The sequence below is a fragment of the Periplaneta americana genome, chromosome 13 (assembly GCF_040183065.1).
Source record: "Periplaneta americana isolate PAMFEO1 chromosome 13, P.americana_PAMFEO1_priV1, whole genome shotgun sequence".
NCBI classification, from domain to species: Eukaryota; Metazoa; Arthropoda; class Insecta; order Blattodea; family Blattidae; genus Periplaneta; species Periplaneta americana.
In genome coordinates, this window is record NC_091129.1 from 68,530,813 (window position 1) to 68,674,991 (window position 144,179).

The window sequence follows — 144,179 nt, forward strand, 5'->3', positions numbered from 1 at the left end:
ATTTCTTGCGGAGAGAAGTATATAGGCTACACGATTCGATGTCTTATACATAACATGAATTGCATCACACATGGGAAAAAATCGAACCGTGTGTACACCTGTCTGCAAGAAATCGATTCGAATAAATGTCAGTTTCGAGAAATTCCCGTACCGAGTGAACGGGCCTTTACACGCTTAGACTACGACGATGTTGTGCATGACACTGAATAGAGTACAGACAAGAAAAAGCTCAAGTAAGCAACTTACGTTGCTGAATACACAAGACAAGGCCAAATGAGAACAGATGAAGAGACCTTATTTCACTAACACACCACACAGGAAATGTCCATTCTATAGAGTGGGCATAAAGTCCCATTCCCTCCTATAAATACCTCAAATATACGCACTATGTAATTTCGGTCATAATGCAGACATTTATCCACTTTACTCTAACTGTGTGTCGTAAGTTTCCAAAAAGTCAGTATGTCCCCCATCCTTCTCCTCACAAAATAATTCGTCGCCAAGTTCGGTCTGACATTCGCCTTAGCATTGCTGGTGTAGTCTGATGGAAAGCGCGTTGCACGGGGTCCTTCACATCATCAATGATGTCGTACCGTTCCTGTGCAAAAACGCTCTTGATGAAACCCCACAGCGCACTGTCACAGGTTGTGAGGTCAGGGCTGCGAGGTGGCCAGTCAAGAAGAGCTGGTTAGATGGGTGACTGACGGCCAATCCAGCGGTTTGAAAACCTGTGACAATGCGTAGTGGGGTTTCATCAAGAGCATTGTTGCACAGAAACGGTACGACACCATTGATGAATTGAATAACGTTGTGGGATGCGCTTTCCAACAAATTACACCAGCAATGGTGAGGCGAAAGTCATACCGAACCCGGCGACGCATTATTTTGTTTGAGGAGAATGATGGAGGACATACTGACCATTTGGACACTTAGGACACACAGTTAATATAAAGTGTATATAGGCTATGTCTGCTTTATGACAGGAATTACGATATATATACAGGATGTCCCATTTATCTTATGCACCTTTTTGTTTGGATAGCTATTAGAATTTTTGTTTTTGAGCGTTATGTTAGAACGAGGGGCTAACATGAGTGTGGAGATTTGGTGCATGTAACCACATTATGGTACAAGATACACGTGACGTCATCAATTTTTCAAATAGCACTACATACTTTAATTATGTTACATTGGTTACACACATTAAGACGAGTTCAAAAATGTATCACAATATTACCTTCCCAATCAAGATACATTTTTGAACTCCTCTTAATGTGTGTAATCAATGTAACATGATTAAAGTATGTAGTGTTATTTGAAAAATTGATGACGTCACATGTATCTTGTACCATAGTTTAGTTACATGCACAAAATCTCTACAGTCATGTTAGCACCTCGTTCTTACATAAGTCTCAAAAACAAAAATTACAATACCTATCCAAACAAAAAAGTTATAATAGGTACACAAGATAAATGAGACACTCTGTATATGGAAAATTTTAGAAATAACGGGACTTTGTGTCCAACCTGTACCATGGCTTACAAATCCATCGTTAATAGATTGTTTGGAAGTCTCGAAAAAATGGAAAGAGGATCTACATCCGTTATGAGTGTAACGGACCTTGAAAGTTAAGTTCTTGAAGAAAACAAGCATAACGATTAAGATGATGGTAATAATAGTAACAATAATAATAATAATAATAATAATAATAATAATAATAATAATAATAATAATAATGTTCAGTGAAGTGAGTAATGGAACTTCTAGAAAAACAAGCCGGCGGCAAGGACCTTGAAGGATGAGTTCTTGATGACAACCAAATCAATTAACGGACTACTATTACTACTACTAGTACTAATAATAATAATAATAATAATAATAATAATAATAATAATAATAATAATAATAATGTCGGATATGATGGTAGCGACTGGATTAATCTTGCTCAGGATAGGGACCGATGGCGGGCTTATGTGAGGGCGGCAATGAACCTGCGGGTTTCTTAAAAGCCATAAGTAAGTAAGTAAGTAAGTAAATGATGATGATGATGATGATGATAATAATAATAATAATAATAATAATAATAATAATAATAATAATCTTCAGTTGACTAAGCGATAGAGTCCACACCTGTGGAGTAACGGTTAGCACGTCTAGCCGCGAAACCAGGTGGCCCGGGTTCGATTCCAGGTCGGGGCAGTTACCTGGTTGAGGTTTTTTCCGGGGTTTTCCCTCAACCCAATATGAGCAAATGCTGAGTAACTTTCGGTGTTGGACCCCGGACTCATTTCACCGGCGTTATCACCGTAATCTCATTCAGACTCTAAAATAACCTTAGATGTTGATAAAGCGTCGTAAAATAACCTACTAAAAAAACTAAGCGATAGAAATCTTCGAAAAGAGTAACAGAAAGAGAACATAGCCTACATTCGTAGTCAGCGGGGCGTACCTCGGAGGTTGAGTTGAAGACTACATGAACGAAAACAATAACGATGATACTAATAATAATAATAATAATAATAATAATAATAATAATAATAATAATAATAATGTCGGATATGAAGGTAGGGACTGGATTAATCTTGCTCAGGATAGGGCCGATGGCGGGCTTATGTAAGGGCGGCAATGAACCTCCGGGTTCCTTAAAAGGCATAATAAGTAAGTAAGTAAGTGAGTAAGTATATGATAATAATAACAACAATAATCTTCAGTTGACTAAGCGATAGAAATCTTCGAAAAAAATAACAGAAAGAGAACATAGCCTACATTCGCAGTCAGCGGGGCGTACCTCGGAGGTTGAGTTGAAGACTACATGAACGAAAACAATAACGATGATACTAATAATAATAATAATAATAATAATAGTAATAATGTCAGTGAGGTAAATGAATATAATTACATGTAATCTCGTCTGTCCTCATAATTGTATCAGTAAACTATATTTAAATTAAAACGTAAAGCCAACTTACTTTGACGGACTGTACATCTAACACTTGTAATTAAGCTAATGGGAAAGCATCCTCGTTGCACATTTACCATTTCAGTTGGTCCGCTAACATTGACTCTGAAGCAAAGGCAGAGCATGTAGATAGTTTAAGGATGTGTGAATGGAACACGCTTCCCAATATGCTCTGCAACGAATCAGACTAAGACTCTACAGAAACATCGAAATTTGATGCGTATAATTAAAACACTGTGGTCTTTAGAAGGGGAAGTTGAAGTGCCTTTGTACTTGTCAGATGTTACGTGTATAATCCTCTGGACATGGGCTCAAAATGGTAATCCAGTCATACGGGAGGTTTTAGTAGCCTAACAGCACACAGAAGATGTTTCGTTCCCTAGAGGGCGAACATCCCCTCTATGACTGTTTACGCCACTTGTTCACAGCTACACGGACTCTGTAACAAGCAGGTGAATTCTATTTCAAACTTGGTAGCTAAGGGAAATGTTAGACCTTTCACAATGCGCTATATCTCAACTCCAGTCAGTTGTATAGGTGTCTGTTAACATTTCGTGTAGGAAATTATACGTCAATGATTGCAGAGGAGGAACTTACGGCAATGATATCTCCTTGCCAACGAAGTGTCTCAGAATCAGTCACGATGCTATTTAATCATTGATAACCATTTGAGTTTCTGTGACTTTGCATGGCGATAATTATTGAATGTTGATCCCATTTTTTGCCAGACTTCAACTTGTATCAAACGGGTACTTTCTAGTAGTTTACAAAGGCTTAAAATTCATTTTATTATACTGAATTGTTATAAGCGAAGATGCAGTCAAAGAGAAATTAATTAACATCAATTTCTCCGTGGTTCAAGCTAGAATTCTAGGCCTACTAATAATATTCTTGCATTTATATTACTTCTTAAAGTTATTATATCAACATAGACTTTTATGCTATAATAATAATAATAATAATAATAATAGGAAATGCGCACAAGTCTGCAGAGTAGTTAGACTTCTATACAGAGTTAAGTCACGGTTTTGGCATTCTTCTTGCAGTTCAGAACGTGGTATTTGCCACATTTTTCACCACACAGTTTGCATATGCATTTTTCAGACACTTTATGGAAGCTATCTATGCCGCACACTTTATGGTGGTACCCGTGTACCGCCAGTCTTATAACAACGTTCCTCATTTGTTGATTAGCTCCTTTCCAGCTTCTGTCGGTCATGGCACTAGTGGTGTAAAATTCTTCTACTTCCTCTCTCTTCTGCAGGATCTCGATTAGTAGTTTATCGTAGGCCTCCGTAGTTGGCAGCAGTAGCAGCGAGTGTCGTAGGTTTTCAATCAGGTAGGGTTCTCTGGTGAGCAGGTATGTGAGTCTGGATTGTGTGTATTTCGACACACCGAGCACCTTCTTTAAGTAGGTTGCCTTGACGTTTTCCCAGATTTTGAGGTCTCTCTTTTTCAGGTGCTCCCATATTATATGTATTTCATACGTCAGTATAGGGACTATTTTTGCCTTAAATATTTTCATCGGCGTGCCAAGGGTGAGTGACTATATGTGGTTCACGTCATTCATTGCTCTAATTGCCGAGATCGCCTTTTGTTTCACGTGCATGTTGAACGTTGTTCCAGAAGCTTGGAAAGTCACCCCAAGGTACTTGTACGAGTTAACCACTTGTAACCTCCCGTCTCCAATCAGCATTATGTCTTTCTCTGATACTCGGCCACCTTTTCTGAATATCATCTGCGCGCTTTTTTCTTGGTTGATGAGGAGTCCATTTGTTTCGGCCCACTTTTGAAAATTATGTAGGCACTCCTGTAGGTTTTCTAGTTTGCCGGAGGTTAACACCATATCATCTGCATATATATAAATTCTGGTGGAGTTGTTGTGGCTTCCGGTATTTCTTATTACATCTGAGGTTGCAAGGTTGAAGAGCAGGGAGCTTAGAGGGTCTCCTTGGAGGAAGCCGTTCATCTGTGTGATAGGGGCTGATATTTCTATCTTGTTATCTGTTGTGATTCTGTTGTATTCTAGTACGTTTGTGACTATGCTCGTGAGGTAGTTGTTTGGCCCCAACATTTCTGCCATTTTGTCTTTTTCAATCTTTCGATCTATAAAAAGCAAGTTAGTTCCTCTACAACTGCCACAACTTCTACCGTTTTCTAATACTCTGATGCCAATATAAACAGTAGCTAGCACGTTTGGTTTCGATGCCCTCTACATACAGTAGTGCAAGATTTAAAAGAAAGGAAGTGGCTTTGAGCCAGCTTTTTCATCCCGTACCGTTAGTCCGTTACTTCTAATGCTTATTTGTTACACAGTTTTCTCGTTAGCAATACCACCACCAACCATAATCACTGTCCGGTCAGCGACATCAATAGCCTACATCACATAATCATAGCCATGTCGTATCATTAGCCTATATTATGTTTACTATCACGATAACAATATCATTATCGTGTCAACATCACTATTGTATTAGCATACTACTGTCACAGTCAAATCATATCACCATTACATCTTCATAATATTCTCATCATTGTTATCGTTAATCATATTTTCATAAATTAGGCCTAATTCACGAGAGGCTTTCAGTTTGTCGTTAAATATAGCGGAAAAAACTGATATTAATAAGGTTATTTCGCAAATAAAATGATAATTAATAAGTAATTGACAATGTAAGGATAATAATGGATTATTATTGGATAAAATATATTCACTTACATGGTATCATATTACATTCCCTTTCACGGCTTACTGAATTAGTAAAGAAACACTGATAATATTTATACAAGCCACCGGCGTAGTTCAGTCGGCTAAGGCGCTTGCATGCCGATCCGTAGTTGCTCTCGTGGGTTTGTTTCCCGCTTAGGTTGATTACTTGGTTGGGCTTTTTCCGAGATTTTCCTCGACCGTAAGGCGAATGTCATGTAATGTATGACGAATCCTCGGCCTCATCTCGCCAAATACCATCTCGCCATCACCAACCCCATCCACGCTATATAGCCTAGTAGCTGATACAGCGTCACTAAATAACCAAGTAAAAAATATTTATACAGAGTCCGCAATCTGAGGTAGGCCTACACTCTGCATAGTCTCTGACGAACTAAGTTATCTACTCTTCTCGTTACTAACGACATCAATCTATGAGCACAGTCGTATAGTAGGGACAAATAATCGGAAGTTATTTACGCGTGAATAAGGTGCACCTCAGTTTTAAGACAATAAATTTGGGAAAAAATGATTTTCTTATAGTCTTACAGAGGTACCAGTAAACACATTGATACATTTTGGAACATTGTAAATTCCTGAGATCCTGTAGCCCACACACTTTAACGGTACCGTGCAGAACAGTTAGAGGTTGCAAGCAGAGCTGTGGATAGTATCCATTGTTTATTATGGACGGAATATGCTAGAAGTGAGTGAAAGTGAAAGTATCAGAATGGATAAAGTGAGAGCATGTTATACTGCGAATTTCAAACTATAAATGGTGCGTTATGCAGAAGAGAAAGGGAATAGGTTGCAGAGTTGGTATCAAAATGTTTCAAAGTCACGTCCATTTCGAACGAGATAGACGGGAGTGAAGATGACGTCTATGGTGCGCTTCTGATGTTGAAGAATCAACCGTAGTGTCAGTGACTCAGTGATGTGGACGAATCAAGTGAGGAACTGCAACTGCTGACGTGTACATAAATGGGGACACTTGTTACAATTTTCATGTTACTTGGGTATGTAAAGTTGATAAGTTTTTTGTAAAGTAGCATGATTTGAATTATCTCGAGTATTGTAAGCACCTCAGTATTTGAAACAGTAATTTAGTAAAAAAAAAATGAATGCGTCTTATACACGCGAAAATAGGTAATGTCTATTTTTGGCTTAGTTTGTACTTTTCGATGGTCGGACTAGTGATGGAAATTTGCACTGAATGTTGCTGAGTGTAACTATTTACGTAAATTTCCATTTCATTCAATTTTAAAATTCGAAGATAGGCCTAATATCAGTTTTAAAGAAAATCTGTAGAGCGAAATGTAATCAGTTTATTCTAATATTAGTAACTTTAAATACCTTTTTGTTGCTGATATATATTTTCGTGTAATACTGCTTCAATTATCTAATAGAAATTGTTTAATTGTGACTATTACACTTTTACTACGTCATAAAACTTTTGAGCAATAAAACGTACGAAAGGAAGAGTTTCAACCAATCATTGCTGTTTATCGCTACAATTAATAGTTTAGGATTGCGCACACTGTGCATAGACACGGTTATACTATCGCCTGTATTGTTTCCCTGATAGATTTCACACGCCTTCTACACTCGAGAATGTGATATCTCCGGCATTGGACCCCGCGCAGTTCACAGATACACATTTCGCTTGCGGAGTGGTATCTCTTGATTGCACATATTCTGTGATGATATCCGTGCGTCGCTAGCCCTGTGGTCAGCCATCTTGTGTCGTAGCCGGCATTCGTCCAGTCTCGCTGTATCATTGCATTCGTTGTGTAGAAATCCTCTGTGATCTCCTTCCATTTCTGTCTTCTTTCTTCCACTAGGGTACTTTCTTGTAGCTCTCCGTGGCTGGTAGCAGCACCCTCAGTCTTAAGTCGTCCAGAAAGAAAGTTTCCCTTGCTAACTCGTATGCGTACCTTGACAATGAGTATTTGGAGAGTCCGAGTACCCTCTTCAAGTATCTTTTTTTTATCGCTAAAATTTTATCATAGTTCCAATAGTAAACCATGGAGGCGGACATGTTATGGTTTGGAGGTGCATGGCATCCTCGGGAGTTAGAAATTTGGCATTTATTGATGAAGAAATGGATCAATACAAATTCATTGGTGTGTTGTGAGATATTTTGTCCAACAGTGTGCACAAGCTCTCTCTGGATGGAGTCTTCCAACAAGATAACGACCCCAAACACACAGCTATAGACACAAGAGAGTGGCTACTACCTATATAGTGCCTCCAGAAGACTTCTTATTCCACACACAGAGCCTAGATTTGAATTCTATTGAGTATTTGTGGGGATATCTTGGAAGGGAAAGGGCCAAGCGCCGCTCACCTAATAAGCAAGAGTTTAAGAGCGTTCTTGGATATATGATCTGAAATTTCTCCTGAAACGACGAGAAATTTGGTTCATTCAATACCGAGACGTCTGGAAGTTGTCATCCGTGCTAATGGCTTGCATACAGGATACCGAAAATACATTACAGAGACTTATTATATGCATTAATATAATGTGCCAATACTTTTTTTCGAAATCAGAAAGTAGATTTTCTTCTGTAAATACTTATTTTGTGTTATTGTTGTTGTGATTGCTGTGAAAGATTTTTAGGTTTACATTATATTAAGGAATAAACATTTTATTTTCCTAAACTTGCCCTTTATACAGATCTTATAGGGAAAACATTGAGTATGCTAATACTTTTTGGTGCCAGTGTATTTAGTATTTTTCTACATGTAGCTATATTGTTAAGACTCACAAAATCATTGCATGCTGGGAGAATGACATTGAGTTTTGGGATCACAAAATAAATATGATAATTTACGGAATCTAATTCAGTACTCGACTCGTTTAAGTAAATCTGTCATATAACACTTTGGTTTATAAATAATACTGTTTACGCAAGATGACTATGGGGAACGTAATTTCCGGGAAACTGTAATTCTTACATGCCCTAGAGCTTAGTATTTCACGCTAAAATAAACTAAACGAACGTAATGAAATTTACACAGGTTGGTTACATTTTGGTTTTGTGTATGTCATTTGTGGTGGACTACGTGTATCGGTTTAGTTGCTGGTTTCAGTTTGTAAACATTTCTTCGCGTTAAATAGGATTTCACAAATATTGGTCACAACGAGCAGTATTCGGCTAATGTTGTTTATTATACATTGACACTGACAATTCTATATCGACCATCATCATTCCACGTGAGATGTGTATCATTCCACGGACACGGCAGTAATTTGTGTACCGCAGGCCGCTGTGTGGATACATTAACATATTAGGCAAACAGTGCACGGCTGATATATGGTTAAGGTTTAATGAGATTAACTCAGTCAACTCTATATTCCTACATTCTATCATATAACTTCATTCCCATATTTAAACATGTCCTTTGCTGTGGTTCATGTGATAACATATGCAGCTACAAATCAAACCGACAGGTTCGATTTCCACAAGGAAGCAGGGATTTATTTGCATTGTATAGTATACTAATTGTGTGCATTTTGCTTTATATTTGTCCTGTGTGTTCTCAAGCAGAGCCTTTCCGACACATTGATGTGACCAGGGGCTCCACTAATTATTGTTACATTCTAGTGTTCATTTCAATTATTAACGAACTGACGAAGGAAACGACAATAACCAATATTACTGAAGTTTAAGATGTTGATGGTGGTTTATTTTAATTGGTAATTTAACGACGCTATATCAACTACTCGGTTATTTAGTGCCAATGGCATTTGTGATAGTGAGAAAGTATTTTGCGAGATGTGACCGTGGATTCACTGCAGACTACCTGACATTCGCCTTACGGTTGGGAAAAATCTCGGAAAAACCCCAATCAGGAAATCAGTCGAAGTGAGAATCGAAACCACGCCTGTCGACTGAGCTCCACTGGCGGCTTTGACGGTGGTACTTTTGATGGTGATCATTATGATGATGATTTTTTCCTTGTAGATAAAAAGTGTAACTACCAAAAAGACAAAAATTCCGAACCAAATCACTGTAATTTGTATACGAAATTTTATTTCACATAAAAATACATATTTCTGTAATATTTTTATGTAAATGCATATTTTAAATAATTAAGCTATAAATACATACATTGTTATTTTTTCTTTCTTGCAATTTTTAAATTTAAATAAAAAAAATTTTCATAGGTCTACTATTTATTAATGAAAACTATATGAATGAATGTCTGTTTTAAATGTATTGCGTTATGACCTTGACTGCACGTGCTGTCTCCGAAGGGGAATCCCTTACCTATGAAATGACGACTAACGCAATGCATTCGACTAGAATATTCTCCAGTTAGAGGTGTTGGCTAGGTCATTCAGACTGTTTATGCAGAACCGATACATAAGTCAAGTGAGTGATGATATAATACCAAAAGCATGGTGATATATTGCGAAAATTAAATCAAGTGTTCATTCCCGTTTGTAGCAATATGTTGCTCAATTTAGTGGAGTTTTTACGTAACGAAGAAATTATATTGTCAGAAATGCGAGAAATCTGTAAATATGATCAGGGATGTCGAGTATTGCAACATTTAGTAGGTAGGAAATAATTAAACAAAGAATAACCACTTCATGTGCAACCTCTAGACAATTTATTTTAGGTGAATCAGCTTCATCTTCACATATCCCATTTTCAAAAGGTTCTAAATATTTCGAAGATTTATGGAAAGCTTTTCTTTCATCTGATATGTCTTTATATAAATTGAAAATCCAGAACTTAGCAAATTTCTTTCAAAATACGCAAATTTTGAAACACCAGAAGAATCAATATTAAGAAAAATCTATATCCCTGTGTGTTACGAAGAAATGCTAGAAAAGGTCAAAGCAGAATGTGAAAAAAAAAACGGGTAAGCAAGGACGAATCACCGATCTCTATTGGTAGGAAAATGGGAAAGGTTGTGATAGGTGTGCTAGAAAATAATGAAATAGTTTCCAAGCGGTGTTTTCTATTAGCATGTAGAAAAATATCAGCATCGAATGATGTAACGATGACTCGCTTATTCAATGAATCTCTGCAGTTGTTACGACCGAATGGGGTCAAATTTCATAATGTTTTACTCTTACTTACGGATGCCGCTCCTTATATGAAGAAGGCAGCAGAAGGCCTTTCTGTAAGCTTCCCAAACTTGTTACAAGTAACTTGTATAGTACGTGATTTACACAGAGCAAGTACGTACCTTATATTCTGAAATGGACAAAATAATTTCAGACTGCAAAGAAGTGTTCGTGAAAGCCCCAACAAGAACTGATTTGTTTGAAGCCAAAAATTCAGATCTTGAACTTCCACCTACACCCATAGTGACTCGTTGGGGTACATGGTTAGAAACAGTAGTGTATTATGCAGACCATTTTGAAAATATGAAATCAGTGATAGGTGAACTCAATAAGGATGACGCTTCATCAATTGAAATTCTTCAGAACTTACTGAATTTTTTAAGAACTATCCTTAATTACTATATTACATATCTGCAAATTTCAGGTTTTGTTTCATTCTATAAATGAATTAGAAACATCAACCAACTTGTGACAGAGATAATATTAATGAGGTGCATAGCATTCAGATAAAAGTTCATTCACTCAAATATCGCAAAATAGAACCTACTGAACAAAAATTAACTCTTTCAGACCTGAATTTATATTTTTAAAAAATTGAAAGAAAGCTGGTCACATAACCATTCTAGGAATCTAAAATTCCCAAATCAAGTCTTCACAGAAAATCAAAATTTTGGGACAATTTTTACCCCTGGGGCCCCACAATTTTAATTTTTTTTTTAGGTACAGCAATGTTTCAAAAATAATATTCTCCATTCCTGTCACACTGAATTTTTCAAAATATTTCAATGTATCGAAGGTATTTCAAAAAATAAAAAAGAAAGAATGTACAGTATAATGTACAGTAGTGGCAAAAAACCGGACCGATCCTTGTAGCTGATTTCAGAGTCACAGATACATATTTTTCTAGTTACAAAACACATCCATTTTGTATAATTAATTGTAACATTGAAATTTATTGCATTTGTTCGAGTCTTACTGTCTTTTGTTTCCTTCAGTGCCTCAAACTTACAGAAGAAAACACTTTGAGAGTTTTATTTTCATCTGGCATCAATATTACATTTCTACCTCTATTCGGCAAAGATAACTGCGTATTTTTACATTAAATAGCAGTACATACCTCTGGCTTCACCATCCATATTGAAATTACAACAGTTTGACACAATACACAGCACAGGATCCTTTTGTATTAGCTACAAGGGTCGGTCCGGTTTTTTTTTTTGCCACTACTGTATATCAGGTCTGAAGGGGTTAAATGTGTATTTGAAAATAATTATGAATTTCATACTATGTGTAAAGTTGCCAAAGTTTTGGAAGGCCAAGAAGATATTGGTGAAATTGACAGCTTGTGTGTCAGTGACATTCCTTTGATGAAATGTGCAAGACTAACTTCTTGTGACGTTGAACGGTTCTTCTCCCAGTGTCGTGAATTTTTCGGAGACAACCGACTTCGGTTGGAGAAAGTCTTCATTGTTCACTGTAACAGCGAGTTATTTAAACCTACCACTGTCTCAACATGAATGGTGAGTGATTTTTTATAATATAGATTTAAAATTTTATAATATTAAAACAATTACAATTTGTATACATATTTTACATTGTTTACTACATAAGAAAATAAAAATTGTCAAGAATTTTAGCACATAAAAATCCGTTCCCTAGTAATACTGGAACCCAGCGTTTGGACTTCGTCCAACTGGAATCAGATTAACTGTATACAAAGTATAGATTAACACCAGCTGCAGAGTTAGTACATTCAACTTCTGATTCATATAATGAAGTATGATTGTACCTTGATAGCCGATTTGCCATTCAGTGCTTTTCCTTCAGTGCTAACCGGTTCTCAGGCTGATTGAAGCTGTCGATCTCTACGACAAATTTAATCATACTATTACGTCATAAACAACTCTTCATCCATTCCATCTCACTCACAATCAATGCAGCATTTCAGCAAATAAGGTAGTGACTATTAAAAAAGAAAGAAATCCTAAGCATTTGAAAGTTAATTTACTGATATAAGAGTTTAGAGTGAATATTTCAGCTCGAATAGGTTAAATATCAGTTATGCCATTCCAAAATCAAAGCATTGGAAAACCCACATAAAAATATAGGAGGTATTTTTCAAGGAGACTCTAAACAGACCTTTTTCTCTTCAAATTTATTTCACTGTTCTATAAAGACTCGAATAGCATGATATCCTTAGGTGCTATTTCGTTTGGAAAAGACGAAAACCACAATTTAAAAATATTTATAGAACAGTACACTAAAAAACTTCCTTGTGTAATAACACTGCTTAAATATCACTTTGCGCCCTACTATGAAAATATTCAAACTCTCATAAGGGACGTTATAATAGATAAAGAAATATGGGTTTCTCCATATGAAACAACTGATGTAACTGTGACATTCGTACGTCATGTTATTGCGGAATATTACCATCAAATAGTATGATGATGTAGATATCTGAGGCGTTTAGAAGTCAACATGATTAACTCCACTTTTGGTTATTTCAGAGTTTATAAGTTGGCAATGTATTAAATTGACCATATTTTCAGTGGTCAATGTAATTTGCTCCATAGTTCAGTAAAAAGCCCACAGACTGCAGCATTATTCTCGACTACATCACAGAATTAATAGTATGTGTTTAACTTTAACCCTTGGATATCTCAAAATCTTTGGAAAAGGAGTTAATCATGTTGACTTCTGAACGCCTCATCTATGGTATTCCACATTTTCAGTTTGTACAAGTTACTTTTTTTAGGTTTGATGGAGTTTTCTACACACAAGCGTTGTCTATTAAAGAGTAGACATGTTTAAGTGTAAACACTTCACAACATGATCGTCAAATGCAAATTACATAAAACCAAAATATACAGGTCTGCTGAAATTGAAGAGTTTTTTAAAAAGAAAAATAGTCTAAAAGTGAAAATTTGAGATATTAAACATGTGATGAGCGTATTGTAGCGGCCATCTACTGACTTAGTTATTACGGAAAAAACATCCTAGTCCTATGTTATAGGAGCGGAAATTTTCTGTGGTTTTCATGAAACAACCTTAGTCCGAAAACTTTTTTGTGAAAATTGTCACTGTCCAGTAGCATTTACAAATATTTAAAATTTGGAAAATAATTTGTAATTTTATTATAAAGTCTTGGGCCGAAACTAGCACAATGTTCAAGAGCTGCACTTGTATGACATTTAGGCTCAATTAATGGGAAAGTAGACTTTTGTTTTCGAGTACGATATTCATGTCGATGAGATTTATGTTTTATTTGATTTCTGTGATAGTAAGTTAGTAAACTATATTTATGAACTTCTTCAATAGTCAATACTTTAAAATCTGTATAAATTAAATTTGTTGGGTAATCCATATTTTTGGTTAGACACATTTTTATTAATCTTCTATTTAATAAAATTAATGGATTAAGTACATATGATGATACTCCACCCCAAATTTATTATACCATATTGTATTAATGATTGTACTACCGGTAATGCTAAAAATAATATTCTCAATGCCTCCTTAGTGATAAAATTTCGAAATATTATGAATTTATGAATGGTCTTTCTTATAATTGTACACGTAAAATCAATTTGTCTGTCCCAACGTAAATGCTGATCAATAATAATTTCTAAATATTTGACTTGTGTATTAAACATAATGTATCAAATTGTATCTGTTGGCAGACTGTCTTTTATAGGAGGATGCTTTTCCTAACTAGAATATAAAAAAGTAAGAAAGAAAGAAAGAAAGAAAGAAAGGAAGAAGGAAAGACAGAAAAAAGAAGGAACTATAAAGATAGAGAGAATGAGACATGGACACAATATTTATTATTGTTTTCTCTTACTCATTACAGCAAAGTTTTATCCCTTCTTAATTGTTTGCTTTAAATTTATTAGTTTTAATAAGTTACTTTTGTTTATTTTATGTAAAATTAAGAGTAAAGATAGCCTCTTCACATGCCATGAGGGAACTTGTGGGGGATAGAGGTACAGCCTCATGCTTTCTTGACCTCAGCACTAGAATGAGGTAGTGTGGTGGGCACTACACTCCGACCGCCTTATACTCCCGGGAAAGATTCGACGCCCAATTTAATAGGAGGCTGAGTGAATCTCGGGGCCGTTCTGAAAGTTTGGCAAAGAGAAAATCCCGTCACCACCAGGGAACGAACCCCAGACCTTCCAGCTCGTAGTCAGCTGCTCTACTAACTGAGCTACCGCAAAAATACAGGTACCGTTAACAATATTGCATTATGATCCGTTCTTCTTTTTAAGTTGGTTATTTAGCGACGCTGTATCAGCTACTAGATTATTTAGCGTCGATGAGATTGGTGATAGCGAGATGGTATTTAGCGAGATGAGGTCGAGGATTCGCCATGAATTACCTGGAATTCACCTTACGGTTGGAGAAAACCTCGGAAAAAACCCAAACAGATAATCAGCCTAGGCGGGGATCGAACCCGCGCCCGAGCGCAACTTCAGACCGGCAGGCATGCGCCTTAACCGACTAAGCCACGTCGGTGGCTGATCCTTTCTTATGGCCCATAGAAAGATAATGACTGTTGTTACTCGAAACCTTGAGCTGACTACATGTTAACAGACAAAAAAATTACCAACATTAAGAATGATGTTTTTGTTGACATCATTACGAGCGGAGAAAATTACACAGTGTTCATCCTTTCTTGCGACCGTATTTCCCATGTACCTGCTTGCATTCTAAGTTCATGAATATCTTCTTTTGGGAATATTTTTATGTTTACTGAAGCTGGAAGATATTTTTCTGGGTTACTGGTACAGCTTCTGGAAAGACCTTCCCATTATTTCCATCCTTAATGAGGATTTCATGGAATATATTTATCATCCCCAAGGTCATTCGTGTCATTCAAGATCGACAGCTTATTACGATGTATTCAACTTAAAAATTGCTTCGCTCAGACACGTTCCAACCAAGTAGAGAAGAAGTCGCGTTTGGAGGCTACTCGTGTCTGACTAATATACATAATAATATAGGCTACTAGTTACAGTGTATATATCCAGTGCTCAATGTGTGTGGCATAAATACTAACACAGTAAGTAATAACATAAACTAGGGCTCAGCGTATGGATTACATTTTCATTACGTCTATTTTGGCATTAGTGGTTTCATTATATTATTATATGTATAATATATACAGGTTGTGAGGGATATAAGTGCCATTATTTTAACTGATGATTATTCATGTCATAAGGAAGAGAAAATGTCCTTACAATCTTTTTATAATCGCAAAATTTAACTAATTGTTAAAGTTTACAATATTAGACGTTTTGCAACGTTGCTGAATAGGAAGAAGTGACTTTATATGTACGCAGTACAGCTCAAGCGGGTGCAGACATACCGGTACAGATGCTCTGTTATAATACGGGAGTGGACCATGATAATACTGTTTTTACATGAAACGAGTAGCAAATACAAAATTTCAATCTCATTAATAGAATATTATGGTTAATTTACATTTTATGTAACAATATTGCTTCATTTTTAAACAAGAACGGTTTTCTGCACAAAATTACATGAACTTTTTTCTAATGCAAAATTTTAATCTCTCCCGCTTCCGTAAAGCTGTATCATTTTTTAACAAATTTCTGGTTCTATCATTTTCGAAATGGGGTAAGAGATTCCTAGTTTCTAAAAACCGTTGAGAAACTGCTACAAAAGTTCAGCGATTAGGTAACCTTCTTTGAGGAAAACGTTGACGGTACATTCTTCTTGTCTCACTTAAATTACGATGACTTCCTCCATAAATTAATAACATACGATATTCCTAAACTGTGAATGACACTGTAAGGTGTTTATCGAATACCTGGTACCGAACTGTCATCCGCTCGGCAGTAGAGCTATGGACAGGGAGCTTGAACTCAGCTGACATGTACGTAAGTCTGTGCAGAATAGTGCCTGCTGAACACGTTGCCACGTCTCTCACGCCAGAATATTAACAAATTTAAGCATGTAATCTTATTTAATTTCACGAAAACGTAATAGAACAGACAAATATGTATTTAAACTAATATTAACTCTTTGTAATTGTTTTCGTAATTTTACTAACGATATAAGCAGTATAACGCGAATAAAATAAGAAAAGAAATATTTTTTTCTGCGAAAACTGTCAAGTATTGACCCTATGTTGTATTGTGGACAGTTTTTGATCCTGTAGACCGTCCCCGAAGACTGTGAAAAGGACGGCACTTGACCCCTTACACTATATATATATATATATATATATATATATATATATATATAGTCGACCTGGTTGGCGAGTTGGTATAGCGCTGGCCTTCTATGCCCAAAGTTGCGGTGCTTAAATGCGACAGGCTAATGTCAGTAGATTTACTGGCATGTAAAAGAACTCCTGCGGGACAAAATTCCGGGACATCCGGCGACGCTGATATAATCTCTGTAGATGCGAGCGCCGTTAAATAAACTGTATTTTAAAATGTTTATTCGCTTGTTTCATAAATAACTATTTCAGTTGAAACTAGCCAATAAACCTGAATTTTTAACAGAAAAGGAAAAATTAATCATTGCATAACAAAGAATAATAGTTTAAGATACTGTTACATTATTGAAGCTCTAGATACTATTTTCTGCTAGTTTTATAAAATTAATACGTGGCGAACAGTCATAATTCATAGAATATTTGTAATTTATATTACGCAAATGAACAAATAAAAAAGATTTTGTACTCCTCACTCCTGTAATGAAAACAGAACATTGTAAGCAAATTACAATATGGATATTTAAACACATTTTTGAAAATGGTGGCCGTTCATTTCGATACAGGCTTCAGTTCTTTTGTGCATATTATCGCAGTATAGACTATTGTACCTAATTCCAATTGCCAGTTTCGTCCTTCGTACCAGTACCTCATGTTGAAATAATTCTATACCTACTCTATAAAAGAGTACCTTACGTACTGTAAATTTAATTTTCACTTCTGCCCGATCCAAAAAGATAAAATTACTCAGAAATGCTATCTACTGTCCGTTCAAGTGGTTTTGTCGCATGGTCGTAGAAGGGGGGGGGAAACACGTGACAGTTAATTACTTAACAAGGCCCTTTTAGTTAAGTTATTTTAAACAGTTGTATAATATTACGTAGACGTCCAATTCCTAACAGAATTTAATGTTCTCAGAAAAGAGCTAAGACAGCCCAGCTACTAGACTTATAGAGGGGCGAACAGAAGCAGGTGGGGTAAACCGGGATGCGACGTAGGCAAACGGACGACTGTACCTGTGCGAAAATATGATTCAATATTGAAAGTTCTTTCGTCACTGGAAAACGCGAACATATTTCTGGAACGTACTATACTCACTAACTAACTGCATACGCGGCCTCGGTTCTGTGTGGAGAGCGGTTGGAAGCTTAGTAGTAGAGGGGGTTGGAGTGAAGTACATTAAAAAACTCAGGTACAATAAAAATTGAAGTAAAAATAAAATAATGTCCCTGTATAAGACATACCTTCCAATTAATCTCTTCTTATACTGTATTTACAGGAAATAAGCGAAATGCGATGTATTTATGTATTAAAATACGGCTTTAACGTCAGTGACAGAGTCCGGTGTTTCAATAGGTAGGAAATAACTTATTTTTGTTAGTAGGCCTATGTCTTATGTTTTGTTTAGGTGGATGTCTGCCACAGTTCTGACAACTTTCTAGTGTGTAAAAAGAGAACAAGCGAAAGAAAGAAAGATATTAAATGAAAGAAATAGTAAAAGTTGGGGAAATTTTAGAACACGGACTGCACCTACCAAATTATGTCTTAAAATACTAAAAAGAGCAGATTTGTCTGAGTTTGTCGAATGCGCATCATTATATTTACGAAAAGGCACTTTTCAGTGCCAATAATTTATTTTGTGTGCACAAGGTTGGAATTTTGAAGTAAGAGGGAAAGGGTGCAGTCCGTGTTCTGGAGTCTATCCATTTTGTTACATGACTTGAATTCTTTTTTGTTCAGTCCTCGCTTTGCAAGTATTCAAAGAATGCGGTCATTCACAAGTAGCATAACCAAAGCTCGGAAGTTGGGGACTTGTGTCTTTGAACGTGGCTAAGCGACCGGACTTCAATGTCAACAAACTCCCGCTTCCAGCACGGAGGTACTGTCAGGTCTGCTATAAAAGTGGTTCCTGGCTGGAACAACATAATGATAATATTATGATAGGTTGAAACATCTAATTTTATAGCATATATATAAATAAACATGCAAAATACATCAAATTTACAGTTCTGCTCTGTACATTTCATTACAGTGTATGACTACATGCATTCGAAGATTTTCGAACCCATAAATTCTTCGTCTGTTAGTTACACATGATTTGAAACGAAGGAAACTTATTTCCACGTCACATGAAGTGACGGGAGCAAACTTTAATTTTTTTATTTTATTTATTTTAACTAGCTACCTAGTGAGTACAAATTGCATTTATAAAATAAAAATGTTTCTAGCCACTACCGTAAGAGTCAGGCTCGTGTACGGTGTGGTCTTAGTGAATAATATAACATAAAATTTACAAGGACAGTTTACTAAATACAGTAACTTAATTCAAACCAATAAGTACAACACAAGAGCAAGAATAAAGAAGAAAGGGAAAACGAGAGAAAAATACACATTTAATGTAAATTGACAATCCGACAGAAGCCAGTGATATTCGATAAAAACATGAATATAGTCGATAGAAATAAAAGGTAAAAAAAGTACATTTGTTACTATTATATATCATGGATAATTTTACAAAATTCTTTTTTAAAAGTTTCAATTTTAAAAAATTTCAAATTTGGAAAATGGTTTGAAATTTTATTATAAAGTCTTGGGCCTAAATAAAATACTGAATATTTCACTGTCACTTTTTCCTGTTCGATTTTCAGCAGATCTCGTATCTGAGAAAGATAAGTATATCCTAAATTTTTCTCGCAAATAGTTTTCAATTAGTGTATCACTACTAGGGAAGGTCCCTCTACGACTTGATCCATGGCTATGGACAACTTCTCCATCAATTTAAAGGACTGCAATGTCTTTCAATGAATGCCCGTTTCCAGCTCTAGTTTATGTGTGGTACAACTTACAAGATATAAACTCTGCATTAGAAGAAAATAATGTATCTCCTCAGAATTCCTCCACGAAATTCTGTACCTAAAATTTAAGAAATGCATTTTCAAACTTCCATAACACCCATTCGAATAACACGTATTTTCTATTTCCTCAAACAGACCGTTTACCTGTAATTCTCTTAATGTCATTAGCTTCGACGTGACACAGTTTATTCTTTCGTCTTCTTGCCATTCGATGTGACCACTTTCTTAGTACAAACGACTGTCCCTGAGCACTTGCAGCGTGAGCTTTGTGTACGTTATGCCTGTAACCTTACTCAAGCACACGACACACAAGTCCCCAAGATCCGAGCTTTGAGCATAACTATGTGACTCTATGATCAGCATGACGTTTTTATATTTTTAAGTTGATTATTTAACGACGCTGTAGTCCACCGCTATGGTCCCGTGGTAGCGCCTTCGCTCTCGAATCAAGCGGGCTGGGGTTCGATTCCCCGCTTGGAAAGAGTTGCGTGGGTGAGGTTTTTTCGGGGTTTTTCCCTCACTCCTTTGCATGAATACCAGGTAATTTTATCAGGCGTATGGAACCCTACTCATTCTCGCCACTTCCTTTCCTCCCTCATCATCCTTTCCTCACCATTCTGGTTCTCTTACTTGGTTTTCAGATCGCGCCTGCGGCGGCCCTCCGAAGCCGCTGACTCTCGGCCGGCCTCCGTGGATAGTCATGCATTGTAGCTGGTGGCCAGCAGCGGAACCCATTCCCCTACCGACGGGAAAGGGGGCTTACGCCTCAGACCGTTTGAGGGGGAAATGTAGGGGAGCTATTGGGGTGGAATGGTACACGGATTTGGATGAATGGGGGGACTGTTCGTTAGGGTGTTAGCAGTTAGGTCGGTTCAACATAGGTGGGGTCAGTGGGCTTGCAACTCACCTCTGGAGCGCATAATAGACCTCAGGTCGCGGTGCACAGGGATGTTCTCCTCCCGTCCTCATAGAGAGAGAGAGAGAGAGGGAGAAGATGTAACAATTACTGGGTTATTTACAATCGGTGAAATAGGTGTCAGCGAGGTAGTATTTGGCGAGATGAGGTCGAGTATTCACCTTAAGAGAGGGGAAACCTTGAAAAAAAAAAACCAACTAGGTAATCACCTCAAGCGGGAATCGAACCCACGATCGAGCGCAGCTCTCGATCAGCAGGCAAACGCCTCCGCCGATTGAGCTACGCCAGTGGCTTCAGTATGACGTAAAACCATTGTTTAAAAAATAATAAGACAAACGCAAAACAAATGGCATGGTAGCCTATCCATGTTTTCTACGACAAAGATATAAACATTTTTCCTACCAAAAATTGAATACAACTTTTCTGGATTTTGTAGCTGCTATGAAAGTATTGCTACTCTAGTCACTTCTGTTAAATTATTCGACATTCCTTGATAAATTCATTAACTTAAAAGAATTACAAAAGTACTTTATATGTATTTATGGTTCATATGAGGAGACAAAGAGGAAAGCAAAATTAGGAAAGACTGGAGAATGCTGGGTTTGGAGTGAAATACCTGCCTTTGTGCAAAACACTATGAATGAATGAATATATGTACATAAAGCGCAGCTTAAAGGATATTTAAAAGTTTAAACATTTGACTATCCTCATTTCAAAAGCTGTTTACCATTACGTTATTTTACAACAGTCGCTTATTCAAATAGAATACATTTTTACCGTGAAGTAATTTGTGATGCAAATAAAAATACACCCTGTCGTCTTGGCCAGACTGAATAGGAGACAAAAAGTTAAATTGAATTATTTATGGCTGTTTTACATCTGCAGTGCACTCCTCTGCCCCATTCCTAATCCGCTATCTTCACTGAGAGTTGAAGAAAGGAAAACTACAACAAAAGGTAAAAGGTGAAGGTAACCCATTTACACGCCATGAAGGCTCATAGGGTACATGGAGGTAGAATTCCATGCTTTCACGACGTTGACACTATAATGAGGTAGTATAGTCAACACTACGCTCCGGGAAACCCAATCTGACAGAAGCTGAGTGGACCCAAGGTCCGTTGTGAAAATATTGGCAAGAAGAAAACTTCCCGGCTATTCGCGATTGAATCCAGAATAGTCTGCTTTACAAGTATTACTTGAACTTTAAAATGTAAATACGATTTTACTTTACTTTCGAATTCGAATTATTTTCTATGCATTCCTCGATAAGTTCCGAAATATTCCGAATGTGCTAGAATAATCTTGCTTTTTCGGATGGTGACTCAGTTATAATGTATTATTGCTACAATTTTATATGTATATGCTATTTTATTTCCAATATAGTTTAAGTATGATTATGAACTTTAACGGAGAGGAACGTGTATTGTTTAATTAATACTGTATTGTGCTTATGTTACATTTTTCTTTCATTATGCAGGGTGGAAGTAAAATAACCCTGCAGATTGAAAGGGACGATATGCTACACTTAAATTAGGCCTACTAGACAACCTATATTACGTTTTGTAATTTAATGCAGATTTGAGCAGTCAGGCAACATCGCCGCCAACAGACATTTTCTCTATTCTCGTAATACACATGTAAGAGGCAGAGTCATGCAGATTGGTCCAAGTCCACGGGCTTGCCCACCGCTGATCACAAGGGGCTAAGCGGTGTCGCACGGAACTAGCCCGTGCCGTCACCCTGCACCGCCGCACGGGTCACGGCGGACTGCTTGTGGAGCGGTTTAGTGCGGTGAACTTGTTTGTATCAAAGCATGAGCCCAAGCTTCCACTTCTATCAGTTACTTATGAATTGAGTTGGCGCGGGTTTGTGCTTGTATGTACGGTTCGATCAACGATCAGCTACTGTTTCAAACACTTGATTTCTGTTTTTCAAAATGAGTCCAAATAATGGTGCATCGCAAAGAAAATACAGTCTCTGTGAGGCTGTTATTACACTATCAAAGTTCTTTGACAAAGAATATTATGATAAAATATTGCATCAAAGATCTTTGATAAAAGATAGGATTTGGGGTATATTACACTACATGAAATCTTTTCAGAAAATTTTATCAAACATGCCTAAAATTAGGAACAAATCTCTCCTAACACTTGTTCTACAACAATGAACACGTGTTCCGTGGATTTGTTGATACTAATATTTGCGCGTTAAGTTTACGATTTGTTTATACTGTTATTTACGCGTTAGGTTTATAACACCATGAATAAATATCTAGTCAGGGGTTAAACCATGGATTGCAAGACGTGATAAGAGAGATACATCTAAACTTATTGAAAGAGCTACAATGAGAGGACTTGAAAAGTTATACAAATTATTATAAAATATTATTTACTTACAAATGGCTTTTAACGAACCCGCAGGTTCATTGCCACCCTACATAACCCTGCCATCGGTCCCTATCCTGTGCAAGATTAATCCAATCTCTATCATCATATCCCTCTTTCCTCAAATACATTTTAATATTATCCTCCCATCTACGTCTCGGTCTCCCCAAAGATCTCTTTCCCTCCGGCCTCCCAACTAACACTCTATATGCATTTCTGGATTTGCTCATATAATATTAATATTATATTATAAAATTATTTATTTACATTTCATTTGCTTCATACTCCGATATCAAAATGTTTGTGGTAGCAACAGTCCAGTTATATTTGCGTGCCGCCATATTTGTTTCACGGAATATAAATATTTTATCAAAGGTAACAAGCTGCACTCATATTTTATAAAAGATATTTTATGAAAGGAACTTTTATAAAAGAAAACCCATTACACTGTCATATATTGTATAATATATATTTTATAAAAAGATCTTTGCCAAAAAATTTTGATAGTGTAATAGCAGCCCGGAAAAACTTTATCACAGACACCGGCCGTTAAAACATACATTCTAAAATGCAATCTATCTAGAGGAAAAGTATTGAAGGAGAAAATCGCAGTAAGAAAGTTAAAAAATACAGAGTCGGATGAAAATTTTAAAAAGTACCATAGGGACAGTTTCTAAATCTGTGTTCGACAGCAGTGGAAAATATTTTAATTTTGTACTGTGTCCGGTGTGCTCATGCCACACATCAAGCGAAAGCACAACTAGCGCGCAAGCAGGAAAACAGTAGAATGCAATCAACTGGTGGGATGACGTCACTGCAGTGCTGAGACGAGTGCTGAGGAGTGCGGTGGGCTAAGCTGGGCTGCGAAGCCAACCGCAACGGGCTAGGAAGCGTCCGCGCCAAGCAGTGTTGGTATTGGGTGGTCTGGGCTGCTTATGCATTAGGACTGACAGTGTTGCGCTGAGGGCCAATCTGCACGACTCTGGTAAGAGGTCAACAAACTCAGGCTGTCTAACTGCCTCCAACTGCCTCTTTGGCTACAGCGATGCAAACTTATCACGTTGTTCAGTGGCTTCAAATTATATGGCTTATAAATTAAATTTACACAAAAACCGTCTACGCCATTGAAATACGCTAGGGATAAATGATTATTTATTTATCGATATGAAGAAACATGACGATCTTACTCGCAACAGTTCGTAAGAGAGTGTTAAATATTTGAAGAAAAAAAAACACTTTTTTTTTTTAAGAAAATTATGGATTTCTCACCAATATCTTATTACACTTTTTTGTTACATACAACATGAGCTATTTGCTTTGAAAATCTACAATGTTATTTCACTTCCATTCTGAATTTTTATTATTTAAGTAATAATAATTTACTTAAATAATAATAATAATTTAAATGAGAAGAATATATGTAATCTTGAAGGGCCAGTATTAAGAATATTAATTCGAAATAGTGGAATATTTGCCATGGAGATGATACAAATAAATAAGATGGTGATGATGGCAATAAAATCGGATAATTTTGAATAATTTCGAGGGAAAAATTTTTCCGGGGCCGGGTATCGAACCCGGGACCTTTGGTTTAACGTACCAACGCTCTACGAACTAAGCTACCCGGGAACTCTACCAGACACCGATCCAATTCTTCCCTCTATATCCACAGACCTCAAAGTGGGCTGACAACCGTCAAGCAACCAACACTGAGTGCACACTAACTCCGTGTGACTTAAATTGTGGCTTTCTGTTAACGAACAGTGACGTGTATTATGCAAATGAACCCGGCCGCGGAACAATTTTTCCCTCGAAATTATTAAAATCAACTTTACCGGGAATTATACCTGAAAGCTTGATTTGCGGCAATAAAATCGTCAATTAGGAGAGTTCAAAGTTAGGAAAATCTAGAAAGTATGCGCCATTTCGTGTACTTTAAACCTGATAACAAAGCTATGTCAGCACTGTTGAAGTGTTGACCGTCAGTCTTAACCGCTGTACGGCATCCAAGTGAAGTAAGTTATTCCATCATTTTTTCTTAAAACTAATTAATAGACGCTAGCAGATATTATCGTATCACAACCTTTATTATTACATCAGAATTGAGCATATGGAGGAATTCACGATATTAACAATCAATTTACAACGTCATCTTATCTTCTCACGACAACATTAATACGGGATTAAGTTGAATTGTCTAAAGTTGGACTTGACATTTAGTAATACGTCGGATTCTTAAAGATTTTACAAATGTCACATTTTATGGTATTTTTGAAAAATTTTGCTTCTATCATGGCAGCATCTGATGGTTTTAAATAAATTCTAATAATTTATGCTCATTGACATTTCAATGCATATCTAGAGCCCGGACGTTTGGCAAAATACCTTTTTTACAGGGTAGTAAATCATTATTTGAATAGATATAAATGTGATTTGGGGTAAATCAAAGTGATAGGACCAATTTTTATTTTACCTATTTTTCCTTTTTAAGGTGTTTCTTACTAATAAATGCCTTTTTTGTCATTTTAAAGCAATATTTCTTGTTTATTTGCAATTATCTGCTTTAATACTATTGGTGTAATATGAATAATGATCGACAATCCACAGTTACAAATATAATATTGTCATGTCTTCACGTTACCAACAATCAGCTTTATAATTTTAAATACAGTATTAAGCTCGTTCTCATACAATTTGTCACGTAGCATTTTCATTGTTTGCTTTCATATTTTCAAATCTTACTGTTACAATTTTGTACTACATGTGTGTATTACTGTAGGAGAATAAAATTTGAGTGAGGAACAGTCAGTTATTGTCGGGTGACATAAGGTGTAAGATCGGTTAGCTAGAATGCCTAAATTCAGTAAACCATAGATAAGTAAACTTCATGCTCGCGTTAGTGAATTTGGTGCGCATGTGTTTTCAACCGAAGGAACAGTTTTGTTGCCTAAGGTTTATAAAAAGACAGTTAATCATGAAAAAAAGGATTTTATAAATCAACATGTGTCACCTACGAAGTAAATATGTGAGTTATGTTGATATAATTTAAATTTATTGCTAAAATGTATCATGTTTTTTTTTTAATTTATAATGCCTTTTTTCAAAGATTATTGTGCCTTTTTTTCCTGCCTATTTTAACTGTTATACATGCCTAAACATCCGGGATCTACATATTACACATAAGCAAGTCACTTTTTACACAGTATATAACAAGCCGCTCTTAATTTATCTTCAAATTCGCAATTGTATAATACACATTTTCACAAGCACAATAATGTAATATTTGATAATGTTATATGTTACCTAATGATGCCCCAGGGGAGCGAAAACGTTTGCATCTGTACTAATAATAAATCTGTAGCCGAAATTTTTCTGGTAATTTTCGATTTTCCAAAAATAATTGGTCCTAACATATATACTTACTAAACGTAACGCCGCAATATGAGAACGTTATAATCATGGGTGACTTCAATTCAAACTTACTTGACTTACATTCTAGTACGACTAAAAGACTTAAATCATTCTTTCAGTGCCTTGATATGGTAATCCTACCCCTAGCTCCCACACATCATACGGAAGGTACAGACACATTACTGGACTTGATAATTACTAACAATGTCGACAAAATACTGACGCATGGACAGTTGCCTGCACCAGGACTATCAGGGCATGATATCATTTATCTATCGTTTAATCTGCAGTGTCCTAAATCGACTCCTAGAGTAATTACTTACAGGGATATCAAAAGAATAGATGATATTGCACTGAAAGAAGACGCTGCGCAACTTCCATGGCACATGATCTGGACATTACGAACTGTAGACGAGAAAGTAGACTTATTCAATACGTTAATACTTCAACTTTATGACAAACACGCACCATTAAAGACCAAACATACCAGAAAGACCCCAGCCCCTTGGATGACGACTGAAATACGTAGCCTGATGTCCGAACGCGACTTAGCCTATAGGAAATACACCCGCAATAAAAACGACGAATATTTTAACTTATATAAACACCTAAGAAACAGAACGACTCAACTAATAAGAAACGCTAAACTCAAATACTCCTACAAACTTATAGAGCCCAACACAACCCCTTCCGAGTTATGGAAAAATCTGAAGGTCATTGGACTTGGAAGGGCTAGTGAACAAGCAGACATACCCATCCCACTTGACCGATTGAACGAACACTTTGTAAAGGACCCGACCTTAAACAACACAACGAAACAAGACACAGTTTTGCCTGACTCAGCTCCCCCAACTCGAGACAAATTCTATTTTACTGACGTCACTCCTATTGACGTAATGAAAGCCATCCGACGCATCAAGACGAAAGCTCAAGGGCCAGACAACATTAGCATATTACTCATACAGAAAATACAAGACATAGTAATACCTACAATTGCACACATATTCAATAGTTCCTTAATCACTTCAACTTTCCCTAAAATATGGAAGCAAGCTTTCGTTCTTCCTCTTCCAAAAGTCAAAGTTCCCACCGACCCGAACGACTATAGACCAATCAGTATCCTGCCAGCCATATCAAAAGCACTGGAAAGAATCGTACACAGACAAATTACTAACTACATGAACGAACACAAACTATTCGACAAGTATCAGTCAGGTTTCAGAGCTGGACACAACACAAGCACTGCTCTACTTAAAGTGACAGAAGACATTCGTGAAGCAATCGACTCTAATAAAGTAACAATACTAACACTTCTTGACCTTAGCAAAGCTTTCAACTCTGTAAATTTCGACCTGCTCACCCATAAATTGAGAAATCTGCATTTGTCAAAGACTGCTGTGAGTTGGTTCGAATCCTACTTACGGGAAAGACAACAATGTGTTGTATCCGGGAATCGAAGCTCTTCCTGGTTTAACATAACATCAGGTATACCACAGGGTTCGGTACTCGGACCATTGTTGTTCACGATATATGTCAGTGATATTACATCTCATGTAAGGCATTGTAACTATCACTTGTATGCTGACGACCTTCAATGCTACATCTCTTCCCGCTTAGATCGAATAAATGACGCTATAGATAAATTGAACAAAGACATTGACTCGATTGTGACATGGACAAAGAAATTCCATCTTAATATCAATCCTGGAAAGACACAAGCAATCATATTAGGACACAAACGGCAAACCGACGCTGTAAAGCACCTCGACATTTCCCCCGTTAAAATAAGTACAGTGCATATCCCTTTCAGTTCTTCGGTAAAAAATCTTGGCATTCACATGGATAATAATCTCAACTGGGACATGCAAATCACAGAAACCTGCAGAAAAGTATATTCTATTATTCATGTGCTAAAAAGGATAAATGTTCATCTTCCCTCTTGCTTAAAAAAGTCCCTTGTGCAGACCCTTGTATTTCCCCATTTTGACTATGCTGACATTTTACTGACTGACCTTTCCAGCGACAACAAAATGAAACTTCAACGTGCTCATAATTTGTGTGTACGTTTTGTAAGCAATGTTCGTAAATATGATCATATTACCCCATCCCTGGAAGCAATAGGTTGGCTTAAACTAGATAAGAAAAGAAATTTACATTCACTTCTCTTTCTCTTCGAAATCTTGAACTCTTCTATTCCTTCGTACCTGTCGTCTCGCTTCACTTACCTTTCTTCCCACCACAATCTGAACACACGCTCTCGCCATGAAACAATACTAACAATACCATCCCATCGCACCTCCTCATACTCATCCTCTTTCACAATAGCCCTGCCAAGACTCTGGAATTCGTTACCTGCTAGCATCAGGGACTGTCGAAATAAAATTCAATTCAAACGCAAACTTACTAGGCACTTGGTCAGTAATTGAGACTCGTTCAGACATGGTTTCTTGTAAATAGTTCTTTTAATCTACCACAAAATATCTCAATATCCGGTAATTTCATCACTATAGAATTTTGTTATTGTAGGTTTAATTTGTAATTTAGTAAATACAAAAATATTCTTTGTTCTTAACTTCTATGATAAAATGTCTAGCTTTCATTAATCAGGTATTCTTGTCGTACTTTAATTTTTATTGTAATTGTAATTGTAAATTTAATATTAATTGTAATCTTATTGTTCATGTTATAGTTGTAATCCCCTGGTAGAGGGGCAGAGAAGGCCTGACGGCCTTATCTCTACCAGGTTAAATAAATAAATCTAATCTAATCTAAATCTAATAATTAACCACCCTGAAACCGAAAGTCGCTTTTTTGAAATTTTTGTTTGTATGTCTGTCTGTCTGTATGTTTGTTACCTTTTCACGCGATAATGGCTGAACGGATATCGATGAAAATTGGAATATAAATTAAGTTCGTTGTAACTTAGGTTTTAGGCTATATGACATTCAAAATACATTACTTAAAAAGGGGGTTATAAGGGGGCCTGAATTAAATAAATCGAAATATCTCGATTATTATTGATTTTTGTGAAAAATGTTACATAACAAAAGTTTCTTTAAAAATAATTTGCGATAAGTTTTATTCCTTAAAAAAGTTTGATAGGACTGATATTTAATGAGATAAACGAGTTTTAAAATTAAAATAACTGCCATCTAAGGCCGTGTAATGAATTAAAAAACAAATGACTTCGCCTATAAGGGGCCTTGGACAGCAACAATCGAAAGCTATGAAAGATAGCCTACAGATAATGTTTCTGTCTTTGTATGAAGTAATAACGGATGTTAAATTAACCGATTTGTATAATTAATTGTTATTTCACCATTGGAAAGTGTAGTTTCTCTAGATGGACATAATGCTATAATGTTATTACAGTAACTTCTGAGTGAATCGAGGACAGGTAAGATTAAAATAACTTCTTATACACAGAAAACTTAATAGGCTATTTTGTGCATTCATTAAACTATGGTTGCATGTAATAACAAATAAGAAACATAAAGGAATTGTCATTGCATCAAATGAGTGGTCTCTGGACGAAAATGATCCCATTTTAATAATTTAGATACAATTTAAATTAAGTAACGTATTAAACGATTTATCCTTCTATCAAATACGAATGTTCCCTGGATCAAACGTCGTATTTTAATTATGTAATTACTTTATATTTATTTCTAACAGGTGCAACGGAGTGCACGGGTACGGCTAGTTTATAAATAAATTTAGAACAAATGTTATAAAAATTTACTTGTATTCTATGTTTATTATATGGTAAATCATAAAGACTGATATTTTAAAGTTTAATGGAATTATATTATAATATTGTTTCTATATTTAATTATTATGAAACAATTATTTAATTATCAAAAATTACTCTAATTGAAATTTAAATATCTACAAATGTAATTGAAAATATTTTAATCAATAATAATAATAATAATAATAATAATAATAATAATAATAATAATAATAATAATAAATTTCTAACCTACTTGATTTCTGGAAGTATACATAAAAACTTCAGCTTTCTAACTTCATTAGCATTGCAAATCAAGATTTCAGGTATAACTCCCCGTAAAGTTGATTTGAATAATTTCGAGGGAAAAATTTTTCCGGAGCCGGGTATCGAACCCGGGACCTTTGGTTCAACGTACCAACGCTCTACCACTGAGCTACCCGGGAACTCTAGCATTATACCTGAATAGTGAGGAGAACGCCACGCACCTAAAATTATGCCTAACACCTTAAAATACTTCTAAATGATCCATTATAACGCTGTAAAGATTGCATCAAATTATGATTATAACTTTTAGTGCATTTGCAGTTCAAATAATTAGCAAATTTATAAAGATATGTCCACGCTTTCACAAACAAGTCCCATTAGAATCTAATATTTGAAAGAAATTTCAACAAAATAATTATAGCTTAATATTTCTGAGTCTGCCTCTGTTCTCTTCTCCCTCATCATGTCATATTCAGTGTCACTTTTCAATTGCACGGACGTAAGCGACAGGACTATGTGTAACCTCCAATGGACAAATAATAATACTCTAAGCGAGATTCATATCATAACCGTGGCCTATATATAACGCCAATGCTTCGCCTTAACGTCGATAACACCCTTTTGTATAAAATTAAAAAATGACATTAAAAGTTACCGGAAAATAAAAACTGTTTACTCAGATTGTGCATGGAACTCCGTAGTTTCCAAACCACTTCAGAAAGAAAAAAGAGAAGTTATGCATGCTACACTCGAACGGTAGGATACATATTTAATATTCTGCACAAAATTGCTTATATCTCACACCTGTGATGTTCCGTCAACAAAAAGAAATAAAGATACGAAAGAATATTCCAGTTCACGTCGCATTAAGTTACAATGCGTCATTTGTAGTATTTATTCGCTTTTGACGGCAGGGTAGCTGAGTTAGTACAGTAATTGACTACGGATTGAAAGGTCCAAGGTTAAATTCCGGGTGGCGATGCGCGATGGAGGGATTTTCTCGTTTTCAAACTTACAGAACGGCCCTTGGGTCTTTCAGCATCCTATCAAATTGAGTAAAATTATGTCTGAGAGTGGTACTGACATCACTTCATTCTAATGCCGAGATCGTAAAGGAATAGAGCTTTACCTCCATTTGCCTTCATTGCGCCTAAAGACAGAACCATCATCATATTCATACGAGACATTTTAGAGACAGACTTCTATGCCTGAGACTTCAACTGTGCATTGTTTTCTGTCGGAGGACTTAGTCTACTTCAAGCAATTAGTTCAGCAGAATAATCATAAATACAATACTAACTTTTTACACTTATTAGGCCTACACCGCATTGGCTTTAAAGTTTATATCAAAGAAAGAGTCTAAAAGACAAAGGAAGGTAGAAATGTCTAACACAAGACGGGGACATGTAACTAGTCTATGTGAGAGAAGGATATTCTCAAATTCTCTAACCAGAATCGAACTGTGGCTCATTAAATTTGTAGTCATAAACGTTACTATGCAGTGGCGGTTCCTCGGGGGAGGGAAGGGAGGAACGTCTTCCTCACATTTTTCTTCTTTTGAAAGTAAATACCAAATAAAATATGTGCCTTGAAATTCGAGGAAAATTCGATAATTTTTAAGTTCACAGCTATCAGAAAACATCGGTTGATCGAGTTTTAAACGATGCGCTGATGTGCTGCGCGAAAACTGTGAGGAGGATGCGAGTTTATTTGTGAGGAGGAAAGTCAATCCTTTCCTCCTTCACTGCAGTTAACACACATAGACAACAGCGCACTTGCGGCCAGAGAAAGAAGGAGAGTTTTAAAGCAAGTAAATGAACGGATAGGGAGGAGATCCTCCTCTGATTCTGCGCATGGGCGGGAATAGTGTAGCAGACAGAAACCGACTGGTCGTGCAGCAAGCTCGCTACCGCTGCCATCTAGCGATATTGCATTCAACCAGACTATAACACATAGGAGGCATAATAAAAACAGTTTTAAAGCAGAGCTATGAAAGACACCATAAAAACTCTATTAAAATTATAAATCAAATATTGTTCATTGCACTTTATACAGGCTACTATTCATGATTTGAAACTTTCGAGGATATTTGAAAGTTAAAGTCGGGTTTATATAAAACAAAGAGGATGTAGTTCTACGTTAGTATCGCAGATCTTTTGGCACTTGAAATTCACTTACATTCATTGTCTACTAGACAGGGCGACAGCCAAGTTGTCAGTTTTGTACAAATATATTTGAAATTGAAAGTACCTTAAACTACATTATTTTTAACATAAAAATTAATCGGCTACCGGCAGCTCAAACTATATTTCAACAATAATGGTAGTATGACTAGTATGACTTTATAAGAACTGATATTCTTCAGAAGCATGTGATACTGAACTTGTAAAAGTACATATGAGGCGTTTAGTTGCAAAATCAGATACATCACTAAAACATAATTTTTTAGTATAAAGGAAAAATGTTTGCAAGGAACCAAGGATTTGCAACCAATGCTATTATTTCATCATACAAATCCATGTGATGTATCTGGCTTTGGAGCATAACAGTGCTATAGCAGTTGTAGAATCATATGAAGATATGAAATATAACATTAACTCATTTTCGAAAAAAGTGATGTATCTGATTTTGCAACTACACGCCTCATATGGCAACATAGAACATGTGAGTGGGTGCAGTGTTCTTGCTTTCCTAACAGATTATTTCCCATTCCCTCTTCCGTAAAACGGTTCCGGTTACGTGTTAGTAGCTAGTCTCTTCCCACACATGTGATACTGAAGAGTGCGCGAAAAATGCTGCGAGGTTGTGAATTTCCTTGTAATTGTTAATTTGTGCAATTATTCAACAATGAATTGAAGTGAAAACACATATTTTGGACAATTTAGGAAACTCAGTTTACAAAAACAGATTAATGCTATACAAAAGGGAAGGCCAACCCCAAAACTACCTGGTCTTACATGTATGCATGTAGGCCAGCAGTGACCAAACTGGGTATCGTGATTACATCGTGTAATCAAAAACCTTCATACTGGTAAGGGAAGGGGAGTTTCCTGTACATTGCTCTCTGTCTCGCTCACGTACTGAAGGTAAACAGTGTAGGTATTATGTCGCTCTACAAACCCCTCTGTCTCTACGAGCAGGAACAGAAGATTTCGTACAGAATGGGAAAAGGAATTTATTCGCTGTTTGTTGGAGAAAATGTAATATGTTGCTTTGCCCAACGGTTCAATTAGTAGTAGTATATAGAAGCAACATTCAGGCATTATGCTGAATACACAGGCATAACAGGTATTATTAATATTACTATAATTATCATTATTTATCAGCAAGTGTTACCATAATTTTTATATACGTACCTCATTATATAGGCCTATATCTTCCCTTGAATCATAGAATAATGACTACGCTATATCCATTATAATTTCTGTTTTAGTCTTGTGGTGATTATTAGGCCTATCCGTTATTTACTAGTTATTGATTTAATAATAATAATAATAATAATAATAATAATAATAATAATAATGATAATAATAATAATAATATTATTATTATTATTATTATTATTATTATTATTATTATTATTATTATTATTATTATTATTATTATTATTATATAGAGAAACTGATTGAATATTACGTGCTAGTGTAGTAATGAAACGAGCTATTAAACTCCAAGAACTGAAATCAGCCTTCAATCATCGTCATGAAGGGAAAGCTGACATAAATAAATGTAAGGAAGCCAGCTATCTACTGGCGAACGAAATAGTAGCTCGTTCTCCTAAACCTTCCAACGAAGGAGAGTTTTATAAAAGCGTAATGATCAAAGTGACTGAAATAATTTGTCCAATGAAAGTTTTTAATTAATTTTGAAAAACTACGCATTTCTGGACTAGATATCCAGAAGAGAATTCAGGAAATTTCTGCTTGTGTTCATGAAGAATATTTAAAAAAAAGCAAGAAATTTGTAGGTAGGTCTATATATTTTTTATTGATTTTCTATGACAGCAGTGACATTACTGATACGACAAAGCTTGCTATTTTTATTCGCGGGATTGATGAAGAACTCAATGTTAGTGCACGAACCACCACTGGTTCTAGTTTTCATGCCATGTACCTCTCCCCGTCTTAGGCTGTCTCTCGCATGTAATCAGTGCCGTTCGAGTTTTGGTCACTGCTGATGTAGGCTAATTTATAGCATGTTTCATTCAAGAAGGTGTCATTTTGTAATAATTTCTTTCCTCTATTAAGAAATATGCAGGAGCCGCTACTGATACTATGTGAGATACAGTTGAGCGAAGGAGGGTTCATTCTTCATTACCGTCATCATTACCAACATCTTCAAGGGTTAACCTATTCAGATTATTCCATCTCTAGGGTACTGTTCATACACATTTCGCTAGCCCGCGCTACGAGCGTGCTAAACTAGCATTCATATATCATATCGCTAACAATGGTTTATGAATACGAAAAACGTTAGTTCACTGATCATCCACCGGAAGCCTGCGCTAAGAATGTCTATGAATACTGCCATTAAGAAATTAACTATCGACTTAGGCCTATACTTATAGCTTAAGGGGAGGCAGAGGTGAATATTTCAAAATCCACAAAATTTATCCGATTTGTTTGAAATTGATCAAGGATACTAAGTATGTTATTAGTAATAGACATATCAAGTTTCAATTTTCTAAGTACAATAGTTCTGTAAATATTAATAATTTTATAAAACTTTATATCGTTTGATATAAAATGCTCCATGCACCATATTGTAAGAAATTTTCAATATTTCTTTTTATTTATATGTTCAGAGAAGGTATACAAATAATGTTAAGTATTAGTTTATTATGGGAATAATATAGTAATACAGTTATCTTAGTTTTAATTCCATACTTTTAAAGGGCACAAAATCAAAAACTAATATCGGAATATGAAAATAAAGATAATAAAAATGGAAAAAACCAAATTTTCGTTTTTTCTTCAGTTTTGTTCAAAATTTCACCTCTGCCTCCCCTTAAAGGAAGTATAAATGGCCTATCCCAATGATGTTAAATTTAACTTCATAAGCCATTTCCTCAAGGACTACTTCATGCACATTAATTAAACTTTTGCAGCTCATTCATAATATCCTTATTCTATACCTCTAGTATGATAGAGATAGCATAATATATTTGACGTTAAATAGAAAATGCAGACGCATTCCTCTTTTAATTCACCTAATTCCACAGTTCTTTTCTGTAATGTTTTCCGAAAGCTTTCATAGAAGCTACGTATATCGGGCTGTTGTGACCTGTATATTTTACTATTGCTACTAGTTGTCATATGAATTACAATTGTACAGGTTTGTCGGAAAAGGTAAATGAACCAATAAAGCAAATACATTAAACAAGTATAGTAGTGTATTGCATAATTAAATTTATCTAGTGTATTGTTTCATTTAATGTATATAATCACTCAGTGAAAAGAATTATTGAATGAATGAAAGGTAAGTTGGTAAGTTTGAGAATTAATATATTGATAAATAAAATTTTAGAAAATTACCTGGCTGATTTAGATTCGTAGTGTTGTTCTTCATTGTCCAAAGCCTCTTCGAAACTAAATCAGCCAGGTAATTTCCTAAAAATTAAAATAGTGAAGAAGTTAAAAAATTAATCAGTGATACATAAGTGTTAAAAGTGTATACAGAACAATAAAGAATATAAGATTTATTACAGGTAAATTAAAGAAATCCCTATTTAAAGTCCATTACTAATTTTTCATTACGTCGAATAATTAAACAGAGTGAAAAATTAAGAACAATCTTGAATCACACAACAATTTTAAATTTTTCCTTAATTTGAAACTGAATGGTAATAATTTTATACAAGTTGTGTATGATTTTTAAAAATGCAAATTATTATTGAAGTATTATTAATGACAAATGACTTAATTAAAGACAATATCCTGTGATAAGAATGGTCTAAAGCTACTACTTCAAGGCAACTCAGAATAAATAAAATACATCGTACATTTCACTAGTCTTTATGGGATGGAATTATCTGAAACATTCAATGGAGAACTTAATCTTCGTCCACTAAATTTGTAGCGATACGCACTGCCTGTAAAGCTGTAATTAAAGTGTGGAGAATTAATTAGTTACAGGAAATTAAATTTCTACAGGACATAAAAAATTAATAACACGTAAATAAAAAGTGACTAAAATATATATGATTCAATAAGTTATGCAAATGAATAAAATTCTAATTTAATACTAATGTTTTATTAATGTACTGCATAAATTAATATATATACATATATATATATGTATAATCGCATTGATAATTCAGTTATTAATTATTTAGTATATGAATAAGTATAACTATAAGAATTATTTATTGAAACATTATAAATTACTAGTGACAAAATATTTGAACGAGTGAGTGATTTAATAACTGAGAGAATAAATAATTCAACAACTCAATAAGTACAGAAGTTAACAAAAACGTTAATGAATGAATGAGTGAACGTATTGCTGAGTCAATCACTTAATAAGTGATGGTAAAAAAATCAACAATTTATAAAGGAAATGGTCAAATGAAACAAACAATAATTTCATACAATCTAATGATTGGGGAAGTAGCTGAAGTGGATGAGTGAATAAAATGCTGACGAGTAATGAAATAGGCTACAAAGGAAATGATTTCAATGAGTAACTAAAAGGCTGAATAGTGAATGACAAAGTGATAGAAGTAAATGAGAAATTAAAGTAATTAGTAATGAATGACAAAATGGCTGGAGTCATTAAGTAACTGAAACGCTGAAGTCAATGGGAGGCTAAAAGGCAGGGATTGAATGACAAAATTGCTGAATTTAACGAGTGACTAAATCTGCATCTACAAGGTTCAATTTTCCATGTGCGTAAGCATGCAACTGGGAAGAATATTGAAAGAATGAAGTTTAAAACGCGCGTTCAATTATGATGCACGAAGATTTTGTGTCTACATGGTGCGCCGGTTTGAACGTCATCTTTACTGCTTGTATATGTATGTATGCATATATATATATATATATATATATATATATATATATATATATACTGTATTTGCCCTCATACTTTGCGCCACCGCGTATTTTACGCACCCTAATTTTTAAAGGATTATTTTGGACTTTAATTTTGCTCCGTGTATTTTCCACACACATTTTACGTACAATTTTTTTTTCAGTGTACTATGAATTTTCTTTCCCTAAATTCCATTGCCAATACTTGCATTCCACGGCATTATTCATTGATCCAATTCAACTACCTGCTTCACAAAGAAACCCTAAATAACGTTACTTCAACACTGATGTTTGTCCTTGTAAATTACCCCTAAGGGCAGTGACTGTGCCAAGTCCGAGAACAGAAAATACCATTCGAGTTTCCAATAGCTGTAATCCTAGTAATGTTAGTTTTACTGTTTAACAGGTATCGTGCAGTTGCCTCCGCAACATGAAGAATGCATCGATCAACCACCTATAGGCCTAAAAACTCATCAATGTGCTCTATTAAAGACTACCTATTGAGAATGCTACGCCTGCTATGTACTTTGCATTCATTATGATTGCCATATACCCATTTTAATTATTATTTATAATTCAAAATTACCAGTGGTCTTAGGTGACAAAAGCACTGTATTCTTAATTACTATATACTTGAATAAAACCCAGATCAAGAAGTCTAATTAAAAAAATTCGCATATTTTACGCACCCCAATTTTTCAAACAGCCAGAATAGATTAAATAGTGCGCAAATTACGCGAGTAAATTAATTAATATTAAATATCTATCTTGCATGCATTGCTTGAATGCATAAAGTTGAAAGAAAAGTTGAACCGTGTAGATGCACTTTAAGAGACAGGGTATTGAATGACAAAATCGCTGAATTGAATGAGTGACTGAAAGACAGAGTAACAAATAACAAAATTGGCTAAAATGAATTAGAGACTAAAAATCTGATCAATGGGTGAGAAAATGGCTAAAGTCAATGAGTGGCTGAAAGAATCAGTAGTGGATGAGAAAGTAGCTGAAATCGACAGGTGACAAAACGCTGATTAATGGATGACAAAGTGACTGAGCTCAATGGATGACTAAACGGCTAAGTAACAAATGAAAAAAGTGGCTGAATTAAGTAATGAATAAGAGAGTGGCTAAAATCAGTGAGTTACTAAAATGATTAGTAACGAATAAGTAAATTGCTGAAGTCAGTGGGTGACTGAATTACTGAATAATGAATGCTAAAATGAATGAAGCTATTGTGTGAGCAATTAATCATTAAGTAATGAGTAATAAAGTAACCGATTCACTGAATAGCTAAGTAATGAAAAATAATGTGAGTGGGCAGAATGGTTGTTTAATGAATAATAAGCAGGGAAAAGAAGTTCATGCCCTAAAAACTTGAAGAATATGTATGCATTTATGCCGTAAAAATATATAAATATGCTACAAAATATGCGTTATCAGTTTCAGATTATTTTAACAGAATAATAAGATATAGTTACGTTTAGTCTATGGATTTTGAAGTGCTTGCCTCATTGCTGAATGCTCCATTTATGCCGTTACAGTTCACAACTAAGCAGTGACGTATGTATCTGTTGTCATTCTTCGCCTGTTGTCTCTCAGCACAGCTTTGTAGGGCGAAAAACTTCGATCTATGTCACAAGAAATAAGAGGGGCTTGCACAAAAGCTGTGAGCTGTCCTATAGAAAATTTTGTTGGTTTTTGGAGTGTTTTTCCTTCGAGAATATCTTGTGAATTTCTTTAAGTTGATAATAGCCAGGGTTTTTAGAAAGAATATTTGCTGTTTTCTCGTTCACTTTATCTCCTACATTTCCTGTTAAACTGAATATTGTTGTATTGAAATCTGCTAAAGACTGCAGTAAAGGAATACCAATTGCTAACTAGAGAGGCTCCCTATGAGGGTGTCATCGTTACGTTCAAAATTCATAAAAATAAATATTAGTCGTGTTTACGAGGTTACACGCTTTTAAAAATGAGGGAAAGACAAATAAACATACATAATATGCAGTTTCCCTGCATAAATGTTAAAATATGATGCTTTTATAAATTAAGGCAATATACTGTATGCACTTTTATGCACAATAAAAGTAATATCATTGTATTCAGAAATTTGTGATTCATGTAGATAATTTTTCAGCATATTCACACAACAATAGAAAACAATTAATATGCAAATGCATGAACTTCCTTTCCCTAATAAGAAGTGATTGAGTGCAATAAATGATTAATTTGCTGAGCAATGAAAGATAAGTAACTAAGAATAGTGAGTGATTGGGAAATGAAACATAAATGAATGAATTATTGCATTAGTGACTGATTGACTGAGTAATAAATATAAGTGACTAATGTCAATGTGATACTGAATCGCTGAGTAATGAAAAGTAAATGATTGAATTAAGTGATTGACTCAATGACTATGTAACAAAAAATAAGGAAGTCATTGATTGACAGGCTGTTTAAATGATAAAATAAATATTAAATTGAGTGAGTGAGTGAGTGAGTGAGTGAGTGAGTGAGTGAGTGAGTGAGTGAGTGAGTGAGTGAGTGAGTGAGTGAGTGAGTGAGTGAGTGAGTGAGTGAGTGAGTGAATAAGAAAAACGTTGACTATTTTACTGTATAATGAAATAAATTCAAAGTATTTATCTGCTTGTATACTTCTAAATTGTCTTTTCTTTTTTTGAGTAAATACATTTTTGTTTGTTCGAGAAAAGAGCAACGTTCTATTGAGACGTAAGAGGTTGAAATCTGTACACTTCAGTGATTACCTGTCACGTGGATAGCAAATAGCAAAGAATTCTACAGATGCAAATGGGAATTAATCACACCTGGAGGACGCATTGAGCAGCGTTTTCTTTGCCACACTGTGGAATTCCTAATACAATGGAGCAGCATTTCTGAACAGAAGCGAAGTTACTGTTCGGCGTACCTTTTGGTACATGATGATTATTACAAAGATGAAAACTTTTGCGGAAGCGAGAATAAAAGAGATATTTTTCTCTAGTTTATTCTGATTCCCCCTCACAGCCTGCGCTATTTTATTCAACGAGACTTGGAGACAGATGGCCTCCATTTATTGGTGAATTCAAGTTTCTTCTTTTGTTTGGGAAGATAACGAAGTCGTTCAAACAATCTCACTGCTCTGTGTATTCACTGAAGATATGGTTTAAAACATTTCAGTTAGAAAGTGCCTGCTTCGGTTAAGGGATGCAGAGAGAGAAGCTCAAGTATCCGAGATCTACAAAATAGTGGAAGCTGTTTTCACAGAACATACAGAGTAAAATACCCCTTCAAAATGTACTTGGGCATTGAAGACAATTTTCTTCCTCTAGTTTGAAGTGAGCGTGTGTCTTTTTTTTATCCATGAATGTTTTATCTATTATAAAAATTGTGTGACGAGTGTTTAAAATTTAGCATTCAAGGTGTTTACGTGTGAGTTAGCCAATTAGTTTTCAGTAAAGAAAAAAAAAAACATTTTCTGCTCATTTTTCTCTATTTGACTACAGACTATAGGCGGAAGCCTATTATCTATCGATAGCTATCAATCTATGCGTCTTTTATCTATACGTTTGTCTGATTGACTAGCTATTTGTCTGCCTTGCTACCAGTCTATCTCTCTGCCAGTCTAGCTACCAATCAATCTCTGAATCTAGCTACCCGTTGTAGCTGTGTAGATCCCCAACAGCTATGTAGCCACCAGTCCATCTCTCTACCCGTCTAGCTACCCGATTGTGCTTGCTGTCTAGAACTAGATGGCATTTCGGAAGGCGGTTAGCTTCTATATGCGCCGTAGCATTTCTGATATGTGACATCACAAGCTTGTACAGTAGAACCAATCAGAATCAGTCTATAACAAGCACTTCCCGAGTTCGTTTGTTCACGTGTAAGTGTTTCAATACATTGGATAAGTAAAACTGACATTTACTGTGTGTATGTAAGGTAAATAAATGGAAGAAGAGACTGTAAAGAGACAAGTATTACACAAGCAGGCGCGGTAAATAGTGTTTAAGGTGTATAATTATTTTAAAAACGTTAACGAGCAGAACGCTGCCGGCCATCTTGATGCTGGCAGGAACATTGACAATATGCAAGAAACGACTGCAGAAGCATGTGGTGTGGGATTGAGAACCGTGCAAAGAATATTGTTAGTGAAGGAAAGAGGGTTTGTTTGGTGTCATGCTTACAGTAATCAACGGCTAAGGTCATTATTATCTTTTGATAACTTAAATTCTCTCTTGCGCTATTTATATTGCACGTGCTCGTGAAGTACGATGTGGCAATGTTGTACGCTGCCTTGCTCTCTCTATCTGTCTCTATCGACGCAAAAGGTAGCAGACAACCGTCTTCCGAATTGGCGTCGATTCTAGCTACCCGTGTATTTATGTGTCTATCTAGCTACCAACCTGCCTGGGTTTTTGTCTAGGTACACTCCATGTGTCAGTATAATTACCCGTCCATCTATCTGTCTAGCTCCTCATCTATGAGTCTATGTAGCTACCCGTCCATCCGTCTATCTGTTTACCTACCTGACTGTGCCTGCTGTCTGTCTTCTATCTAGTAACCTAATGTTACACAGCTAGTAGTGTAGTTTTATTGTATTACGAAAAATAACAATAATTTTATGCTTATATTTCGATGTTCGATCCCATCTATTTGGAATTTAAAAAATGTAAATAATTAATTTACTGTATTATTTGTTCCCATATTTATATCTTTGCTCTTACTGATTCTTTCCTTTATATGTTAAATATTTCCTTACCTTTCCAATTCCATATTAGTATATTGTCTTTTAATATTAAATCAAGTCTACGTAAAGATTCTATTGTTATCTGAACCATATAATCGTCGGCGAAGATAACTGAATTTAAAGAGAACGCTTGTTATATAAACAGTGATATTTATTTAATCGATTTCGTACAATATTGCTATCAAAGTATTAAAGAGCGTAAGTGAAAATGTAAGTTTTAGACATATTTTATACTCTTTTGTAGTGATTTTCCTTGTAAAATTTCAATATACGAGTGAACATTAGCAGTCAGGACTGTTGCACCTAGCCTATACGTAATCACTTGGATAGCACTTGCCAGATCATGACGATCTTGATGACCTTAGAATAAGTAATAAGGAGTGAGTATTTGATATCCATTATCAATTTTTTAACTTTGAATGACACAGAATTGTTCAATAAACACTTAAGAAATTTATATTTGCAGAACTTACATAGACTATAACATCTGGAACGTAAATTAAGTCGGAACAAACTCTTGGAACTTGTTCAAAACCTCCCCATGGGGTCCCTTTGAACAGGTAAGAGCACTATTATGGTTACATTATTTTTTTCTTTAAATCTACTGAAGTACACATCAAAGAGTTTCATTGCCATAGTGCAACCACTTCATCCTGAATTCTCCGGTTGTGTTAATTTAATGAGAATATCACTTTTCTCTGTCTTACTGCAGTCTTCAGTTTTAGTACATATAGAGTTCCACGTTTGTCGAAACTTCATAAACCTGACAGTCTATCTACCTCTTCCACTTGTCCACCGTAGAGAACTTTAGTTTCCTTTGTTTCATATTACGTCAGAAAAATATTTCCTCTGTGACATTTCTTTCTACGGCTACTATATCTTGTAGAGTTCCACATAACTCTGACATTGTAGATTCAGCTCTTGACAGACTCGTGTTCTCAGGTTTTCTCGTCATGTAGTTTCTTGAAGCCCTGAAGTCAGACAATTATGTTATTGACTCATGCTTAGGTATACTTGCAAGCTAAATGACAAGCATAATCATATGATAATTGACGTATATTTATATAAGTCGTGCCATAATTAATCTTAGTATATTTAATAATAATTTAACGACGCTCGCAACTGCAGAGGTTATATCAGCGTCGCCGGTGTGCCGGAATTATTTTGTCCCGCAGGAGTTCTTTTACATGCCAGTAAATCTATTGACATGAACCTGTCCCACTTAAACACACTTAAATGCCATCGACCTGAGCCGGGATGGAACCCGCAACCTCGAGCACAGAAGGCCAGCGCTATACCAAGTACGCTACCGAGGCCGACATTTAATAAAATGATTAACTAATTCCGGCTCCTGCTCTTCGCTGAACACTTGTTGGTTCGTGTATTGCGAACCATATTTTCCATCTACTGTATGTGTGGTATATCATACTTTGAAACTTCAGCTCTTAATGAGAGTTTTCCTTCACTGGCAGACCTTGCCGCTTCCTGAATAACTTCATTGGATAATTCATGTTTGTTCTTTTCTTTATGTATGACCGAACAATTGTATGGCCTAAACACAAATATAATATTATCAATAAATTCTTTATATTATTTTTTACATTATCGTTAAATTAATATTGTTGAACAGTTTTGAACATTGTTCAAGTGTTCTCCCAAGGAACTGTTCAAATATACCCTACATGACCTTATCAATTAAGAACATTCATTAAAAGACAGAAGAAGTAAATATTAGAAATTTACAATAATTTTCGAAAAGTGAATTATGTCAGAATATCCTTACGAATTTCGAAAAAAAAAAAAAATGCTTTCTAAGCACTTCAACACAAGTTCAACCATGAGTTCATACCAATAAATTAAATGAAAGGAAAATGGCAGTCAGTACATCACAAGGGCTGCCTTCTACTTTCAGTACGGGCAAATTATTGAAAATTATATGTTGAGGTGAGAAATTCAATCAATTCTAAAGTGCCTCCTGTTCAAATGTGCCCCCTATATATGTATATATGTGCGTATATATATGTTAATCGTAAGTAATCTCGTTAATTTTAAGCGGTTATTCTTTGAGATATTTCAAACAAGAAAGTTTAATAGAATTTAGATCGTTTTTACTTCCTTTTCGAGAAAAAAAAAATTTATAATGAAACATTTCATAGCGTATTTTGGAAAACTATTGAATTAATTCCCGATATGTTGAATGAATTTAAGAAGTAATATAATTATTATGATGATAAATGATTGAAAGAATATTAGTTTTGAATCTGATCCTAAAAAATGTAACTTTTCATTCTGCAATGGAATTTTAAACTTGATGCACTCTGGCAACCCTGTTAAGGTTATTGCCTGCTAGAGAGATGGAGCTCGTGTAATGCGAGAGGTGGATGAGACAACGAGAAATGTAAACGTAACACATACAATTGCTTTTAAGGGAAATTAGATTTCTTGTATGTAAGTTTACCGGTTACTACTTCAAAAATTAAAGTGGGAAGAAATTATTTCTAACTGGCTGAAGAAAATTATTGTAGTAAGACAAACGGAGCCCTTTTAAATCAGGGGTCGTCAGCACAGAGCACGCTGGGGCTAGTCTCTCTTACTCGCGGAAAACGCAGTGCACTAGGGTGCATTCCGTAGCTGCTAGCGGGTATGCTCTCTATCTCTCCCTGTTCCCTGTTGCACGACAGTGCATACGGGACAGCACCGCGTACCCTTGCACATTTCAGCGTGTGCTGACGACTACTGTTTTAAATCATTATTTGATTTATATAACGTAAAATAATCTTTTCTTGTTGTCTGTGTTCACCGAATATTTAATTAAAATATAATCACATCGAAGAGTTTACAAATAACATTTTTTAAATTTAGTTCGTTTAACGTAAAATAAGCATATCGTATTTTTACTTTTTTTCTTTTAGGGTGCTATTCATAGACATTTCGCAGCACGCACTACGAACGTACTAAGCTAGCCCCGGCTATCCACTGGTTACTTGTACAGAATTCAAATCATATCCTATCGCTAACACTGGTTTATGAATACGAAAAACGCTGATCATCCACCGAAAGCCCGCGCTAAAAATGTCTATGAATATGTCCCTTAGAGTTTTAAATGTTTTAAAATTTTGGTTTTATATCGCGATATAAGCATCATTACTGTTTACGTTCTCTAGAATATTCAATTAAAATGAGAAAGTAGTAATATGTCTTAATTTAGTTTAATTTATTTCCGTCAACGCTTTAGCATAGCTATTCAACGCGGAAATGCAATGAGCGTTTTAGGTACTCTTCCCGAATCCAGCCCTTTAGACGAACTTTTCGTTCTTTAAAATTTATTAAATACTTCTGTAAACCTGAACATTGTTTGTAATAAGCGTATTTTAATGTCTGTGTTTTCTGAGCATTTAATTAAAAGTGGGTTGTAGAGTTCATTTAAAATTTTCCAAAGATTTTAAATAACGTGAAATGAGCAATGCTCATGCCCCACTCTTTAACACAGATTAAACACAAAAATTAAACGGTATATCATTTGTATTTTTTCTTACGAGTTTACAGACAGAAGGGATAATAATAATAATAATAATAATAATAATAATAATAATAATATTAATAATAATAATAATAATAATAATAATAATAATAGGCATACTTAGAAGAACACTTATTAATAACTACAATCCTGAGTTTGGTTACTTTGAATAAAAGTTAGGTGTACATCGATCATATTAGTTTCGTAAAGTTGCAAGTCTAACAGTTCACGTTCGAGCGAACCAAGCATCTTCCAGCATGCACCGGTACTGTGTGTCTACATCTATTTATTCTTAGTCTATACCTGTGTGTGTAAGTCGGTGAACAACACGAATACTACTTAGATTTAATAACAACAATAACGAAGTATATAATGAAAGGCAGCTTATATGTAATAAAATATAATTATTACTAGGAACAGACAAAAAAATATCAAGCGCCAGCTCCTTTGCCCGTTTATTTTCAGGAGGCATCACATTTCGTCCATACACGCAATGAGGGAACCATTCCAGCTAAAATAAAGGTACTTTCACTGAAATAATATATTAGAAAATTTTTTGCTCGACCATGCCGAAATGTAGTAATTATACACTTGGTAGCAGTCCTTTAATGCATGTCATTAAAGTAGGCTACACCTATTCATTACAGTTCAGGTTTTCGATTATTCTCGGATATGCAATCGAAAGACAACGAGGGAAACGTCACGGAGGCTGGAAATCCCGTACTGTCGCAGAAGGTTATGTTCTGTTACTATAATAATTAGCGTTAATTGTAAATAATATTCAAATAAATTCAATTTGTCATCTCGTTTTTCAATTCTAAATCAATTTCCAGGTTATATCAAATTAATGTTCATGTTATTCTCGAGATTATATCAAGGTCAATGATATTATTGTTCCTCGGAAAAAATCAATATTTTCGCGTCTGCGCACATCTCACAATTTAGGTCAGTTCCTCTCATCACTTACATAACCAGAACATGAATATGTATGAATAATTGCAAGTTAGAAATATGGTCGAGCATAAAAAGTCGTATGAAACTTGCCTATAATTGTAATTAAGACGCTCGTATGAAAATTATGAAACTCGCTTGCGCTCGTTTCGTAAACAAACATACTCACGTCTTAATTACTCAATTATAGGCTCGTTGCATAATGTACTATTAAATACTATACAATGCAAACAAGCTCTCAGAGACACTCTAAAGCAACGTAGGACAATATCTTGTAAAGCGTAACAAAAATGTGACGACACATGTCTACAATTCCTATGAAATATTAAAACGAATTCCCATAAACGCGAGGTATAACACCAATAATGACAGTGGCAGATATTGATCTTGAAAAGAGTGAATCGGGTGAAAACACTGACGATAAACTAGCTTTCCTTCTCCTGTATATAAAATTCTGTTAGGTAGGGACTCTGTAGCTACGTAAGTGAAAATACAGATAACACTGCGTAAAAAATTTTCACTTTTTTTTTTGCGCCAGGCATATGATACATTTTTTCTATATAATTTGAGCCTCATGAATACGAATATGACAATAAAAAACAGTTGTTGGTTACGGGTTTTGAGAAATTTTAGAATTTATATCTATTCAAAATACTGCTTCATATAATGACAATAATGTTAAATATTCATTGTTCAGAAGATTACAGCTTTTTTTCTGCATTTTCTTTTATACTGAGCATCAAGTAAATCACGAAATAAAGTTCAACAATAGTCTGCTAGCATATTGGCACTCCATTGTCCTGGGTATCTTTTTTCCATAGTTGAAATTTCTTGATAAAAGCGCTCACCATGCTCATCACTGAAATCGCCACAATTCTTGGGGAAAAAGTCGAGATGGGAGTGAAAGAAGTGAATTTTCAAACACATGTTACAACCCATAGTTGCATACGCCAACAGTAAATTTTGCGCTAGTTCTTCATAGTTCTAATTTCTACGGTTATCTTGAAAATTTAATACAACATCCTTGAATGCAATCCAGGCGGCTTTCTCTTTTCCTTCCAACAAAGTTTCGAAATGATTTTCCTTCATTATTTCTCTAATTTGTGGTCCATTGAAAACTCCCTCTTTTATTTTCGAGTCACTAATAGCAGGGAATTTTTCATGGATATGTTTAAATGCTTCAGTTTTATGATTTATCCTTTTAACAAAATTCTTCATTAACCCTTACTTAATATGTGAAGGGGTAAAATTACATTACTTTGAGTATAAGGAGTTATGTATAATATTTTTCTTTCCTGGCTTTAGTGATTGTAGTTTTATTTTATAATGCTTATCTCGAGCGCGACTGTCCCATTCACACAGAAAGCAGTAAAATCTTGTGTAGCCTAATTGCATTTCAAGAAACAATGCTACAACCTTCAAATCTGAACATATGAACTATTCATAATTTGAATATTATATTAAATCACACTTTAAAGAAATACACAATCTGTTTCTCCCCCTCCAAATGTAACCGAAAAGGACAATAAAAAAATTTCCGCTTCTATAAGTCGTTTTGACAAGGTGGTCTATTGAAAAATATAAACTACAGTAATGTCATTAAAGCTCACAGTGAAAGAAATGCACATCTCAAGTAAAGTCAGCCAACTCAAGCTAATTCATGCCGCAAACCTGCTCCCCTCCTCCAAATACACTCATAAAGGGCAATAAAATAATTTCCATTTCTATAAGTGCTTCTAACATGGTGGCCTACTTATATTAATATTGTTTTCACATAATGGGTGATCACATTTGCAAAACAAAGTAATTACACACGAAATACTATGATTTTTTAAAAATAGAATGCATATAAAATGAATTATATTGTGCATCTCGAAACCCCGAACTGATGGAACATTTTGCTTGTTATTATTGAATTCAGGAGGTCGAAATTAGTAAGAATTTGTTAGTTTTATGTCTGGCGCAAAATGGCTGTTGACCAGTGTAATTGGTTTTAAGGTAACAATACAAAAATAGTTAACGCACCGGCATGAACTTTAGAAATTATATTTCGGATCTTAATGTACAAAACTCGACATCCACCATCTTATGCATGGCGTTCTCGATCTCTATTGACCAATATCATATGTCATGGAACAATCCTCTTGATACAACGTACACACATGATTACATCCTTACAGCATTACATTTATAAGGGAACGAATTTGGGATCGTGCTCCAGTTTACATTACAATATACCGACTCACTGTCTCACAGCGACTGAATCTTAGCCACAGATAAGACTGCACTTACTATTGACAGAGAAACCTATTTACGATATAGGTCGTCGAAGAGATGCACTGTAGTGATAATGCAACATTCTAACACAGAATAACCATCAAGTTAGTTACATGCAGGAGCTGATGACAAGTTGGTAGAAAGCTTACAAACGGAATTTTCTTAAAGTGAGTAATTACAATTGTACTCATAATTGAAATCTTATAATTGTTGTGGTCATTTTCAGCATATAAATTATATAGGTAGTCTATTGATAATTTATCTTAGGGTGTTTGAGCAGAGAGACAGAAAAGGGGCACCAAATAATGAGTAGGGGCCCTTCGCACACTAGAGGGTGGGCCATAAGTCACCGTTCTTCTACGAATTTTTATAATTATTGTCATTAATGTAACTTTTAAATAAGCTACTTGGAATACCATCTTGTGGCATTTAAAGTGTTGTGGCAAAAATAAGAACAAAATAAACATTTGGTAGCGTTATAACGAAAAGTTTTCAGTTGCGAGGGTGACATTTTGGACTTGAGTGAACGCATCGAACTGTCACTTCGGAAATCGACACGGAAGTGCGCATCAGAACTCGGAGTACTACTTTTAACATTGCGTCGTATATCATAATTGCATACTTTGTATGTTCTTTTTATATGTATTTTGTATTTATTTTGGGCAACTACTTGTACATAGGCCAAATAGAAATGATCGGGACGAAATTCAAATACAAATTGGTGAGCCATTTATACTCGAACCCACATTTTCAGAAGTCGAAATTGCGATAGGAAGTCTGAAAACGTACAAGTCTCCAGGTATCGATCCAGTTCCATGCGCATTATCTAACGAAATTTATAAATTTGTACTTACTACGAGTATTTGGGAAAAGGAAATTATATCAGAACAATGGAAGGAGTCCATAATTGTACCTATCTTTAAAAAAGGGGGACAAGACTATCTGTAGTAACTGTCGAGGAGTATCACTTTTGATGACGTCGTACAAAATTTTGCACAATATTCTTTTGAGAAGATTAACTCCATATGTTGATGAAATTATTGAGAATCATCAGTGTGATTTTAGGCGTAATAGATCGACCATTGATCAGATTTTTTGTATTCGACAGATATGGGAGAAAAATGGAAGTATAAGGGTACAGTACATCAGTTATTTATAGATTTCAAAAAGGCATGTGACTCGGTAATGAAAGACGTTTTATATAAATATTCTCATGGGATTTCTAGTCTCAAGAGACTAGTTAGATTAATTAAAATGTGTCTCAGTGAAACGTACAACAGAGTCCGTATAGGTCAGTTTCTGTCGGACGCTTTTCCAATTCACCATTGCACTATCACCTTTATTTTTTAACTTCGCTCTAGAATATGCCATTAGGAATGTCCAGGCCTCCTGCGGGACAAAATTCCGACACATCCGGCGATGCTGATTTAACCTCTGCAGTTGCGAGCGTCGTTAAATAAAAAGAATTTCAATTTCAAAGTCCAGGATAACAGAGAGGGTTTGGAATTGAACGGGTTACATCAGCTTCTTGTCTATGCGGATGACGTCAATATGTTAGAATAAAATCCACAAACGTTTAGGGAAAACACGGAAATTTTACTTGAAGCTAGTAAAGCGACAGGTCTGGAAGTAAATCCCGAAAAGTCAAAGCATATGTTTATGTCTCGTGACCAGAGTAGTGTACGAAATGGAAATATAAAAATTGTAAATTTATCCTTTGAAGAAAAGGAAAAATTCAAATATCTTGGAGCAACAGTAACAAATATAAATGACACTCGGGAGGAAATTAAACGTAGAATAAATATGGGAAATGTCTGTTATTATTCGGTTGAGAAGTTTTTATCATCCGATCTGCTCTCAAAAAAGCTGAAAGTTAGAATTTATAAAACAATTATATTACCGGCTGTTCTGTATGTTTGTGAAACTTGGACTCTCACTTTGAGAGAGGAACAAAGATTAAGGGTGTTTGAGAATAAGGTGCTTAGGAAAAGATCTGGGACTAAGAGGGATGAAGTTACAGGAGAATGGAGAAAGTTAAATAACACAGAACTGCAGCCATTTTATTCTTCATCTGACATAATTTTATTAGGAACATTAAATACAAACGTTCGAGGTGGACAGAGCATGTAGCACGTTTGGGCGAATGCAAAAATGCATATAGAGTGTTAATTGGGAGGCCAGAGGGAATAAGACCTTTGGGGAGGCCGAAATGTACATGGGAGGATAATATTAAAATGGATTTGAGGGAGGTGGATTATGATGATAGAGACTGGATTAATCTTGCATAGGATACGTACCAATGGCGGGCTCATATGAGGGAGGCAATGAACCTCCGGGTTCCTTAAAAGCCATAAGTATAAGTAGTATGATAAGTTATTTTAGATTGGGAGTTACAAAGTTTATAATTACAAATTATTGTTTTTTATATTATTAGTTTATTGTTTTCCTACTCTAAGGCCGTGGATGATTAGAGCACAAGTATGGTTACCACCCGGCTATACATGTTTGTTGTTCTAGTTCACAGACATATAGAGCTGGGCAACTACTATTAATTCGGTAGAGATATAGTTCTTTTTACTCAAAAACATAAATTTCCATTCCAAAATTTCGGTTCATGATTCGTTAGCAAATTCAGATCATAAACCCGTTATTATTACGTTCCGAGAGCAACTAGAATTATCTCCCTCAAAAACTGTGCTAATGTAACAAGCAGCTGACTGGGACCTCTTTAGAGATAAGTTGGACGCTCTCACAGATGACTTGGTTCCTACGTCATCTGATGAGATCGAAGAAGCTGCTAAAATGCTAACGAACGCTATACAGGAATCTATGTCGGTAATTCCAACAAAAATTATTATTCCGGGAAAATTAGAGCTTCCAAATGACACCTTAATATTAATTAGGGAAAGAAACGACTGTCGGAGCGCCTGGCAAAGAACGCGGGACCCTCGCCTAAGACCACGGATAAATCGTTTGAAAAGGGAAATTTCTCAGAAAATAAACGATCAGATTATCCAAGCCTGGACTCAGAAAGTTAGTAAATTAGATACCGACAATATGAGCGAGGTGTGGAAAATCACAAAATTCTTCACTAAGCCATATAGTAATATCCCTCCCATCCAGCACAATGGGAGAATATATCATAGTCCAGAAGAGAAAGCTACGGTTTTTGCGGAAGTCCTCGAGAACTCCTTCAATCCACATGGTGACTTGTATGACAGACAAATACATGACCAAATAACACAAGACATAACTACGTACTTACTTAACGTGGACCTCAACAATAACGACGCACCACAGATCCGTCCTGCTAGCGTTCACGAGGTAAAATGGCAAGTTAGACACTTGCCAAATAAAAAAGCTCCTGGCCCCGATGGTATACAGGCTGAAGTACTGAAAGAGCTATCACAAAAATCATTTAAATTACTTACGAATATCATAATTGCTATCTTTCGGATAGGATATTTTCCTAACATTTGGAAACACTCGAACATTATTCAAATTCCTAAGCCAGGAAAGAATAAATCCGATCCACGTAATTATCGCCCCATTAGTTTATTAAATGTTTTGGGTAAAATTGCGGAAAAGATCATACAAAAAAGATTGAAATCCGAACTCGGAAACAATGATCTAATCCGAAACGAACAGTTTGGATTCCGTTCAGGTCACTCGTGCACACAGCAATTGCTGCGCACAACGGAATTCATTACCACCGCATTCAATTTAAATCGAACAGTAGCTGCCATATTCCTAGATTATACACAAGCCTTTGACAGGGTATGGCATGCGGGCTTGATATACAAATTAATTAACAATAATTTAAATTGCCGACTAGTAAAACTGTTAGAAAATTATATTCGGGGCAGAACGTTCCAGGTTAAACTGAACGACGTGCACTCCACGTCGCGAGGTATTAACGCTGGTGTGCCTCAGGGCAGCATTCTGGCACCGACTCTTTTCCAAATCTATATTAATGACCTACCTTTTAATCAAAATTTCAATAACAGTATTTTAGCACTATACGCTGATGATTCGGCATTTCTCACGGCATCGTGGAAGCAACTGTCGCCATTACCAGGCTACAAGGTCACCTGCGTGACATTGAACCATGGCTCCTCAGATGGAGAATCAAATTAAATATATCTAAAACACAAGCCATTTTATTTAGCAGAAGAAATAAATTCAATAGACCGGGTATAAATCACACGAAGTTAGCTATAAATGGATCACAAATCGAGTGGAAAACTTCAGTTAAATATCTCGGAGTAACACTAGACAGACGGCTCACATTTTCAGAACATATACTTCAAAAACTCAGACTTGCCAATGCTAGAATGGTGGAGCTTTATCCAATATTAAATAAAAGCAGAAACCTAAATATACACACAGCCCTAACTTTGTATAAAACATTAATTAGGTCAGTAATATTATATGCTTGTCCTGCTTGGGGACATGTACCTATTACAGTCCGTAAAAAATTACAAGTTTTCCAAAACAAAATTTTAAGATTCATCACAGGACTTCCTAGAGTAACTCCTGTTAGATTGATTCATGAAGAACTAGAAATTCCGACAATTCAAGAATTTATTTCAAATCAAGCCTTCTGCACGTACACCAAGTCGTACAGCAGCACAAACCCACTAATTTCTTCACTAGGAAATTACAACCCTGCGTTAGACAAACATAAAAGACCTAAGAGCGTACTCCACCCTCTAGCTTGGAACGACAACGTACAAGACGAATACCAACTTGAACACTAAATAACCACTTGACTCTACACACAGACAAGGCTATTAATGCACTAATAATGTTATTTCTCTGTTTCAGGGTCATAACGTTATTGGCAGCATAGATGCATTGCTCTTATTGTTAACACTTTTATGGACCCTAAATGTATTTGTATATGAATAATGATTAAATCAAAACCTACCACCTGAAATATTCCGACCACACTATAGCCAATTGGCTTGTCGTCAGCACGACATCTCATCCTGCTCTGGGTTTTTCCGTGGTTTCCCTTGAGCAATAAGACAAATGTCGGGATGAGCCCTAAAAGAAATGGGCCACGGACCACTTCCCTTCTCCCAATCTTTCTCTTCTACTATCACAAAGAACTTGCTAATTTCTTAAATACAAACCCTGAATTATGATAATAGGGGAACATAAATATATTGTAAGTTCACAGGGCTAACGGCTTCGAAGCTGGGTACCTGGTTCTAATGAAGTGCACTGGTAGCAATTTAAAACATGGGGGCATGAGATAGTTACTCTGCCTGCCATTAAAAATTCACTTCACTAAATCCCCAAGGTAAAAAAAAAAAAAAAAAAAAAAAAAAAAAAATAGTTCAAGCTTACACTACTTAAGAGTTTCGGTACCAACTTTCTAGCTCTAGTTTTTATATTATATTCATTATGTATAAAATCGAAATTCATTAAATAGTTGTTTCCAAATTAATTAATTATAGATGTTAGAATAGTAAATCATTAAATATATTCAAAATAAGTTAGAAGTAAATAATTATGATTCATTAAGTATCCCAAATGAATTTATATTAAATACACAATCATCGTTACTCCGATTTAAAAATAAATAAATTTTTTTACAATTGTAACAAAACAAAACCTGGTGAAATTAGTCTTCAGTTTCACGTAATATTGAGATGAAATCAGGAGTTACGTTACGTACTGCCAACTGTAACTGGTCACAAAGATGTCTATACATTATACGGGTCTTACATTATGATTTCACAGTTTTCATTCGTGAGTAGGACTGCTCACAGATATATGTATGTAGTTCCAATCATGGCTTCCACAAAACTGGTGAAGGATCGAATCTTTCTGTATTTCTTATGTTATAAAGCAGTTTATATTGTCCCCAATACTGCAGAAAAACTCTTCTTCCCACTTTACATTAAATCTTCTTTTCTTTAGAGGTTAAAGGCTGCGACATAGACACTTTTGATGTGCTTCACTGCAGTCACTGCAATAGTGATAGTAAACAAGGGTTCATGCACACCCGAGTTTTACGAGGGCGCAGGAGTGTTGAGGGGAAATAACGTTGCAAGTTGCATAATGACTACAGAATGAGTCGCGAATTACGGAATGGACGCCGATGGTCTAACCCAGGAGTTGTCAACCTGCTGCTCGCGAGCACCATGGTGCTCTTCTAATGGCATTTAGTATTCTCATCATGTGAGTAAAAAAGTGCTCGCGAGCACGAACGCTCCTGGGGTTCTTTTCTCAATTCAAACTTTGTTGTATGGGCCCGAACAAAGAGCGTTCCTATCCATTCATTATAATATCTTAGAAATCTAATAGGCCTTCTCGTATTTCACATGTGTATAAGCCCTTTCAATTCAATGTGGACTTAATCAGAAAAATCAAGATTATTCAAGACAATAATATGGCTGCTCGTGCGGAACTTCAATTGATAGATCTCCAGTCCTTCTTAGTGCTGAAATATTTGTTTTGAAATAAGAAATGCATAGACTTAGTCTTTGAGGAGCAGAAGATGCAAACAGGTTCCAAATACTGCGGAATGTTTCTCTCAAATGTCTGGCTATGTTCGGGACAACTTACCTATGCAAAAAAAAAAAACTTTCTACCTTATGAAATATTTCAATCACGATCACGATTAACTAATTCTCATCTGTAGGACTGTTTACGAAATATAAGAATTGGAGATTTATCCTTCGAAGAGCCGGAAAAAATTCAAATATCTTGGAGCAATAGTAACAAATATAAATGACACTCGGGAGGAAATTAAACGCAGAACAAATATGGGAAATGTCTGTTACTATTCGGTTGAGAAGCTTTTGTCATCTAGTCTGCTGTCAAAATACCTGGAAGTTAGAATTTTATAAAATAATTACATTAACGGTTGTTCTTTGTGATTGTGAAACTTGGACTCTCACTTTGAGAGAGGAACAGAGATTAAGAGTGTTTGAGAATAAAGTTCTTAGAAAAGTATTTAAGGCTAAGAGGGATGAAGTTACAGAAGAATGGAGAAAGTTACATAACGCAGAACTGCACGCATAGTATTTTTCACCTACATAATAAGGAACATTACATCCAGACGTTTGAGTTGGGCAGGACATGTAGCTTGTATGGGCGAATCCAGAAATGTATATAGAGTGTTAGTTGGGGGACCGGAGGGATATAGACCTTTGGGGAGGCCGAGACGTAGATGGGAGGATAACATTAAAATGGATTTGAGAGAGGTGGGATATGATGGTAGGGAATGGATTAATCTTGCACAGCATAGGGACCGATGGAGGGCTTATATGAGGGCGGCAATGAACCTTCGGATTCCTTAAAAGTCATTTGTAAGTAAGTAAGGACTGTTTACGTGTAGCTAGACAAGCGACCTCTCCATGGACATTACTGAAATCCTGAGTAACATTCAAGTTCAAGGACATCATTACCCTGTATGAGTGTTTTAAAATTGTGTTGTTTATTTATTTAGTTTATGTATTCATATAGGCCTAATCAAAACATACTCGATTTCATGGTGCTCGCTCACTTAATGTCATTTGTGGGAGGTGCTCACTATCTTCAAAAAGTTGAGAATCCCTGGTCTAACCCATACAACTACTGCAGAGACAATGTAAATTTCTGACGCTATTCGACATCTGCAGTTTTTTACAATCACAGACTGGGTGACGGAAAATGAGGTCTAGGTACATACTGTTATTTGGTGAATACAATTTTCGACAATAACAGCCAGGTCAACGGAAAACAAATCATCGCTTCTTACGTTAATTTACCATATAATTGCTTCAGAATAATCACTGACCTAGATTGAGGTAGGTACTGCGTGTATTAACGTTAATTATTTTGTACAAATTTCTGATGTTTATGAATATGTGTTTCGATCAAGCCAGAATATGCAAGTCGCATAGCTGCGACCAAGTGTACAAGAAAGTTTGTTTATTTGTTTCAACGAAGGGCGCTTGTTAAGATGTCTTCTGTCCTGAATACTACTAGAGCCAGGGGGAATGAAATTTACATATATTTATCATATGTCAGATTTTTGTTTAGTTACAGTTCTCCTTAAAATAACCTTCACGTACTACACACTTCCTCCGTCGCTCAACAAGACTGTATTCTTTCTTATGAAAGCATCTATCGGTCTGAGTGAACCAGATCTTAACATCCTTAATGATCGCGTCTGTGCCTTAAGCGGCCAGGATTCGATCACCGACTTACTCGTGATGCAATCTGAAGTACAGCAAACAGATGCTGCAAGGAGATTTTTCCTTGGGGTACTTTTAATCTGGTAATACTTTTCACCTGCCTCTCAATTCACCTATTAAAAATAACTGATGTAAACTCTTGAGGGAAGTACTGCTATCTGATGCTGATAGGTTCTAAGGACTTGTAGCTCCGGGCCCTAGGTTTATCAGGTTATAGTCTGGGAATTGGAGCTGATCCTGTCAGAGCTCAGGACAGAGGCCATCCAGTCCGCATTCAATTCACAAACGTCATATCTCAGACCTAAAGTCTATCTCGATTAACCTGATAGGGAAAAAAACAACTTCCACCCCCTCCTTGTAGCTTCTTCGTGTTTCCAGCGTGAGCATTACTTTTTCTCTTACTACGTTCTAACCCCGTGCTTCGCCATAATTCACTTACTTTTAAAATGTACAGATTTGAACTGCAATCATCATAATATGAACATAGATATTATAGATAAAAGTATTATTATGGATTTGTTAATGTTTAGATGTTCTTTTTACAATCACATAAGTGAAATAAATACATAATAGCCTTAATTTTAATTAATGATGTTTTATTTATTTAAACTTTTGGGGGTGTAAGAAAACTTAGGAATGCGGTAGCACCCCTAGAGTTGTGGTAACTGTCCTTGAAGAAAACATTGTGTTTTTTTATTGGGTTATTTTACGACGCTGTATCAACATCTAGGTTATTTAGCGTCTGAATGAAATGAAGGTGATATTGCCGTTGAAATGAGTCCGGGGTCCAGTACCGAAAGTTACCCAGCATTTGCTCATATTGGGTTGAGGGAAAACTCCGGAAAAAACCTCAACCAGGCAACTTGCCCCGACCGGGATTCGAACCCAGGCCACCTGGAAAAAAATCATGACTTCTCTGTGGGTGGACAATAAGCGTCTATAGAAAATCTCCATTTCTTTATTTTGTCAAGTAGCGGGATAGGATCTTGTATTGTTATGTTGTTGTTTAGTAAACTGTCGGAAGAGAGGTCAGAACCTCACAAGTGATATCAACAAGGCACCGCTTATGAAGAAACGAGGCGAGGAGATAAGCTTTCTGTGTAATGGCAAGCATGCTGATCATTTGACCACCCAACACAACTACGGTAATTTATATACCGATTAAAATTATTGTAATATTACAGTGATTGCTTGTTGTTGCAGGTTATAAACGGAGATGAATTTATTCAGCGAGTCGCTGGTATTGGATGTCGTTGCCCTAGTAACAGGGCTGCTTTTGTTGCTGATCTATCTCTACTTTCAACGCCAGTACAACTACTGGAAAAGACGCGGTGTTCCCTGCGCAGAATCATCCATTCCTTTTGGCAATTTCGCGAGATGTCTGTTTCAAAAAGAATGTGTGGGGACGTTCTTACAAAGGTTATATAGGGAGGGATCTGGAAATCGTTTCTTCGGTTTTTATATCTTAGACAGGTAAGTTCTGCAAAGGAAAATGAAATGATTAGCCTAAAAATGTCCTGTTGAGGGCAAAGGTCTCCTCCTATAGATGGAGAGCTCTATTTGTCTCACGCGGTGAGAAATCTTTAATAATACTTTTTTTTACAGATATACACAATTTTATAAAATAGTTACAGGTTCTATTATATTATTCTATTGTAGGAATGTGAAAAAAGAGTCGTGAATATATGAAGAAGATTTCAGTTATTATTCTGCTGATTTCTATTAATTACTATTACATCACAGCCTTAAATGATCTATAAAATTTTATTTCACGATATATCTAATGTAACGTAACTCAAGGGGTTAGGTACAGCTTAAAGCAGTACTCTAAAAGGTTTGGAACTATTCAAAAAATTTTCCCTCCATTACTGTATCTTGTACAATAGTGAAAACTGGTATGTGTAGAACTATCCTTCTGCTATAATATTATGAAAAAAAAAATTCTTCAATTGAAACGTAATTTATTTTGTAGTTATAACGATGCATTTTCAGAAGTTTACGTAAAATTTGCCAACAGTGTTGTATGGCAGTTGCAAGCGTATGCTAAGCAAATAAGCGCCGCACACTGATAACGGATTTTGCTCTAACTAGGTCTTGGCCTTCACGAAGAACCTCTGCAACCTGAATATCACTAATTCTTGGCCTTACCGATTTCATTTTATCACGAATTGAATCAGTTCCTTCAGATTTCTCAATTCATACACTATAGGAAAGCATTATAGACCCAGAAACAAAATGTTGGCCTCAGTGAGCACTCAGCATGAGCAGTATATTATAACTGGAACTTGGTAAATTCAGGTAGGTCAAATTTTGTTTTTGGGTTAGTACAAGGTCCATCGTCCAGATTAAAATTTTGTCCGAAATCTTAATACGCCAGTGAAGTTTCTATCACATTCATAATAACATTATATCAAACCAATTATTGATTGGAGATAAAAAAACATGCATTATAAAAACGTCAAGTGGCTAACAAACTCCTGTTAGTTTACCGAAACTTAATTGTTACATATTTCCAATCTAAATAGGCCTATTTGTTTAAAGAAGGAATTAAGCAGTTTTCACACATTTCGAGCTGTTATTTTATCTTGATTAATGAATTTGTGTAGACATTAAATTAAGTTCTACTATGTCAGTTACTTTACAATGGCATACAGTATATTCCAGTCTTCTGTAATGCATTAATGGTAACGTACAAGCTTCGATTCTCCTGTAATGTGTCAGCGTTAGTCCTGCATGATGCTCTCCATACATTCAGGAAGGTCCGAAAATTATAAAACGAAGAAGGAAGAAAAACTATTACATTTGGTTGAATTGACTCGTATATTCTAATGTTCAAACTTAGTCATAAACGTAGAATAAATTATTTTACACAGATTACATGCCGAAAACTATCTTCTTAGTAAAGATGGGTACAAAAAAACTTTATCTGTGTTAAATCAAATTTTGCAGCACCACAGCGCTTCATTACACACCATTTCTTTTAATTTGTTGATTTCCGGGGCTCGTCCTCCTGAAGACACCACAAAGGTTCGCAGGGGACTCAAGATAAACTTGTTATAACCTTAAAAATATTTATTTTAATTTGTTCCATTAATAATGGGTTTGAAAAATAACGTACGACTTATAGTAAGGAACTTAATCTACTGCGGGCCTCTTGAAAATTAGCTGAGGAAGAGACTAGTGAAGTGCTTTCTGTGGAGTGTGACATTATATGGGGCAGAAACATAGACATTACGACGAAGTGAAGAAAAGCGAATAGATGCATTTGAAATGTAGATATGGATAAAAATGAAGCATGTGAAGTAGACAGACAGAATACGGATGCTGAAACTGATCAGAAAAAGAAAAGAGTATTGGTTGGTCACTGGCTGAGAAGAAACTGTCTACTGAAGGATGTACTGAAAGGAATGGTGAACGGGACAAGAGTTCGAGACAGAAGTTATCAGATGATGGACGACATTAACCTAAATAACTTAGATCATATGCGAAGACATAGAGGAAGGCAGAAATAGGAAAGTTTGGATAATGTTGGGTTAGCAGTGAAAATTATGAATAAAGGGACTTAATTTTATGCATGTAGGTTCATTGCTTGGCAGTAGTTGAAGGAAAATTAAGTGAATGTGTTGTATGTGTGTGTGTATTTATTAAAACGTCAAACGGGTATATTTCCGGTGGCAGTGGTAACTAATTAGTAATTACACTCAATAATGACAATTAATAATAAACACAACTAATAAAAACAATAATTAATAATAATGATTAATAATAATAATAATAATAATAATAATAATAATAACAAGAAGCATCTTAAATTAAATGAAGCATGATCACTTAAAATAACATTTATGGCGCTTACGTTAACAATAAAAAGAAAAGGTCAGCAGAGAAGATGTCTGAGTTCAGACATGAAGTTCCCTACTTTTCAATTAAAACAATTATTATACAATGGCAGACTGATGCAATAACGAAGATTTTTTTTCAAACTGGCACATCTTAGGCCTACATATGTTTGAGAAATTGAACATTTTCATCTTATCACTTCAAGTTCAAGAGAATCAGACTATCATACCTAAGCTTCTATGGAATGATTTTTTTATTAAAGAATTAGCCTATTTCTTCATGTACAGAGTTAATTATTCTTTCTTGAGAGTTAAATATAGTTTTCCTCGCTGTTGAATAGCTGCAACACCGACAACTTAAACATTATAAAATTTCATTTTCGTAACTATTTTCGTGACGATTTTAGGATCTTGAAGCCACAGACGTAGTTTAGGAGTCATGCGTGTTTGCCTCTGATCCGAAGATTCTTTCGGGTGTGTGTTTCGATTTCAGCTTGGCCTCATAAATTGGTTGAGGTTTCCGAGATTTTACCAACTGTAAGGTAATCTGTGACAACTCTTCGGTCAATGGCCAATGCCATTCCGCTATCACGATGCTAAGTAATTTAGCAGTTGATACAACGTTGTAAAATAACAAAAAAACAGAACTTTGATGAATTCATAAATCCCTCTGAAGTAGCATTTTATTATTAATTATATATGAAAGCTTAATGACTTAACCAGTTACTCTGCTTTAAAAATTTAAGTTAAGGAAAACATTTTACCCGATTATTAAATAAATGTACGAGAGAATTATCCCACTTTAAACGGCAAGACAGTAAAAGTCTTTACACAGTTCGCGAGTATGTGCATAGGCCTATTTGTGAGAAAATGTGTTTTCAGCTGTAGCGGCCATGAAGACAAAATATCGCTGAAGGTAAATAAAACGTCATGAATCACACTAACATAAATACCTCTTCATGTTAAATCTTTTCAGTGATAATTTTTATATTAAATATTTTGTTTAACATTTGTCGTTGAAAGTGATATATCCTATAAGAATAAAAATGGTTAAATCTTATAAATAATACTTAGCTTATTATTAGATCTAATTTTATTATTAATATTTAGCAATAGAACAATAATACGTTTTCTCGTAAACAAGCGAATTTATTATTCCTCCGTTAAAAACTGTTCAAGAAGCCTCATCTTTTTATAAAATTGAAGAGGAATTTGTGGAAAGAAAAGGTTTGAGAGTCGTTAGTATAGTGAGATGAAGAAAATGTGATTCCACATTAGAAGACTGATAATTATAGAACATGCACAAGTGAAACGGTAGTTGAGAGTGGATCATTAACCGCACCAACCGATTATTCAGGTTGATGGTAGCGAATTGGTTTCCGGTCAGTAAGCGGTTATAAACAACTGAAACGATTGCCAGCTAACCACCGTGCACTTTGTGCATAGAATAAATGTTTACATACCATTTAATTTATGCTATGAAAATAACTCGCGGGATAGCTGTTACTGGAAAGTATTTACTTCAACTTTTGGAAAGTTAAAATCTCTGTATTTAATATCATAGGCCGGACATTGATTCTGTTATCTCTAATAAAATAATTAGGCCTTTATCTTGCAAAATCGACACAATACAGGAATAGAAATTATCCCACATAATATAACTTCATAAGGTATTCGAATTTATGACAATTTTCTCCTCTAAACGTTGAAACTCGAGTTTTGAAGTGGATTTCAATACAGCATTTTAACTGGGTTTTTAAAAGACTCTTTATCAACTGTGATAATTATCTAGTATCTGAGTGAAATGAAAGTAATACTGCCAGCGAAATGAGTCCGGGGTCTAGCGTTTAAAGTCACCCAACATTTGCTGTCAACCCAGGATTTGAACCCGGGCCCGCTCGTTTCATAATCAAATATGTTAACCATTAGCCCACAGCGATGGACTTCAATATACAGGTCATAGGTTTAAACTTACAGACATTTAACCAAATTCGAAATTACTTACCGTCCTATATAGTCTGTTGTTGTATGATATAAACAGATTCATGTCTAGAAATTCTCTGAATTATTTTCACATTGGAAGAATAAATATATAGGCTATATTTTTTTACAATTTATAAAATGTAAACTTACAAATCTTGTTTCTGCTTTTTATTCTTTCTATGGCATTTCATAGTCCCTAATTAAAATAGTATATCTGATTAAAAGCGTGTAGTCTATTCCAGCATTAAAAATAAGAACCTCATCTCTGACGAGAGAAAATAAAAAAAAAGTTTAAAAATGAAGTGCCAGTGAACACGCCATTACAGAAGGAAAATTGAGTTAGCTTTTATTTCTGGATTACGAACCTGATATATATTAAGATCAGAGACATACTCTGCCACTCTTTAGCTCCGAACAAGATTAAACAGTAATTTTGCACAGGTATTAGTGTCACCCGATAACATAAATAATCTCCTTTCACTCAGAACTGAACCCGAGAACTACAAACATAACAAATTAAACTTCGTTAAATAAACTCTAATACATCATATTTTGATGTAGTTATGATATATACTATTATTATTATTATTATTATTATTATTATTATTATTATTATAAGTTTATTATTTTAAGTTTATTATTATTATTATTATTATTATTATTATTATTATAGTATTAATATTCTTATAAATTAATCATTGTAGGGTAAACATTGGTAATTTCGTGGCAGTGGTTATTTCGTGATACTTTTTCTTTGCTCTTTTGTGGACTAACCAATGGTGTTACGAGATCCAAATTTCCGCCAAGGGATTGTATATGTTGTCCAGTTTCCAGAAACCTACAGCTAAGCTTTGTGTGACTATAGTAGTTGCTTCAGTGAGCTTTTATGTTTGGAGAGAGCAAGTTTGCGTCGACTTCTCAGGCATACAAATTTTGTGGATGTTTGTAATTACATTACAGGCTTATTACTAAAGGTAAGCATATGATATTTGGTACAAAGATTTATTGTATCTTCATGAAATTTTAGGAAATATTTTTGGAATTTTAGATACATCTGCAGTCGCCATATAGGCTTAGCTTTACTGATAGAAATCTTAGCTGTTTGAGGAGAAATTTTGTTGAGCATTAAGTGTTACAATGTTTAAAATAGTATAAAATGTATTACAATAGGAATTTTAGAAATCTGAAGACAAGATATGATAACAAAAAAGAAAACGGAGACGCAATGGGTTCAGTGTAGCTTCTGTTTGATTTGTTATCATGCTAAGTGTCAATGATAAGTGCTAGATGACTTGCAAGAATTGTAACAGAAGATGGAACATGGCTCCACCATTTTGGACCGGAGACAGAGACAGACAATGGAGTGGCATCATGCAAATTCACCAAAGAAATATAAATTCAAAAGTACACCTTCGGCAGGAAACGTTTTGGCTACTGTGTTTTTCGATTCAGAAGGACTCTTGCTTGTGGACATCATGCCACACGGAACCACCATTAATTCTAACGGGTAGGGGAGAGTCAGGTAGTATCGAACAGCGAGTTTCTTTCAACTATCTCACGATGATAGTACCTGATTGACATGGTTACGTTTCTGTGATGTCGCATAGAGAAACGTAACCATGTCATTCAGGTACTACCATATGGTGGTACATGAAAGAAACGCACTGTCCGATACTACCCGATGTCCAATACTACCCGACTCTCCCTTATGTTGCAACTCTCAAGAAACTTCAAGTTCGACTGAGTCGTGGTCGACGACATCGGGAGAAGCAGGATGTTCTGTTATTGCACGACAATGCACAGCCATATGTCAGTCACAAGACCACAGACCAGATCAGAAAATTCGGATAGACAACACTGAAACATCCGCCTTACAGTCCTGAACTGGCACCGTGCGATTACCATCTCTTTGGTAAACTGAAGGATCCCTTCGCGGAACGAGGTTAGAAGATGATTTCCTTGTGCACGCTGCTAAAGAGTGGCTCAGACGTGTTGGTCCAGACTTTTACCGTGCTGGTCTACAGGCCCTCGTTCCTAGGTTATGTAAGGCAGTTGAAAGGAACAGGGATTATGTGGAAAAGTGACATTTTGTTTCTTAAGGATGCATCTACATTCTGTGAAAATAGCAAAGCTGTAGGATAAAAATATAAGTTTTAAACAAACGTTATGCATTACTTTTGGAGTTACCCTAGTAATACAGGCTATAGTAAAGTCCGTAATAAAAGTGTTTACCCTTTCAGGGCAAAGAAGATCCCTTTTCAATATCAATTTTTACTTTGATTTCGTTCTTATTATGTGTTGATATGTATTTCTATGTTTTCTTGCTATGAATATTAGACGGAATTACTATGTTTGAAGTCTTGTAACAATAAATGAGAATTTCATTTGACTTTAATGAATTTTTCCACAATTCTTCTACCTCTCACGAAATTATCAATGCAATATCACGAAATTACCAAGGTTATCACGAAATAACCAACCTTTCAGTTTAAGTTGTAAACGTGGTTTTTGGCACATATTCAAGAACGTATCCATTCTTTTATGTCTCCAGATTTGTACAGCAAGTTATCGTCTTTTAAATGAAAAAATCGGAATAAGGATATATTTACACATTTGCATTTTAAATTAGTTTTCATGAAATTATCACGAAATTACCAATGTTTACCCTAATCTATGTTCTTCATTTTGTTATCTCAATGATTCAATTTGTACAGTAATTGTTCATTTTATTGTATTAAATTGTATTAGTGTGGTGGACTTTTATTGGCCAATGGCTGTTGTTCAGCAAATAAATAAATAAATAAATAAACAAATTAATGAATGAATGATTGAATGAATGAATAAATAAATAAATAAATATAAATAAGTAAATAAATAAGTAAATAAATACATAAAAATAAATAAAAGTAAATAAATAAGTAAATAAATACATAAAAATAAATAAAAGTAAATAAATAAGTAAATCAGTAAGTAAGTAAATAAATAAATAAATAAAAATAAATAAACGAATAAATAATATAGAATGTTTTGCAAAAAACATCGATGCAATAATTGTTTGATCTTTTCTCAGTAAATCTGGGCTCGGAGTTTAAGATAATATATTCAGTGCAACAGAATCAATTTATGCTATCCCTTTATGACAGTTATCCTAATGCTCTTTCTTTTCAATAGAGAGGAGCACTATCAGCTAGTTGCGATATATCTAGTATCGTGCAATGTTCGAACATGAGAGGGAATATCAAGATACTACAAACTTCGCCCTACTCTTTAACAATCCAAAAATATGTAGAAGCGAAACATGTAAACGAAAATAGCCGAGCCCGTTGAAAACCGGTGAGTGGTCTTATGTTCGGTTCATGTTTCCGAGTCACTGTAGAACCGAAGCTACCTTTGCGTTTGTTTTATCTTTCCCCTTCCTTAAACATTTCGTGCCTTTCTCCTTAGTTCCTCATCTCCTGTGCCTTTATGTATAGCTACACAAGGATTTCAGGCACTTATCTGGCGAAGTTACACATAGTAATGAGTGTAGATATTTTTTCTTGTTATTACTACGACTAAACATTCACAAAAATATGCGTACGAATAAATCAAACAAACTATATTTGAAAAAAAAATCGCACATGTTCATTGTACCGACTAGTACAAACTTGAGATAGGAAACAAAGACATTACAGAGTTTGTCTTATTCCATATGAGAAGCCGTTTTATAGTGAATAACAAGTGAGGTGAAGGATCTGTGGAGTATGGATACCTTAAGTCTAAAGGCGACCATCTATAGAATTAACAGCAAACTGGAAGATCTTCAAAAGGAAAATATTCTATTAAAAAAGAAGGTAAAATATTTAGAAGAAGAGAAAAGAAGGAACAATCTGATCTTCTTTGGTGTTGAAGAGCAAGTCCAAGAACAGTCTTGGGACACGTATGAAGTGATAGTGAACGTGTGTTGGGAGTGGTTAGGTATTGACATGAGTGAAAGAAGTGTATAGAATGGGTCATGGGGAAAATAGGCCCATCTTGGTCAAACTGGCAAACAGGATGATTAAAGAGAAGATCATGTATAGTAAGAAATCATTGAAAGACTCGAGCATTAGTATAGATGAAGATTTTGAATACGAGATGAGGTGTAGAAGGAGTATCTTAGTGCCATTTATGAAAGCAGCCAGACAAAATGGACATTACGCTAAATTAATTAAGGATAAATTGAAAATTAATGGAGAGTTATTCGATGTCGAATTTTGTTTAGAAAACTTAAATGCACCGTCAAATGATGAGAACATTGATGAAAGAAAAAGATTAGAGATAAAGGAGAAAGTAAGAGAAATTGTAAATAATAGCGGAATGAATAGAAAAGGTAAAGTTGCGGAAAGCAAGAGGGCAGCGACACAGGAGATTGCGATAGAAGGATGTCGGAGAAAATTAGCATTATCATCAGGTTCCATTCAGGCGATGAACTCGAAGGCAGTGGCTGCATCATCAAGTAGACGAGCAGGAATGACGTCACCCCAAGGCCAAGTCGGCAAAACTAGCAAAGCATCAAATAGCAACAGAGTTGGAGACCTTGGAGTTAGAAGGCAGAAGGGGGGAGAGAAGAATGCTGAACCATCGAAAGAAGAGAGTAGTGATCGAGGAAATGAAATAAGTGCGGGGAATAGAAGGGGAAATATTGAGAGTGAAAATCGTACTAGGAGTGCGAAACGTGGGGACAATAGAGAAGAAAAAACTGTTTATAATCTCAGAAAGTGGTGTATTAGTGGGTTCAAATAATAGCTGGTGTAAGTTATGTAATGGATAATTCAAATTGAACTGCGACATTTTTTTTCAGGGTTATTGAATAATAGTTTTGTTCAAATAGGGTTATAAATAAAGTGTAACAAATGTGCTAGGCTGCGAGCGCGAATGTGTAGTATAAGAAGTGTTTAGTCAGTGTGTTTAATAATAGGGTGAATTTTTAGGGAAATAGTCAACGAGGGTTAGGGTTCTATATTAAATACGTAAGGTTAAATGTATTATGTTATTTACAAGACGACAGTATTTAGTTAGTTACGAGAAAAGGGGAATGGAGTTGAATGTAGGAATAGGACAAGAAATTAATATTAAGTGAAAGTGAAAGGAACATGAACAGGCTTCAAGGGTCACATCACGGCTTTGTTAAAATTGTAAATAGTGTAAGTAAGGAAATGCTGGCCCGAATACAGAAATGTGAAGGGCCAGCAGGACCGAGTATATTGAGAAATATACCATATACCATATATTCCATATGAAAAACGTATCACAAAAGTGTGCTCAAATCCTTAAGCGGTTTAAAATAGTCCTGCAATGTTGGAACATGAAAGCGGCAACCAAGACATTACAAATTTCGTCTTATTTCATATGAAAGAATTATCGCAAGATCTCTGGTAAAATCCTTAAGCAGTTAATGATGAAGGATGAGTGGAATGAAGAAAAATTCTCTCCGGCACCGGGATTCGAACCCGGGTTTTCAGCTCTACTCGCTGACGCTCTATCCACTAAGCCACACCGGATTCCCATCCCGATACCGGATTGAATTCTCTCAGTTTATGTTCCACCTCTTGGGTTCTGCACGGAAATATCATATGTACTTCTGTACATCGTAATAATACATAAGCAGTTATAAAATGAAGGGGTAGGAGTGAAGGACAGTGAATGTTTTATAACAAGGTGGAACAAACACTACAGATTTCATTCTGCAGAGCGAACATCGGCGAATATCGAATTTAACCAGACTCGACAAGCGTCAACGGAACATAGTGCCTGTAATTCACGACGTTAATACTTTCATCATCCGTATACTGTTGTTACAGAGCAACTGTGATTTATTTAAATATTATGCGAAGAATGTAATTATAGGTACTTTCTGAAGCCACCGGCGTGGCTCAGTCGGTTAAGGCGCTTGCCTGCCGGTCTGAAGTTGCGCTCGGGCGCGGGTTCGATCCCCGCTTGAGCTGATTACCTGGTTGGGTTTTTTCCGAGGTTTTCCCCAACCTTAAGGTAAATGCCAGGTAATCTATGGCGAATCCTCGGCCTCATCTCGCCAAATACCATCTCACTATCACCAATCTCATCGACGCTAAATAATCTCGTAGTTGATACAGCGTCGTTAAATAACCAACTAAAAAAAATAGGTACTTTCTGTCGGTAATTGGTATAGTAACAACTGTTATGTATTTATAAAACGTAATGTGATTAATTTGTATTGTATGTACGTATATTTATGTATATGTCTAATCATATTATTGTAATAAAAGTTACTGTCCTTACATCTAAATAATGCTTCACAAGGTTTCTTCCAAATAAAATCCTTACGAAACTAACAGCATGAAGGAATGAAAGGGAAGGGTAGGAGAGGCCAGTGAACTTGATGGGATAACTTCGAGCGAGCTGGACAGATCCGCTTCTTCAAAGCAAACTTCGGTTCTTATCACGCTCTACAAACGTAACAGAACATAGTGGTTGAAATGCACGGCACAACTTCTGCGACACTTAATCAGCCTGTCGCAGAAGATTAGATGATTACATATTATTAAGGATCGTAGGATTTGAAAGGAATCTGGTTGTAGCTCTTGTAATTGATACTATCCCAGCATTCGCCAGGAGAGACTTGAGAAACCACAGAAAACACAGGTCAGCATAACTTTCTCCTGGGATTGAACCGTGAACCTTCCGAACAAAAGGCAGAATTTAGACTAGACTAAAATTCTTTCTCATTTCAGCCCCAGGTTCTCACTCCATATACCAAGTAGTTAATTAATCACGTGAATGTTAAGTTTAATCAATTTCAATCGTCAATTACTTAACCTATCCAGTTATTTATTGCTTAAATTAGAAATTTTTCAAAGTAGAGCTGTGAATCTAATGCTCTAGTCATTTTTATAATGTTTTTGTTATTCTTTTTAATCCTTGTTTTTTTTTTGTCTCCACTCACAATAAAACTGTAAAAGTCTTACAACAGAATTGTATAGTATTACATATGTAGGCTATTTTCTTTTCATACGTTTCTATTTCTTTATTGTATTTCTAGATATCTAGATATTCGATTATTTACTATATACTGTACGTACTTAAAATGCCTTGAATTCATACTTTAATTCTTACAAGATCTCTTATTATTAATTTGGATTTTGTTTCCCATATTGGCATTTTCGTATCATATTTTGTAGCTATGTTCAGGGACAAATTTTAGTAGATAACTTACATTAATTACCGTTTAGTATTTTAGTTAAATCTGTCTGTAAGATTTGTTTCAATAAAAATTCATTCCCTTCAGTATATTCAATATGTCAGTTAAATGTCCAAAGCTTTGTGAAAGACTACTAGACATAAACTGATAATCATAGCAGTTATCTTCATTTCAACAATTTGTTAAATATTTCTGCATTTCTAAGACGTATAATCATCGCCAGAGATATAAAAAAGTGTTTTATATTTCCATATTTTAAGATATATAATCATTGCCAGAGATATATAAAAAAGTGTTTTATATGTCTACATTTTGAGATTATAATCATTACCAGAGATGTAAAAAATTGTTTTTTTTATCTCTATATTTTTCAGGCCTGCCATCCTCATCAGAGATACGGAATTAATAAGACAAATCCTGGTAAAAGATTTTACCTATTTCTTCGATCGCCATGTCCATTCAAATTCAAAGACAGACCCATTGTCAAACAATCTTTTCCTATTGAGAGGAGCACCATGGAGATATCTAAGGTTTAAATTAACTCCAACCTTCACAACATTCCGCATGAAACGAATGTTGCCCTTCATATCGACTTGTGCCTCACAATTAACAGATTATCTCAAAAACGTAGCCATCTTGGACAAGCCAATTGAAGTGAAGCAGACAATAGCAAAATACGCTACCGATGTGATATCCACCTGCGCATTTGGTATAGAGAGCAACTGCCTTGTGAATCCTAAAGCCGAGTTTCAGGAGTTCAGTAGCAAGATCTTCCACTTTTCTACCTACAGAAGCTTCGAGTTCATGTCTCTGTTTATGCTTCCGATGGTTGTACAACTAATGAATGTAAAGTTTTTTCAGAGGCAAACTACTGAGTTCCTAAGGCAGGTTTTCACGGACACTATGACTCAGAGAGAGAAGCAGGAAATCGTGAGAGAAGATTTCATGGACTTACTCATTCAGTTGAAAAATAAAGGAAGAGTGGATGATGAAAAAATTGAAGAAGAATTGGAGAAAATTCAAGAAATGAATGGAATTTCGGATGAGAAAATAGATTTTGGTAAGTAAAAATGTGCATCGAAGTCACATGGTACGAGAGAGAGCTGATAAGTAATGCCTCCTATTTTTTTGTCGCTGTGAATATAATTAAAAGTATTAATGATAGTACATTGTATTCTGCTTTCGTGACGCTTTCAGTGACGCAAGTTTCGTATCTTAAAAAGATACATTCTTCAGACAAGTACTTGTAAAATGTGTGTGTTAGAGTTCAGTGTGTACAATATTATGTGAAAGGCTTCCATGCGTGCGCCAGTACTGAAATTGAATTTTTAGAGGCTATAATTATGTATAAGAGTAACGTGTGTCTATGCATTTAGTTCAGAAAGTTAAGATACTCTACAAATTTAGTGTGCAAAGTTATATTATTGTATCTACTATTACAAGTATTTTCTACAAAATTTCAACGGAGAATGACTATGTAAGCGTTTGAGGTTTTCCTTGACATTGCCGATGTTCCCTGCTGGATCATAAAAAATCTGGTCAGCATAATCATAGTGCATTTCAGTACATTTGTTTGTTCGAATTATTTTCATGCATTCCGTTTACATTTCTTTGGAATGAATGTTATGTTTTATTTAACGACGCTCGCAACTCAGAGGTTATATCAGCGTCGCCGGATGTGCCGCAATTTTGTCCCTCAGGAGTTCTTTTACATGCCAGTAAATCTACTGACATGAGCCTGTCGCATTTAAGCACACTTAAATGCCATCGACCTGGCCCGGGATCGAACCCGCAACCTTGGGCATAGAAGGCCAGCGCTATACCAACTCGTCAACCAGGTCGACCACTTCTTTGGATAGATTGTTCAAAATATCCACCTCCTGCCTGAATACTGGCCGCAACTCTTCGCTTCATCGAGATCCGAACATGTTCCCAAATTTCTGACATAAGCTTTTATTATCTGACAGCCTTGCAGAATCCGCTAACGTAGAGTTTCGTAAGCCAGAGGAGTAGAGTACACCAACGACTTTAAGTGTCTCCACAGAAATAAATCCAATGGGTTGAAATCTGGTAAGCGTGGAGGCTAAAAAAATATTCGGATCTCAATGAGAAGACGAGCTGCGACCTGTATTCAGGCAGAAGGTCTACATTTTGAACAGAATGCATCATAATTCCAGCAACCTAGAGTGCACTATGATCATATTTTCAAGTCCTACTCAGAAACAAAGCATTTTCGGACCTATGTTGATATAGGCCTAATCATTTTATCTACTCTGCCCACTGTTTCCGTACACGCTGTGTATATCTGTGTGTGAGTGAGTGAGTGTTTTTTTTTCTGTTTATAACGAGGATATCATCTTCCGGTTTCCAATTTCAATTTTTCTTATAATCGTTACATAAATACTATCCCTTTATGATGCTTCTATAGCATCTTTATGCTCTCTTGCCAATTCCATCTGGATTTTTGTCTCCGTCTTCTTCCAGGTGAAACCCAATTAAGAATTTCTAATGACAGTTCCTTCCTCCCTACACAACTACTGTATATCATTTCAGTTATTTTCTCATTATTTAGACTTTATCTTTCCCCTTTGTTTTATACTTTATTTACTCATATATTTGTACATTCATTATATTATTCCCGGCTGTTTTTTCGTAAAAGCTACACTTCTGTGCCATTTTCTATTTTCTCAACTTATTTTCTATACTCACAGTCGTATAGAAACATACGTTTGATTAATGAGTTAAATGCTCATAATTTATATTTTAAAGAATTTGAATAATCATGATTAATTTCACTTAATTGCTTACTGGGCTTCAGTATTTCTGCTGTTAATAATTGTTAGACTTTATTAATACCCAATATATCAAAACTCGTATTTTTAATCAGCATTTTCTTTATTCCCTAAGTCAAACACGTCTTGCATTGTCCTTAATAATCCGTTCCTTAGTCGAGTTTCTACTCACAACCGTTTGATCTAATTTTCTCGACCACTGAATACAGATTCTGCTCCTCCAAAGACAACCTTGTGCTATTGTCTCTCTTTTATGGACATCTTGAGAGAATTGCATGCAATCAAGTTTATATGGACATGAATATAAATCTACTTGCAGAGTTCAAAGGCAACAATCTGGTGGCACAGGCAGCAATCTTCTTCGCTGCTGGTTATGAGAGCAACGCTTCTACAACTTCATTCACACTCTATGAGCTTGCAATGCAGCCACAGCTGCAAGAGAGACTGAGAAGAGAGATTCTCACAGTACTAGATAAAGTAAATGGGCAGATCTCGTACGAGGCAATCAAGAGTATGGAATATCTGCATATGGTCGTTTCAGGTATCAGTTTGTTCAAAATAATTATTTATCCCTGATTATGAAGGTTGGGCATTCTGTAAGTTGTTATGAAGAAATTACAATGTACAGTAATATGTTACTTAATACAGTACACAAGTTTTCAAAATCACTTGTTCTGTTATTGTGGCATTTATGTAACATAATAAAGATTTCCATTAACTAAAACTGACATTAAAATAAAATATGGTTAAATTCTTATTACTATTTTTCCAAATTTCTCGATTTAATTGAAAGTTATACAAATACTCAATGTACAATTCTATTGATTTTGTATGTCAAGTAAAATATCTGTTATTAGAAACAATAATTTATATATTGTGTTTCAACTGGTTTTTTTTATCTCTACGGATAATAACAATTACATGAACTATTAAAAATTCATATAACAATAATAATAATAATAATAATAATAATAACGATAATAACAGCCACTAGCGTAGCTCAGTCGACTAAGGCGCTTCCCTAACCATCAGGAGTTGCACTCGGGCGCGAATTCGATTCCCACTTGAGCTAATTGTCTGGTTGAGTTTTTTCCAATGTTTTGCCCAACCGTAAGGCAAATGTCAGGTAATCTATGGTGAATCCTCGTCCTCATCTCGAAAATACCATCTCGCTTCACCAATCGACGCTAGAAAAACTCTTAGTTGATACAGCATAGTTAAATAACTAAGTAAAATAATAATAATAATAGTAATAATAATAATAATAATAATAATCACCACGTATTAAGCCTGGTGGCCTGTTACGGTCTCACTCCATCGTTTCAGTGGAGGGCCCAAAGATATTATTATTATCTTATTATTATTATTATTATTATTATTATTATTATTATTATTATTTCAAAGATTGATCAGATGAATCCAAAGTCATATAATGATAGTAGATCTCAATGTACAACATTATGGTTTATAGTTTTACTGATTTTCAACTTTAAATCAAATCTCTGTGGTTAGAAACAATTTTATGCCTTGGGTTTCAACTTCAGGTACTTGAACTACAAATATTTCTTCTTCTTGCAACAGTACTTAATAATAAATTGTTGTTGTTGTTATTATTATTAGAATTTTTATTTTATTATTATTACAACAACATTATTATTATTATTATTATTATTATTATTTATTTTTCTGAACCTGAATTCTCTTCTGCAAACAGCATTGCGTCATACTGATCAAATTTATAAAATGATGTCTGATATTTCTTTCTAATGCTGATTAAAAAACTTTGAACAAGCATGTTAGATATCAAAAGCTGACATACTTTGCGAATGTTATTAAAAATGATCCTCAGTTAATTGTGTTCTTTCCTCCTAACAGAGACTTTGAGAAAATATCCTCCACTTCCATTTTTGGACCGAATTGCGACCAAAGATTACAAAATTCCCGGAACTAATGTAGTTATTGAGAAGGGGACTTCACTATATATTTCACTCCTTGGTATTCATATGGACGAAGAAGTTTTCCCAGATCCGGATAAATATGATCCCGAGAGGTTTAGTGAAAAGGGCAAGAGATCTTGGAACTCTGCATACTATATTCCGTTTGGAGAAGGGCCGAGATATTGCATAGGTAAGTGCAAGGAAGACGTCTGAAACGAAATTACTTTGTGCTTCTGTTACTACTATTATTCTTTGTGTGTCGCGACTTCTAGCAGTTCAGAAGAGACAAACATTGGTACGAAGTAATTTTGACTTCATGACATAGATGATAAAATTTTCTCTTTTCATTTTCATCTTACCACCATCACACCATTACTATTACCATCATCATAATTACAAATAATATCGTCACATTAATCTTCATCTTAATCATAACAATATTAATAAAAATGTACTCTTTCGTATTAATTTAATTAAATTATGATTTATTTAACGACGCTCGCAGCTGTCGAGGTTATATCAACGTCACCGATGTGCCGGAATTTTGTCCCTCAGGAGTTATTTACATGCCAGTAAATCTACTGACATGAGACTGTCGCATTTAAGCATACTTAAATGCCATTGACCTGGCCCGGCATCAAATACACAACCTCGAGCACAGAAGGCAGCGCAATACCGACTACGCTACCCAGGACGTGTTCTAGAGCTTCATATTTCCGACATTTCGAAACTACATACACATACCACTATCAAGGCAATTAGGTATGCCCAGAGTTGTCACTTACCCTGTTGACCTCGTTATCTATTTCTGTCTTTTCCGAACTACTGAACAACGATAATTCCTTGCTCTTTTTTTATACAGGGGGGAAGTGAAATAATTCTGCAGATTGAAAGAGGCGATAGAGTACACTTAAATGAATAGAAAACCGATATTTAGTTTTTTGATTAAACGAATGGTTAAATGGAAAATTATGTTGGAAGTTTCAGCAGTCTGGCAACATCGCCGCAGTCCTCTTTCTTCTTATAATACAGATGTAAGAGATCAACGAACTCAGATATGTCTCCTTATGTGGCGAACTACCTCGCTCCTCCGTCTCTAGCTACAACGTTGTAATCTGGTTGCATAATTCAGTGACTTCAAATTAGTGGTTTTAAATTAAATTTACACGAAAATCTTCCATGCTATTAAAATTCCAGAGGGATAAATGATTCTTTATTAGATTTTCTATCGATGTGGACATAATTCACGATCCTACTTGCAACAGTTGCCGAATAAGAAGCTGTTAAACATTTAGGAGAAAACTTTTCTGAGAAAACTATGAACTTTCAATACTGTATTACACTTTTTAGTTACATACAACATGAGCTATTCGCTCGGAAAATCTGCAGGGTTATTTCACTTCCACTCTGTATATCCTGAATGAATTATTTATAGTTCTCTCTTACATACATTTGTATTATTGTACGTATGCTCATATCATCCGGGTAACTCCATTTGACAAAGTATTACTGTTGTTGAGTGTTTTGAAGTAGCCTGACATGTCGATGTAGGAGACACTTCTAGATAAGTCAGATTTGCCCTAATGCTGAAAAGTATATGATATTTTATTGCAACAAACATCAGACCAATAATATTGGCAGACCATAAGGATCTTGAATTCTATAAAACAGAAATTTCTGAGTGTTTAAAGAGTAATAGTAAATGAATGTCATAATGGACTACATATTAAGTTCCAGGACACGGTGAAATGTGCAAAAGTCTATTTAAATTATATTCACAGTGAAAGCCTACAAACACATAATCGTATTCGTATTCGTCTGCCACAATAATTATCTCCGGCTTCATTAACATGTCCATCTTCATTATTAAAATCACCATTATCGTCGTCCTCGATAATAATATATAGGTTACCATGCTAGCCAATAGATCCCAGTTTTGCTGGTTGAAACCCCGAGGAGAGCGATGAATAAAGACGTTGAATATCGTTAACATAGTTTTATTCGAAAGGGAAGTAAATCTGGAAGAGTCTAGTCGTATACAGGGTGGAAGTGAAATAGCCTTGCAGATTTCCAGAGCGTATATCTTATGTTGTATGTAACAAAAAACCATAATATTATATTGGTGGAAAGTTCATAGATTTTTTTTCAGAAAAGAATTTTTTTTTTCAAATGTTTAACAATCCCTTATTCGGTAACTATTTCCATTAGGATCGTGATTTTGTCCATATCTATAGAAAATCTAATAAAGAATAATTTATTCCTCTGGTACATTTCAATAGCGTATACGGTTTTCGTATAAATTTAATTTAAAAAATCATAAATTCAAGACATTGCACGAAGCGAGCGAGTGGCAACGTCTCGGCAAAAAGCAGCTCACGTATGGAGATTCACGGAGTTCGTTCACCTCTTACATCTGTATCCGAGTTGAGAGTATTAGTGACGATGTCGGACTACTCAAACTTCAAACTTAATTTTTAATTAACCGTGCATTTAATCACAAAACGTAATATAGATTTTATATTTATTTACGTGTACCCTATCGTCCCTTTCAATGTGCAAGGTTATTTCACTTCTACTCTGTATATACGGAGTGTAAAAGAACCGCGTTCTTTAAAACAAAAGTATTTCAGCAAAATTTACCATGTACAGAGGTAGTACAAAAACCAGTTTGATTGTCTAAATGCGGGCAACCTAGTGAATGTCATTATGATACATGGAAAAAGTGAATTTTGACTCTTAAAAATCCTTCGTAATCGACTGGTTTCAATCTCTGAATTTTTTATCTAATGACAAATAGAGTAAAGGATGGTAATATTGTGATACTTCTTTTTGAGAATATATTACAATTTTACTGAGCGAGAGGAAGATCGGTTTTTTGCGTCGACGTATTAAGGCAGCGTTGCCAGACACAGCCTAAACGGAGCGGAGCGCTCCACTATAACTCGTTGCGTGCTCCGGTGCTTCCACAGACATAGGCAAGTTCACACTCCGACTGGACGTCTCTAGCACCACAACCGGTTTCGGAGCTTACAACTCTGACACTACTGTATTAAAGGAATGTTCATGGACAAGATGCTGCACAAAACCGGTCCTTCTCTCGCTCAGTAAAATTGTAATAAATTCTCAAAAAGAACTATCACAATATTACTCGTATCACAATTTTACCAACCTTTACCCTATGTTAACCACTTGGCTACTAAGAAAAGTATAAGTCACGACTGCAGAAAGTTGTTCAATATCCTGTCACTGAATTATTGCATAATAGGAAGTTTTCATCAATATGATTCTTTGTATTCTACATTTATATGTTCCTCAAATTTCCCATGAAACTTCTTCCTGAATCTGCTCTAAACTGCAATGCTTGTATGTTTCAGGGAGAAGATTTGGGATGCTGGCCGCAAAGATGGGCGTATTGACCGTAATATCGAATTTCCAAGTTTCCCCATGTGCTGAAACTCCCAATCCTCTAATATTAAACCCCAAAGCTTTGTTACTAGCTTCTAAAGGAGGTATTCCACTAAAATTCTCCAAAATACAAAAATAAGAGTTTCCAGGTTTCACTCCTATCATAGAACTGATAATTTCATATGTTCTTCCGACCTATTACTTTACTAGATGTATTCTACGACATAGATAACAGTTTAATATGCAATACCATTACAGACCTTTTCCATTCCGAACCCGGCTCCAGGTTCCAAAAATTAAAAATAATTGTGGAGTATGTTTTCTACAAGTGTAGTTGTTTAACTTGTCCTCATTATTCATGTTATTTATTATGAGTTCCATACGACAGTCCTGTTATGAATTGCCAAGATAAATTATATATTCTCTGACACATAGAATGTGTATTTACATCTGATAAACTATTGTATAATCAGAGAGAGAAAAATATATATGTTAGACCTAAATGTATTAACTATATGTAATTACCAGAGACCGGAAGTTTAGGCATTATAAATCATTAAAATAGGCAAGCAAAAAGGCATCATAAATAGCTAAAATAGGCAGGCAAAAAGGCATTATAAATAGCTAAAATACGCAATAAAAGGCAATTACAAAAACCTTGCACTAGACCCACAACCTTGCACTTTCCACAAAGGGATTTCAGCAGCAAGAAAAGCTTTACATAAGCCGAATGCAAATTGAGATTTTCGATTCGATGTTGCAATTACTGTTGGAAGCAAAGAAATCTTCTTCCCAGTAGCTTTGGAAAGTGCATTTTTCTGTATTTGGTTGTACTGATATGTTGCGATATGAAACAACAACGTCATGAGATTAGGCTGTTGTAAAGTATAATTCACTTTACACACTATTGAATTTACTCTGACTTGTCACTACAATACAATGAATTATTCTGATTTGTCACTTTGGCAAGTAGAAGACAGAAAATTGTATTATCGAACCTATATTATTGTTGACAGGCGGGAAAATACGCAAAGAAGTCTATCAACACTTCCTGCAATTTCCGCGTCGATCATATTAAAGCATTCTCGTGACAACTGTCAAAATCTTATGAACGGTCGAAGTAGACGATAAAGCAGGCCGAGCAGCTTCTTGTTTTGATTGCCTTATCTTTCAATTTCAACTTTCAACCCTTATAACATCTCTGTATTATACATCTGCACAGTCAGCAGTGCATTTCATTATGGAGTGTTTTGTTGATTGCCGCGAAATTATCGGCAATGATTCGCCGTCTACTGTGTACTGTCTGCATGTTGTCAGATTGCAATAAATAAAATGTAACTACTGTACTGTGTTTCAATGTCTGCGTTTCTTCTGTGTTCCATTATTACTATTTTTAGTATTCTTAATCTTGGTTTAAGCACCAGATAGATAAAAAAATAACAAAATAAAAGCTGAAATATGCATTAATCTCTTAAATATGCATATGTTACTGTAAATGTACGAAAAACTGTAAATCTTAGAATTTACCGGTATAACCTAACATTTACCATTACAGTGCGGTAAAACCCCGAAATATCTTATTAGATGTATACATTTTGAACTTTTACCAAGAGATGCTGGTAAATCTCAGGACTTACCGATCAGCTGTGGTAAAATCGTATTAATGGAGTAAAAAGAATCTTTATTAAGATCAGCCGTTCTTCGCACTTCTATGTATCTATTTCCAATTAATCTTTTATTCTTGTTTTAGGATCTATTTAAAACATAAATAAAAATCACCTCAGTAATGACTGAAATAATTTGTATTTATTTTTAATTTAAGTTACTTAAATATTCATACATTATAATGTGAGTATAATAAACAATATTCTATATTAAAATTAGTGAAAAATATTATAATTTTAAGCACTGTTATAGTATTTCATATAAAAATTAACAAAGTCTTTACATCTCCTCAGACAGTCTAGGTCCACAAATAAAGTAAAACAAACATTATGAAACACTTTTTTGTTGAACACTTTTTAAACATTTACACTTTTTTAACCCTTGTCCTCTAACGAAAGATAATTGGCCAACCACTTCCCGTACATTAATTCCTTCTTTTCCTAATTATTCAATGCTGATAAAATTTTCTTTACACAACATAAATTGGTTCCTAGACTACAATGAATTCAGTTTGCCAGCTTTGGTACCAGGTTGATAAAACTTATCCTAAATATTTATGATCACTGCTATTATTGATTTTGCGTCAATTTTTGCATCCGGTACTTTGATTCTCACATTCTATCCGACTAAAAATTTTGGAATTTTGTTACAAGTAGCTGCTTTCATTTTCTTCGCTTGCATTTCAAGACCTTCTTTGGCAAGCACTCGGAATCGTTTCACCTCTGCAAACATGTCTCAATCTGCACAACGAAGGCGGGATTCTTCGTTCTGGATTCTTCGATCTAGCTTTTACCAGCTCGCATCGGTAAATCCTGAGATTTACCAACATTTCTTGGTAAAAGTTTAAAATGTATGCATCTAGTAAGATATTTTGGGGTGTTACCGCAATATAACGATAAATGTTAGGTTATACCGGTAAATTCTAAGATTTACCGATCTTCGTACATTTACAGTAACATATATAAAATGCACGATAAAATCTTGACCTTTGTTTACAAATAACTTGAAAATGAATTTATGCAATGGTAGCATATTATTTGCAACTAAGGAATAAAATATGCAAACATGCTAAAATCCGCCCCTTAGTTATTTGATATACTTCAGGTATTTAAGGAATAACTTATAGTAATCAGAATTTGGAGTTCGAAGAAGAGAAGTTTCTTACAGCAGTGTTCGACATTATTAAAATAATCTATATTTCTATGCATAAAATTTAACCTAATAATTCACTGTAGACCAAGTTACTTTTCCTTAAATTGATTATTTTACGACGCTTTATCAACACCTATGGTTGTCTAGCGTCTGAATGAGATGAAGGTGATAATGACGGCGAAATGAATCCAGGGCCCAGCGCTTAGATGGGTTAGAGAAAACTAGGTAACTTTTCCCAACCAAGATTTGAACGCGGGCCCTCTCGTTACACAGTCAGCATGCTAACCATTACTCCACAGTGGTGGTTTCTAAGAAAAAGTACCTACTTATCAAATTGGGGACTTCTTAGCGATAAGACGTGTATAACATAATATAATTATATTATTGATACTTAGAACAATAAAATACATAAGGTAAATGGAAGCTTTCAACTGACAATATATATTTTTTTTTTTAACTTTCTTCTCTTGACGAACACCGAATTCCATCTTTCTTCTTTTAATATCATCGCGTTCTATGTTACGACATCTGGCAGATTCGCCTCCAGGCCTGAGAAACCATTGTAATCGTCAGCCTAATTTTATTCCAGTTATTGGCAAAATACCAGATGTTGTTCCTACAGGCCGCAGAGAAGAAGAATCATCGATAATGTAGCAGAGAGTTAGGAAAGAGAAAAAGAGAAATTATTTAAAGAGGATATAATAACCTCAACTAAAACATTATTAGAATAAAATATTGCGTTACTAAACATTTGGAGTTCGTTATTATTTGCAGTGGTGGCTGTAAATATTAAAATAAATTTGATATTTTGTTAAGACAATAGTCGTGAGTATAAACCCAAACTCGATTATCAGTGGTTTGCTTATTGCAAATATGTTCTTGTGCGTTGTATGCAATTGAATGCCAGAATCGTACTGATTTCGTTGTAGCGTTGGTCTTTTATCAAGGCAGCCTGTGTATGATCCCCGGCTACGTCAGCATTTAATTTGTGGTGGACAAAACGGACGTTGCAGAGGGTTTATTCTTTCTATCATTCCAATAACATTCTCCACCTTCCTCTAATTTCATCTATCATCTCCAATAATTAAAAACGGGCTGGAATCAAGTCTTAGGGATAGTACGGGTGTCCGCTGCTACACAGAAAAATTGTTTGTCGCTCCAGGCTCCGGGGCTTATTAGATAGGCCTACTCGTCTGAGGACTGGACCTGGTTTCGTCAGAGCTGAGGCAGATGGCCCACATGTCAGTGTCGGATTAAGGAATACCTCTCAGACTACCTCTCATATTTGGAAATCGCATATATAGGACGTACAATGGGCCAATACAAGGCTAAATGCAAGGATCTGTCCCGTATCCGATTCTCAAAAGTAAGTCACGCCAAACCAAACTGATTACATGCAACGGAAAGTAAGTTCAAACTATCAGACAGACAAAAATGTTAAACATTGAAAATGATCAAATGCATGATAAAGAATGATAGATAGCAATATCCGAGTGTTTCAGTAGAAACAAATTAGAATGCTAGACTATAGCCTACATATCACAGAGTGCTTAATCAGTGAAAACATAGCGAACACAACAGAAAACTGGACTGTACTAACAATGGATGTGTTTAATTGCTTCATTATTATTTTCATACTTAACATCAGATGTTTATTGCTTAGATCAGTGGTTCCCAAAGTGAAGATCGCGACCCGCTAGGGAATCGTGTAAGGAGCTGACGATGGTCGCAAGGTGATTTACAAAATAAAACAAAAATGATTTATTAGCATGCATTTATTTTGTAATTAGGAACAAAAACATAAACAATGTTCAACATAAAAATAAAAACTAAATATTTCAGAAATAAAGTACAAAATAATGAATGCGATAAATGTGCCTATTTTTAGAAAGTGACTTCTTCAATCTGGATTCTGTATTCCATACACACGTAATGAGGTGGAAACATTATGAGACGTTCTTTTCGCCCCACTCCTGCCACCTACCCGGAATTACAGGATAATGACGTATGCATTCGATTCGAAGTAAGTTTCCAATTTCTCAATCATTTTAGTTCTGTTGCAGTTTCGGTTATCGGTCAGTTTTATTCTTTAGTTACGCGAGTGCGATATCGAGTAAAAGAAAACTCATATTCAGAATTTTACTCATCAAGCACTGGCGTGATATTGTAGCTCGCAAACGATGCGAGAAAAAGAGACAGAAGATAACTGATTATTGGATTTAAAACTGATGTGCAATTCCAATATCAAATCCATTGAATTTTTGTTTATAAATTACATGCTTAACTATCTTCTCTTTTTCTTCTCACTTTTAGCGAAAATATTTCTCATCGATTACCCGAAATGGCTCCGCTCCCTTTCTTTCGGATAAACGAAATTCTACTGTACTTTCAATTGTCTAAAGATATTTTGCTCTTTCCTGCACTGAAATTGGCCTACTACAGATGGTTGTTTCCGATCTCTGATAACGAATTTGAATGACTTCATGTGCGTCAGAAATCACACCGACAGCTGAATTGCGGCGAGAGATGACGGACCAGTAGTGAGTGATTTCATAATCAGTGTAACACAGTAGCAATGCCCAAGAAAATCGAGCCTTTTTGGGAGGGGTACATAACAACTCTTTCCGATGCCAACTACAGTTACGTGCTAATCATAGGAGCCTGCGAAAAACGTGGTTTCGTTATTTCGAAGAAAGGCATCTTGTGTGTACCTAATAAGACTAGCAAAGCTCGGCTGGGATTAATTCCAGAGTGGAAAAAACAAGAAAATTCACCCCCCGTCACAAGTCGCTGCACCAAACGAGATGATATACATTAATTCCATTCCAGCTTTATCAATCTTAATAAGTACACAGAAGATGCTTTTCTTGGAAATAACGAAACCTCGTTTATTGCACGCTTCTTTTATTTTCACTTAAGTGTATTTGGGATTGGAAAGGGTCGTAGTGTACGCCTCCCAAATAGGCTCAATTTTCTTGGGAATTTCTGCTGTGAGTCGCCGTGCACTCTGACTATGAGATCACTCACTACTGGTCTGTCACTTCTCGCCACAGTTCAGATGTCGTGTGACTCCTGACGCACATGATGCACTCAAACTCGTTATCAGAGATCGGAAACAACTCTGTAGTCGAGTTATGTATAAACCTATGCCTGCATCTCCAGTTTTTTTCCTTTAATTCTATCAGTATCATTTCCGCATATGCAAAATTTAAATTATAGATCTAGTGTTATGATTTCGTGAACAAGTTATTATGTCTATTTTCATCTATTAAAATCTATGATTTGAAGCAAAATATACTCTTTACATTGCCTATCGTGAACTCTTTTAACATTAAACAGAGCATCCTGTTGCTTCCTTTGTTATCATTTAGCGAACAACACAGGGATTCTGAATAACATACTTGCCTTTCAGACGCCTCCTTCCTGTAGCAAGCGTCGCCGACGTCGCCATCAGACTCATACAACACAGCGACGCCAGTGTTACCACTAACAACCCAGTTAAGTAATAGCCTATGTCGCGCTTTGTCCTAGTTCTGCTTCACATTTCTATACACCATTTAACAACACGACTGCTGAGGGAAACAGTAATGATTGCACGGCTTGTTCTCTGTAACGACGTGCCACTTTGCTGAGACGTATGGATTAGCATGTAAGTACACACGCGGCGGAAATTGCATGAGTGGTCTGCAACAATACTACTTGTAAATGCGTGCAAAAATTAAATTCTATAAAGTATGTCTTGTGCGCAATCAAGTTACAGTAAACGAGGCAATTAAACCGAAGGAAATTATAAAGTTCGTGACTAATTAAAGAAAGCTAAAGATTTCCTCTTCAGACGTCATGAAGATGTATGGGGCGAGGCGTCATTGAATTGCGAACCAAAAGAATGAACTCCGACCTAAGTGAGTCGTCTACCTGATAATAAGAGTGGAAGTGATGTAACTATGCATATTGAAGGAGCCAATAGAATGCATTAAACTAAATAAATAAATAAAAATCTATTTAGCATTTTGTAATTAAGTGTATAGTTAATTTGAGAATTAGGCTGAAAGTGTGTGTAGTTTGGCAACAGCGCATCGCCGGCTTACCTAAAGCCTTGGTTTTTTCTGAACCGACGCATGCGACGTGCGAGATGCGAGACCCTCCTCGCACAAATACGGACTACACGAGAGATAGTGAGTGGTTTCTATAACTGCGAGATGGGAGGTCTGCGCACCTCTCAGCCATAGAAACCACTCACTATCTCTCGTGTAGTCCGGATTTGTGCGAGGCGCGCCTCGCATGCGTCAGTTCAGAAAAACCAAGGCTTAAGAAAACACACACGCACTCTTTCTGAATAGCAGTTTTCCACCCGTTAGGCACCGCAGTAGAGTTATGCCAGACCTCTTAATGGCATCAAATAACGGTACGCTTTAATATTTAAATTTAATTTGCAATAAAATCGTCCATTTTATTTAAAACCTACAAGGGGATAAATCATTCCTTACTAGTTTCTGTTAAGAGTAAATATCAGAATCGTACGAATAAAAGTGTTAACATTAAGGCGACAATTATTTTTTTCTGTGAAAATTAAGTTATTCATTTAAGACTAGTATATTTATTTACATTTTAATTCGTTCAATTCATTTGACCATTTCTATGATTCATATATACACATATATAATGCTTGAGACCTCCGTCACATTTTAAGCTTGGTTTCTTCCAAAACAACTCCAATTCTTGTCTAAATGTTTGTGTTATTGTGTACGTTACTTGAAAATTCGCTCAGTCCGTACACGAGTGGATAAAAAACCAGCCAAGTAATTTCATAAAAATAGACTAAAAATACAGTAGGAATTAATACAAGCCAGACTAATAATATATTCTGATAATTGTATTTGCTTACAAGTTAAAGACTTTCCACCAAATTCCTGAGTTGTTTGAAGAATTATAGTGTAGCTATGAGTAATACAGTGTAACACATGCACCGGTGAAAATTCTTCAGAAAAATATTACTGTAGAAATGATGGGAAGTGCACTAGGAGGTCGGATAAGTAAGAGGTCTGGTTGCTTAGGGCCGGATTAGCAAAGTCTAGTGACTCTAGTGTAACCATTAAAAACAGGAACATACACCCAATGATTCAATCAGGCAATAAATTTGAACGACAACTTCAAGCAAAATATAACAGTAACATAAGAATCAAGAGATACTGTAATGTATACTAGCTCTAGATTCTATAATTTCATTTTATTACTACATAAATCAGGGAGGAGAAACCTAAAAAAATGAAAAGAACGATAGCGGGCACTGCAGATAATAGCCTTAACCAAGTTGTGAAACGAAGATGAAGAGAAATAAGGAGAAACAAGAATGCAAGTACCAGAAATGAGGTTTCTGATGTAAGTTAAGGATATTACACGTAGCCTACTTAGAATTAGAGATAAACGTCTTCTCGTAGGAATTAATTTTAAAAATACAAGTAAGAAATAACTGAATAAATCACACTAATAAAAATACACATAACGATAAGCTAACAAATTATTACATAATACATTTCAAAAGAAGGAACAGATATGTTACGACCGAGTATAAGATAGGAGAAGTAATAAATATGTAGTCAGAACAGGTCAATCGACTTAAACTGACGACGACGAAGAGGATGAAGTGATGATTATAACAATGATGTCCACCGCTATGGAGTATTGGTTTAGCACGTCTGCTGCGAAACGAGCGGGCCTGGGCTTAAATACTGTTTGGGACAAGTTACCTAGTTGGGGTTTTTTCTGGGGTGTTCCCCAACCAATTGAAGCATAATAGCTGGGTAAAGTCTGGGTAACTTTCGGCTTTGGATCTTGGACTCATTTCGCCATCATTAATTCACATATTATTATCATGCATACCATAGCCCGGGTTAAGTTTACTTGCGGCTTGCTATACTTGTACAAGAGTGCGGTCATTCTGCTAAAAGTGTCATTCACAGAACAGGTGTGGTAAGCATAATAAGCCTCAGGCTGCAGTGTAAGTCTTCGGATCCCTCCTCCGTAAAAAAATAAGATGATGGCTACCTTATAAGCTATTATTTCCTCCTAAAACATTACTTCAAAAATGCATATAAAATTTCTAAGAAAATAAAATTTACTACATTTCATAAGTATTACTGAAACTCATAAATAGGTACGTAACTAATTGCTTAAAGCCTTGGTTTTTCTGAACCGACGCATGCGAAGTGCGAGACCCGTCTCACACAAATCCGGACTACACGAGAGATAGTGAGTGGTTTCTATAACTGCGAGATGCGAGGTCTGCGCACTTCGCAGCTATAGAAACCACTCACTATCTCTCGTGTAGTCCGGATTTGTGCGTCGATTCAGAGAAACCAAAGCTTTAGGTGTCAAATGAGACTTCCGAATAAAATGAAAATATATTATATTATAATGCCTATGAGGGGAAAGTAACTGGCAACCTTACCCCATTATCTCCTGGCTTAGTTACCTTATTAGTGGTGCCTTCTTGGTATCACTTATGAGGTTGAGACTTGTTTTCTGAAAGTTGACAACAGTACCTATGAATGTAAAAGAGAGCATTCTGGATACATTAGGTTATATCAACCGAACAACACTGCGATAGCCGAGTACTGAATCAACCGTGAACGCAGGATTTTCATTGATAAGTCCAGTATTCCAGTTAGAAAATCAGGCTATTGGAAATTGCGTGAATATAGAGGTCTTAAAAATTAATAACTTACACAGTGTGTTCCAAAAAAAAATAATAAACCGAGAGCACGACATTTAAACCAATTTTTCAAATTCTCAAATTACAGAAAAGAAAGTTTAATATGTATTCCAACAATTAATTGTAATAACTCAATACATTTCAATATTGTTTATTTTGATCCGCACTTAGAGCCGGGCCGGGTGATTATGCGGTATCAGGCTATTCCAGTGATGTATGCAATGGAGGGGAAAAGGAACTGGCCATCCTACCCCATTATCTTCTGCCTAGTTGTCTCACAAGTGGTTCATTGTTGGTATCACTTGTGAGGTTCAAACCTGTCTTCGGACAGTTGACTAAACAACAACAACAATAACAACAACAAACAATGAACTGAATGGTAAAATAAAACATGGTTGGAAAAATGTTGATAACACTGTAGTAAACTATAATGCTTTAATAAATTAGAACGTGATTTAATATTTATTATTTTACGACCTAGGGACTTGTCTTCTGTCAAGTCATAAAGAAGAAAATCTGTTGCACCATATTCCTTAAAGAACAGAAGAAGGTGAACATTCACTACTAACTTGTTATCTGGATTTAAGATTGGAATCTATCAAAAATAAAATATTGGCCAAAAAAAGCATGAAAGAGATCAAAATTGTTTCTACTATGATTGAAGCTACGTGTTTGATAAGTTTTATGTACATGTGCATTTCACAGTTGAGAGCAGTCGAGACTCAAGAATTTTGTGGGACAAGAACGCCGGTCTAGCGATCACAATAAAACAAGAGACAGGAAAGAGTTTTCTCTCCATACAAAAGACTCTTCCAATTCACTCCTTTCTACTTTTTTATTCCTCCATTGTCTTATTTTCTTTCTAAAGTGATATTTCGTTTCTTGGCACTTGAAAACGTATAGAAAGTTCAAGAGTTCCCTACGTACGCAAGGCAGCGGAACGGGTTCTAAGATTTGTGTGTGTTGAGCCATTTGTTGGAACGAAAGAACAAAGTGCCGCCTAAAGGCTTCCTTCACCGTGCGCCATATGTGCCAGCGTAGGATGCATTCAGGTGAAACACTTGCACTCTTGCTCGAATATCGCAGAATACTAGCGTTTTTATGCAGCACTGTTCCGACATATCCACAGACCGGTTCTGGAGAACAATTTTGACGTGCGTCTGTTCCAGAGATCTAGAAATCAGACTTCAGATTTATTTTTACCGTGATTCCTCACATATCTAGCCAGCAAGCCTACTTTCGAAATGTTACAATATATTCTTTTAAATTCTATCTCCGTTGTTAGCAATGACAAATCCACAAAATCTTCTTTTACTTAAAAATTACTGTCCTAAATTTTCAACGAAGTATCATAATCTCCTACTTTTCAAAACCATTTTTTAAGTATTATTCTCAGAGAAAAACGGATCTATCAAGAATCTTTAAGGAGGGAATCAATTACGTCACCAAAGGGAAGCTGCCGGAACCCGGGACCTTCGACGGCAGATGGTTTACTAGAACAGGAATCGCTTAGGAAAAATAACTTTATCAATATAAATGAAAAAATGGGAAATATAGATGATCTTTATATTAAGCTTAAAAAGTAATTGGATGAGGAAATTATATTAATTGAGATGAATGTACTTATGTTAACGTTGGTTTACACTACTTTGCTAAGAACGGGAGGCTTATTATTTAACGACATATATTCTGTGTATTAGGCCTACTAATTAATGTCTAAATAGTATGCAGGAAGTAACAATTGGTGAAAGTAAGAGAAATTGAATTGACGAAAAAGTGGACTAAACTAATTATATTACCAGGACGTAGGTTCAGATGAGATGATCGAAAGAATGGTATTAAGTGTGTTAATATGATGGTGCGAGCACCAGGAAAAGACGTAATCTGTTCGAGAGTCAAGAGTGTGGAAAAGTGCGTGAAAGTGTTCTTAGAAATATATGCTCAAATACTTGTGAAGAAACTGTAAAATTATTATGGTGTAATATGGTACGATCGATTTGCAAACTGAATGTGGTTAAGACTTAGTGTATGTTAATACGGTGGTGCAGATTCTGATAGAAAATTGGAGAAAATTCGTCTGTTACAATGCGGTTATCAATGATGGAGCAAATTTTTCATTATATAGTATATAATGTCATTATATAATCACAAGGAGACTCACGAAAGTACTGGATGACAACCAAGCTCCAGACCAGGCAGGATTTCGCTCAGGTTACAGCACGGTGGATCATCTACAGACAATCAACCAGGTCATAGAAAAAACGGACGAATTCAATATTCCCCTCTACCTCGCATTTATAGATTTCAAGAAAGCATTTGACTCGGTAGAACACTCCTGTGTATTACAGGCGCTGAGTAACCAGGGAGTCGAGCACAAATATATCAACATCCTAACTAAGCTCTACGCAGACTCGCACGCCACCGTGATGACAGAACGAGAAGGACAAATATTCAGAATAGGAAGAGGAGTCCGACAAGGGGATCCGATCTCACCAAAGCTATTTACTAGCCTCCTGGAAGACATATTCCGTAAGCTAAAGTGGAAGAAAAGACATGGAATCAATATAAACGGTTATCGGCTGACGAACCTAAGATTCGCGGACGACATCGTACTTTTCGCTAAAAACGCCACCGACCTACAAGAGATGATACAGGAACTAAGCGATTGCAGCGCACACGCAGGCCTAAGCATGAACCTGGAAAAAACCCAAGTCATGACGAACAGCCAACCACAACCAATCCAAGTCAACGCAACCATATTACAGTACGTGGAGGAATACATCTATCTGGGCCAATTGGTCGGATTCAAAAGCTGCATGACGAGAGAACTAAAAAGAAGAATTGCATCAGCATGGAGAGCTTTCTGGTCACTGCAATTCATACTCCTTGACAAGAAACTGAACCGCAAACTAAAGCTGGAGGTGCTGCAATCCTGTATCTTCCCAACCTTACTGTACGGCTGTCAGACCTGGAAACTGACCGTGAACCAGAAGACGCAGATTCAGATCTGCCAGCGCAAAATGGAGAGGAAAATCCTAGGACTCTCTCTCAGAGACAAGATTTCCAACACCAGACTCAAGCAGATGACAAACACCAGAGACATGGCACACCAAGGGGAACGCCTGAAATGGAAATGGGGAGGCCACGTGTCGAGACTCCAAGGCTGCAGATGGGCGCATATTTCCACCACGTGGGACCCACGCATCGGGAGGCGAAACCGAGGAAGACCTGGGACCAGATGGGCGGACTTCTTCAAGAGCCTAGCTGGACCCCTGTGGTCCAGAACAGCCAAGAACCGAGCAGAATGGAGATCGTTACAGTTTGCCAGTATCGAGTGAGAGCGCAAGTGTACACACACAAACGACGAACAAAACTTATATAGAACAGAATCTACAGTCATGCGGATTAGCTCACCGCATGATCTCTAAAGAGCTCCCCTTTTAGGAGGCCATAGCCCTTCACGGGAAATCCAAAGGCTATTTCATTCATTCATTCAATGTCATTATTCACTAAGTTCTAGTATAGATGCATATCTAATAGTTAAGCTATACTTAAGAGTACCTAGAGGCTTCAAGGCGACAGGACATCAATAACATGTATCCTATGCTTTAACAGCAGCATGTAGGCCTGAGTGTAAGTATAGTTACGGTGAGTATCAGTATACAGAAATGTGAAGGTGCACCATTACTTGTATGTTTTTTATGACATTAAATTAAGCGAAAAAAGTAATATTCTAAAATGTCACCGAAGTATCACAATTCATTCCTTCATATTATTCTATCCAAGGGTAGGTCTTTGACTGCAAACCAAGAATTCTCCAATCTTCCCTATTTTCCGCCTTCCTCTTAGTCTCCGCATACGAGTCATAAACTCTGCTCAAATTCATTTTCCTTCTTAGTAATTAACGTAGGTAATACCACGAATGCTGTTCACACAGCGTTAAATTCATTAACCCTTTGAAGCACAAATTAATTTTTCATGTTTTTCATATCAGGGATCATACCAAAGCTTCAATCAATTTTTTTCCAGCATTTTAAATCTGCACACAATTTCAAAACACAGATGACACTTCTACGTATACTCAAGAGGTGGTTCCTTGGTGGAATATCTGTGCCATAAAATTTAGAAAGAAAGAAAACGGTGGTTCTTCTGAATAACCACTATGCTTCAAAGGGTTAACAGCACAGCTGCTCCTGAATGTATCCAAATTGAATGAACAAAACAAGTGGCATTTCTTTAGACTATTTCACTTAAATAGTAATATATACATACATACATACATACATACATACATACATACATACATACATACATACATACATACATACATACATACATACATACATACATACATACATACATACATACATACATACATACATGTTCTGCCCAAGTCTCCGCATATGACCTACATATCTTAATTTCGTTTATCATTTGATATCTTCTTCTGTCCCGAACTCTTCTACCGTTCACCATTTCTTCCACTGCATCCTTCAGTAGGCAGTTTCTTCTCAGCCAGTGAATTAACCAATTATTTTTTCTCTTTCTGATCAGTTTCAGCATCATTCTTTCTTCACCCACTCTTTTCAATACAGTAGTATTCTAAAATATTAATAGGGTGGTAAGAACGAAGTATAACAAATCTATATATAATTTTGCGTAATTTATTACATAAAAATTCTGCTGTTCAATTAATATTCCAAGATATTTAACTTTAGTAGAATTGGTTAAACATGAAGTCACAATTTAGAGAAATTGTGTAATTAGGATTGTGAATTTTAATATTGTGAATATAGTCAAGAAGTATGGCATTGTGTGAAGTTAATGAAAAGGTTACAACCGTTTTTTTTAATATTGAAAGAGAGTAAGTTAAAATTAATGGCTACCTGTCTGCTATAAAAAATGCCAAAGAATTATTAATAACTCATAAGCTTATGTAAATAACTCACGTTTTAAGTTCAGTTGTTAGCGAAACAAATTGCTATTGATGGCAGCTGATACAAGTAATTTAGAAATTAGCACACGAACTTATGAACTGGGTGGGGCAAAGGTCCGCATGGTTTTAATTTTTAATTAACTATTTTACATCGATTCATTATTAATAAAACTGGCTTCAACTTAATGTTCCAGAAACTAGAATGTCGTGCTCTTCTAAACGTTAGAGAAGGCTAAGCAGCTAATAAAACATGGGTCTTCCGTTAGATATCCAACTACTTGCCTGTAATGTATTCAAATTAAGTAAAATATTTAAAAGAGGCTGTGGAGTGCCAACTCAGAGACGTTTCAGCAAAGTATTTTCTGGCACACGACTTTCATGTTTAATTTGTTTGTGTCTTTATTTGTCAGTTATTTCCTTAATTTTTCATTTGTTTCCCAGTGTTAAAGAGTTTTTGCATGTAAATTGAATTGTGTAATGTATGATTCTAGGTATGTTGTGTACAATTTTCATTGTCGTATAACCAGAAAAGCAGCATAGATAAACAAAAAAATATTAAATACGTACTTTACCCCATCCTACCCTACATATTTTGAATGAAATTACAATATTTACATGTTACAAATATCACAACAAATTCATTCGGCAAAAGTTACATGTATACAAGAGTTACTTGTGAAAAACAATAAAATATTATGAACTATTAATTAAAGAATGACGTACAAACTGTGCAGCAAAATTAAACTAATGTACATAGAATGTTAATATATTTTAAATAATGTTAGATAATAGGAAGAAACAATAATGAGAACAAAAAATTGTGAAAATACAGCATTAACGGTATGCATGTCTAAAGGACGAAATTACCATGTAGTCAATGACAGTTAAAGTCAGTATAATTGGAATTAATAATTATGACGAGAATTAAAAACGTAAGTAGGAGAATTTATAAACAAATCAATCAATATGTGATTAAATTAATTTTAGTACAAGTCAATGTAATTGAAGGAATGAGTCATGGGTTAATGAACGAATGGTTAATGGATGAATTAATTAATTATTGTGATGACATTAATCAAATTATCAAACAAATGAGAACATGCTTAATTAATGTTACTACAGTTAAACGTACAAATGTAAATACGAAGAAATGAATAACGAATGGCTCGTAGAGAATTAATTAAAGAACAATATATTATTTAGTGTGTGAGTTAAGACTGAGTGAATTAATGAGTGGACTATTGAATGAGTGCGTGAGCGAATGACTGAAAGCACGAGTTAAGTACGTAAGCTAAACCCTTGGTTCTCATTATTATAAATTATTTCCTGCGAAAACTCTCTAGATCAATTCCGTTGAGCGTTTCCAATGAAATGTATTACAAAGGCAGTCCCTTCTTAATATCATCCATCTTCCTTGCTAAGAGAAAACCAAGAATTTTTAATCCATTTCCTAAGAATACATTCTTCAATATAAAGTACTCATTTTACAATGGAATAACAAGGATGATTTCGTAATAAAATTAATTTGAGTGTTCGGAAGAATAAATACACCTTCTCAATCTTGTTGACTTGTACTCCTTCCAGAAACCTCTCAGCTATTGTGCACTTGCAAAGCGTTTTCATTAACATTAAACCGTCAACTTAAAGCACGAAATACTTCACTTGATGATCAACTCTTGTTCCTACGAAGAAGAGCTAGCTCTCTGCTGCTTCATCATGGTTGCCTTGATAGGTTATCCATGTCTAGAGAAATCCGAGACGGAAAGCAGAATAAATGACATTCAGCAACTAGAAGGCTTTACGTCAAATGAAAACAAATGTAATATTTATTCTTGTTAAATATATTTTATATTAGCAAAATATAGTACAAAGGGCCATTATTAGATTTATTTATTCTTGAATACACTCTTTTAACATTTATTTAATTACTGATGAACTCTTAAGTCAATTATATTAAATAAATACATCTTCACTGTGTTAATATTTAAATTATGCGTTATTTTACCTGATTGACTTGTTTCGATGTTATATCCATCATCTTATGAATTGTAATGAGTTCCCGCGCTATCTTCTGATTTGTTTGTTATGGTGTGGTGTGTTCATGATTATTTCGAAAATGTGTGTTCTGAAATTCAATTGAGTGCTGAGGATGTGTTGTAGGTGTGTTTTTGAGTGTATATAAGTTTCTCATTATTCTAGAATCAAGAGTAACGAGTTTACTGTTTTTTGGTTGAATGTGTAGTATTTTCATGTCAGTCTCTATATTGCTGTAGTTGTGATTGGAGTTTGTGATGTTCTACTTAGGTTGAATCGTTGTGTGGTTTGATTATGGCTATGATATGTTCCTTGTAACGTGTTTGAAAACACCTTCCAGTCTGTCCTATCTAGAAGTCATTACAATTATTATATGTTAGTTTCTGTACACCTGTCAGGTTGTATTTTTTTGTGTCTTGTCTGTGTGTTGAGATGCTCTTGTAGTGCGTTCTGTGTTCTGTACAGAATGTTGTGTTTTAGTTTCTTGAAAGACGATGCAATTTTGTATGTGTTTTCATTTTCGTATGTTAGTGTGATGTATTTATTGTGTTACTGTGTTTATGATGGGTTTCTTTATTTGTGTTTAGTCATTTTACAATTTATATTATGTTGGGGTTGTATCCATTCTTCCGTGCTTTATATTTGATAGTGTGCATTTCTTCCTTATAATCTTGTTGGCTCATAGGGATGTTGATTAGTCTGTGTACCATAGTGTAGTACAGATTTATTTCGAACGCCTACTGCAATACATTCTGTAAATAATGTTCAGTGGTTTTCTGAAGTATATGTCAGAGAGGATTAGTATCAGCGGCTAAAATCTGAGAGAAACGCAATATGACTGCTGTAGAAATACAAAATCACTTCGGAAAGCTGTTGAAATATTGTATCAGTGAAGAAACAATAAAAAGATCATTGGGGGCAGATTTTATCTCTAGATGAAAAATCAAGGATCCTTTGCTAACGTTGGCAGCGAACTTTCGCTAATCAACATCACATTTCAACAGAGGAACATTGGTGATCTCATATATTCACAAAGGAGGCGTACCTGTCTACAGTCTTTTATACCACAGACAACCTTTTGTTATTCCAATTCCTAGAACTGTTTTCATCAAGAACTCTCCATTGTTTGTTATATGTAATACCCTAGATTGTAATATACGCAGATTGCTCGGCCTTGTAGGCTTTGACGTATAAAACTTTTGTCAGGTTTACTATGCTGCCATCTAGTTGTTACGTAAGGAGTCACGTCATAACTCCCATTTGAATTGCATTAGCGACTGTACAGCCATCTAGTGTTCGTTTACGGCGGACGGGTGGCGATCTCGGCGGCTGTTCTCTTCAAAGTGCTACCGATTTTAACATAGGGATGAGCTATCTGTTATATATGATCTAGGTTAATACTTACACATCTCTGTCTTTAAACTGTGATTGTCAATTAGATTTCAGTTTATCAAATAAAAAATGTCATGCAATTTTGTAAATAACTATATTTCCTTCGGAATTTAAATTATAAATAATATTATAATGTTTTTCTTCTAATTTTGAAATAATTATTGTATTGGCATTCGGAACTAATATTAATTGCAATGTTATATTCTAGCATATATTATCTATCCTTCTTTCTTTCTTTCGAATGTGTTGTGTGTTTTTTTTTCTTTTCTTTTTTTTTTACTATTTTGAATTTTGTATACAAATTGTACCAATGTAAGCCACCTATAATTGGAAGCTTGCTTCTATTGGTGGTGAAGTTTAAATAAATAAATATTCTTTCCTTTCCATTTTTGGTGATATTAGACTGAATCTCAACTCATACACCGTTATGTCCCGATGTTTAAGAAGGAAGTGAAGGAGCACTGCTGGATGTTGATGCGAGACAACAGCAAGCGGTTCCAGGTTATGTATGAAACTGCCTGATTGATTACAATTTGGAACATTAATTTCTGATTTTCCTTCATACAAGTCGATGAACGGAAGGAAATTGAAACGAACAATGATGAAATTTGGGAAACTAATTAATATACTCCATAAAACCTATTACAGGAGCCTTGTATGTATTTAAAATTGTCGCTAGAATCGGATTGTTGCTAAGACATGCGAAAAAATGAAGGATTAAAATTCTGTATTTTTTCGATAAGAATTTATTGCATTAAATTTCCATAACATTTTAGTTAGCGGTAAAGTAGAAATAACAGGCATGTGATAACCAGAGCACGCTACATATACTTCCGATTCTAACATATGAATTATCTTTGGAACACATCATCAATACTGATACAGTATTCCTATCCGTTATTTGCAATGTACCGTCAGACTTATTTATAATTATTTCCTTAACTCAAAATTGTTATGATTAGATAGGCTAACAATTTCATAAATTACATAACATAACAATATAATCTTTATGTTTCGTTATGAATGATTTTATTTTTTGTTCTGAATTTACAAAATCACTCTCTTTTCTTCGTTTTGAATTAGCCTACTTATAATTAGATATATGATAGATTTTCGCAATCAGAATAAAGGCGAAATTAGCCTAAATTCTTTCAGAATAAATAATTTTATTTTTAAAACATGTTAAATATATTGTTGCAATTTTTTTAATCCTCGATAAAATGCGAAATTGAATACAAAATGCGAAATGTATGGGTTTCGCAAAATAAGAGCGACATTACACTTTATAAGAGAGCAGCGGGTGATTGTGATTAAATAACAATATGGATCGGGATAAAATCACACCATATCTTTTTGCATGTTTCTTATGTTCTTAATTTGACTATATTTTATATGGTTCTTTACTGATACAGGTATATTATTTTCAAGAACCTGAACTCGAAAATCTAGACGAAGCAACAGTTTACACATTGATGAGACTAAATTTCCACTACTAAACTTTCCATAAAAATATTCCATTCCAAAAACGCTACAAAAATTGTAACATTAAAACTGATATGAAATGCTAAATTGATTATTGAAGTGTCAAAGTTTTAGTTTTAATTTGCTAAAATCTACAATCTCCATTTGTAATTTTAATAGAAACCACATTTTAAAAATGGCTATATTACAACTTCAACTATAGGGCTTTCAGAATAAGAAGGCATATGGCCTACGCAAATCGAGTGCTATAGGTCGCGCCAGGGATTTTGGCAGATGGATTTTCTTAATGTGAACTGGAGAGCGAGTCCTCCCCGCTGCAAGATCGGTTGTTATCTCTGTCGCAGTGGAATGGGTAGGATATAAGAGTAAACATGCACGCCCGAGGATTTGTGCACTCTGGACAATCACCTCCAAAAACTAAACAAATATTACAGGAGTCTATATGTGTCTTTGGTATTCCCAAGAAACATGTTCGATTAATTAAAATGTGTCTCAATGAAACTTACAGCAGAGTCCGTATAGGCCAGTTTCTATCTGATGCTTTTCGAATTTACTGCGGGCTAAAGCAAAGAGATGTACTATCACCTTTACTTTTTAACTTCGCTCTAGAATATGCCAATAGGAAAGTTCAGGATAACAGAGAGGGTTTGGAATTGAACGGATTACATCAGCTTTTTGTCTATGCGGATGACGTGAATATGTTAGAAAAAACTCCACAAACGATTAAGGAAAACACGGAAATTTTACTTGAAGCAAATAAAGCTATAGGTTTGGCAGTAAATCCCGAAAAGACAAAGTATATGATTATGTCTCGTGACCAGAATATTGTACGAAATGGAAATATAATCTGTTATATATATGGAAATATATATGTATATGGAAATATGTTAATCCTTAGTCAATAGATAAGACTGAGTTTTACGAAATACGAACATTAAGGGATGGAAAATGGGAGGCAGTAATGATCAAACTAATTATACCGATTTATTTTTTTTTTAACCAGCAGACGTGCAGCCTTTAAATTTAAAACAAAAATTCACTCATAAAATTGGGTTAGACTATTCATCTCATCTCTCAGAATTTTTTCTAAAATGTATAAGGAAAGTAAAAAAAATTCAATTTCATGTAGGCTACTCCCTTGAAATAACTTCAGTTTCCCCCCCCCCCCGAGTAGAGAGGAGAGAGAAAGAAGTCGACGATTTTAAAAATTCACTAAACTATATTTAACTAGAGACATAAAATTTAAAATGAAGGTTATTCTCTACAATATTGGTTAAACATTCTTAGATTCTTTAAATACCATATCCTAAGTACTGATGAAAAGGCAGAAGGGAGTGAGAAATCTCATGTCGTCCGATCTCGATGAAAGTCGATATCTGGGGATCTTTGCGATCACAGAATACGAATAAGGTATTATTTAGTCCGACTTTTTCCCTGAAGTGGTGGAGTGGGACAAAAATGGGTGAAAAATTAAATTGGATATCTTAGGGATTTTCAAGACGAAAATTACGAATAATACAATTTTTGCGAATTCAATATGGCAGTTTCAGTACTATGAAGTATATTTAAAAAACTTAAACATCGGATATCGCACAGGTAACACATGTACAGTATTTAAGGGGGTATGTAACACCTTTTGATAGTAGGTCTATACATTTAGTAAAATCCAAAGTGTAATTTCTACATATTCTGAATGATTGTTGTGCTGGAATTTAATATAGTCATCAGCGAATACCTCTAGATTAATAAACAACTTTTTAGAATCCATAAAATACAGTATTTATTGTGAATGGTAATTATATTTTTCAATTGGTGCAATTTGTACAGGGAAAATTGGTTTCTGCGATATTTTGTACGATTTCGAATATTTAAAAATACTTTCTTCTCTGTTCTATTCACAATGTGAGTGTGAAGCAATTATTGCCCTTGTAATATCCATTACAATCCTATTTATTATACTCTTATATAAATCTAACTTCCGCAGCATGCAATTTTATCCAATTAACCAAATTACATTTTGATTCTTAAGAAGAATCGTAATTTTATTAACTTGAATTGTCGCACCACCAGTAGACGATCCCTAGATTATTACTGCACAGATCTTGTATATTGATCTGGTAAGGGTAGGATTATATATATATATATATATATATATATATATATATACACATATGCGCAATGCAATGCTTTCTCCTTTTAATTAAGAATTAATTTAATTTAGAAAATGTAGGAGACGTATTGTAAAATCATTGCGAACGGAAGTCATAATAAGGATAACTGATATGAGCTGCTGTTATGAAAATATGAACGACTCAGAATGTTATCGCATCTCATTCTCGCAGCTTACACAAACAATATTGGCTCTCCTACTGGAAATGTCATGGAGGTCATCTGCCAAAATCGGTGCCTCCGACTATAGCAGCAGTGCGGCGTTGTCACACGGTGCACGGTGTACGAGACATGGAAGACAGAGACAACAGATAAGGACAGAAAACATCAGTATCAGTCGCTGCTGGGTGCAGCGAGCGAACGGATGAGACCTGTTCCTTCATTGAGTGTAATGTTTAAATATAATTACTCTTACTGAAGTAATTTTAATCCCAATTTTTATTATTCTTCGCTTCATAGATCAGTAGATCTTGGAATCACTAACTTGCGAAATAAAGTGACAGATATGTAGAAATTTACTTTGCTAATGTCAGACAAAGAATGTCTTAATTTAAAAAAGGAATGCTGCATATTGTATTGCACTATCTGACATGTGGAAATTCTCTCCTAAAAAATTGAGGGCGAGAAATTTTACCCAAATGTTCAGATTTCCTTGTACAGCAGTGCTCAATTTATTATTGTTTATTTCTCCAGAGGAAAGATGAGATAGAGTTTGTTTGTAGAGGCAGCCTACGAATCTAGCGATAATAAAACGTAAACATGTTTGTAGAAACGTAATTAGTATTGATATTGAAGTTGAAAAGTAATTTATTTTTCCTCTGCTAAATGAAGCCTATATAATTTAATTTAATTCTCTAGCTTATACCTTACTTAGGGTCCAGGGTTCTATATTCTGGTTACGAATCTGGCTATAATGCAACGTAAGCATAATAATTATGTGTTCATAATATATAATTCAGTATTCATACTGAAACTGTAGATTATTTTATTTTTCTCTGTAAAACTAAGTCTATCTAATTTAATTTTATTCTCTAACTTTTACGTATCTAGAGATCCAGGGTTCTATATTCTGGCTAAGAATTCGGCTATAAGAATATAAGCATATCTGCTCATATGTACGTAGGTCTAATTCAGTACTCATATTGAAATTGAAGATTACTTTCTTTTACTTTGTTAAATCAAGCCTATCTAATTTAATGTAATCCTCAAGCTTATACCTACCTAGAGGTCCAGGGTTCTATGTTCTATCACTCTGGCTTGTGGCATATCCTACAAGTGAAGGTAGTTATATAGAAGTGAATGTGAAAACCGTAACCCAATAATATCGTTAATATATTGAAGGTAAATTTGTGTATTAGAAAAACGTATAAAATGTAATATATCATATATAACGCGAGGTTTTAAAATAGAAATTGAGTTTTGGAATTGTAAACTCTTCTCGTTTCTAGCATGCCCGTATTTATTTTAAAAGTGAAATGTAATTAAATTGCTTATCTTATAAAGTTTTTTAATGCTCTTAAGGAAGAACGTTGTTAATACTCTTCGTATAACTCATCGAAAAAGAGGCAAGAGTGTTTATGTTTACAATATCAACAAAATATCTGATACATTTAAGCAATATTTCGTCTTATACCATGTATAATATTCCAATGAAAAGTGAAAATCGTATCTTTGGTTATTCTCAGCTTTCTTCTTGCTTTCCACGTTCTATAATGGCACTGCTAACACATACTACTACTACTACTACTACTACTACTACTACTACTACTACTACTACTACTACTACTACTACTACTACAGTCTATTTAAAATATCATACGATGAAGTAATACACGGTTCTGAAAATCGTCCAAATAATTAACATGTTTGTTTTGCGTTATTTTCCAGGAGAGGTAAATACTGCTCTACCACCTATTTGAATTGTCTCTTTGCCCTATCCGAGAATACAAGATAACGTATGTATTTATAAACCACACGCCTCTGCAGTCAGATTCTTTTTTTGTGAAAAACTGACACGCACTATATCATAAGCAGTATATACAGAAAATAGAATACTCCTCGCCTGTGAGTGTAGAACTATCTTTTTGCGTATAACAGATGAAACACCAGAACCACTTGCAATACCTTCAAGAGACATTGTTACGGTAAGTTACACACTACACAACAGAAAACAATCCACGTCTTAATTTGGAAATAAACAGAATGTATCTTCGTTTACAGAGAGGGACTTCAGAGCAAAATATTCTGTATATTGTAGGTTGGATATCTCTGTTTAGTCTTAAAGCTATAACACGCGAACCAGTTGACATATAATTGCCATTCTTGTACTGTTCAGTTCAGAATTCGTAGCTCTATCGAATGGCACAGCTTAAAATTCATTTCTAGCCATAAATATTGTGCACGCAAGAAAGAAATTAATACGCGACGCTTCAGCGAGACTTCGCAACGATTTAACTAGGCAACACCGCTTCACTGTTACTGGCTAGTCGAGATAGACCGGCCTGAACTAGCTCCGCCTTATATGCCTTCTTATTCTGAAAGCGCTTCTAACGCTGTTTTTTTCCTCCTTTAACTAGTAATGTTCGAAATTGTAAACATCGCATGTGTTTAATTCCGTATTTCTAGCCTCCATGGTAGATAGTGACTGTAGGTCTACCATACCTGTCTTCATTAACAGATTTTCGTTGCATTTTTCTTTGCATATCTTAAATATCTACTCTTTTTGCTGTCGCATAAGATATTTTCACATAAAATATTCCTGATGATGATGATGATGATGATGATGATGATGATGATGATGATGATGATGATGATGATGATGATGACTACGATGAGAAAGATAATGATGAAAATGAAGATGAAGTTTTAGTCAAAAAGCAATAATGAAAATCATATTTGTATACCGTGATGAACTACTTTTGTGACTCCGTAGTATGCATGACAGCACGAAATGTTTACTGTATAAATCAACAGTGAGCTTACTCAGTGAAGCGAGGATTCCTATTCGGCACTCATTAACTAGGGTTAGTGGTCAATGCTGTGCGCTAAGATCTGGCTTATCACGCCAAATGTAGTTATATGCTACTGTCACTGATGAGACGCTCGCTCCATCTCCATTCTGCTCCCCACGAACACATTACTTTCACCCCATTTGATGTGTCGCACTAAATTCTCATGATGTTTGCTATAAGAAGATGCAATATAATTTTTATGTGATTCTACATTGCTATATTCAAGTCTATTAGTTGTCCACTTTCTAATTTCTAATCTTGTTTATTTCTCTATCTCCTTTTTGTAATGTTTGTAATAAAATTCTCCCATGCAACAATATTTCTCCTCCTCTCATCATTTCGTTACTTTTTTTTTATTTTCTTCAGATTGCTTTTCCCTTTTCTCTAGCTTTCTCTCTTCTATCCAATTGATATTGTATTTATTTCTTTCTTCCATATTCTCTCTTTTTTCCATTTCTATTCATTCTTTCTTTTACAGCAGTAATCATTTTACATTTACCTATTTATTTATTTCTTTATTTATGGCCTTACATTCTCACCCAGTGTAAGCTATAATGACGCATTTAGGGCGTTGCGCTGCAAGCCGGAAGGTCGTGGGTTCTATTCCCAATGAGATTCGGGTTTTAAACACTGGCGTAACCTTCCGGATCTCATTATTGCTCTCGGATTATGTCAGCCTCTAACTTGGTGTTTCTAGCCATCTTTTCCCTGCACATCTGGCGCCTGTAACTCAGCCAGGGATCATCCGAATTCATAACAGAGGACCAAAGTACTGAATCTTTTCATGTATTTATGACTTTCTTAATAGTTTGGCGACACCCAGTCTGCACATTGAAATGGACACGTACTGTACGTCTTACACTAATAATATCACTCTGAGGTCACAATTTGAAACTTATTTTCCAAGTAAATAACACGAATTCATGGGTTCGTGATCCTTTTCATTGCGATATTGAAAATAACAAACTTTCATTGAGTGAAAGAGAACAGTTAATTGAACTCTCGAATGACACTGGACTTAAAATGAAATTCCAAGCGGAAAGTATGGTTAATTTCTGGACCTCATCACAAGTGAAAAGTGAATAAAGTGAATTGTACAATGGTGCTTTAGAGATTGTAATTCAGTTTGCTTCTACGTACAGTATCTGTGTGAGGAAAGGTTTTCACTACTAACTCTAATAAAAACAAAGTAGGCTATCGAAATCGACTTGATGTATGTGACGATCTCCGACTTAAGCTACCAGCATATATCCAAATATAGAACGACTTAGTGTGCAAGAGTACCAACATACATTTATTTTTTTTTCTTTAGTTAATTAGTTGGAGATTATCCAAACTCTAATACCTTGAATACCTTTTACATTAATAATTTATTTTCACAAAAATCGAATGAATTTTATAACTAAAAGACATATACATAACACCAGAAGAAATGTCCCAACTCTTTTGGCAGAACCTATATGCCTGTCATATATAGAGGCATAACCAGATATGATTACCTATCTATCGAATTAATATTGTATTTAGAATTAATATTATATATTATTAATCTGTATTATGTTCATGGAACAAGCTGAGTCTAGTTGTATCAATATCACGAGGAAATGAAGTCGCCCGCATGAGTAGTCTGTAGTGCACGTGTATAAACAATCTTAAATCACGCGCAGAGGGCCACAATAACATTAACTCTCTCATCACAAGTAAGATGGTCAGAGTAAACAGCACTCATGTGATAAACTTAAAAGATGTTATCCATACATGCCTACTATTGGCTATTGATGACCTCATAGGGTGGAGTTTTTCATTTCCTCGGATAATATAAGCATGGAATTCATTACCAGAGGGGCCTTTTGCTACTGGGAGCTCTACAGTTGAGCTCAGTATCTGTATTTTGTATATATTATAATAAATATACTCTACAATTTCTTCGAGTCATCATTTCGGGACTTAGGTTCCGAACGAACCCTAACATTTACAGTTTATGTGACTACACCACATAAACCATCTTGGTGGCAGCGACGGTGTGATGATGATCGACATATTAACAACTAATTCATCGTAGAGGATATTCTTTTCAACACTTTGCTGTTTTCATCGATCCTGGTTGTTCCACGACGAAGAAGTTACAACAGCCCTAGCTGCGAGCCGGTTGTTCCTGCTTCAGCTCTTCCTCTTCGGGGTGCCCGTCACTCATCAAGGTTTCCGGCACTTCCAGCCGTTGGCGACCCGCGTAGCAGCCTCACTGGACGACTGCCCTGACAACCGAAGTCCGAGGATCCACGTTCGATGGGAGCGCGCCTTCGTTCAACAGTCACTAGTTACTGGGTGAGTTTTGTCTACTAGTTCCGAGGAACGTCGTCAATCCTTCATATATCTTCCTAAGATTATAGTATATTTCACAGAATACAAAGGGCCCGTTAGATCTACAATAATGGCAGAATCAAATAATTTGATACCTGAAAATGAAGAACGCATAGCACTTCTTGAAGAACAAATAGCAACTTTGTTAAGACAACGTCAAGTAACAAATGAATTCTCTATTACTGCGGCAGCTAAATTATTTGAGAAAGGTTTCTCAGGCGAACCTTCTAACTTAACTGAATTTATTGACAATGTAGAGGCAGCAGAATCACTTGTTCATGTTGATCAAAAACCTATTTTAGTAAAATACATTTTGGCCAAAATCACTGGTAATGCTAAACGTACTTTGAACATTCGTCCATCCACTATAACGTGTTGGGCTGAAATAAAAGAGAAACTTGAAACTCATTTTTCTGTTCAAAGAACTTTTGCTTACTATACTACTCAATTGTGTCAAGTGAAACAAAAACCCAATGAAAGCATAACTCAATGGGGGGCTAGAGTGGAACAGTTGATTCAAGCCACAATTGATAGTACTGCCCGTTTTACAACAGAGTGGAGTAATGCAGAGAAACAAGGAGGACAGAATATTATTATTAAACTAGGTAGAAATGTATTCATAAATGGAATTTTGCATGATGCAGTAAGAGAAGCAGTTAAAATGGTATCGGAGAAAATGTCATTGAAAGAGGTAATAGATAGAGCAGTCATTGAGGATTGTGACCGTAGGTCTAACGTAAAAATACAGGATAAGGGCATGAATGCCGTACAGAAACGTTTCCCACAGAACGTTCAAGGAAATAGGATTAAAAGAGAAAATGTTCACATGGTGGACACAAAGGGGTGTTATAAATGCAATAAGATAGGACATTTCGCGAGGGAATGTTCTACACCAGTATGTGACTATTGCAAACGCATAGGGCACAATACAAGGGATTGTAGATCAAATAGGGGTGGTCTTCGAGGAAACCGAGGATCTTCCAGGGGAAGTAACTCAAGTCAGGGAAACTAGATGTCGACACACCTGAGCAGTCGAGGCTGTGTTGTTGTACTACGCAAGACTGTCAACAACAGCACGAATTTCTAATAAAGTTAGAAAATAAGGACATAAAGGGGATGTGCACTGCATTAATTGATACAGGCTCTGGTCTTTCATTCATACTAGCTGACAAAGTACATTCACATATTTCAATTAATGTTGAACCCATGGAAGTGAAGGGGATTACGGGTAAAACTATGAAAATAAAAGGATGGGTTGATATGGAAATAGCGGGAGTTAAGACAAAATTATATGTTATACCAAAATTACCAAATTCAAACATTCATATGATATTAGGTAGAGATTGGATAAGGCAATCCAATAATGAAAGAATTCCACAAACATACTTAATACCTAAAATGAGTGAAACTATTATCGCATTTCCTACCCAAGAAATAGGAGACAGATATTGTCCTAAACAACAACTTAATGACAGAGTGTATGTCGCGGAAGGTATAGTATCTTGCACGGATAATACATTTATGGTCTCTGTAATTAACTTGTCAGAAAGTGAAGAAACCATAACGGAAGTCCCAGTACTAGAGAAATTATTGTGCAATACTCATCTTAAACCGCTATATGGAAGCGACCGACTAAAACATTTACAGCAAACTATCAGACTAGCACACGTGAAAGAAGGGAAAGAGGAACTATTATCTTTATGTCAAGAATATAATGATATATTCAGATTGCCAGGAGATAGACTAACCGAAGTAAAAGGTTTGGCACATACTATTCCAACTCCTCATATTAATCCGCATAAACCTCTGACATTAAAGAATTATAGGTTACCAAAAGCCCATCAGGATGAAGTACAAAAACAAGTAGAAATTATGTTAGAACAGGACATAATCAAACCAAGTCAAAGTCCATGGAATTTTCCACTGTTAGTAGTACCGAAGAAAATAGATGCGTCGGGGAAAAGAAAATGGCGTATCTGTGTTGACTTTAGACAATTAAATAACGAGACGATAGGGGATAGTTTCCCACTGCCAAATATTCAAGATATTTTAGATAAATTAGGAAGGGCACGATACTTTTCTGCCTTAGATTGTGCTAGTGGATATTGGCAAATTCCTTTAGCAGAGGAAGATCAGTGCAAAACAGTATTTAGTACAACGAGCGGACACTTTGAATTTAAGAGAATGCCGTTTGGATTAAAATCGGCTCCAGCCACATTCCAACGCTTCATGAATACTATTCTCTCACATATGATAGGGACACGTTGTTTTGTTTATGTAGATGATTTAATAATAGCTGGAGAAACATTAGAGGAACATCATACACGATTGCGATCTGTGTTTGATCTATTCCGACAGTATCAAGTTCAGATAGAGCCAGACAAATGCGAATTTCTGAAAGAAGAATTAAAATATTTGGGACATATTATAACCAAGGAAGGGATTAGCCCTGATAATGATAAAGTAAAATTAATTCAAGAATTTCCTACACCCAAGAATGCTAAAGATGTAAAGTCGTTTTTAGGACTAGCTGGGTATTATCGAAAATTTATAGTGAATTTTAGTAAAATTTCCAAATCTTTAAATGATCTGTTAAAGAAAGGTAAATCATGGCAATGGTCTGAAGAAGAAGAGAAGAGTTTTCAAAGACTGAAACGAGCACTATCGGAAGCTCCCGTTCTTCAATTTCCTGATTTTACAAAACCATTTGTATTAACTACGGATGCTAGTAACGTGGCAATAGGAGCTATCTTAAGTCAAGGAATAATTGGAAAAGATAAACCGATAGCTTATGCATCTAGGACCTTGAATGGAGCAGAATTAAATTATAGCACAACAGATAAAGAGTTATTAGCCATAATATGGGCTTGTAAACATTTTCGACCATATTTGTTAGGGACTAAATTTACATTAGTAACTGATCATCAGCCCTTAAAATGGATGATGAACGTAAAAGATCCAGGTTCAAGAATATTACGATGGAGGCTTTTGTTAGAGGAATATGACTTTGAAGTCATTCACAAAGCAGGAAAGAGAAATGTGAATGCCGATTGTTTGAGTAGACTAACTTTCAATGTAGATGTAGAAAGGAAAACTTTGGAAATGGATGAGGACAGAAGATACAGAATAATGAAAGAACTTCACGAATGTCCTATTGGTGGTCATCAAGGAGTGCAAAGGACTTATGAACGAATTAAGTTATATTGTAGTTGGCCTGATATGTTAAAAGACATTACTAACTATATTAGAAACTGTAAAACATGTCAAGTAAATAAAACACAACAGGTTATTCCTAAGGCACCAATGCAAATAACAGACACTCCAGAAAACGTTTGGGATAAAATAGCACTAGATATTGTGGGTCCTTTAACACAATCACTGGACGGTAATAAATATATATTAACATGTCAGGACATGTTAAGTAAATATATTATAGCAGTACCTATGATAGACATGACAGTAGAATCTGTAACTCAAGCCTTTGTAAATAATATAATTTTACAATTTGGAATATGTCATGTAATTTTAACAGACCAAGGAAGCCAGTTCATGAGTAAGGTATTTCATGAAATATGTAAACTTCTTAAAATTGATAAAATTCATACCAGTGCATATCACCCTGAGTCAAATGGAAGTCTCGAAAGAGCTCACAAGGTGTTCGTCGAATATTTAAGATGTTATTGTACTAAGAAACAGGATGAATGGGACAAGTGGTTGCCATTCGCAGTATTTACTTACAATACTACGCCCCATAGTAGTACGAAATATACCCCCTATGAAGTAATGTACGGAAGGATAGCAAATATCCCAGGGAAGTTACAGAAAAAGGCAGGGATTCTGTATAACTATGATGATTTTGTTGCAACGTTTAAACAGAGAATGAGAATAACATGGCAAGAAGCCAGAGAGTTATTAATCCAGAGTAAGGAACATAGAGTTCAAGAATTCAATGGGAAACAAAAGGAAATAAAGATAACAGTAGGCATGAAGGTCTACGTTAGGAAAGAAAACAGGAAAAAATTGGATCCTTTGTGGGAGGGACCATACGAAGTAATGGGTTTACAAGGAGTAAACGTAGAACTGTGTAAAATAGGTGGAACAGGTCGTAAGAGATCTGTAGTGCATATTAACGGAGTAAAAATATGCAAAGAATGAGATAATGGGACCATATGAAGTAAGGGGTTTACAAGGAGTAAACGTGGAACTGTGTAAAATAGGTGGAACAGGTCGTAAGAGGTCTATAGTACATATTAACAGAGTAACAATAGTAAAGAATAAGACAATGTTGTTTTGTTTGTTGCAGAGCATCATGCTGATGACTCTCTATATAGCAATGATTCTAGGATACATAGGAGTAAGTGAAGGTATTAGAATACAGAATGACGAAATTTCAGGACAAACAGGTTTATATTTTAATCATGTAAATGATGTGTGGTTTACGCCATACTCTTGGGACGTAATCACGTACGTAGATTTAAAATCTGTGCAACATTTGTATGACACATTGCAAAAGGGCATTACAAGATTAGAACAAGAATGTAAAGCCATAAAGGATTTTACATGGTTTCATAAAACCGATTGTGAGCAAGGGTTGACTGACATAAGATCAAGAAAGTTTGGTGTCCAACAATTAAAAGTCACTCTAGATGAAATTATTGGTCCTAACCAGCAGAGACGCAAAAGATCAATGTTAGGTTTTGTAGGAGAAACATTTCGTATTTTGTTTGGAACCGCAACAGAAGCTGAAATTGAAACCTATAAAAGTAAAATGGATCAAATGCAGGCGGAACAATTAAAGTTTTTGCAATTAAGCTCAGATCAATTAACAATACTGAAGTCTAGTTTGATCAGTATCAACGAAACAGTCACGGAAGTAACGTTAAATGAGAAAGAAATAATAAAGAATTTTGAGACAGTTACTAATACATGGGGAGAGAGAAATGGAAAGAAACGTTACATGAAAATGACGTGATAACCAAAATTAATTTGATAATTAAACATATAGAATTAGGATATCATGATTGCTTTGAGTATTACACATTGCTAATAACAATGGTAGTAAATGGAAGACAAGGAATCATTCAGCCGCAGGTAATAACTTACGTAAAAATTAAGAATCTTTTGGCTAATGCAGTTCCCCCAGAATTGCAATTACCACCTTTTTCAAACGATCAGGTTGACCAAATTCTAACTGCAACAATTTTCAAATCTTCTACGTTGATAGTTTATAGGGTAAAGGTACCACTTGTGCAAAGAGAAAAATTCAGTCTATATGATATGATTCCATTTCCAATAAAATTACCGAATAATAAAACTTCAAAATTTATTCAACCTCACACGGAATACATAGCTACAAACGCTATAAAGACAAAATATGCTTATCTAAATCAACGACAAATTGATCAATGTAAGAAGGCAGGACTAAAATATTTAGTATGCATTGAAAATATACCCATAAATTTATTCAATACACGAGACTGTATGACAGGGCTCATACATCCCTCAACTCAAGTTTATCCTGAAGAATGTATAAATCTAGAACAATACATGATGTTAAGCGAAACCATTTGGATTCCTTTGGCACCAAGTAATGAATGGTTGTATGTAACCTCACAAGTAGATGATATAACTTTTGTGTGTGACGATGAAGTGAAGGAAAAAGTGAAATTGTATAAGAGAGGTAAATTGGTACTTCCCATACAGTGTAAAGGAATAACGTCAGTTGGAATGATATTTCCAATAAAACATGAAGTAATGAACCACTCAACAACAGACATTATTCCTCTTGTACCAATGGATATAGATTGTTGTCTCACTAAAATGGAAGAAGAGGTTATTCCAAAAATAAAAATGTCACTTCCTTATCCAAATATCCTTTCATCAACCTCAGACTTTAAGTACATGGGAATAAGAATAGATGACATTCAACAACAAATTAAAAAGGAGGAAGATAAAATAGAATATCAATCATTCTGGTATTCATACTCTACTTGGTTTTACTGTAGTACTGTGTTTGGAATTAGTATTGCATTATGCTTGTGTTGTTGTTGTTGTTCTAGTTGTCGTAAATGTGGGTTATGGTTATTCAGATATTGTAATTGGCAAGATGCAATTAGGGACTGTAAGAAAGGTTGTTCATCATGCTGCAGGCCTATTATAATTAAAAATCAACAGTATGGACAAAAGACTACTGTTTGTCAAAATGATTCATATACTAGTTCGGAAGATGAACATGAAAATATAAAATTAGAACTAATACCAAAATCAAAAAGACAAGACCCTCTAATAAAGCAACCAATTCGAAACGAAGAAGTATCAGAAATGTTAGAACAGATTAAAGCTCAATCATTAGAATCACTATCATCAAACACTCAGTCACGTAGGATGACAAAATCACTTCAAGATCCAATTCACTGGACAAAAAGAAAAGTTTAACTTCACAAAGATTGTAAAACTTTTAATAAGGAGGGGCGTGTCATATATAGAGGCATAACCAGATATGATTACCTATCTATCGAATTAATATTGTATTTAGAATTAATATTATATATTATTAATCTGTATTATGTTCATGGAACAAGCTGAGTCTAGTTGTATCAATATCACGAGGAAATGAAGTCGCCCGCATGAGTAGTCTGTAGTGCACGTGTATAAACAATCTTAAATCACGCGCAGAGGGCCACAATAACATTAACTCTCTCATCACAAGTAAGATGGTCAGAGTAAACAGCACTCATGTGATAAACTTAAAAGATGTTATCCATACATGCCTACTATTGGCTATTGATGACCTCATAGGGTGGAGTTTTTCATTTCCTCGGATAATATAAGCATGGAATTCATTACCAGAGGGGCCTTTTGCTACTGGGAGCTCTACAGTTGAGCTCAGTATCTGTATTTTGTATATATTATAATAAATATACTCTACAATTTCTTCGAGTCATCATTTCGGGACTTAGGTTCCGAACGAACCCTAACATTTACAGTTTATGTGACTACACCACATGCCACATTACAGCAGGATTAAGACACAGTAGGAATTATGGACCAAGACTATACAATTCAGTATTGAAAAATAACCCAGACCTAAGCAATTAGACATTCTTAAGTTTAAAAATAAAGTGAAAATATTTGTATGATATTTGTTAAATTTTATTACTATTTAAAGTGTTACTAGCATTATATGTTACTAATATTTATTGCATTTATCTGATGCATGTAACCTATAAGATAAAACATGGTAATAAATATAAATAGATCATTTTCTTAATTAATAACAGTGATATATTTTCAATACATGATTTCTTAACATCGCCATAGATACACTTGATTGTACTTGTCACTATCTCTGTCACTAGAGAGTTCTTGAAATTTATATTTTCCCCGCCATTCATAAAATATTTCGATATGATACCTCTTGCACAAAAGGGGAGATCTATAACTTAAACTTGAGTAATATATTTCAGTATTATTTGTATTTATCCTGGTAATAATGAACAGTTTGACTCGTAGACATTTTGTTTTTCAGCATTAACTTCCCCCCATGATTGTATGCAAAGATTCGAAGAGAGCGTCAGGATGTAGACCTTCGGCTCCCCCCTACTACCAATAATGCATAACACGTCAGTACGGCGGTTGCAGTCGTCTGCGATACAACGAACTTTTTTGTTAATTTTCGAGTTCGTTATTTTTTTTCTCTGGTTATTATATGCATTATTATTATTATTGTTATTATTATTATTGTTATTAATTAATTAATTAATATTACTATCTTTGTATTATCTCAGTCACGGTTATTATTATTATGATGATGATGATGATGATGATTATTATTATTATTATTATTATTATTATTATTATTTCCATCATCAACATTATTATTGATCTAAGGAGCGGATTTTTATGTGCTAAAATATTTAAATATATTTATTTTTATGTGCTAAAAAGTACGAAAATATTTGCTAAAAATAAAAAAATATTTATTTTTAAATACCTATGACAAAAATACCTTACTTAGCTTGGAAAAAAATGTTACTAGGTACTCACCAACAACACTTGAGTGCTAGTAGTTGGGCGAGAATTGCAGTGAACAACAATGGTCATCTCCAAATTCTCCATTACAAATGCATGCCGATTATCTCTGAACAGCGACTTATACTGTGAAAACGATCTTTCCACATCACGGGACGTCAGACGTGCATATTTAAAGAGAGGAATGCCACAAACACAAACACCGTCAATTTCACCTACAGGCACACCCTCCAATACTTGAGCAACTTTACACATTTTTTTAAATCCACTGTTTTTCCCAAACACATTCTGGAATTTGCCCCTTAGTACTTGTACTTCTGAACCTGGTAGCGAGTCTAGTTTAATTTTCACGGCAGCACGTCTCTGTTTCAGACAACAGGTTTTTGGATGTTTCGAGTTTTTTTATGGTGTCACACAAAAAGCTTAGATTTGCTAATAGGAAAGCCAAATACGTTTTTTAAACAACCATCTTTCAGTAAATCTTGAAGGATATCGGTTGACGAAGCCCGATAACAGGGAATCACAACAAGACGTATTGCCTTACTAGATGGACATGAAGGAGAGGCGAGAGATTTGTTTAAATTAAATAATGTTCATACCCGAGCTCTTATCTGTTGTGTTTCACAAACAAAGCGTGGAATGAAATCATCTTCAGCAACAATAAACATTCCTAATTATGTGTTGCAAGATCTCTGCTCCTTGTCAATGCTAATTTATTCTCTAATAATAACAATGATATGTTGCATAGCAGTTCTCAGAACTTGAGGTGATACTATTACAAAAATGTATCACGGATACACCACACAGCGCTTAGAAACACGAAGCAACCAAGAATTCTTAAAAAAAATAACGTACTTCTGAGTGACATAATTGATATAGTTTTAAAATATTTAAAAGTTCTTGTAAAAAATTATTTAAGTAAAAAAACCTCCAAGATTTATGCGTTTATAATAGATTTCCTGAAAATATGTATTTACATAAATTTATTGTGAAAATATGTGTTTTTATGTGAAATAAAATTCGGGTTTTAAACTTGAAACTTCATGTTCGGAATTTTTAACTTTGCTAATTGTGTTTTATTACACGCAAAAATAATATTTAATTACATAGGAATCCGCTCCATATAATGATATCTGTAAAATTTATGTAGACTACTGGACTGTACCCGATCACGAGTATATGCTCATTTCGGGTATCTATTCATAAATGTACCATTTCAACTGTAAATTGTGAATAAATTTGAATTTGAATTATTAAAGAAACGAAAATTAATTTTCTTCTATGAACATTAACTTAATTAGTTAATAGTAATATAAAATTAATTGAATTAAATTAATTTTAATTAATTAATTCTGTTTTAAAATATAAGTATACTGGTGTTAAAATATGCTACAAAAATTAAACATTTGCTTTCGAAGGGAACAAGAGTAAGGTGGTCCGCGGAAGTCTTCTTACTTAAAAAAGTGGTCCCCACTTCAAAAAAGTTTGAGAAACGCTGTATTAGAGTCAACTTGTTATCCTCCAGGTGACGGTCGACGTCAGCAATAGAGGACACAATCCGAGAAACTGATTGTACTACTAGTGAGTACTGCCGCAACGAATCAACATGTTGTCTAGACACGTGACCAATCTATTTTAAAAAGCTGGGAATATAATATTTTATGGTTAATTGCTTTTTAATTATGTAGAAGCTTCCGATAAAGTGGAAAGATTAAAATTTTAGAAGGTAAAGATAGACAAAGGAATTTCTCGACATGTTATCCGAATGACACAAATTCAAATGCAATAATAGAATTTAATAAAAGTAGTAAAATGTTAAGATAGGTTACACAAGTTGCACGAAATCGGTGCTCAACTTTAACAAACATTACTCTACGTACCTACATGTATTTAAAATAACATACGTCAATGGTAGAAGAACTTATATCATAATGGAAACATCTGCGAATACTATTTTAACTGCTGGCGATAAAATCTTATTTTCTGGGCCAGAATAAAACTTAAACTAAAACTAAATAAAATTGAAAACTCATTCTGTGTAGTGGAGAAGATCCCATAATCTCAAAGATAAGACTTGAAAGTGTGGCTTTCTGTTAACGTATCTACAGTAATGAATGTATTACGCAAATCTAGCTTTCAGGTAAAGCTCCCTGTGAAGCAAACTTGATAATTTCAAGCGAAAAATTGTTCCGGGGCCGGTTATCATTAAACGAGATCAGTAAATGTAAAGGTACTTAACTGCTTTGGGCTCATTAAAGACATTACTTCAGAAAGATAGATCGGATATACTACATCTCTAAGACTATACAATGGCGTTTGCGGTGATGATATACGTATCAGAAGTACGGACGATGACAACTAACTAAAACGAAAATAAATAAGGCAGCAGAGATGCGAATCTTAAGATCTCTAGCAGATTCAACCTCGTCCATCATACAAAAAAAGGAAGTGGAAGAAGAATTGCACGTACAAAATATCAATGAATCCATCACAAGATACAGAAACACGTGGTATGAACACGTTTGACGCAACCAACGGACTCGAGTCGAATATATAAAAATATTTCCGTATGTATCAAGAAGTGAGGACAGGCCTGGAAAATGCTAGAACAAAATCTTACTTTAACTCCTTTCAACTTTTGAACTTTCATTCGAAGCTTATGCAGTCGGAACGAATCTGTAACAGAACCCGTGAAGTTTATGATAAAAATGGTCTTCTTTTCTTGTCTTTGAAGGATTTAATCCCCATTTCGTTGAAACTGCTTTTTTAATTGTTTGAGCCCACACTTCCTAGCCACATAAACATGTTTCGTCCTAGTGGATATTACTATAGTAATTCTTATGATTAGAGAGTGGATTCGGGGTTTGTAAACCGCAAGGTTGACTTCAACATCGACTATAGGTACGCCCATAAGCAACATTTAAGGTAGTGCAGTGTACTGTCCTCATACAGCCAGAACCACAACTAAACTTGGCGAAACAGTCATATCAGCTTCATATTTCTAGTGTTCCGTGAATGCACTTTAAAATATTAAACCACTTATTACTTATATTTCACATGAAGTTACCACGTTTATTTACAATATACACAACTTAGTGTGTTACAGAAGTATAAGACAAATATTTACAATGAATTTATACAGTTAACGACACATAGAAAATGTATATTATCTTACTTCGCACTACTTTACCTTCCTTCATGGTTTCACTTGTTGCAATGAAGAACAATATATTTCATCAGGCATTGAGAGGTGAACGTCTTATGATATTCACTTAGGCAGTGTTTATACCGCGAAAAACTTCTCTCTAAAAAGTATGATGTGACAGTGGCGAATTTAAGATATGATACCTACCAATACATCATTATGTTAGTCTATTTCGTAACACAATATCCAAAATAAATTTTTAAAATTATGGAACAAAAACAAAAACAAAAGTAAGGAAACTAGACTTAGTGGTATAATAAAAGACGTATTCTCCTCTTGATAAAATTGTCCGTAGAGAAGTGTTGAGGTCCGACCTCTTCAACAAATAACTGCAGCTTCAAATGCCGAACCTTATTTTCTTTCAGCATATCTTACCGATGTTTTGGTAAAAGGTAAATAAATGCTGCGAAATTATGTGAAGAAGTACGGAAGAATGAGAAGAATTACGGTGGGAGGTAAAGAAATGTTGTACGTAGTGCAGATGTACGAATAAAGAAGTGAAGACGTGTGGATGAATGTTAAAATCTAAGAAAGTAAGTTAGGAAATATTCCAGCAAGTGTAGAAGTACGAGAGTAAGCAAAGAACTGCCTAAGAATGATAAATAAATGCTGCAAAATCACTTCCACTACCAGTGAGTTGTGAGCGTTAAGTGAATGTATCTAAGAGATACAACGCCACTCACACTTGTGACGTCAATAAAGCTCTCTGTGTAGTAAACTTGTATTCTCTCAATACGCACCCCATTTGCGCTCTTTACTCATGACATTCTATTTTGCCAATTCATTATATCTGCAGTGCTCTGGAAAAGTGACATAAGTCAGTTTCCACAAACCTTTTTTGATAATTTATTGACAGCTTACACTGGCTCATGTCGATTTGATTTTTTTCTGTATGAATCATTATAAAGGGAGGAATACTTATGTATTTTTTTCCAAGCGAGCAGATGTTCCGTAAGTTGTCAATAAATTATCAAAAAAGGTTTGTGGAAACTGACTTGTGTCACTTTTCCCAAGCACTGCAGATTGTACAGTGGAACGCAGCTAGTCTGGACTAATTGGGACCGGAGCCTGTTCAAATTAACGAAATTTCGGATTAAGTGGGGGACAGCTATACAAACAGGGAAACCATGCATTATCCTCTCCCCACCCTTCACTGCAAACTGTTTTGTCAAGATAATCTGCTGTTCTTTAGAAGAAACTGACAGATTATCATAATGGATAGAACACAAGAACTAATTCATTTACTTCTCTCTTTTTGGTATGCTCATATTATCCGGAATTTCGGATTAGCGGGGTTTAGTCTAGCGGGATTCTACTAAGCTTTACCATCAATTTCTGTACTCTAATATATTTTCTTGTAAATACAATCTACTTCAGTGATATTTAATTTCTTGTCTTGGTTTCTCGTCATGATCGCTTTTGTTACTTTAATGATTTCAAATTCAGCACTCTGCTGCCTGATTTCTACTTTCATGCTCCTATTTCTAAGAAAAAATTACACGTTATATGAATAAACTGTCCCTGCCATATTTACATGTGTAAATATCAATGTTAGTATATTTTTGAGTTGTACAGTAAAACCCCGATTATTCGTCACCCTATTAACCGATTGGTGGACTATCCGACTGTCTTTCTCTCTCGCAGAAAAAAATATGAAGTACTGTACATTGTATTAGTACGACTTTTTTCTGTAGAGTGTTTTTTTTTCAAATCTTTACCCTTACGCATTATGACCTACTCTTTGAGTGACCGTACTGTTTAACTTCTAAGCAAAATGTCTTCTACAAGTGTCGGAAGAAAACATGTTGTACTACGGAAAAAAGTGCAAGTAATTGAGTTTTTGGGAAAAGAGAAAATGTGATTCATCTCACATTACAATACGAGATAGGAATTACAACTGAGCGTGATTTAGGCTAATGAAGGACAAAATATAAACTGTATGAAATTTGTAAATCTACGACATGAGATCTCTACTAATCCTATCTTTCCAAAGACAGTCGTCATGAGGAGTTTCTTGACCATTAAAAACCCGTCGTTGAAAACCAGACTCAAGTACAATAATGTTTTAATAACTGACTTATTGGAAAATCAAACACGAATTGTAAAAAAAACAGACTTAAATTTGTGAATTTCTGGTCTACCTAGTGTATTAAAAAAAAGACCATGGAGGAAGTTACAAAAATATTATGAACTTAGTTTATCAAAACATTTTACGGTATGGATTATCCAATTTTTTCGATTAACCGTTCACTCCACCCCCTTCATTACCACAGATAATATAAGTTCTACTGTATTTTCATAAATTCGTCTAGCTGTCGCTATTGCACATATACTTAAGGAACTTACATGCTTACTTGGTTTTTATGGAACCCGGAGGTTCACATAAGCCCGCTATCGATCCCTATCCTGAGCAAGATTATTCCAGTCTCTACCATCATATCCCACCTCCCTCAAATCCATTTTAATATTATCTTCCCATCTACGTCTCGGCCTCCCCAAAGGTCTTTTTCCTTCCGGCCTCCGAACTAACACTCTATATGCATTTCTGGTTTCGCCCATACGTGGTACATGCCTTGCTCATCTCAAACGTTTCGATATAATGTTCCTAATTACGCTAAGTGAAGAATACAGTACAATGCGAGCAGTTCTACGTTGTGTAACTTTCTCCATTCTCCTGTAACTTCATCCCTCTCAGCCCCATATATTTTCCTAAGCACCTTATTCTCAAACATCCTTAACCTCTGTTCCTCTCTCAAAGTGAGAGTCCAAGTTTCACAACCGTACAGAAGAACCGGTAATATAACTGTTTTATAAATTCCAACTTTCAGCTATTGGACATAAGCAAAAACTTATAATTTACTACAATATCGGCTTCTTCTACATATGACAGTATCTAAAATATGGTGAATTTATTCCAGTATTATTTCTTTGTTTTGGAAAACTAGCATTTTATAAGAAAATTATTGGTTGGTTTCGAATCATTTCATCTTAATGTACTGCAATTTTCAGTTCATAACATCATATATCATTGCATATTCTGTAAATGCACATAGAATACTCTCGAATATATTCTTGAGATGACATTTCTCACTTTTTTTCTACAAGAAATCGTGCTGGCTTCACTATGAAATAATCCTATTTGTGTAAATAATGCTTTCTTCATGCGTAATCAAACAGATTTCTTAAATGCAATAAATATAATATAGAAGTATATGAAAAATACATCCCCATACGATGAAAGCTACATGTAGACTTATTTTATACCCCAGAATTCATCCTCCTTGGGACTTTGAATCAAATTTTGAAGTACGATAACCACTATGTCACCGAATGTGGTGTAATTTATAAAGAATTTAGACCTATTTACTATCATTTACATGTCGCGTATTTTAGTTGCACAACATTTATATTCTTGGTATTGGTAAAAATCATCAGAATGACCTATTTCTTTTTACTCATATTGACATTTCAGAAAAAAGAAGGACTTAAGCTAATTGTTAATTTTTTACATTATGGGCCAAAAATGAGATAAAAGTATAGATAATGGGTAGCTCTCGATTCCATCCCGCGGTCAATTTTTATTTCTGTTTCCCTCCGAAACAATGTCGTAAATATACCGATTCCCTTCTCATCAAAAAGGAGTTACTACATTTAAATACACCGATTTCCTCCCAGAACCCCCAGAGTTAATTGATATTTACACTGTAGTCAAGTCGACTTTCCAGACGTCACTATCAATTAATGTTGTCGTTTCCATGTCGGCCAAGCATGATGGAGAAAATACAGAGTTTAGGATTGTAACATACTCGTATATAATAATAATAATAATAATAATAATAATAATAATAATAATAATAATAATAATAATAATAATAATAATAAATAATTATAAATTTAACCTGTTCGATCCCGTAAGAGCAAGGGGCTCCTGATTGACAGGGCGTGGCTCAGTAGACTTCACTCATTAGATGAGCTGGTCCTAAGCAGTGATACCATAGAACTTGGCTGCACTACTTCGTTTCTATGTACACAATATAAACACTATATGCACTTTTAAGATTCGCATCACACTACACACTGAGGACGGTGGCTTCTAGATCTCTCCATAGCTGTCTGTCTCTTGTACTGCTCGTCCAATGTGCTCCTGCCTTGTTCTTGAAGAAATCGGCCCATCTAGTCGTCTGGCGTCCCACTCTTCTTCTGCCGATCCTGGGATCCCACAATGTGAGCCTATGCGTCCATCGTCTCTGGTCCATCCTTACCACGTGCCCTCCCCATTTCCACTTTAGGCTTTCGGCGGTACGGTTGCATAACTCCTCGTTCCTTACTTCATTCCTCAGAGAAAGTTGCAGGATTTTTCTTTCTATACTGCGTCGGTAGGTTTGAAGCTACATATATACAGAGACTGCAACTCGGATATTGCTACATATCTAAGGCACATGATTGGACTAACATACTTGAACCCCAATCTTGTCAGGTCATTTCTTTGCACAGATGCCTAATTGTGAAAAATAAGAGTATTCTATCACTATCTAACAGTAAATTATATAGGTGACGATGCCCTTTTCCCAACAATTACATCGTCTGACAAAAATGCCACTGCTGTTCGAACCACGAACGTATGTTAAAGTTTTCATGACAAATTTAACAGTTGCTTTTACTCTTCATATCACAACATTTTTTGTATTTTTATATTTTTGCATAGGCTAAAGTACAGGCAAACACCAAAATAAAAATAAATTTCACCCTTATCGGTCCACCTTCGACTACAAAGACTATCAAACACAAAATCAGTTATTTCGTGAAAAAATTGAAGACTTGGGTAACGGAAAAATCAGTACTTCACAATATTGCAATGTCAAACTTTACAAGACCCTTCCCAATATTTTCATGTAGAAGAAACAAAATACTCTTTTAATAGCTTTTATAGAAGTTTAAAAGGTTTTAATTAATTGGCATGACTGACAGGGAAAGATAACCATAATTTTTTAATACAAAAAGTGAATTACCTGTAATTACATGATATGTTGTTTAATTTATGCCCTTGAGAGTTAGAAGTCCGTATAAAAGTGTTAATGGAAAATTGTGTTCTGGTTAAGGAATATAATATGCTATAGAGGGAATCAGACTACACTAAATATGAATAACGAAAAATTGGAGAGAAAAGGACTGTGCTCTTTTTGGGGAGGGAATTACAACCTGATTTTTTTAGAGGAAATCGGCGTTACTCGTAGATAATATTGTATGCCACATTCTTTTTTATAAATACAAGGGTAGATTCTTCTTCATCTCTTATGTATCATATTATGTAAAGGCAAATTGTTCAGCTTCACGTGAAAGCCACGGTGTGCTTGCATGGGTTCATCCTGTACTCACCAACAGAGAAAGTTTATCGTTTAAATTTTTCTTCCACAAGAAACAAAACGGAATACCTATAAATCATGTCTGCGTGTTAAATTTAATGTAAAGCGAATACTTAATATGTAAAATATTGCTGGAAGTAGTTGGGCAAATTTTAAAATTGATTTCTACGGTATGGTTTAATATAAAAACAGGATGTAGTGTAGAGGGGAATGTGTTCCTCTGTTATGAATGATTGATTTCGAAGCCGGGTAACGTCAGGAAAGCACGAAAGCAACTGAGGTTTTCTGCCATTAATAATAATTATTGCGGCCCCGTGTCCACTACTCCGATCGAGATAAGCCTTGTTAATTGCTACTGTGCCAAGAAAGAACATTCTTTCCGATATATCGCCCCGCCGACCCCGCCTTTACATCGCTTTCGTCGCTATTTCACACCGCATTACTTATAAAATACTTCAGCTCTCTTAAATTGTCCACTACTTCTTTCGTATTTAAAACTATCCAGTCTCTTCTTCATTATGAGGATCCGAACAACAAAATTCTATGTTAGGGGAGAGTCGGGTAGTATCGGACAGTGAGTTTCTTTCATCTACCACCATCTACCTGATTGACATGGTTAAGTTTCTGTGATGTCGCATAGAGAAACGTAACCATGTCATTCAGGTACTACCATACGGTGGTAGATGAAAAAAACGCACTGTCCGATACTACCCGATGTCCAATACTACCCGACTCTCCCCTATATTCACAAGTTAAAAAGGCATTATTCCTTGAAATGTCTAAGTTTTGAATTTTGAACCACAATAGAATTTGATACATTTTACTGGCAGACCTATGCAGAATTATTAAATACAGAATAATTTATTTCAATCCAAGAATGCACTACTAGCTACAGTAGAATCTGTGTTACAAGCAACCTAGTTATACCTAAATTTTTTGCAAGTAATTATGTACAGTACAAACAGGTCCTGTCAAAATTATATTTTATTACATGTAAATTACTTCTGAATTGTACGTAATTTATTTGTATGTAATTATTTTTGTAAATATAAATTTTTAAATCGAATTTGAATTTACGCATATTTTGTTCACTTTATACGCCAGTGATGTCAAAGCAAGCGCATTTTTCTGACCTTGACGTCGTGCGCGGGCAGCAAGCGCTAAGTATGGCAAGAGGAATAAGCAACCTGTTGGATTAAGAAAACAGTTGTGTACGAACTTCAAACGGAACATGAAATTTTATGTCGTTATTTTTATATGGCTTCTTTCTGTTTAATATTATCTCTATTGTCTGTAAAACAAAAGTACTAACACTGATTTCTTAATATTGCACTTGTGTTTTAAATCTTAATAACATAATAGAGAGTTAAGAAGGAATATTCACTTAAATTCCATAGTATTATAATATTATACTGTATTAAGTGGATGAAACACATCATTCATAAAGAAAGTGATATTCTAAAGAAAGAGATTAAGTATGACGTGATAAGTTGGAATTTATATTGATGGTATCTTTAGCCTTACAAAAGTAATCAATAAACTAATCAAAACAATATCACAGTACAAAGCAAAATTACCTAGGTACTGTATCTATTTTAATTGTAACTAATATTACATAACAAAACTATTATCGCATTATGCTTTTAAGGTGATATTTGTGAGCAACTTCCTATCATCAGAATATTAAATTATTTTCTCGAAATCTGCTGAAGCTATAGAGCTGACATTTTTACAACACATGGGCACGTATCTTTTGCTTATGATGTAACAGTAGTTGCTTTGTTAATTCATTTCCTTACAAACAATTTCCATGCGAATATTTTCAAAATTTTCAATATACTATCTTCAGTATATTAGATTTACGAAAACATTCTGTAAGGCTACTAAATAAATAGGCCTATACCTGAAAATTTCACTTTTCTATATGAAAAGTTGATAAAATATTTCTTTTGAATAAAAAAATCAAACTTGTGAAAAATGAGCACTAAAATTAAAACTTACATTCTTAAAATGCACGTATACTTCTCAGGCAAATCTAAAAATTAACATGGATACAGTTTTAATAAGTTCTCTTCCCTTTATCTATCGAATCAGTGCTGGCCACTCCTGAATATAGCTCGAACAAGCGGCATATACCACCTCTTTCGTCTGTCTCTTTCCTTTCCGCTGTAAAGCGCTCAGGCTCTCCTGGGCTCTAAAGCGCGCGCTTGCTCCTGTAGGCACCAATTGACATGCCTGTTATACGCAATAGAATTTCATTTTAAATTTAAACGTTTTTTCCTATGACTTTGAATACATTTTAATCATTTCCCACAAACCTCAAGGTAAGCCACGTAAATGTAACAGTGAAGGCCACTGCCTCCTTACATCAGTGATCTCAAGGTTACTGGACTCGTATTGATAAGTAGAGCCCTGCGTTTGGTTACTTAACCCTTCAGTACTCGCGTGGATTACAATAGTAATCCACTGATATTTAATCCTCTATTACGTCACTGCCTGCAGCACTGCGTAGTTGAGCGTCAATGCAATTTCTCGTCACAGTCTAAGTGAGGCATTACTGGTGTTTAGACGTATTTGTCGCAACCCTTTGGAAAGTTATACGAAGTTTTATAAAGTGATGCACAATTTTTCCGAGTGGATTACCATTGTAATCCACGCGAGTACTGACGTCGGTTTTTTGTTCAGGTAAGTGAAATAGTTTTTAATATGGTTATAAGTGATGCAATGCAGTAAGTTTATGAAAAAATGTGTGACATCGTTCCATCCTCTTCGCAGTTTGCTCCAATGGGTACGGAAACTACAAACAACATTTGCAAATGGCTGGATGAAGATATGGATGATGGCATTGAAAATGAAAGTGATGATGAAAGCAACAGGGGAGATCTTTAGAATGAAGTTCACGATCCTAATTCAGAAGAAGACAATGATGATGATGATGATGATGATGATGATGATGATGATGGTGGTGATGGTGGTGATGAAAGACTAATGTCTATAAATGATGGAAACTGCCATACGGATAGAAAAAAAGACTACAATTTGGCAGGAATAACCAGTAGCTCAACGAGGGAGAAGACGAGCACAAAATATAGTGATTCATTTATCGAGCCCTAAAAGGGCTGCAAGAATTGCGCGGACCCACACAGAGAGTTTTGACTGCTTTATTGATCAGACAATAATCAATGTAATTGTAAGGGTACTAATATTTGTATTGAAAAAGTGAAGCGTAATTACGGACGTGACAAAGATTGCAAATTAACAAATGACGTAGAAATTGAGGCACTCTTGGGTATTTTGTATTTTGCTGGCGCCTTGAAATCGGGAAGACTGAACGTAAGAGAACTAGGGGATAAAAATGGCACAGGAATAGAGTCAATTTACCTGACAATGACCTACAATAGATTCTAATTTTTGTTACGATGTCTACTCTTTGATAACATTTATGACAAAAGGAAAGGAAAGAAATTTATGAATTGGCTGCTATACGTGAAGTATTAGAGTTATTTGTTCAGAACTCACAAAAGTGCTGTAGTCCAAGCGAATATGTAACTATAGACGAGCAGTTGGTTGCATTCAGAGGACGATGTCCCATGAAGAGTATATACCTACTAAACCAACAAAATGTTGGATCAAAATTTTTGCTAAGGTGGATGTGAAAACATATTACACTCATAACTTGGAAATTTATGCTGGTATTCAACCAGACTGTCCATTTCACCGAAGTAACAGTGCACATGCAGTGGTGAAGAGGCTGGTTCATCCCATCAAAGGAACAGGAAGAAATGTGACCACCGATAACTGTTTCATGAGCATACCTCTGTGTTTAGATCTTCTAGAAAATGACAAAATTACACTTGTAGGAACATAGAAAGAAAACAAAAGAGAAATCCCTCCTCATTTCACAACTACTAAGACAGGCAAGTTAACAGTACATTGTTTGGATTCAATGAACGCTGCACATTTATTTCGTATGTACCAAAGAAAAAAAAACACTGTTAGCATTATCAACCATGCATTATGATAAGGCAATGGATGAGGAAACGGGAGGCAGCTAGAAACATGAAATAATATCATTTTATAATAGAACTAAATGTGCTGTGAATGTCCTGGAACAGTTATGCTCAGCCTATGATGTAAGCAGAAATTCACGACGCTGGCCTCTATTTTCTTTGACTTACTAAACATGTAATTTGTTTGAACTGTATGGAAGAAATGCGTAGGCCTACTTAGATAATTGAATCAGATGTAGATTAGGCTATCATGTGCGTTAAATCTGAACTGCAAAAACATCTGTAAAATATTATGTGTGAAGTGTGAATGATTGTTACATCCCTGAATTTTTTTCATTGCTACACCCCTGAGTGAGGTATTTAGTTATCAAATATGACGTAACAAAGGTCAGCAGTAGTGAACTTGCGTTTCCTGTGGGAGAGTTTACATCAAGAGATCAGGTGACCTTCAAACAGCGAATGAGCAACAATTCTAGATAACCTACATAATTAAGATGATAGTGAACTAACTCATAACTATGGTGCAACAATAAATTATGACTCATAGACACGTCCAGTGTGGAAACATTATGTAAACATGTCACTTGAATGCAATTTGTGTACTATAATACGTTTCATTATTAATATTTATATTTAATACGTTCCGTTATGCGTAACATATCCATTCTCATTACTGTAATAACTGAACACAATATATTTCTTAACATTTAAATCTAATTGCAATGTTTAAACCATGTCTGCAAACAAAAACAAATGTGGATTACCATTGTAATCCAGGTGAGTACTGGCGTTACGAAATTTAACGCGAGTAACGAAGGGTTAAAGCCTCCGAGCAAGGCGCAACAGCGTAGGTATGTATTAGTTAAACTCAATCGATTAGACTAATATTGGCAGTAACTGTTTGTGAATAAACGAATATTTCTAGGAGAACCATAATTGTTTACATTAGCTACTGAAAAACTTTATTTTTGCTGTAGATTTCGCAATAATTGAATTCAATGACATTACTTTGATCCATAATATAAAACTGACACGCTCTTCCATAAATGCTATGAATTTGAAAAATGTAGAAAAAAATCTGTCGGCTAAAGTAGTAGTAGCCTACTTCAAGCAAAAAAAAAAGAGAAAGTAAAAAAATGAGAGAATAAACAAAAAATTACACACTTATTGAAAAAATACTCGGATTCGAACCACTACATCAGTAATGCCAGAGTTGTAACCTCCAAAACTGGTTGTGGAGCTGGAGACTGCAGTCGGAGAGTGAGCTCCGTTGTTTACGTTCTCCGCTTGGGCCTATTCAACAGTGTATCCTGAACATCAGATGCAGCTGTATGCGGCATTCGCATGATTTCTGTTTTTAGATCCTTCTGGTAATGAAAGTATGAACTTACACATAAGGAAGACGAAAAGCTAAGCTTAAAAAACGGAGTCAAACAGAACTGCAGTGTTAAGCAAATAAATTAATTTTCAGATGCTCATATATCAATAACAACATAACAGTAATAATAATAATAATAATAATAATAATAATAATAATAATAATAATAGAATACAAAATACATATTTAACCAGTATTTAAAGTTTTAATAGTAAACATTTGGTTAGGAACAAATAAAATAAATTAAATTCTTAAATCCTATTTTTATTATAAAACCTGAAATACTGTTCTATTAATTCTCACAAACAACTATCAATGTTCATTCACTTTCCAATAACTGTGTGCTTACTGCTTGAAACCTGACATTTTCTATTGTCCACTAATATTTTTATGTTAGCTGAGATGATATTTTCCAAACAAATTCGAAGGCTGTTTTTCAGATTGATGTCAGAAAGCCTTTCTCTATTCTTGTTTTTCAACTGTTGCAATACGGAAAACCCCTGCTCGCAAACATAAGTGCCACCAAACATAGAAACCAATTTAGCGGCGTTCTTAAGTGCTGAAATTGTGTTTTATCAAGATCTTTGTATAATTGCACCATATCAATAGCATTTGTCTTCAGTATTTCACAAGGCGACGATGTCATTTAAGTTCAACGAGTTCCAACTGTACAGCAGGGTCGCACACAGTGTTGATATCTATTGAGAGTGGAGTTTCGAATATAGCTAATTCAGTGTCAAGGCTGCCTAATTTGCTGAATTAATGAAGAAAATCAGATAATACTGAAATATAATATTCTCCAGTGAAAAGAGTTTAAATACATTGCATTCATCTTCATCACTTTCCAATTTCATACGCTTTACCAGACAAGCACATTCAATATTTTTGTAATCATTTTGATGCTTTCTGTCGTAATGACGCTTCACATTGAATCTTTTCATTGACAGGAACTATTTACAGAATTAAACACTGTACATTATTCCTCAATTTTGTGAACAAACACACGTTCTCCCAGCTTGGGTCAAAGAAGGAACTAGAACTTGAGCTCGATTCTTCCAGCGCTCTTGCTGTAGGCGCAGCCATGCTTTGAACTTTGTTATGTCTGTGGAAACAACGGAGCACGCAAGGAGTCATAGTGGAGCGCTCCGCTTCGTTTAGTCTCTGTCTGACAAAGCTGCACTACATGATCCGAATAAAGGAATGCTCAGAGGAAAGTTATATCTGCGCCATAGCATATAGGCCTATACAACCTGTGCGGGATCAATCGTAGGTAATCCTGAGGCCTCCGATTGAAAGCGCACAAACAACTGCTCCGAATACAACTTAATCATGCGCAGCACTATTCCACAGTGTCGACGAGTTCGCTTAAACTACTTGTGGATAAAAGTGATCTTGTTACGTGACCCGCAACTAATATAAAGACTTTGCTAGTAAAATGAAACATTAACGTCACTTACCGCTGAAACTTCACAGCCCTGCCTGCGGCGAATTGTTGACCTCCCATGAATGCTTCTTGAACATTCCACTTCCACTCGTATCCAATTTCGCCTCTGCTCCTGCAACAAGAGGTTCAAGAGACGCAGATGCATGTAACATGCAGGATGAATGACATGTTAGCACAGTCTCTCAACTTATACAATATAGGCCTATTACATTCTGCAAATACTTGAAGTGAAATGAGTATTTTCTATTAAGGTTAAAAATACAAATTTAGCATTACGGTACGGTACATAGAAAATTTCTACATTATGTATTTTCTATTAAGGTTAAAAATTCAAATTTAGCATTACGGTACGGTACATAGAACATTTCTACACTCAGAATAATAGATATGACCATCGCTGTAGGTTCGCGTTGCGAAAGCTGATTTCAGTAAGTAGAGGATTATAAATAAAGGTAGGAATTTCGTACCTACCAAAACATAGACTTCAGGTTATGTGCAGGCACGCATATTTAGACCTACATGATCTCGGCTCTATTGCATATTCGTATTCTATGCATATTACATTCTGTTCACATAAATAAATCACAGTACATTCTCAAAAGTGCATGGATGACTTTCGTAAATACATTACAGCAATATGCACAGTATAGTAGCAGTTTAATTACGTGCTAACATTTGTAGTGAAGTTATGTAGTTTAGCGAACGGTTCTTAACATGGCAGAATTTAATCTTCCAATCACACGATGTTGAATGGACTACTTCAAGATTTAATAGTAATCATACAAGCCTATCGGAAAATGGAGTAACATATTGCCTGGAAATTATGTACGAGTAGTGTGTACTATATACATAATGTAAAGAATGAATATTATTTCAGGACTACTATGCTACGAAATATTTATATGGAATACTTTTCTTTGCGTTGAGGATACAGCAATCAAGACAAATATTCTACTTTAAAATTTGACAAAAAATATATATAATTTTGAGCTATTCTTAACCTATGTATGACATTGGTATGTTTCAATATCTCTTCAAACAACTATCTGCAGCAGTCACTCTGCTGCAGTTAAGAAATATAGAAATGACTGGCCGCGAGATATGAAAGAATAATTATTATTATTATTGTTCTTACACATACGTACATACATACATGCATACATACATACATTACATACACATACAAAATATGACAAGTTTTCTTGAAACAAATTATGGATTCAATGTAATATGCCATATACGAAATCCACTAGTAAATTCACAAGACTGTTGTGCACTTAGTGATACATATTTCAGATTTGCTGCAATTACGTCTTGTGATGTAGAACGAACATTTTCAGAGTACAAATATTTTTTTTAACATAGGAAATTATATTTTTGCTAAACTGAAAATATATATTATTATACAGGACATCTTAATTATACAACTTTTAACACTATATTACTTCGGAATATAAGGTATGTATATATATATATATATATATATATATATATATATATGCTTTCACGTGTTAATTAACTATGTTACCTTATTGACTAGTTTCAGCTTGTGGGTCATCATTAGAACTGGTTAGTCTTCGCGACTTCTGATTGCGATTCCTGTGGGGGTGTGTTTGTGTAGTGTAATGTAGTGTCAAAAAGTGTGTGTGTGTGAGTGTATGTGTGTGTGTTCTGAAATTGAGTTGTGTGTTGAGGATTTGATGCGGATGTGTTTTTGTATGCCTGTGTATTTTGTATTGTTCTAGTGTGTTTAGTTTCTGGTTTTTCGGTTGGAGATGTAGAATTTGCATACAGTATATGTTTCTATGTTGCTGTAGGAGTGGTTGGCGTTCGGTTTGAGTGTAATATTTGTTGCTGTAGGCTTACTCATGGGATCATCCATTTCCAGCATACTAGCAGAAATATGTTTACAGAATATAGAACAGATATACATATTAAACAATAACAACAACAACAACAACAAATACTCAGACAACATCATATATTGGCACAGAAACGTAGACGACATACTAGTACTTTACAAATGAAACAAAAGACAGATTCAAAACCTACATCAATATGTACATAAACAAAATAGGCTACACCGAAAGCTACACTACACATAAGAAATCGAAAGCAACAAATTCACAAACTTCCCAGACATCAAAATAACAAAAATAATTGACAACAACCACACATTCGAAATCTACAGAAAACCCACAATAACAACACCAACAACTCACATACACAACACATCCAATCTCCCAATATAACATATAAAAAGCTGCATTTCGAGCAATGTTACACAGACTTCTCAACATACTAATGAACCAACAAGACTACAAAGAAGAATAAAATTAAACACAATCAAATACATAGCATAAGAAAATAGATATTATCCTAACATAATAGACAACATAATAAAAAAGAGAAAACAGAATTACAAAAAACACAGGAATACAACACAAACACAAGAACACGAAAAGATACATCGCACTAATATACGAAAACAAATGTACACACAAGATTGCATCCTCATTCAAGAAATTAAATTACAACATCGCGTACAGAATACAAAACACTCTACAAAAGCATCTCAAGACACAAACAATAGAAACAAACAAATACAACTACAGAAGCTTATACAAACTCGCAATACTTGCAACAACTTCTACATAAGACAGACAGGTAGATCATTTCAAGCACGTTACAAAATCACATCACAGCCATAATCAAGTCACAAAACACTTCCACATACGCAGAAGACATCACAAACACCAACCACACCTAAAGCAACATAGAAACAGACATGGAAATTCTACTTCTCGAACCGAAAAACCAGAAACTAAACACACTAAAACAATACAAAATATTCAGGCACACAAAAACACACCCGGATCGAATCCTCAACACACAGCTCAATTTCAGAACACACACACACACACACTATTTGACTCCACATTACATTACACAAACACCCCTCCCCCCAGAAAATCCAATCAGAAGGCGCGAAGACCACCCAGTTCTGACGATGGACCACATGTTTGAAACTAGTGAATAAGGTAAATAATCCGTGGCGCTACAGCCCGTCAAGGGCCTGGACCGACCAGCCAGCTGCTGGCCTCACGCCCACATGCCGAAGCAGAGGTGGACGATCATCCAACCAGAATGGGGGTATCGTGTGGTTAGCACGATGATCCCCCCAGCCGTTATAGCTGGTATTCGCAACCGGATTTCGCTACCTATCGTAGCTCCCCAAGTGCATCACGATGCTGGGTGGGCACCGGTCCCATACACTGCCCGAAATTTCATGAGAAAATTTCTTCCCCCATGAGGACTCGAACCAGCGCGCATTCCGTAACGCGAGTCCTAGGCAGGATGCCTTAGACTGCGACGCCACGGCGCGGGACGGTCAATAAGGTAACATAGTTCATTAACACGTGAAAGCATTATATATATATATATATATATATAATCTGTATATTTTCAGACGAAGTAGTTCCTACCGTTTCATTACCTTTCCATTCCCACTTTCTTTATTATATTTGTATCACTACTTACTTATTATATCTTATCCTTTTTCACCATTATTCCCTTGCCTTACCGTATACATATATATATATATATGTATACGGTAAGGCAAGGGAATAATGGTGAAAAAGGATAAGATATAATAAGTAAGTAGTGATACAAATATAATAAAGAAAGTGGGAATGGAAAGGTAATGAAACGGTAGAAACTACTTCGTCTGAAAATATACAGATTAGATTAATGGGAATTAGTGGTAGTGAATGTTAGTGACTCAAGTGAATAAATAAGTTAACAACTATGGAAGAGTTCAACAAATATAAACAATGTTCGGACCAATTAATAAGAGATCGAGAGAAGTCATTGTATAGTTAATTAAGAATAAGATAGATAACTAGGAAAGGGAAGGGCAAATATAAGAAGAAGGGAGGGAAACAGAGGTGAGGGACGTGATAGAAAAGTGATCAGGGTCATTTATAAGTAATAGCCGGAGGTTTAGAAAAAGCGTAAGCAGAAATTCATGTAAACAAGGGAGTGATGGCACTGTATATAGAAATGTGAACAGCCATCACGACCGATGTAAGCTGGTGGAATAAATATACCATATCATATATATATATATATATATATATATATATATATATTTGTTATTATAAACTTCGTAAATCCCAAACTAAAATAATTTACTCATACATATAAAAATAACGTACAAAGTGTACAATTATGGTTTTAGCTCCATTATAACATTGAACATATTCATTTTATCAACAGTAATCTCACTAGACGTTTTGATTTATCTAGAGAAAATCAAAACTCGAGTGGGATTTAATTGACTATTACACGATTAGAAGAAAGTATATAAAGATTAGAAGTAACGAAGTACTCCAATACAATAAAATATTAATTGACTTACGAAAATACAACTGTCTTCAAATGTATTATTGTACCATCTCAACATTACAAATATTACGCTAGATGTATGCTAGATGACAGTAGTGAGCAATGACTTCTCGTCGAGAAGTTCTCGATCTACAGTATACACGATGGCAATGTTACTAGTCAAGAAGGCTTTGTTGATTCAATTTCATTTTTATTTTAAGACAGTTGCATTCCACTTCAATTATCCGAATTCCAGTAATCAACGTCACTTGACAGATGATTTTCAATAAATCTTAATATTAAACAATCTCTGATACGTGACTATCCATAATGTCATATAGCAGAATATATACACAAGTGTTAGAAAAGTTTTAATTAACGACGATGACATAAAAAAATAAACATGAATAATTTTAAAAGGAATAATTATTGAATGTACAATATTCAAATTTGAATGTGGTTGGTGGTCCAATTGATGTTATATTGGACGTGCGCGTAATAGAAGTGGAACTCGTTGATTTAGGCCTACATGGTGTATTCAACTTATTCAGGATTTCCGAATGAATAATTTTAAAAGGAATAATTATTGAATGTACAATTTTCAAATTTGAATGTGGTTGGTGGTTCAATTGATGTTATATTGGACGTGTGCGTAATAGAGGTGGAACTCGTTGACTTAGGCCTACATGGTATATTCAGCTTATTCAGGATTTCCGAATGGTGCTCTTCATTTATTTGTAAATCGGATTTCAGAAGATGCATAGGTATGATCAGTAATTTTTATTAATTCTTGTTCTTGAATGCCAATGCGAGTCATATTTGAAACTGCTGTGCATCGACTGGAGTGGTTTGTCATTTTATATATAGATTTTTTTTTGACGTCCAGACCAGCGCAGTTTCAAATGTTGGCAAACAAAGAAACAAATGCTAGGGACGCGATAAAATTAAACAAATGATGCTAGGGACGCGATAAAATTAAACAAATGCTAGGGACGCGATAAAATTGTGCGATAAGCAGCCATGATTGGTTGAAATACGTCCTTTCGTACCGTTTTATTGGTCAAAAGTAGTATGACGTAGTAAGAGTATAATAGTCCAAATAAATACTCCTTTTATGCTCAGAAATAAAAACAATATTTGAACTCTGAAAACATTCGTTCAACGTCACAAGACGTTACTGGCGCAAATCTGAAATATGATAAAGTATATCTTACTATCATCACGAGAACAACTACTTTATGAATCTAATAGTCTATCTCATATGTGGAACATATTAAACTCATAATTGTTTTGAAGAAAATTTTTCATTTCTATAATGACAGTTAGGAAGTTCGTATCGTAATTCCGATGTTGAACTTGGACTGCAACGCAACCGAATGCTTAGGAGCACGAGACGTTAACATTTTAATGAAGAATAAAGCGGGAAAAAATAAACGTGTTACACATTCCTGTTTGCATAATAAAACTATTTAATAGCAGACGAGTTCACTTTTTTGGAATCATGCATAATATTAACATTATATAAATAATGCAATAATAACAGAATAGCTCACTTTTTCAGAAACTAAAATATTAATGACATATGTACGTAACTGAAATCTACTGTTTTGGTACGAACTTCCTACTTATGATTATCACATGCCATATCATCAATATTACTTTTTCTGTCATTCTTCGTTTAACCTCATCTTTTACGGATCTTACATACTAATGTAGAGGAGGGGACGATTTTATGGACACACACATACTAGATATTGACACACTTGTGGGCCTCCCCTTGTCTGAGGTTAGTAGAGCGTAGGGGCCTCCACTAAAACGCACACAGGGCAACATAAACAAAGGACTTCCATCCATAATTACCTAACTAAACTAACAGCCATTTTAATTGTGTACAATTAACAACTTGCCAAATATATGGTTCACAAGCGACTGTGCGGCAGATTTTCTACTAGAATATTACTTTCCTATTGGATTTTCATCTCATCATTACACCATTCTCCCCATGCCTTCTGATATCTAACTCTGTAGCTTTAAATGAACGTCACATAAAATATTACATTATCATTATTGATGCAAAAAGTATGTATGTTCTTTTGAGGTGTAGGTACAAATACACTGACTTCCTGCTGCCCAAGTGTTCTTGATTGATGATTGTTGGGGACCAGTGCAATAAATCAAGAGTATACGGCAACAGATTCAGTGCATGGGCGATTGGAATGCAAGCTGCTGAGCATGCGATGTTCTGAGTTCACCTAATTTGGGATCACGGCAAGTGTAAGACAAGTTGTACCGACACGCAGCGACAATGAGGTGACCTATAAGAACCAGCTTGTTCACGTCAGCGTCTCTTATGTAGTTAATGTATGTTGACGTCTACATGGAATCCGTGCCATGGACAGGTCAAGCAATAGGACAGTGTGTTGGGAAATCTGATTCACATTATTCACATTCCTGCGGAAGTCATGTGGTGTATAATGCCGGCTTATTATTATTATTATTATTATTATTATTATTATTATTATTATCATCATCATCATCATCATCATCATCATCATCAGGATACACAATTTGGGACAAAAAACTAAATGAGGTTATTTTGGAAGAACTGGAAATTAAACCCTTGATGTTTCCCACATGAATACAGAGCTAGCTGAAGGAGCCATGTGGAAATAATACCAGAGAACAGGTATATATCAGTAGCTGAAAGCAGTCTTAGGTTATCGTCCTTTCAGAAGGCCCTTAAATAGATGGCATGAAACACGAATACTGTAACAGATCACTAGATTCAAAGCTTGAACTGGTTAATGATGATTATGAAGATGATAATGATGATTATGTCTCAATAATCAAAATATTTACTCTTAATTATATCATTTTTCCTATTTTATTATCGAATTGGAACCAACACTAGACATACACATATTGCAGGCTTCCCTGTTTGTGTGATCTACATAGCACAGGTCACAGGGTCACCGCAGTCAACAGAGAATAGCACATGACAAGGCGTAAAGATCCATTCCCACGGACGGAGAATAAACTCTTTCATTTCCCGCGTCTGGAATCACTCATGAACCCTTTGGATGGAGAACGCGTACCTTACCAACATGACTAAGGCAGCGGACAGTATTCATTGTACAATATTTAAAAAGTGAAATCAACGATACTCCCTGAAATCTGTGCTTATCAGTAATTCCTACTATTTTCAGATACAGCAAAACCTGAATTCTACTAACTTTAAGAGAATAATTTAAATTACACACAACTCAGAATTACGTATAAACAAAGTTTGAATATAATTATGTAATACCTATGTACTAATCGTCAATGTATACAATGGAGCGGGAAAGGAATTGGCCATCCTACCCCATTATCTCCTGGCCTAGTTGCTTCATAAGTGGTGTTTTGCTGGTATCACTTTTGAGGTTCAGACCTGTCTTCGGACAGTTGACTAAGCAACAACAACAACAATAACAACATATACTCGGCATCACGGAAGCCTGTACGTCTGTACTAGACATCTGACTCTTTATTAATTTAAATACAGGAATATGTATTGTATGTCTTTCGCGTGTTAAATTCTATCGTACCTGGTTAACATGTTTCGGCCTTGTATGGGCCTTCTTCAGAACTGGTTGTTGCTGGTCTTGGCGTCTTTTGTTTTGTTTCCTGTGGGGGTGTGTTTGTATAGTTTAATGTGGAGTCAAAGAGTGTGTGTGTTCTGAAATTGAGTTGTATGTTGAGAATTTCATTTGGATACGAAATACGAAATATACAGACACACAAAAATACATTTCATTTGGATGTGTTTTTGTGTGTGTGTATATTTCGTATTTCGTATCCGAATGAAATTCTCAACACACAACTCAATTTCAGAACACACACACTCTTTGACTTCACATTACGCTACACAAACACACCCCCACAGGAAACAAAACAAAAGACGCCAAGACCAGCAACAACCAGTTCTGAAGAAGGCCCATACAAGGCCGAAACATGTTAAACAGGTACAACAGAATTTAAAACGAGAAAGACATGTAATACATATTCCGAAGCGATATAGTTTTGAAAGTTGTGTAATCAAGATGTATAAATAAAGGGCAATGATTCTCCAACGAAATATGTAACTTGTGGAAAACAGAAAATTGGTGAAAAAAATTCTCGACCTCAAATCTAGTCTAGCCGTGGTATTTAGGTGAACGCCGAGAATCGAACTGTAATTCATGGATAGATAAACCTACGTTCAGATACGGAGGACCAAATTAATCCTTGCAGGAATAAATGAAGGGAAATTAATTTTAAATTTTCATATTTTGTCATGAGTTAACTTAATATTAGAATAGGCCTAAGTACATAGATTACTCCAATTTAATACAGAATATGATACGAAAATATAAAACGATAAAATAAAAATATTAACATTCTATGGGAGAAGTTTGAATGAGATCAGACTATTTAAAAGTATTAATCCAGTAATGTAGGCTAATTTTCATATTTTTAATGCTTCCTCTTTTTTTTTCGCTTCTCTGGCTGGTCTGAGTCCAATGCCCGTTGTGAGTTTACAAAAATGGATCAATTAGTTAGCTTGCGATATTTTACTTGAAGCAAGTAAAGAGACAGGTTTGGAAGTAAATTCCGAAAATACGAAATATATGATTTTGTCTCGTGACCAAAATATAATGCTAAATGGAAATACAAAAAATTGAAAATTTATCCTTAGAAAAGGTGGAAAAATTCAACTACCTTAGAGCAACAGTAACAAATATAAATGGAATTCGAGAGGAAATTAATCTCAGAATAAGTCTGGGCAATACTTGCTATTATTCAGTTAAGAAACTTTTTACATCCAGCCTGCTATAAGAAAAAAATTAAACGTTAGAATTTATAAAAACAGTTATATTTAACGGTTGTTCTGTATGGTTGTGAAACTTGGACTCTTACTTTGAGAGAGGAAGAGAGGATAAGGGGGTTTGAGAATAAGGTGCTTAGAAAAATATTTGGGACTAAGAGGGATCAAGTTCCAGGAGATTGGAGAAAATTACACAACGCAGGAGTGCAGGTATGAGTCCTTCACCTAACATAATTATAATATTTGAGATGGGCAGGACATGCAGCACGTATGGGATCTCTATTCGCCTCAACTGGATTCTGTAATAATTTCAATTTTGCCTCTTTCCTTCTTTCTATTACTATGGAACATCATTCATCAAACCACGGTTCCTTTTTCTTAGTTTCATAATAACCAATGCTCTGCTCAGCTGCAATATTGATATATTCTGATATTTTCCCACTCACTATTAACATCTAACTCTTCCTCAACTTCGTCGGAACTTCATAAAGCAGCAAATCTTTTTGAAACTTCGACCTGATAAAGTTGCTTATTTTCCTCGTCCTTTAATTTCGGAATATTGAATCTTCTAACATTAACTTGTTGCTCTATTCGCTTGGCTACTGATAGTCTTTCACTTAGTTCTCCAATTACCAATGGTTAGAATTACAACTTCCCCCTTAATTTAATTACAAACTGCCCCCCCCCAATGAAGGTAGCACTTATGGACTCAGTATATCCTCAAAACATAAATATTCATATGTAACCTACTGTCCAAATTTCACGAGAAGAGTCCACACCTGTGGAGTAACGGCTAGCGCGTCTGGCCGCGAAACCAGGTGGCCCGGGTTCGATTCCCGGTTGGGGCAAGTTACCTGGTTGAGGTTTTTTCCGGGTTTTTCTCTCAACCCAATAAGAGCAAATGCTGGGTAACTTTCGGTGCTGGACCCCGGACTCATTTCACCGGCATTATCACCTTCATCTCATTCAGACGCTAAATAACCTAAGATGTTGATAAAGCGTCGTAAAATAACCTACTAAAATAAATAACACTCCGTTTCCTGAACAATAATGAAAGGAGACCACGATTCAAGGAATAGATAAACGTGATTTTAATATTTTCAAAACATGTCGTTGTTGTTCCTGCAATAACTCCTATGTGACATATTTACCGATTTTCAGAATTTTTCCCTATTAAATAACTTAAATAGTGACGCAGCAAATAATAAAATCTCCTAGGATGTAATTATATTTTTTTGTTTCGCAAATGTAAGAATACACAGACTCCTATGTACAGCTGCCATAGGATGAATAAATGTCTTTTTTTCTTCGTACTAAAAAATTTTATATTTTGCAAATAGGAGTTATTGCAGGAATAACAACTATATGTATCATAATTTACAGGAAACTAGGATGAAAAGTAAGATGCACACCGCAGAACATGCGATAAACACCTTTTCCATATAGTAGATGCACACTACTCGTAAATTAATTTGAATGGAAATGTCTAAATAGTTTTCTTACAGTATCGTAAGAGTTCCTCTCTGTACTTCACACACTAAGGAAGTGAAAAGTATATTTAATTTCATAATGTGTTTTAAATCAAGATAGTTTCTGAGCATCTTGCATGTAATCAGTTACGTCACTGTAACACATCAGCATGAGAAATCTGAAGTCAGAGGACGCAGTGGGGCTCTGAATTACTCAAATTACTTGACCTGCTGCTTTACATGAGCACAATGCGGACGAGATGGGGCCGCGATAGCCGATGCAGATTCATATTATATACAAGAGCACGGCACTAATTTCACTACTGCAAGGCGTTGCTTGTCTTGTTCAACACGACCTCAACATAAAGCTGCCCCATGCAATAAATCTATGTTCTAGGGCTCTAAACATAAGCGAACCATATGTTAACGCTATATCAGGTTTCCTTGTACATATGTACCAAACACTGCAGCGTAATAGTCACCTCTCCTACTTCGTAATATACCCACAGATTCTGAGTTCGATTCTAAGAGCTGACACCCGTAGCATTATTGTGTGAAGTAAAATGTTACGTGTAACTACACCGATGTAGAATTCGTAGCGTACATAATAAAATTATTATTATAAATAGAATATTTACCTCTTCACCTACAAATTTAATGGATAAGAGTTTAATTTCCAGTAAGAGTGCAGCTATATCTCTCCTCTGTAGAAACTAGGCGTGTATCCTTTTTCTCTTTCTTTAACGTATAAAGCGTTCGGAGTTTATAAAATACCATTAGATAGGCCTATACAGGGTGTAAGGGGTATAAATGTCGTCCTTTTCACAGTCGTCGGGGACGGTCTACAGCAGTGGTCGTCAGCACTCGCTGAAATGTGCAATGGGTACGCGGTGCCGTCCCGTGTGCACTGTCATGCAACAGGGAGAGACAGAGAGCATACCCGCTAGCAGCTACGAGAGCACTATAGTGCACTGCGTTTTCCGCGGGTAAGAGAGGCTAGCCCCAGCGTGTTCTGTGCTGACGACCCCTGGTCTACAGGATCACAAAATGTCCATCCAACACAGGGTCAAACCTTGATAGTTTTCCCAGAAAAAATTCTCTTTTCTTATTTTATTTGCGTTATACTGCTTATATCCTTAGTAAAATTACGAAAATAATTACATCAGTAGATATATAGAGCAAAAAGTTAATATTAGTTTAAATAAATATTTGTGTGTTCTATTACGTTTTCGTGAAATTAAATAAAAATGCATGCTTAAATTTGTTAATATTCTGGCGTGAGAGACGTGGCCACATGTTCAGCAGGCAGTACTCTGCATAGACGTACGTACATGTCAGCTGAGTTCAAGCTCCCTGTCCATAGGTCTACTGCCGAGCGGATGACAGTACAGTCAGAGTATTCGGCAATGTCATTCAAAGTTTAGGAATATCGTATGGTATTAATTTATGGAGAAAGTTGTCGTAATTCAAGTGAGGCAAGAAGGATGTACCGTCAACGTTTTCCTCAAAGAAGGTTACCTAATCGGCGAACTTTTATAACGGTTTCTCAACGATATTAGAAACTACAAATCTCTTGCCCCGTCTCGAAAATCACACAACCAGAAATTTGTTTAAAAATGATACTGCTTTACGGAAGCGGGAGAGATTAAAATGTTGCATTAGAAAACAAGTTCGTGTTATTTAGTGCAGTAAACCATTATTGTTTATTTTTTAGACGTACAATAAAAAATGGAGCAATATTGTTACATAAAATGTAAATTTACCATAATGTTCTGTTAATGAGATTGGAAGTTTGTATTTGCTGCTCGTTTTATGTAAACACCAGTATTGTCATGGTCCGCTCCTGCATTAAAACAGAGCATCTGTTTTGTACTGGTATGTCTGTATCCGCTTGTACTGTATACTTCTAAACCCCTTCCTCCCCATCCAGCAACGTTTCCAAACGCCTAATATTGCAAACTTTAATTTAGTTAAATATTGAATTTAGAAAAAAATTGTAAACACATTTTTTCTTCCTTATGGCATGAATAATCATCAGTTAAAATAATGGCACTTATACCCATTACACTCTATATAGGAGCCTTCTTAGCGGATATAACTCCCCCTCTTTGTAATATAACTAAAATAAGTTGTTTACATATTTTCTAACGTATATAAAATAACAGAAGTAAATCTAAATACTATAACTAAGCATTTCCTCAAGTGTAAACGCTATAAATCATTATAGATATACTTATAAGAGTGGAAGTGAAATAATCCTGCAGATTGAAAGGATAGGGCACTCATATGAATTGAAAGCCTATATTCGTTTTGTGATTAAATGCACGGTTAATTAGAAAATTGAGTTGAAAGTTATAGCAGTCTGACAACATCGCCGCTAACATATGCCTCTTTCTTCTCGTAATATAGATGTAAGAGATCAACGAACTCAGGTCTGTCTGCCTTACCGAACTACTTTCCATTTCCCTTTCTGATTAAAATGTTGAAATCTGATCGCATCGCTCAGTGTCTTCAATTTAGAGTTTTTTAAATCAAATTTAACCTACACGAAAACCGTCCACGCTATTGAAATATGCCAGAGGGATAAATTATTCTTTATTAGATTTTCTATCGATATGACAAAAACCACATCCCTACTCGCAAAGTTACCGAATAAGAGGATGTTAAACATTTGGGAAAGAAAAAAAAAACTTTTTTTTCTGAGAAAACTACGGACTTTCCACCAATACGGTATTACACTTTTTTGTTACATGCCATTCTAGCAATATTGTGTAGTAAATTACATTAGGCCTACATGTGAGTTATTTATTGATGGGAATTAATGTGGTTTTGCTCTACTCCTGATTACTTCTCTCGGTTAAATCTTCCTTCTATTAATTTTTGTCCACGGCATGATTCATTACCAATGCTATGATGAATCATGAAGTAGTGGGGCGAGAATTGAAGACTTTAGATTTTGTCGCTGTGACAGGTTTGTCACTGGTTCTGTGACTACAGATCCAAAATCACAGCTCCGGAAAAAACGTCATCTCTCCCCGATAGGTGACAGCGATGACAACTAATGTATCTAGTATATGTTATAGTACCAGAGTCCAGAAAATTGCAAGACAGAAGACTAACTAGAAGGACAACATAACTGAGATCAAATTAATTTTCGTCCCACTCAAAAAGTCAACGTCGGAAACCCTTTAATACTGGAGCTATGCACTCGCCAATCGCTATATTTTTCCACGAATGGTTCACTCAATTATTCTTAAACATTCTTGGGCGGCGAATATACGGGCCCACACATTGTGATAACAGAGTTCACAGCGTGTATTGTTTTCAGTATACTCGTCTTGCTAGTCACTAATGTGTTTTTTTTTTTTTTGCTTTATTTATAGTCCCTTTAATTACAGTGGTCATATCGCTACTTTACTATGCATATGATATTAAATGTCTAAAGTTCGATAACACAGAGACATCTGATGCTCGACCTGGGGTGCTCTCTCACCATCACAACATCCACAGCTCTGGCTGGACACTTAAACCCCGGCCGGACCACCGACAAGGTGCCCTCTCACCAACGCGACATCTGCCGTGTTGGCTGGACACTTAAACCCCGAACGGAAAACCGAGGTGCTCTCTCACCAACACGGTTATCTATCGCGACACTTTAGCTCCCGACCAAAGCACCATCTATACCACATTTAAGTTCTCACATGACAGAAGCTATCTCGTGTACAATGTTGCAATTATTGCGATGGCGGTTTACTGAAATATACCATTGTCAGAGGGTTCTGGACCTCTTTCTTTTTCGTGTAAATTAGGTGTCAACCCGGAATTTTACTCTATTACTGGAAATATATACTAATATAATAATTGAAGAAACCACGAAAAAAACCTCAATGAGTTTGTCCGGCCCCGGGTTAAAACCTCTCGAATACGTGTCTTAAACGCAAGCGCCTGAGCTAACACGCTCGGTATCAATATTGTTGATATGAAACTTGAAATAAGTATATCAATTCAATTCGCAGAAGACCGATAAACATTTGTTCAGATATAAGTAGTTGGTAGTGGTATTGAGTTCTATACGATTTGGAAATCTACAGAGAGAAAACGGATCCCCACAATCGCCAAGAATCATCCGAACACAAAAGTCACACTGTGACAAAATCGCTATTATCTGTCAAAGCGATTTTTTTCTGAACTGTCACAATTCGGAGCTTGACGGAAAAACGCTGTTACACATCATCTCTATCATGTGAGCCGGTTAGAGTCATAACTCACATGCTCCCATGCGTTTACCTGCGTAGAACACGATTCAGGGGTTAATTTTTCACATTTCTTACAGGATGCTTGTGTAAACAGGCGACAAACTTCCCGGTTTCTATCAAAAGTCTCATGATCCACTGGATCTTGTGAGTTCTGTTGTATAGAGCTTTTCGAAGAAATCACCAATCAGTATTTCCCTCCCGCTTTTCCACTTCTTGTTGTGTAAAATAGGGTTGTGGATGAGTATCTTGCATGTGCCTTGTTATTTTTATAAATATCAGTGAATTTAGCGGCTGTAATTGAAAATTTTGTAAGCGTAATATTATGGAAGAGAACGTATTACCGGTTGGAGAAAGAGGACAACCACGGAAATGTGTAGCAGCTCCAGAAATAACGAAAAGAAACCAGGCCAAATTAGTAAGGTTAACATTCTTTTCTGATTCTGCTTGC

General features: G+C 35.3%; 1 protein-coding gene across 2 annotated transcripts; it reads left to right on the forward strand.

The window, feature by feature from the left end:
• The first annotated feature begins 15,660 nt into the window (after positions 1–15,660).
• On the forward strand, positions 15,661–79,775 carry LOC138712018 (cytochrome P450 6k1-like). 2 transcript variants are annotated; one of them, XM_069843402.1, is made up of 6 exons: positions 15,661–15,815; positions 58,479–58,748; positions 70,670–71,355; positions 73,407–73,628; positions 74,963–75,214; positions 78,399–79,775. In XM_069843402.1, exons 2-6 carry the CDS (start codon positions 58,492–58,494, stop codon positions 78,566–78,568), a joined length of 1,587 nt encoding a protein of 528 aa, XP_069699503.1. In that variant the 5' UTR covers positions 15,661–15,815; positions 58,479–58,491; the 3' UTR covers positions 78,569–79,775. The 2 variants fall into 2 exon arrangements, with proteins under 2 accessions (XP_069699503.1, XP_069699504.1); XM_069843403.1 differs by lacking the exon at positions 15,661–15,815 and adding an exon at positions 49,146–49,247.
• Positions 79,776–144,179: the final 64,404 nt, after the last annotated feature.

Excerpts from the sequence above, each read along its gene's own strand:
- LOC138712018 (XM_069843402.1), top strand. The coding sequence starts at position 58,492 with ATGAATTTATTCAGCGAGTCGCTGGTATTGGATGTCGTTGCCCTAGTA. Across the intron at positions 71,356-73,406 it reads GGATGAGAAAATAGATTTTG|AGTTCAAAGGCAACAATCTG; the intron begins GTAAGTAAAAAT and ends ATCTACTTGCAG. Across the intron at positions 73,629-74,962 it reads TCTGCATATGGTCGTTTCAG|AGACTTTGAGAAAATATCCT; the intron begins GTATCAGTTTGT and ends TCCTCCTAACAG.